General features: G+C 46.4%; 2 protein-coding genes across 11 annotated transcripts; both read right to left on the bottom strand.

Moving 5' to 3' along the window:
- Positions 1 to 32,673: 32,673 nt before the first annotated feature.
- On the bottom strand, positions 32,674 to 91,349 carry LOC105078871 (coiled-coil domain-containing protein 144A). 8 transcript variants are annotated; one of them, XM_074341426.1, is made up of 31 exons: positions 90,991 to 91,349; positions 89,656 to 89,792; positions 87,610 to 87,645; positions 83,711 to 83,825; positions 83,374 to 83,547; positions 80,155 to 80,261; positions 78,713 to 78,850; positions 77,198 to 77,280; positions 74,984 to 75,130; positions 74,318 to 74,369; positions 73,873 to 73,942; positions 69,484 to 69,577; positions 67,046 to 67,074; positions 66,788 to 66,860; positions 64,789 to 65,043; positions 63,128 to 63,201; positions 61,247 to 61,987; positions 59,055 to 59,170; positions 58,397 to 58,567; positions 56,030 to 56,063; positions 55,613 to 55,754; positions 53,263 to 53,473; positions 51,892 to 52,075; positions 50,910 to 51,047; positions 48,965 to 49,477; positions 48,043 to 48,195; positions 41,391 to 41,758; positions 40,624 to 40,814; positions 38,826 to 39,036; positions 34,099 to 34,140; positions 32,674 to 32,955 (listed from the first exon to the last, which is right to left on the bottom strand). In XM_074341426.1, exons 2-27 carry the CDS (start codon positions 89,769 to 89,771, stop codon positions 41,576 to 41,578), a joined length of 4,149 nt encoding a protein of 1,382 aa, XP_074197527.1. In that variant the 5' UTR covers positions 89,772 to 89,792; positions 90,991 to 91,349; the 3' UTR covers positions 32,674 to 32,955; positions 34,099 to 34,140; positions 38,826 to 39,036; positions 40,624 to 40,814; positions 41,391 to 41,575. The 8 variants fall into 8 exon arrangements, with proteins under 8 accessions (XP_074197527.1, XP_074197528.1, XP_074197526.1 ...); XM_074341427.1 differs by lacking the exon at positions 87,610 to 87,645; XM_074341425.1 differs by lacking the exons at positions 87,610 to 87,645; positions 89,656 to 89,792; positions 90,991 to 91,349 and adding an exon at positions 84,483 to 87,370 and having other exon boundaries at positions 63,128 to 63,198.
- Positions 91,350 to 95,862: 4,513 nt separating this feature from the next.
- Positions 95,863 to 136,909, bottom strand: LOC141573291 (adhesion G protein-coupled receptor B1-like). 3 transcript variants are annotated; one of them, XM_074341434.1, is made up of 7 exons: positions 136,044 to 136,909; positions 133,582 to 133,671; positions 131,830 to 132,083; positions 129,924 to 130,740; positions 124,182 to 125,004; positions 98,327 to 98,493; positions 95,863 to 98,107 (listed from the first exon to the last, which is right to left on the bottom strand). In XM_074341434.1, the coding sequence occupies exons 5-7, from the start codon at positions 124,646 to 124,648 to the stop codon at positions 98,022 to 98,024; spliced, it is 720 nt and encodes a 239-aa protein (XP_074197535.1). In that variant the 5' UTR covers positions 124,649 to 125,004; positions 129,924 to 130,740; positions 131,830 to 132,083; positions 133,582 to 133,671; positions 136,044 to 136,909; the 3' UTR covers positions 95,863 to 98,021. The 3 variants fall into 3 exon arrangements, with proteins under 3 accessions (XP_074197535.1, XP_074197536.1, XP_074197534.1); XM_074341435.1 differs by having other exon boundaries at positions 98,364 to 98,493; positions 136,044 to 136,904; XM_074341433.1 differs by having other exon boundaries at positions 95,863 to 98,493; positions 136,044 to 136,907.
- Positions 136,910 to 144,179: the final 7,270 nt, after the last annotated feature.

Below are 144,179 nucleotides of genomic sequence, written 5' to 3'. Positions count from 1 at the left end.
GCAGGCAATTCTGTGGCATCTGATGGAGCCAAGTAGTGCAGAAGTTGGAGACTGGCATGGACCCCTGTAGGGGAAACTGTGCCAATTTCAATCACTAGCTGTGGAAATCAAATATATACATTTGGTGTATAAGTAGTACATTCTTCTGTATTATTTTGTTACATGTTTTTCCACATCTTCGAGGTAGATGTCAATTTAGATTTTAAACTGGTTTAAAGGTCCCTATTATATGCTATATTTAGATAATTTTTTTCTTTTTTTTTTTTTAGTCGTAGCAAAAATGTGAACCAGTAACTTACCTTGTAATAAAATTATTCTATAAAGTTATGGAGATTGAAAGCAACGTTGTCTCCTTGGCACTGTCTCCTAATTGCTATGTGACCTTGGACTTCTTATAGATCTCAATTTAATTGTCTTTATTTTATTTTATTTTATTTTATTTATTTATTTATTTATTTATTTATTTATTTATTTATTTATTTATTTATTACATGGAGGTACCAGGGATTGAACCCAGGACCTCATGCATGCTGAGCACACACTCTACCACTGAGATATACCCCAACTCAGTTTTCTTTAAAGCAGGCTAGTAGTTCTTACTTTATAGGTCAGTTGAGTGGATTACATGAAAACTGTAGCAAGTGCTCAATAAGTTTCAGCTATCATTACATACAGTAATTGTTTCTAAACAAGAAGTTTATCTAGTCAGCCTATTTTTTGCACCTAGCGAGCTGTCTGTACATTTAAAGAATTGAATACATTTTTGAAATAAAGGAGACATATATAGTTTTGGCTTTTTAATTTTTCCATTTATAGATGTGAAATGTGAAGCTTAAAAAAAAACATTTGTTTTAAACACATCATTTTAGCCAGATTTTCATGTGAATTTTAAAATACTAGATTTCTAAAGTAGGAATGGGAGTAAACCTTAGTGTAATATTATGAATATATTACATGATGAAAAATAAAGATATTTGTATTAAAGTCAAGAGCAAAGTACAAATGCTGTCATTCACTGTTACTCTGCATGGCTTGATAGTCCTAGTTAGTGTAGTAAATTTATTAAAAAAGATAAAATTACAAATAAATGAATAAAAGATTTAAGTATGGAAACCAGAATCAAATATATATATACACATTCTTAGAAATTTTTATTGTAAAAATCAAGGGGCTTATGAATCCCCTCTAGAGGCACACGGATCTCAGGTTAGAACTCCTGTTATAGTGGGGGGAAAAGGTGGTTATAACCAGTCAGCACTAATGAAATTGAGTGCTTGAGTAAACTTTCTGTAGGTTTGGCATCTATTTTGCAAGCTCTGCTTTTTCAGCCCTGCCATTGTCATATGAAAAGAGTGATAGAAAATACATACATGAATGAATGTGCAGCTCTGTTGAAAAAACAGATGGCCAACCTCGAGTTGGCCTTTGGGCGGTAGCTTGCCTACCCCTGTTTTATTTTATTTGGGAACTTTTTCTAATCAGTGTATTACTTGTGACATCAGGTAAGGCATATCTTGCTTAAATGGTAGCACCGGTGGTCACTAGCCTGATGAACATACTTAACGTTAGATGTGAGGATTAAAGCAAGCACGTAGAAAAAGAAGGCTCTCGCTGCTGGTGGAAGTCAGGGAACCTCCGTATACAGAGCAGTTGCAGAGCTTCTCAAACTTGAATATGTATGCAAATCACGGTGGGGATCAGGTGCATCGGGGTAAAGCCTCAGTCATTCTAAGGTCAGTAGGTGTGGGGTGAGCCCGAGATGCTGTATTGGAACAGTTCTCCTGGAGATACCCGTGCAGCTAGTCCCTGAAATACAGTTTGAACAGCAAGATACCGTGTGTGAGGAAAATGCAAAATGTTGTACACACAAAAAAATTTGGTTGGTTAAGGACTGAAACATCTACAAACACATATTTCCAGTCTTGGGGGCAATGGTTAACAAAGGAACTTGTTTTTGGAACACGCAGTGAATAGCAGGCTCCCAGGTTTACTTTTAGCTTTTCATCCTAAATGTTGAGTCGGACCTACAGTATCGCTCAGAAGTTCTTCAACATGGTCTAGTAGCTCCTTTCTCAGCTGACATTGTGCCTTGATGTTTGGTCCCCCAGCTCTTCTGGTGCTTGTGACCACTGGCTGCCATTTAATCTTTTATTTCCCCAATCTCTTACTACTTACATCTGTCCTTTTAGCAAAATATTGTTATTTATGAATAATGAGTCATTATAGGATGCTTAATAGTTTCTCGGAGGTGAATACAATGCTGATTTTATTTATTTTCCTGAAGGAGGGCAAGTTGAAATGTTTTGAATTGTTTTTGGTTTTGATTCTGGACTTTATTTTTGGACAAAGTTTATAATTTAGGGAAAAGGAAGAGAAAGGCCAAATACCCGTATGCCTACCATTTTGTTTCAACATTTTTCTTTAAAATTTTTAAACAATAGTTTTATTGGGGTATAATTTCTATACAATAAAATTCAACAATTTTTAGAGGTGTATGTAGTTGTATAACCACTACCGTAGTAAAAATAGTGTGGAACATTCACATCAGCCTTGTGCTCTTTGCAGCGAATTCAGAATACTTTCTGATTTCCATTTTGATTTCTTTTTTCACCCATGTGCTCATTAGAAGTGTGTTAAGTTCTTAATATTTGGGGATTTTTCCAAGTTTCTGCTGCTGATTTAGTTGCACTGTAGGAAGAAAACATGCTCTGTTATTTCAGCCTTTCACATTTTATGGAGACATGCTTTAAGACCTAGAATTGAGGTCTGTCTTGGTGCACACTCCATGTGCCTGTGAAAAGAATGTGTATTTTGTTGGGTGGAATGTTGTGTAAATGTTCATTGGGTCAAGTTGTTTGATAGTGTTCAATCCTTGTTTTTTGTCTACTTGTTCAGTGAGGACTGTTATGATTTCCAACTATAATTACAGATTTGTCTACTTGCATTTCTGTCAGCTTCTTCTTCATGTACTTTGAAGCTCTGTTATGTGATACACACTTAGGACTGTTACAGCCTTTGGAGGCGTTATCAAATGTCTGCTTTATCTCTCAGATTGTTTGGGGGGGTTGGTTGCTTTGAAATTCACTGTGATAACATGGCGGTCCCTCCGGGCTAATTTTGGGTTAGGGTTTGGATGGTGTAACTTTGCCAACCCTTTTACTGTGACTCATCTTTTTATGTGTGTTTAAAGTGTCTTTTAGACAGCATGTATTTACATTTTCTTTTTTGAAAAATAAAATTACTTTCTGTCATTTAATTAATATGTTTATATCATTTACTTTTAATGTAATTATTTATATGATTGAGTTTAAAATTACCATCCTATTTTTCTGTTAGTTCCTCTGTTCATAGTCTTTTTTTACTCCTCATTTCTTACATTCTTTGAGATTAATTGGCTTTAAAAATGATTGAATTTTATCTCTGCTCTTGGTTTATGTAATATACCTGTTTACTATATATTTTTAGAAGCTGTGCCTGGGTAAACAGAGTACATTTGTAAGTTACCAGTGTATACCTTCAAGTAAAATGCCCCTTGATGTGTGGTATGCTTCTCTTTCTCCTCCCCTCCATCACGCTGTGTTGTCATACATTTTAATTGTATGTGCATCATAAATGCCACATTATGTAGTGTTTTTTTAAGTACAGTCACTTAACTCTGAAAGAGATTTTAAAAATGAGAAAAGAAATTTTTAAATTTTCTCATATATTCATTATTTCTGGCACTATTCTTTGTGTCAGCACAGATTTCCAGCTGGATTATTCCTGCTGCCTGAAAAACTTTTAACATTTCCCCAGTGCAGGGCTACTGGTGATGAATTGTCAGCTTTGATGTCTGAAAAAGGGTTCATTTTACTTTTTTTTCTTTCATCTTCATTTGTGAAAGTTATTTTCACTGGGTATAGAATCTTAGGTTGAGATTTTTTTTCTCGTACTTTAAACATGTCGCTGAATTACCTTGTGACTTGTATAGAGTCATGCTGTCATTGACACCTTTGTTCCTCTGTGTGTAATGTCTTTTTCTTTAGCTCCTTTGGTCCTAACCCACCCACAGCTGATTTTAAGGGTTTTTGTCCCTAGATTTCAGCCATTTGCCCATGACTTCCCTCTGAGTGGTTTTATTTTATATTTATCCTGCTTAGGATTTGTTGAGTTTCTTGGATCTATAGACAGAATTTTATCTTTCACTTTTCCCCCATCATGTTTGTTTTCCTGTATGTTTTTATAATGTTCTTATAACATGTTTATAATAACTTTTAACTTGTTTGTATACTGATTCCATCATCTCTATAACTTGTTTCTAATGTCTGTTTTTTTTCCTCTAGTAATTGGAGAAAAAATAATTTCCTGATTCTTCACATGCATAGTAATTTCTGATTGGATGCAGATCATTATTGATTTTACTGTTTTTCTGTGTTTGACTTTGTCTCTCCTTTAAACACTGTCAGATTTTTTGAAGGGGTGTGAAATTAAACTACTTGGAATGAGTCAAATCCTTTGGAAGGTGGCCTTTAGACTGTGTTAGGGTAGGTCCAGAACAATCTTTAGTTTGTGGCTAATTTTACCCCATGAATAAGGTGATGGTTTTCTGAAGACTTTACCCAATGCTCCATGTATTACACGTCTGTCTTCTCTGGCTGGTGGGAATATGAACACTTCTGAGCTCTGTATAAGCTTTGAAGAATCATCTGCTTACTTTCTTTGTGGTTTATTTTTCTGACCTGGGATAGTTGATTTGCTCACATGATCAGATTTGTGCTCAGCCAGACACGTAAGGGAATCCCTCTTCAGGTCTCTGAGCTTTCTTTCTGTGTGGCTTCCTCTTGTTTCATACCCTGACCCACAAATCCTAAATGCCCGCCCTCTCTGAACTCAGGTATCTGCCTCCTCAATTCAGTGGAAGCAGCAGCCTCTGTCTGGGTTCTTTCACCCTCACATGGACCTAGAAATTGCTCTTAGGTAGTACGTCGGGCCAGTTGTGGCTCTTAACCTCATTTGTTTTTCCTCCCATATATTTTTTCTAGTTTTCTAATTATTTATGGTGGTAGGTTAAAGTGAGTCCCTTTTCCTCCATTATAGCCAGAAGTGGAAAGTGATAGTAATTTGTGTCCTTTTTCATTTTTATCCTGTCATGAATCACTTCCATGAAAATTATGCGTGGCACTTTACTGCTAAATTCTTCAAAATACATATCCAAACATTCAGATCCTTTTCCTACTGTATAACCACAAGTTTTCTGTATTGAAGAAAATTAACAGTTTGTCCAGGATTGTTTCCTTCTCAACTGGGTTGTCTTGTCTTTTTGTTTGTTTGTTTGTTTTGTTTTTTGCTCTCATGTGTTTGGACAATGTCATGTTCATGGTTATGTGGCTCTTCTCTGTCCTGTTGTTTTTTTCTGTGATATAATGTGGGTAGCTTCTTTTTTCCTTGTCTCTGAGTCCAATGTATTTTTTCCCTCAAGTCACAGCTTGAGGGGCTGATTATTTTGTGCTTTACCTACTTTTCTTGAGTTATGGGATCATGATTATATACAGCCAAAAATGGGCAGAAGGCCAAAACAAGCAATTCTTCAATGAACACATACAAATGACCAATAGGCACATGAAAAAATGCTCAATATCACTAATTATCAGAGAAATGCAAATCAAAACTACAATGAGGTATCACATCACACCAGCCAGAATGACCATCACTCAAAAGCCCACCAACAATAAATGCAGGAGAGGCTGTGGAGAAAAGGGAATCCTCCTACACTGCTGGTGGGAATGCAGGTTGGTGCAGCCACTGTGGAAAAGAGTATGGAGATTCCTCAAAAGACTAAAAATAGACTTACCATATGACCCAGCAGTCACACTCCTAGGCATATATCCAGAGGTAACCCTAATTCAAAAAGACACCTGCACCCCAGTGTTCATAGCAGCTTTATTTACATTCACCAAGACATGGAAACAGCCTAAATGTCCATCAACAGATGACTGGATATAGAAGTTGTGAAATATTTCTACAATGGAATACTACTCATCCATTAAAAATGATAAAATAATTTGCAGCAACATGGGTGGACCTGGAGAATGTCATTCTAGTGAAGTTAGCCAGAAAGAGAAAGAAAAATACCATATGATATCACTCATATGTAGATCTTAAAAAAAAAACACACACACACAAATGAACTTATATATAAAATAGAAACAGACTCACAGACATGGAATACAGACTTGTGGTAGCCAGTGGAGAGGGAGGTGGGAGGGGAGAAACTGGGAGTTTGAGATTTGCAGATGGTGTATATAAAACAGATAAACAAGTTTATACTGTATGGCACAGGGAAATATATTCAATATCTGTTAGTAGCTTATGGTGAAAGAGAATATGAAAATGAACATATGTGTATGTTCATGTATGACTGAGGAATTGTGCTGTGCACCAGAAATTGACACAACATTGTAAATTGACTATACCAAAACAAAGAAAGAAAGAAAGAAAGAAAGAAAGAAAGAAAGAAAAAGAAAAGAGAGACAGACAAAAAGGATTGAGAGAAAATCATGTAGAAGGTGGTCAGTGAAGATGCAACACACATAGACATCCCTGAGAATGAAAATCAAAGGAACAAGATGGAACAAATATTAAAAATAGTATCTCAAGAATTAACTTTGATGAAATGAAAAATGGAGTGTGTGTATATATATATATAAAAAGCCTACATCACATGCCTGGGAGAACTGACCCAAGGTGGCCAACACCAAGGAATATTGTAGTGAAAGTGTTGGATTTTAAATGAGAAGGAAAGTCCCCTGGGTGTCTGAGCAGTGTGATCAAGGACAGAAAATCTGATCGCCAGCAAGGAAGGAAGTGCAAATTAAGGATTCTGTGCCATTTCAATCTTCCAAGAGTAAAGGCTGCAGGCAAGGACTCCAGGAAGATTGTTCCTGAGAAGCAGCTTCTGTGGTGGGGGTGTCCCCTTGGGGCGCCCTCTGAGCAGAGGGCGTCTCTGTGGGGTCGGGGTGAGGGAGCCCTCCAGTGCTTCCTCAGGATCCTGCGGCTGTCCGGGATCGGAGGCCCCCAGGGGCCCCTCCTGCAGCCTGGCTTGGTCTGGGCAACAGTATCTTCCCTGGCCTTGGTCTTACACGATTCAGATGAAAACCACTGGTTGAGGCTTTGACCAAGGCCCATGCCGCCCAGTACAAGTAGAATATGGCTGTGGAGATTGTTTTAAACATCACATTAGAAAAGGAAAAAGAATTAGGGGACATTAATTTTAATCTGTTTTACTTAACCTACTATGCCCCCAAATTAACAGCTCAACATGCAATCATTATAAAAGCATATTGACTTGGGTATCTTAAATTCTTTGTTTTTACATTCGGTTTCTGAAATCTTGTGTGTCTCACGCACAGTGCACCTCAGTTCAGACCAGCCATGTTCCCGTTGCTGTATGTGACCGGTGGCTGCGTGGTGGCTAGTGCAGATCTGGGCGGGTTTGTGGACAGTCAGTGTGACAGCCTGGGAGGCTGGCTCTGAACGTGCTGGCCTCTCTGTGGTGAGGCTGTGCTTGGAAACACCCTCAGGTGCCTTAGGGACGCTGACTCAGGCCAACACCTGAGGACATACAGCCTGCCAGCAGAGGGCTGTGGACACATCCCAGTGTTCTCTGCCCCATGAGGGGGTTGGAGGCCAGCAGTGGACAGTGGGGAGGTGACCGCAGTGGAGAAAGGACAGTGGCCCTGGGGGTACAACTGTGGAAAGGAGGGCATTGAAGGAGCAGTGGAGAGGACGGGCTGACTCGGGGTGTGGGCAGCAAGCGTGTCCCCCGCCAGGCCCCCGTGTGCTCCTGGCCTGGCCCGCGGGCCCCGCGGCGCAGCCCCCCACCGCCCACCCCAAGCCCTGCCCACCGCGCCCCCCACCGCAGCCCGTGTGGGGGATGGCGGTCACGGTGCCAGGCCCGGCTCTGCCCTCACACCCCGCCTCTGGTCCCGTGGGAGCTGGATGGCCTCCTGGAAATCAGCCGCGTGACCCACACGCTGCTGAGCAGGGGCCTGACCGGACACTCACCCTCCGCGTCCTCCGGGAGCCCGGCCCCGGCTTCCCGCCCCCGCCGGCCGCGCAGCGGCCCCGCCAGCCCGTGAGCGCGCCGCCGCCGCCGGGGGGGGGGGTGTGTGCTGGGCGCCCCGCCAGCGGGCATCTAGCCGGGTGGTCTCAGGGCCTCCACCCTGCCTCCCGACCCCCATCATTTCTCGCGTCCAGGGTGCTGAGGCCCTCCTGGTCTCCCGTGTTGGCAGGTGCAGCCGTGGGCCAGCCCGAGGGAGTGCGGCGCAGTTGCGGCTCGGGCGGACCTCGCGGCGGGGCCGGGGCTCCCGTCCGGAGCAGCCCCTGCGGCCCGGGGTGCGACCCGTGCTGCCCGTGGACGGCGGCTGCCGGGTCGGCACTGCCAGCACACTTTGAAGTCTGCAGAGGTTGGAACGTGCTGGGCGCCTCTCTTTTCGTTTCTTCTACTCTGTGATGTTGGGGAACATGAGGATCAGCTGGTCAGCCACCCTCCCACCCACCTACCATTTCACTCCTATATTAAGCAGCACAAAGCGACCCACTGAGTGGGTGGCATGGCTGCTGGCCGCAGGGTCGTGCAGTCCCACCTCGTGAAGCAGCCCACGTCCTGGGGTGGCCCTGGGGCGGCCCCTGCACTCTGGACGTCCACCTGCCTGAGGCTCGTCCTCTCTGCGACCTGTTCTGTGTCAGCACATGCAGGAGTGTGCGTGTATGTAAGAGTGTGTGAGTAATAGTGAGAGCAGTGGGGGAATATGAGTGATGGTGGGTGTGTAAGAGAGTGTGTGCGTGTATGTGAGCATCTCTGTGAGTGTTATTACCATTGCTTAAAAATAAGTGTCTTTGGCTTTTACTTTGCTTCATTACTGCATCTGAACATCCCACCACGTGCTGGCTTAATCAGGGCTGATGTCTAGGCCTAGATTTTTTTGATCCAGAGGGGCTGAGCTTTGACCCTGAGGGCCGAAGGGAGGCCCTCATGCAGCCTGATCATACCTGTTGTTGCCCTTGTCTGTCTGGGACCCAGCGTTTCTTTCTTTGTGGGGAGGCAGGCCTGTTCCTGGTGTGTGGAGCTGTGCCTCAGAGCCACTGGCCCAGGCCCAGGCAGCAGAGGGGACATGTGGCTGTGGCCACAGGAGCCACAGGTGGAGGAGCCTCCTTGGGTCGGGGGTCCCCACGCTTGGCTGGGCATAAGCCACCAAAAGCAAACTTGAGAGACCACTCATTCCTGTCAGCTCCCTTCTGAGTGCCCACTTTATTGAAACAGGTGTTTTTAAAGTTGTTATAGAGTTAGAATTAACTGAAAAAATATTTTTTTATACAAGTAATTCCCCATAATTGTAGAAAAGCTAGAATACATATATACATGGAAATAATTAAATTCCTAATGATTTCCATTGTAAAAATGTCTTCTAGATTTTATGCCATATGGCCAAAGACAATGTACTTTTTTATTTTGCAGAAATAGTTGTTAATAGGCATACTGTTAAATACACATTTTTCCCCATGTGATCTCAAAGGAGAGCACGCCCTGTTAGCAAGGGTATATACGTGCTTGTTATGCTTCTGAAAATCAGTTTAAGTCATGGCCAATGTTTGCAGGATGTTAGTTGCTTAGGTTAGTCCATTTGGAACATTTGGAATGAATTTCTGTTATGTCCCTTAAATGATTTTTGCCCATTGCTTAGAACTGGCTCCTCCAAAGGGGAAACGCAACAGAACCCCAGTGTCGGCAAGTCCAGAAAATATATTACAGTGGGGGTGGGGAATGGGGAGCAGTCGGGTGACACAGGAGCTGTGATTTTTGGGTATTACTCTGGGTTGCATTTTTGATTGTCTAGTGTTTTGTCCCCCTTTTAAGGGATTCCCAGAGATCTTGCAAAAGGAACAGTTGAAATGTTCCCTGGGCCCCCTTTGTGGACACTGCACTGCGTGCACACATCGCCCACCTGTCCTGGTCATCTTGGTGACATAATTAAGGTGGGCCGAGGTCTCAGAAACACCAGGAACCATGGAAGGGACTGCGGGGGGAGGGGGGAGGGGCAGGTGAAAGTGACATGAGGAGGAACGTTCAGCACGCGCTGTAAACCCTTCTGCTGAATCACTGTGTTTTCTGAAGGATGCTTCGGGCATCTGGATGGAAGCTGGGTGAGGAGTGTGGAGTTAGGGAAAGAGATTCTGAGGCTCCGCCCTCTGAGCTGCACCCATATGGGTGCCCTCACCCCAACTGCGGCTGATGCTAGAGAACAGCCCCACTGTCCAGGGCCGCCTGTCCTGCTGGTGGCAGGAGCCCCGATGTCAGAACCAAAGTGGCCAGAACTCAGGTCAGGACCTCCGCCCTCAGTTCCCTGAGCTCAGTTCCCTGAGCCTGCCCTCCAAGATGTCTCCATCATGTCAGTGAGCAGAAGGCTGCCTTCGCCTGGTGCTGCACTGGGAGCACGCGGGCGGATCTGCAGAGCCAGCCCAAAGCCCAGGTGCCTGGAGGCCAGGCGATCGCTTGGAAACGCAGTGTAATGTGTGTCAGAGCTGCAACCTTGGCATGTATGCTGGCTGGGACCAGTGTGACGTGACCTTGGCCTCCTTGGGCCCAGAAACCTGGGGTGCAGTTCAGGCAGGCACACACCAGAGCAGCTCTGGGGGCCTCTCCCTTCCGTCAGTGCCGGCAAGAGCCATTCTGTATTTTTAGGTCTTCTGGCGGAACCCTTAATGCTTCATTAGCTGGAAAAGGCGTTTTGTGTGTCCAGAGTGAGAACGGCAGTGTGCGCCCGGTGTTTTAATTCCTGCCTCAGGGTTTCTCGAGAGCTGCTTGCAGGAGACCAGGACTGCCTTTGTTGTCTGGCGTGTCTGCTTGTTTTGCTGCTTATTTCTGATGCATGAGTTGTGCCTGGTGACTCTGGGAGGGCACTTAGGTGGCCTGTGACTTCAGTGTAACCTGTACAGCTGCTCACTGCGACAGTGCTGTAGCCTTGGCAGTAAGCCAGCAGTTGGGCTCAGAGTCGGTCCTCTGGCTGGAACAGCACCGAAGGCGGGTGTGCTCTGAGTGGGGTGTGGTGCTCCACGAGGCTGTCCCACCACTGGCCATGCTCAGGGTGGTGGCTGCCAAGTTTCTCTGCTGGCGTGGTACCATTTTTCTGTTTGAAGTTGGTAAGTAATTTATAAGGAGATAATTTGAGACTTTAAATAAGCTGCTCCTTGTTAAAACTTGACCCACTGATTTCAGCACCTGTTGGTGATTCTCACCCAAAGCCATTCTCACTGTGGTGGCTGAACTGCGGCGGCTGAACGGTGGTGATGTGGGAGCCTTTTCCTTCCATCTACAGGCAGTAGTTGGCATTCTGCTGTGTGTGCTTGTTAGTGCTTATTTGTTTATTTATTGTGAGTGAGGACTCAGGGAGCCTAACGCGGGTTTATGATCTGTTACTGGCAGGACTTGATTCTGTGGCTCAAGTCAGCCGTGTTTTGGCCGGTGGGATCCCCTGCCACCTCGTCTCTGTGTCTTCTGGGCTGTCCCCAGGTCTCTGCAGCCCTGCCCTGCTTTCTGCACCACAGGTGCTTCCAGGTTCATCTTGGAATTCTCCTACCTTATCCTTGAAATCTGTGATTCACCAGGACTCCTTTTAATGGAGAATATTTTAAAATTAAGCCAAACCTGGGTGTTATGTGTGTCCTTGCCTCTGGCCCCTCTGGGACTCTGGAAAAGGACTTCTCTGGACTTCCCACTTGTGATGTGGCCACTGGTCCCCAGCCTGCAACCACATCACTCCAGCCCGTCTCTGTCTCTGTCTCTGTCGGTACATGGTGATTTCCTTCTGTGTCTCTGTCCTCTTCCTGTGAGGTCGTCAGCCCTGTTATATTGGATTAAGGGCTCACTCTACTCCAGAATGACTTCATCTTGACTAATTACATCTGCAACAACCCTGTGTCTGAATGAGCGCATTCTGAGAGAATGGTGATTAGGGCTACAAGTTCTGTTTTGGGGGGACACAGCTAAACCCCTAATGTTTACGTGGGCCTCCATCCGTCCTGCTGTCTGTCTATTAAAGCCATGTATTCACACTGTGGTCATCAGTTTCCATTCAGCACTGCAGGCTTCAGTTCCATTTCTGTAACTTCCTTCTACACTGAGTATTCTTGTTTCATCATTCTTAGTGTATTACCTCATTTGCTGAGTTCTAGACTGTGCAGAAAGTAGCTTCAGAATTATTGACCTTACCCCCTGCAAAACGCAAACTACTGGCTGGAATTCAGTATTTGTTTCCATTATTTTGGTCTTTAGATTGAGAAATACATACGGTCAAAATATGGTGTTTAACAGTTGTTTGGGGGGAGGGTACAGCTCTGTGGTAGAGTGTGTGCTTAGCATGCCCTAGGTCCTGGGTTCAGTCCCAGGACCTCCATTAAATAAGTAAATAAATAAACAAACAAACAAACAAAGAAACCTAATTACCGCCCCCCAATTTTTAAAAATAAACATCGTTTAGGATATTCGAGTAACAGTTTGGATTTACTCTTTAGCCTCAAACAAGTGGGACTGTGGACACAATTTATGAAGCAACTGTTTTCACTGGATGTTCCCCTGAGGGGAAGGAAATGAGGGGTGTGAACTCTGACTTCCCAAGCTTTCTGCCTGGAAGCACTTTGGACATCTTGCTCAGAGGAGGAGACAGACTGGAAATTGAGGAAGCCAAAACAGCTGGAATTTGCAAGGCAGAGTATGAGAGAGGAGAGAGGTACGCAGAGAAACAGCTCCTGAGACCAACATAGGGTCCCTTTTTAGTCTTTGCTTGAATATTAAATTCCATGACTAGGAGAGGAGGAGCTGCTATAAATGGAATAGTTTTCAGAGCTCATTGGTCCTTGCCCGCGAGAACGGAGAAACCTCACTCAGCACTGGGCACTCGAGAGAGTTGCCAGAAGGGCCTGTCTCAGTACCAGCCCGAGGGGAGTGACTGCCACACACCCTGACAGGTCACGAAAGGATCCAGCTGACTTGCAAGCAACTTGGCCATCTGCCCACGAACACTCAACGCTCTTGAAAGGACAAGGACAAAATCCAGCCACTCAACAACATGCCGCTTCTGTGCAAATGCACTCAGTGCTGCGGGCCGCTGCCCACCTCTCAGATGCGCATGTTCATTTCATGCGCTGGTGTTGCTTTGACAGTTACATCCTTGGTTAATTTCTTAAGGTGCAATATGTGTTAATCAAGGTCTGAGAATTTAGTAATGAGCAAATCTATATTTTTGTGATCAATGTATAATTATTTTGCAATGTGCTAGTTTTAGGTGTACAGCATAATGACTCAGTCATATGTGCATATTTATCTGTTATTTTTCAGATTCTTTTCTACTAAAGGTTATTCTAAGGTATTGAATATAGTTCCCTGTATTATAAAGTAGGGCCTTTTTGTTATCTATTTTACATACAGTAGTTAGTATCTGCTAATCCCAAACTCCCAGTTTAGCCTTCTCTCCACTTCCCCTTGGGTAACCATGCTTTGTTTTCTGTCTGTGAGTTTATTTCTGTTTTGTATATAAGTTCATTTGTACCTTTTTTTAAGATTCCACGTATAATTGATATCATTTGATATTTGTCTTTGTCTGACTTCACTTAGAATGATGATCTCTATGTCCATCCATGTTGCTGCAAATGGCATTATTTTCTTTTTCATGGCTGACTAGTATTCCATTTTATAAATTTATCTCATCTTCTTTATCTAGTCATCTATCAATGGACATTTAAGTTGCTTCCATGTCTTGTCTATTGTAAATAGTGCTGCTATGAACACTGGGGTGCATGTATCTTTTCAAGTTAGAGTTTTCTCCAGATATATGTCCAGGAGTGGCATTGCTGGATCATGTAGTAACTTTATTTTTAGGTTTTTAAGGAATTTCCATAACATTTTCCATAGTGGCTGCACCAAACTACATTCCCACCAACAGTGTAGGAGGGTTCCTTTCATATTTTTTTAAATCATGCTTCCTTGCAAAAGTTTTATATGTTTAAACAAACCCTTCTGATTTGAAAAGAAAGCAGGAGTTGGGGAGGATGTAGCTTAGTGGTAGAGTGTGTGCTTAGCATACATGAGGCCCTGGGTTCAATCCCTAGTACCTCCATTAAATAAAGAAACAAATAAATAAATCTAATTACCTCCCCACTAATAAAGAAAGAAAGAAAGGATGGAAGGAAGGCAGGAAGCAGGAGTAACTGTGTAAATGTAAGATAAAGTAGATTTTAGAGCAAAGATTATTACCAGGGATGGGGGGACATTGCATAATGATAAAAAGTTCAAGCAAGAAAATACAGCAATCCTAAATGTTGATGCACCAAACAGCAGAGTTTCAAAACACTTGAAGCAAAAACTGATGTAAGTGGAAGGAGAAATGAACAACTGCACAATTGTAACTGGAGAAGTCAGCCTTCCTCTCACTTAGTAATTGAAAGAGTGAGTGCACAGAAAGTCAGCCAAACACCTTCAACCAACAGGACATTATTGACATGTACGGAACACTTCACCCCACAGCAGCAGCACACAGATTCTTTTTAAGTGCCCATGAGCATTCTCCAAGATAAACCATATTCTAAAACAGACCTCAAAACAATTAAAAGAATTGAAATATTAGAGTGTGTTATCTGACCACAGAGAACTCAAACTAGAAATCGGTAACAAAAAGATGACAAGAAAATCTCCAAACACTCGCAGATGAACACATTTCTAAATGAACCTTGGGTAAGAGGAAAATTCAAGGGAAATTTTTTAAAAAGGCATTGAAGTAAATGAAATGCAAATATATCAAAATGTGCGGGGTGCAGCTAAAGAAGTGTGTGAGGGAAATGCATAGCACTGAATGCTTGCATTAGGAGTCTCCATGCTGAGTGTGTTCCCATGTCCTTAGTCAAGCTTGGAGGTCCCCTCTTACAGGAATCCACCCTGATTACCTTTCCTACCAGCCCACCCTGCATCCCTGAGAATGCAGCTCCCTTACCCCATCAGAGTCTATCCTGGATGTCTCCCCAGGAGACTGGGAGCAGTTCCATTGGGGCAGAAAAGAGGCTGTAAAGTAATTTCATTTCTCCTTGCAGGACCTCAAAATGCTTTTGTAGGACCAGCAGTTTAATAAATGTTGAAAATCAAGTGGTTTTGTTTTCCTTCTGTTTTAGCAAGTTTGTTTTCACGTCTTCAGGTTGAACTCATAGATACCAGTAAGGGGGGTCTAACAGGTTCTCCGGATCCCTCCACCCGAGGGCCCTGCGAACTCATGCACTTTGCCAAGCAGTTCCTCCTCTTCACGAGTGTGTAGAGGCTGCGTTGAAATCCCCAAGACTCCGTCAAGCACTGACGCTCTCTGTCCCCAGCCTTGGAACCTGGCCTGCTCGGGCATTTACGGCGGCTGCCGCAGCTTCGTGGGTCCCCGCTCTTCCAGGTCGTCTGCTGGCTGCTGACTACCAGGGCATCGCGGTGGTCAGGGAGGAGCTGCTGAAGGTGGCCAGGAGCCTGGTGTGTGCCCCTCGGGTGTGCGGCCTTCCTTGGGGAGAGATTCTGCACCCACTTCCTGGGGTGGGGGTAGGGGGGCTTTCCTTTCCAGCCAGTGATTCTCAGTCCTGGGTCATCACAGGGCATTTTATGAACAGACTCCTTTTCCCAAACCCCTGTCACACCTCGGTCCATGGGGCAGTGGGGGCTGGTGGCTGACACGGCCCTTCTCCCTCAGCTGCGAGGCACGATCCTGCAGTATGAGGAGACGCTGATGGAGGTGATGCCCGAGGTCTGCCGACTGCCTCGGCACAACTATGGCTCCCCCTGTGAGCACGGTGCCTCCCTGGGGTGCATGGGGGGCGGGGTCAGTGTCAGCCCGGCCACAGGGAGGGAGACCAAGTGGGCAGTCACTGGCAAGGTTGCCATCTGCTTTCCCCGCTGGGAGGAGGCGGGGGCCAACCAGAACCTGACTGCAGCCTTTCAGCCAGGAGCAGGCTGCAGGAGGGTGTGTGGGAGTTGTGGGGCGGGGGTGACAGGGCTCTGAACCCTGTGCACCTCAGCTCTCCTGCAACACCCAGATCTTGAACACCACTGACCAGGGAGGGGAGGGGAGCTCGACTGCCAGGTCCAGCTGCCCACCGGGCTCGACCGGCCCAGGCCTGGGGGCAGCTCCACGCAGGATACAGCCCGTCTGTCACATTGGCTGGCCGGCTATAGGGTCCTGGGGCAGGGGTGCCCTGCGGCGTGCCAGACCTGCACGGCCTGAACAGCACTGGTTTGGGGATCCCCACACAAACAGCCTTCGTGATCTCAGAAAGCATCGTCCACGATAAAACTGGACTGCAGGAACCCTTGTCTCGAACAAAACTGCCTTTTGTCTTGTATCCATTAATACTCCCCTGAGAGCTAGACAACTGCCTTGCTAAGTGACTTGGGCCCACATGTGGACCACCCATGGGAGACTGCTCTGACGGGCAGTTGGCTGGTGAGGCTGAGCCCCCAGGGCTGTTGCTTGTGTCTCGGGAGACGGCGAGGTGACCCATTCGGCCGCTGGGGAGGGAAAGGACCGTCAGTGAGCCCAGCTTGGGAGCCTGAGTCCGTTGTCAGAAACAGATGGTAACACTGGGGTCATAAAACTGGTGCTCAGATCCTGGCCAGAGGGGGACATTTTTAATGTCAGAGATGAATCCATTTAGGCCAAATCCAGAGCTGGTCTTGGGCAGAGCTGTGGACTTCAGGGCCACTCCCTACATGTCCTCACCCCACTGTGTGGCCAGGCCCGTGGCACCTTGTGCGCCTCGTGTAGATGACACTGTGTTGCTGGGGGAACACTGCTATTTAGTGCCTGTTGGGGGGCTACATGTGTGGAGGAACATCCCCCTGGGAGGGTCTGAGCTCACGCTGGGTGATTCTGAGGCCTGGAGGGTGGATGGGGTGGGCGGTGGACCATGAGAGGAAGTGATGGCCTCTTGGGCGGGCAGGGCCATGGGTCCTTGTGGGTCAGCACTCTGGGCCGACCTGTTGGGATGAGGGGTTTGAAACCTCTTAAGTCTCTGACTTTGTCCCTCTCAGGGTTGTTTTGGCTTTTCCACGTCTTCTGTGTGACTACCCATTCCGGAGTCAGCTTGGGGAGTTCTGACTGGGTCAGCACTGACTGTAGGATTGAGTCAGGGGACATTGACTTTCTGTCCAGGCTTCATGCTTTGTGTCTTTTCCTGCCATATCACAACATCCAGGGCCTCCAGGAGAGCAGTGGAGATGCACTGTCTTGCTCAGGAGCCCTGGGGGAAGCTGTGCGGGTGTCACCACCCAGTAGGAGTTTAGCTGCAGGGCTTTGGTTTAGTGCTTTATCGGATTAAGTACACATCCCTCTGTGCCTGTGAACTGAGTTTTATCAATTGCCTTTCCAATATCTACTGGCCATGATGCCTTCTCAGAAGATACAGGCAAACCTGGGAGACATGGCGGGTTAAGCTCCAGACCACCGCAAAGAAGCGAGCCCCCTGACTTGTTTGGTTTCCCAGGGCATGCAAAGTTATGTTTACACTAGACTGTAGTCTGTTAAATACATAATAGCATTATGTCTTAAAGAATGTACACACCGTAATTAAAAAACAGTTCATTGCTGAAACATGCCAACCAACATCTAAGCCTTCAGCAAGTTGTGACCTTTTGGCATAGTAACATCCAAGACCACTGATCACAGATCACCCTAACAAATATAATAATGAACTTTAAAATGGGGGCAGGGTACAGCTCAGTGGTAGAGCGTGTGCTTAGCATGCACGAGGTCCTGGATTCAATCCCCAGTACCTCCATCTAAAAAAAACTAAGTAAATAATTACCTCTCCCCTTGGCTAAATAAATACATAAATTTTTAATTAAAAAATAGAAAAGGGTTTAAAAATTAAGGGAGGAGGGTATAGCTCAAGTGGTAAAGTGCGTGCTTAGCATGCACGAGGTCCTGGGTTCAATCCCCAGTACTGCTATTAAAAATAAATAGATAGATAAACAAATAAGTAGATAAGAAAATCCAAGCCCCCAAAGCAAAAACAAAAATAATATAAGGGGAAAAAAATCTAAAAAAAGTTTTTAAGTTTAAACTATTGTAAGGATGACCATGATGTGACACAGAGGCAGGAAGTGAGAAGATGCTGTTGGGAAAATGATGCCTGTAGACTTGCTCGATGCGGGGTCACCACAAACTTCAATGTGCAAAACACACAGTGTCTGCAAAGCACAGTAACACGAGCTCTGTCTGCACAGGGCTGACAGAGACAGAGGCTCTGGAGCTGAGGCCCAGGGCCCAGGTGGTGCTGGGCTCAGGAGACGGGTGGCCATGCCCTTGTGGGGACAGTGGCCGTGTCAGAGAATGCTCCCGGCCAGGGACCCCAGGCGGCACCCTGGGGCATCTCCTGCCCCTCCAGCCTCCCACAACCCCAGACTCACCCCCCCACCACCACAGGCATCCTGGAGATCTTCCAGCTCCAGATGAAGGATGTCGTTGAGTATGTGGAGCAGACGACAGCGTGCTTCCAGAACCTGCGGGAGGTGGGCGACGCCGTCCTCTCCTGCCTGCCCCGCCAGCAGCGCCTGGTGGGCGCCCAGCCCCGCCCGGGTCCCGGGGGGCCCCGCCCCGGGGTGGTGGGAGAGGGAAGATTTAGAAGCTTGATTTATTGGGATCATTAATAAGGGAAGGGGAGCAAGGGTTTTCTTCATGACTGTTTAGAATTTAATTTGAATTTGTTTCCTAAAATTGAAAAACAAAAAAATTTCAAATTAAAAGTAAACTTTTTTTCCTATTTGGAAATATGATTTTTACGCTTTAACAAATCATGGCATCATTTTTTTTGATTCCTATGCTATTTTTTCTCTGCGTATGATGTTATATTTCTCTATATATAAATTTCTAAAACCTACTATTGAATTTTTTCTATTCTGTTCAAAACCCATTCTATTAAATAAAATTGGAAATTTTGAAAAATCATTTTAAAAAAAGAAAACCAGATATGCAATGGAGTTCATCGTTAAAGAATGGTTTACTCTGTGAGCATCGTCAGAATGTTTTATTATACAGTATTTGCTGCATCTAAATGAACGTATGTGACACACACGTAAGGTGAGGAGCACCGTTGCCTGGGAGCGCTGTCTGTGATGGAGAGCTCGGAGCTGAGGCTGTTGAGCCCTCGAAGTCTGGCTCCATGTGACGGAAGAAATGATTTTTAATTTTATTGAATTTTAATTATTTTACATTTAAATAGCTGCATGTGCCCCATCCCTGCTGTGTGGAGAGCCTGATAAAGCAGACACTAGGAGCCCTTCATCACTAAGAAATCACATGTGGGACACCCGCTTTCTCCACTGATTGCCTCTGGTGTCATTTAGCCTATCCCTCTGTCCCCTGTAGGTCATGTCCACTGACAGCTCTGAACTGAGGGCCTAGTGAGTGTGACACGGGCTCTCACGGGCCTCGCTCTGCGTCCCCCTCAGGACTGAGGAGCGAGGCGTCTTCCCTGCTATTAAATGCTCCCTTGGTGTCATGTGTCCATTTTACTATAATCTGTGTATCTTCTGGGTTACATTTGATGCACACACCTCTCCCTGTCTGTGGCTTGAGTTTTCACTCTGGTAGTGGTGGTATTTGATAAACTGATACTCTTTGAATATAGTCACTTGTTTTTCATGGTTAACACATTGTGTCACTTAAAAGAAGTGCTTTGCTACCTAGGAGCCGTGGAGATATTCCTGCATATTTCCGTCTTCACGTTGCAGGTTTTGCTTTCTACGTTTCAGTTCTAATCCTTCTGGGGTTGGTTTTGGTGTCCAATATGAGACTTGGAGGAAGTTTCTTTGTCCCGCCCTGGGGGGGTGACCAGTTGTCCCTCCTCGAGCAGCTGAAGGACAATGCCTCTCCTTGCTGGTCCCCGGGATCACTCTGTCCCCCTGCAGCTCCAAGTGGACATGCTGCTCTGTCTCCTGGCTTTCTTCCATGTCCCACCGGTCTGTGCATCTGTCCCTGGCTTCCAGCTCATAGCCTTATGCATTGTAGCTCTAACTTCATTCCTGATGCCTGACAGGACGTGGTCCTGACCTCATGTCTTCAAGCACCTTCTGCCTCTTTGTGGATCCTGGTTCTGCTTTGGAAGGATTAGAATCAGCTTCTCAAATAGATTAAAAAACCATATTGGGATATCAGTGGTAATTGCGTTGCCTTTCTAGACCCATATAGGGAGGTCTTTGCTCTGTTGCTGCTTTGGTGCTTATTTGGCTGGAGGTGATTAGGTTTATTTATATATTTTTAGAGGCGGTACTGGGGATTGAACCCAGGACCCTGTGCATGCTGAGCACACGCTCTACAACTTGAGCTGTCCCCTCTCCTCCTGCTCTATTGCTTCTTAAAGCAGTCTCTTGTCTCCAGGGCCCTGGCAGCTTGGCAGGGGCAGGGTTGCATTTTGCAATGATGGAGACCAGGGTGCCCTGTACTCTGTGCTGGACATGACAGTCATACTGCCAGGCCTGTAGGGGATGGCTGTGCCACGGGACTGGCCACCTCACACCTATGTCTGCAAAAATCAAAGTGTGCTGGGTACAACCTCTGGTCAGGATCCACATCTTCCAGCTTTCCTTCTGCTGCTCTGCTCCAAGGAGACCCTTTCCAGAGAGAGGGGACCCCCAGGCCCTCATTGCCCTCCCCCCTGTGACTCGCATGGCCACCCTGACCTGCAGCACCGGTGGTGGGGAGGTGGTGTGTGGCTCCCTGAGGAGCTGGTGTCCAGGGCAGCCTTGCCCCAGGGACAGCTGAGGGAGAGCTGTATCTTCGCCCTAAATATATGTGAATGTTTTACAACCAAATAAGTTAGGGAATATTCCTTTAAATAGTAATCACTTATCATGAAATTGAAATGTTAAATATAGGAAAGCTCCCCTCACATGTGGTTTTTCCTGAACACACACATAAAGCACAGCCTTGCCCATGTGTGTCCAGGCCTGAAGGTGCCCCTTTGTCACTGGCCCCAGGGCAAGGTGGGGGCCGCCCTGTGGGATTGATCGGGCTGGTGGCGGGGACCCCTTAGAGGCTGCTGTCTCTTCTGGTCCAGCTGCCCTTTTAGGAAATAAGATTAACTGTTGAAAGCTTTTCCTTTACAAAATAGAAAATGTCAAGGATGCCTTGTATGAACAAAAAATAATTACAAAACAAACTCCTAAATTAGGAGTTTGGGACAAACAGATGCACACGGCTACATCTAAAATACATAACCAACAAGGGCCTACCATACAGCACAGGGGACTCTATTCAGTCTCTTGTAATAACCGACAATGGAAAAGAATTTGAAAAAGAACAGAGACATACATGTATAACTGAGTCACTCTGCTAGACACATGAAACTAACACAACTTGTAAATCACTACACTTTAATTTTTTAAAAATTCTAGTTTTCAGATGATTGATTTTCTTGAGCAAATGTTTCCTTGCTGACTTTTCATTGTTCTGTCTAAAATAACTGAAGATGGGTTGGGTTCACTGGTGATTAACCTACAAATGGGTAAACTTGATGATAAAATAATCTTAGTACGTCTCATTACAGACAATAATACAATACAATAAAATAGTTATATTCTGTTCCACATGAGAAAAATATAATCATGGAACCACAGGAGTTTGAAGCTGGAGGAGCAGAGCTCATTTCTCATCAGCTGAAAGGAATTGTCAGGGCAACACTTGGACATTTGTTGGCTTCTGGAAGGAGTGTGACCCTGTGTTAGACACTTCAGAAAAGAGGAGGAGGGTATAGCACAGTGGTAGAGTGGGTGCTTAGCACGCACGAGGTCCTGGGTTCAGTCCCCAGCACCTCCAGTAAAATAAATAAATAAACCTAATTACCTCCCCACAATCAATCAATCAATCAATAAAAACAGTAATGAAAAAATACTTAAAAAAATTAAAACTTTGGAAAAGAAAAATCTGGAACCAATGAGATCCTTACCTGCTTAGACCCTTAAATTCTCGTTGTCTACCCCTGGACACAAGCACAGCCTTTCCGAGGTGTCTGGGGCTCTCAAAGGCCCCCCAGCCCTGGGAGACCGGCCCCCACAGTGGACGGACCTTCCAGCTCTCAGGAGGTGGGTGAGGACTGGGCCCCGCTGCCCCACGGACACACATCCTTGGTGTCTCCTTCCTTGTGACACCTGGGCCTGAGTCTCAAGTCTGCACTGTGTAATGACTCCCCTGAGTGAGGAACGTAGCACTGGGCATCTAGAAAAGATGTTATGAATAGCTGTCAGTTGATCTTAAAGCTTTGACTTATGAGTGGATGGCTGCTTCCAAAACATAGATAAAAAGATGGCCTGCAGCTAAGCCGAGTGCAGCCTTCTCAGCTCCAGCCTGGAATTCTGCACTGTTGCTTTGGTCCTTTTAGAAATAGGGGTAATGTCTTCCAGTCGGTCCACCGGGTGGACTTTGGAAGGTGGAAGGTGCCTGGCTCCTCGCACTCCATCCCATCACATCCAGACTCCAGACACTGACCTTTCCTTGGTGGTTATGTTCGTGTCTCCAAGAAAAGTGGTTGCAAAGTACATTTGGCATCCAGGTGGGCTCCCACTAATATAGATGGAGATGTTAAGGGTGGATGTGGCCTTCAAACTGCCACAAATTAGACAAATGGGTTCGCCATCCCCCAGCTGCCGGGGACACCATGACTGTGGTGAGGCCCCAGGGTGGTGGTGGCCCTGGCTGGCACCGGGAAGTTGTTCAGTAACAAAAGGTGTTGATCTGGCTCTAAGTCTCTGCTTTCTGGAGAAGGGTTGTTTCATTTTGTTTTTCAAATTCTGCCATCTAAACCCAACCTGAAATTTTTGGTAATGTGGTTTATTCTTTTTAACTTGTATGTGTGTATACTTGTTAAACTTTTTGTTTGACAATAGTTTTACACTGCTTTGTTTTGTTTTGTTTTTAATTGATGTATAGTTACTTACAGTGTGTCAAAGTCTGGTGTACAGCAGTGTCCCAGTCATGCATTACATACATATATTCATTTTATATTCTTTTTATTAAAGGTTATTAGAAGATATTAAGTATAATTACCTGTGCTGTACAGAAATTAGTTTTAAGTATTTTTATATATAGTTAATATTTGCAAATTTCAAACTTCTGAATTTATCCCTTCTCAGTCCCTATTTCCCCACCACCAGTAATAGAAGATTGTTTACTAACTCTGTGAGTCTGTTTCTGTTTTGTAGATGAGTTCATTAGTGTCTTAGATTCCACATATGAATGATATATGGTGTTTTTCTTTCTCTTCCTGGCTTATTTCACTTAAAATGACGCTCTCCAAACCCACCCAAATTGCTGCCTGCTTGTTTCTAATGCTGACTTTTATAGCCGCTATAGTCTTTCTGTGGTTTGGTTTGGGGGCAAAAATTTTGAGCTCATTGGCTGTGGCAGCAGGAAGCAGCATAGATGGCTGGATGGCCCGTCTGGAGGGGCACCGCTGGTAGGCAGGTGCTTTACCACCAGTAGAGACCCCTGTCTGTGTGGCACTGTCCCCGTGATGCCACCCATTGGCCGGGCCACTTTTTTGCACTCAGTCGCCTTCCAAATGTCCTCCTGCCCTGCTGGCGCAGGCTGGCCGATCACACGTCTCCACTTTGCATTTTTCGCTTGCCAGTAAATATGTCCTGGAGACCACAGCACATGAGTGGTGACATTCCTCTACCTTTCTGTAGATGCATAGGCTTCCACAGACACCACCCTCGTTCCTGTTTGCAAGCTGTGCCTCACCATCCGGTGCTCTCCTTCCTTGAGCATGTCCCCCCCAACCCCGCCACACATACACACTTCTAGAGGAGGCCCAGGAAAAGCTCATGTGGGTGCTCTGAGTGCACCTGTCACATGTATTCTGTGCACAGGATTCAGGCACAGATGTCCAGGAGCTTGGGGGGTCAGCCTCCCTCTGGGGGGTTCTGGTGGAGCCGGGGATGGCTGCTGACTGCTGCATTAGGTGTCAGGTGACAACAGGACCCTCACCTGTTGGGGACAGAAAGCCTTCTCTCCCTCCTCTTGGTCTTAGCTTTGCTGTCACCTTGGGGGAGCTCCTCAAGGGAAACTCTTGGCAGTCATATGCTTTGACTTTCTGATTTCTGTTTAATAACCTGCTTTATGGTTTCAGGTTAGGTGGAGAGTAGGAGGTGCAGGAACTCACGCTCATCTTCTGCCCTGAGGTGAAGGCACCAGTCGGGGGAGCCCTCCCCTGTTTGTGGGCCCCAGACTCGGGAAGGGCACCCTGTGCTTGATCATCTGTGGATGCACGGTGGGGCTTTGGGAGTTCTGTCATCCCTGTGATGCTGGAAGTAAATTTTTCTCCACATTGGGTTCTCCTGGAGAGTGGATGGGCCATGTGTGGTGTAGGGTGTCATCACCTCTCTAAAGCAGCTGGTGACCCAGCAGCACGTTCAGGGCCACTGCTCAGAAGTTTGGGGCTCTGGGGACACTGGTGCCATACCTTCCTCCTGCCTTCTGCCCTGTTTGCACAGGAAATGCCTTGTTTCTACCTGTGCAGGGACGGCTGTCAGGCCAACAGTGCTGGAAAGCAAAGGCCACGTTCAAGGCTGGGTTTGCACGTGTCCACATTGAAATTAGTCAAAAGTAAGTAAACTGAAAATTCAGTTCCTCAGCCACATTCCAAGGACTTGATCACCACAGGTGGCTGGCAGCTACCTCAGTGGACAGCAGAGAATATTTCCACCAGCCCCGAGACTCCATTTATTTTACACTAAGTGACAAAGATGTGCCTTGTTTTCAGCACTGATTTCTTTGTCCATCTTTGCTGTGAGATAAACTACCTAATGTGACCTTCTCTCTTTGTTCTGGTCTTTAGAAGTCTGTGACCTGATGCACGCAGCCCCTTTCCAGAACAGCTTAACAAAAGTCCACATGAAAGGTGAACCAGTGTCCTCTGACCAGGGTGGGGAGGCACATCTGTGTGGCCGGAGGGCTCAAGGTGTTTTGTTTTGAGTTTAGTGCCTGTTCATTGGGATAATGGGTAATTTAATACAGTTAAATTGAATCACTGAAGTGTTTAGGGCTGAAATGATGTCCTGGATGTGTGTCAGAAAAGCTTGGGGAGGGGGAGATGATACAGCTCAGTGGTAGAGCGCATGCCTCGCCTACACAAGGTCCTGGCTTCAGTCCCCATAATCTCCATTAAAATAAATAAGCCTCATTTCCCCCCCCGCCAAAAAAAAAAAAAAGCCCCCCAGAATCGCATAGGAGCAGGGATGTTGAGTATCTGTTCAACAAGAGTGGCAGGAGTTCGTGACCCTTGCAGCAGATGGGCACAGAGGGTTCACTGTCCTGTGCTCTGTTTTTGATTACTTTGGATTTTTCAATACATTGTTGGCTGGATTTGCATTTCTCTAATTATTAGCGAAGTTAAGCATCTTTTCATGCGCAGTTTGAAAAATAATGCCAATAACAAATACTGGTGATGTAATAGAAAAGAACAAATCTGACTCCATGTTAGATCTGTTCCTTTTCCTTTAACCCTGTGCCCTGTTTTCCAGGCTTAGCCTTGCCGTCTCTGCACCTTTTGGGAAACAATGTTGCCTGTAGCCTGAAATAGGAGAGCCTGTTCTCGGGGCGCTGGCCTTTAAGGCTGTCAGTGCTTCTGCACTCCTGGAACAACAGGCTGCAGACTAGAAAGTAACATTTGTTTTGTTGGAGGTTTTGCAGGATCACCATGACCTGGTGCAAGTGGACATCTGCAGGAACAAAGAACTCCTACAGCAAGAAGTTTACAAGAACTAACACGCACCCCACCCTTTTTTTGGGGGGGGTATAGAATGAGCCTGTATTCTGACTGGGGGAGGATGGTTCTCCAAGGCATTAGTCGGCCATCCACTCAGTCGGCTGGCTTTCCAAATAAAGTTGCCATTCTTTGCCCCAACACCTCATCTTTTGATTTATTGGCCTGTTGTGCAGTGAGCAGTTTGGACTCGGTAACAGTTTCACACATACAGCAAAGCGATTCAGTTATGCATATAAATACTTATATATTTCTTGTCTTCAGATTTTTCTCCATTATATGTCCTTAAAAGAAATTGAATATCATTCTTTGTGCTCTACAGTAGGACCTTGTTGTTTATTTTATATAGAATCATGTGTATCTGTTAACCCCAAACTCTTAATTTATCCCTCCCCCGCCCTGTGCCCTTTGGGAACCATAGTTTGTTTTCTGTGTGCAGGAAGCATTTTTAGAAGCAGATTCCGGTGAGTTATAGGCAATGTACATTTAAAATTCTTGTAGATATTGCCAAATGGCTTTTCAAAAAAGACCGTACAACTTCACACACCCACCAACAACATTTGGGAGTGCCTTGCCAACTCTGTACATTATCAACCATTTTTCTTTTTTGACAATCTGAGAGGATAGATTCTCACTGTTGCTTTAATTTGCTTTCCTTTTGTTAGGATTGAGTCTGGGTATCTCTCTGCCTCCCCCTCCCAGAACACACAGACATCCTTGTTCATTGGAAAATACACATACAGAAAAAGCAAATTTCTACTGTATAGCACAGGGAACTATATTCAATATCTGGTAGTAACCTGTAATGAAAAAGAATATGAAAAGGAATATATGTATGTACATGTATGACTGAAACATTAGGCTGTGCAACAGAAATTGACACATTATAACTGACTATACTTCAATTAAAATTTTTGTAATTAAAAAAAGAAAATACACATTCAGAAACGTGCACAAAGCTTTATTTTGTGTGTGTGTGTGTGTGTGTGTGTGCGCGTGCATGCATACACACACATTAATGAATAGATACCAAGCAAACACTTGGGCAACCATCACTCAGGTCAAGAAACAGAACACGGAATGTGACAAGCACCCCAAAGCATACCCTGCCCCCAAGCTCCTCTCTGATCATAAGCCCCTCCCTCCCACAGAGGTAACCACTATCTTGTGGTCATACCCAAATAATACAGTCTATTTTAGCCTATATTTGAATTCTCTGTGGATGGAACCATATCACACACATCCTTTGCCCCGTGTTGTGTTTGTGAGATTCATGCCCTGTTGCATGGTGATCAGGTGTCATTTCACACGATTAAAAATCATTTCAAATTCTCTCTATACTGGGGGCTGGGTGTCTTCTCTCTCCCTTCATTGTCTCACTGGTGTTGTAAAATCTCCCCACATTTCTAGGGAGAAAGATTAAGAAGGTGGGAAGGGGGCTGGGAATTGGGAAGAAGCTGAGGCTCAGAGAAGCCACACAGCCAGCAGGTGCCAACCCAGATTCACACCCACGACTGTCTGACACCAGAGTCCAGGCTCACTGCCCCATCCCGAGGAGATGAAGCAGCTCCACACAGACCAGGGGAGTCCAGGGTGACCCGGGCTCCATACAGGGCACATCCCAGACAGTGAGGACTGTAGGGATGCAGAAGAGAGTGAGTTCAGGGAAGGCTTCCTGGAGGGGGCAGCAGTTGACCTTTGCTCTGACCCTTCTTCCTCCCCAAGGCCCCTGCACCCCTAGCCCAGGGTGTGGGGCTCCAGATGCTCTCACCTCTGGGCAGTGTCTTCTTCGAAATGACTTGTCTGCCTGGCCCCAGATGGGACCTGAGACAGGTTAGAAAGTGGAGGCCATGGGCCTGTGCTGGGCTCCTGGGAACCCTGTTGTAACTTACCCTCTGCACTCGCCTTGCAGACACAGCCCTGGACTGCGACCTGAGCTGTAAAGTCAGGCAGGATAGGGGCTTTGTGGACAAGGTAGGGGATCTGTGGCTGGGCCCAGAAAGGGGGATGGAGTTTGGAGCTGCTCTAGGCTGGGTTAAGAGGGATGAGTTCCCCCAGGTGTCCCCCTGCCTCCCAGCTGATGCCGAGGTCGGGGGGGCCAAAGAGTAACCAGGCATGGCTGGGGGGTCTTCCACTGGGAGAAAAACCATCACCAAGAACTTTCAAGTGCACAGGTGCCCAAACCTTCCTTTGAAGGGAAAAGTCCTTCTGGATTTTCAGTCTAGACTGGGGGTCAGCAAACATTTTCTGCAATAGAAAGCTAGTAAATATTTGAGGCTTTGGAGCCATACTGTCTCCGCTGCACTTACTTGGTTCTGCCACTTTGGGATGACAGAGCCGCAGGCAACATGGAAACAAAGGGCTGTGACAGTGTCCCAGTAAAACTCCATTCAGAAAAACAGGCAGTGGCTGAGCCAAATGTGGCCCTTGGGCAGTAGTATGTTAAGCCCCTGATGTAGGTGAAAAGGGAAACTTACCAAGGATGAAACTACGAGCTTTGGGCTGGACTGTGGTAGCACTTAATGCACTGGGAGCTCAGAGAAGAAGGTCAGGATGGGTTTTGTGAGCAAGGACTCACTTGAAGTCCACTTGATGCCAGAAGGATGACATTCCAGGTGTGGGGACAGCAAGGAACAAGGCCTGGAGGGAGGAATGTGTCTTACAGTCAGGAAGTTGCCTAGGGAAAGAGGATGCTGGCTGGAGACATAACACGGACATCCATGAAAGACAGCCGTGTAGTTAGACTTGACGGTGTGGGCACTAGGGAGCCATTTCCATTTCTTAAGCAGGAGCGGACCTATCCTCAGAGGGTGGAGTGAAGATGAACAGATGGGGTTCAGAGGATGGCCAGGGGGACACTGGGGAGGGGTGCTGGTTGGTCTGGGACCCCACCACCAGATCTGCTTTGCCATTGGCAGCAGAAGTGGGTCTGGGGGCTTGGTGGGTGTGGAGCCATCCTGCTGGTGAGCTGTGACAGGGACAATCTGAACTGTGATGACCAGGATAACTGAGCAGCACGTGCACTGCCTGCAAGATGAAGGGGGCAACGGGGCAGCTTTTTTTCCTGGATTTTCAGCATCACTGTTCAGCTACCCTGCAGGGATTCTGACCCACATGAGTGGCTCTGAAGGCAGAGCTCAGGGCCAGAGTTTCAGCTCCTGATACACCGTGATGTTCCTTCAAACCTCCCTCAGATTGGCAGCTGGTCCTCCCCAACATCCCCAGTGCCACCGGGCACACACACCAGGGCAGAGCTCTGGACATGAGCTGACTCCCCTTCCTCCCCCTCTAGGGGAGTGGAGAATGCCGACATGACTGAAGCACCTACTGTGAGCCGGGCCCTTTCCCAGAACTCCCTGACCATTCAAGCCAGAGGGCAGCATCTCCTCATTTCAGAGGTGAGGCTGCTGAGGCCCCTGGAGGCACTCCACCAGTCTGCAGCAGATCCAAGGTTTCCTATTCCAGCACCAAATCCGGCCTCCTCCCCGAGTGCTCTATGTTCCTTGGCCCTAAGGATCACAGGGACTGAGGAGGGTGGTCAGAGGGGTCCTCAGTTCCTCCCCCCACACTTGGCCAAGATCCAAACAATTGCCTGCAGCGAACATCATTGCTGGGGCTTGGCACATGGGGTCTAATAACCACAGGATTTAGGGGCTCCCAGGACTGAGGGGCGTGTGGCCCCTACAAGATCCTGAACCTTCTGGCTGAGAGGAGGACATCAGAGCCAGAGAGCTGAGGGAGCCACAGCAGGAGGGAATGTCCATGTGGAGAGCTGGGGGACAAAGGGGCTTTGCTGCATCTGCCTGGAATTGCTTTCTCATCACCCGCATCTTCAACCTCACCTCTGGCAAGTACTGGGTGCCTGCTGTGGGCCAGGCACCATGACAGGCATGTCACATGGTTCTTTCATCCTCATAGCCTGAAATCAACCCTTTGGAAACGTTATCATCCCCACTGTATAGCTGAGGAAACTGAGGCCCAGCGAGAACAGCAACTTTTTCAGGGATGTCCTCACCTGGTGGGTTCTGAATCCCAGCCCAGGCTGCCTGACTCCTGAGCTCTGCACTAATTCCCTCTACTAACAGGAACTGGAGTCCTTGGGCAGCTCCTGTGGGATCAGTCTTCTATATGGATTGTTTCAGAGCTGCACGCCCATCCTCTGAGGTGGGGACCTGTGTGGTCCCCATTTTGCAGGTGAGGAAACTGAGGCAGCTCAGAAAGGTGAAGGGCCTTGGCCAAGGTCACAGAACCCACATTTCCTGGGCTCAAGTTGAGGCTTATCTGAATCCCACCATGAAGAGAGAATCCCTAAAGCCTGCCCAATCCAAACCCCTCATCTTAAGGCTGGTGAAATGGAGCCCCAAAGGGGAACGGAGGCTCGCCCAGGCCCCACAGTGGTCGTCGGCAGCAACGGGATGCAGATCTCCATGGAGTCCCTCACATGTAGTTTCCATTTTACAGATGGGGCAATTGAGGCGTGGAAAAATAAATGGCACAGAGAAGGCTAAAGGAAAAGTCAGGGTGGTAAACCCAACTTTGGTGCACAGAGCTTCCCAAGACCCCCTCCCCTCCCTGCCAGATCCCCCAAGATCTGTTCAGGGGCAGGGCTCCTGGCTTCAGCCAGCTTGACCCTGGGCCCGTCTCTACAAGTTCAGATTTTCTGCCACTCCAGCCCTGAGCCCCTGCCCCTGGCCTGTGCGGTGCTCTGCCTCACCTGTGTTGGTAAGCTGGGGGTCTCGGCCAAGGGCGGTGTGAAATTGGTGCTGTATGCCTTCAACTTATAATACAGTGCTGCATGTCAAGTCTCTCTCAGTAAAACTGGAAGTAATAAATTGTGACTTGGGAAACAGATTTGGGTAAATCGGAGTGTTTCAAGGATGGGAGTCAGGGGCTTATAAAGACAAAAAGCCAAGAGGTTGTCAAAAGTTGCCTGATGAGAATTGTGGCTGACACTGACGTGAGCCAGTCAGGAAACGTGTCATTAAGGAATCACAGCTTATTTCAGGGTGGGGGCTTAGTAAGTAGCTGAAGTTTCTGGCAGGTGTTCCGGATGACTTCATTAGGGCAATAAATGCTCACAGGGCCGGATTCTGTGTGGGCTGAGATATGCGTAAGTCACACCTCCTTAGTGATCCCTCTCGAGCAATGCAGACTCCATTTTTGTTTTTCTTTCACAAAGGCAGTCTTCTGCTGCCTTAAGCAGTGACCCCAGCTCAGCCTGGAGGATATTCAGGTGAGCTTCAGCTCTCTGGCTAGTGTTGGAGGAAGAGCATTTGCCATCGATCTCTTCCCTGCAGGCACAGCAGCGCCCACGCCAGCTGAGAATGAGCACAGCTACCTGTGCTCAGGCTTGTGCTGGGGTGGGGGCGGGGAGCGGTCCTCCACCCTTCTAGGCTCATCTGGCTGGTCTAAGAATTAACCTGACATGAGGCAGTCTAACAGGAGAAAAATAAAAATTGAACACGTGTACTTCCTGTGTATACCCATCGGAGACAGCCAGGGTAAACTGAGTGAACTCACCAAGAAGGCTGCAGCCCTCACCTTCAACATCCTCTTCAGCTAAAGACTAAAAAGGATGCTGTAGACAGCGGTCAGTTACAGAGGTCAGTTACATGGAATGCCCGGAGGAATGAAAAGTTCAGTTAGACAAGGGCTGGAAAGGTGTCACTTTGGTTTAGACATGGGAGTCATCAGTGACTGGCTGCGTGGGAATGGAGGAAGGGGAGATACACCAGAGTGGGTGGGGACACACTGCTGGTGGGGAAGCAGGCAAATCCTTCAGGAAGTTTGTCGTCAGAAGTAAGACTGTCTGGTTCACATGAGAGGGAAGAAACAGAGGGAGATCTTTACAGAGAGGGAAATTTGAAATCATCACTGAGAAGGAAGAAGGTACAAATTAAAGTAGCAGGATCGCTGGGCAGTGCGTGACTTTCTTCAGCAGCACTTAAGATGCCTGGGGGAATGTAAGGGGGAAAAGTGATAATCAGTCTGTTGTGCAGTTGGGAGTTTTGCCAAGTAAGCACACTGAAATGACAGAAAAGGGAATAAAGGATGTAAGTAGGAGTTATTACGAATTTAGCTCCTGGAAATTGTTGAGAGTATTTCGAGAGTATTTCCTTTACCGTCTTACATTCAGTGATTGGGAACCTGCAAATTAAATTGACTAAAGCAGATTACTGTGAGAAAAAAATTACATATGAATACATGCAAGAGTTCACAAAGCAATGGGATTTGAAGGGGTGGCTAGAAGTGGGGGCTTATATACAATTTAGTAAGTGACAGGAAAAGGAGAAAGGCATTTCCTGAAAAACAAATGACTTCTTGGTGAGAGGGGAGAGAAAGGGCACTTATGGTAGAACAAGTGACATTTAGGAAAGATAGAGAACGCCTTAGGAGAATGTATGGGAGAGATGGCAGGTTTGTGACAATGTCCATTTGAGTCTGGTGCTCGGGACTTGTCTCTAATTTTAAGACTGTTTCCAAAAAGTAAGTAGAGAAAATGAAAAGCCTGAGGCAGATTTCGTTTCTCCATGATGAAACATCTGTGAATCAGTGTTTAAGATAACATACAGAAAGCTTGATGGCACTGTAACGATTGTTGTGATCCAACAGAACACTGAAACAGCCACAGCAGATCCAAACGCTGTCCGTCTAAATCTTTAGGTCTACAGACAGTGATTAACGCTGGAAAATTCAAAAAAGCTATCAACCAACACGGCTCAATATCAATGACAAGTTTGGTGGGTGGCTGGGTGCTGTTTAAACAGCTGGCATCCGGGCTCAGTTTGAGTATATAATACTCCAAAGTGCTGGGTTTTATTCCCAAAATCTGCTTAAAAGTCAATGAGACACAGAGAAAAGTGATTTAAAATACATCAATTTTAATCATGCCCATATAGAATGCAAGAGTATTTTCCTTTAATAAACAGTGTCAGTATCTTACATAATGGGAAGTAACTAAAATGTTAGGCAAACACCCCAGCAGGTAAATGTTTACTATTTATCTTGCAGATCATATACTTATTCTGCAAAATCTCCACATATTCTTCACATGCTTTCGAAACCAGATCTGGACTTAGACTTGACTCGTCCATCAAGGCTATGAGAGAGTCTGTAAGGACTTAGATTCAAGTTCAGTAGTAGCTAGAAAGAAAATGAAAGAATTAGATTCTTTACTTAAAATACTTCATAGGTAACTAAATGTCAGTTTATTTTTTAAGAAAAGCTGAGACTCTTCTAAGTTTTAAGAATGAAAAACACCTACATACAATTACAAAACAAAATACAAGACTACTCTAGGCTTTGCCCAGGGCTGCACGTTAAATTAACTGCTCCTGTGGCAAAGGACCAGAGCCCCTGGTTTTCTCATTTTTCATTCGTTTACTCAGCAACCATGTACTAAGGCACTGTGACAAGCACTGGAACCACAAGATGAAGATGACAGAGTCCACCCTGAAAAATCATGTACCATAAACTGGAAAAATAGATGAACAGGCAATTTCGGTACAAAGACATAAATGCCATGACAGGTATAAAAGAGGGCACAGTTGGAACACTCAGAAGGGACATCCAGCTTTGTGTCAATACTGTTCCCTCTTTGGTGGCCATGATGTGTAAGCAGATACCTGAAGGAGGAGAAAGTGTGGGAGGGAGAGGCAAGAAGCAAACACAAAGAGCAGAGGCAGGAAGGGCGCCCGCGGAGCTGGACGCAGTCTGACCAGCCGCTGGAGCACAGGGGCAGAGCAGGGGAGGAAAGAGATACGGCTGAAGCCTTTGGCAAGAGCCAAATCGATGTGGGTGTTTTTCTTCCAAGCTAAGGAATTTGGAATTTTTCCTGAGGGCAAAAGGTTAACCCCTGACAAAGTGAATCACAGGAAATTGTCATCCACCAGGGGACAGTTACATGAACTGTGATTGCTTGAGTCTGGGCTTTTGGCCTCAGTCACTACCAAACTCGAGAAGCTGATGACCTCCATGCTAAGAACAGGTCCGTGTGCAGATGACAGGGCCATGGGGACAGCAGAAGAGGAAGGGCACAGCCAGAAATAGAGAACACAGACTTCTTGAGATTTTTTTTAAAGCTATGTATCATGATGAATAAATGAAGAATAAGTACATTTATCATATGAATGAAATTATGCTTTCACATTTTTCATTAGATATGTGTAAGAAAAAAATTTAACATAGTATCTGTTATTCAAACACTAGAAAGAGGTACCATTTACTGTTTACAGTGTATTTTGGAAGCCAATGTCTAAATTTAATTCAGAAATGTTGGCAACATACCTTCTTTTAATTCTCTATATTATTCTCCAACTTCTTCTGCATCTGAAATAAGTCAAATATTATTTTTAATGTTTAAGTTAAACAAGAAACACTATCATAGAAATGACAGCTAGCTTATGAAATGTGGCCTTTAAGTAAATACTTTTAGAGACTTGACCTAACTTGGGGATTGTTTAAATAGAAAAAAACCACAGGAATAAAATAAAATAAATTCCTACTTACTTTGATTTTAGATAATAGAGAACATATATATGTAAGGCTATTTAGATTCCCGATGGAAAGCACAGTAAACACTGTCCTGTCGGATACACATAATCTCAGAGGGCGATGCCCGATCTTGTTAGCACAAAGTTTAAACAATTCATGTTCTACACTGAATGCATTACTCTGCAGTTCTCAGAAAAACTGCCCTTTATAAAAGCTTAGTTTTTTTAAGGTTAATGGATTTTTCCTTAAAATGAGCTTTCCATTCCTGCACTTTTAGAAAACTAAAATTTTAAGGTCTGTTCTTGCTAATGTTTTTAGCACAGCATACTAGATGCATAAAATGAAGAAAAGTGTTCTGTTATAATGTCAAGTGAAAATTCTACTGGCAAACAGGTTAAGCAAATGTATTTTGCTCTCTGTATATGACTAAAATATTTATATCAGAAAATCTGCTTGAAGAAAAGGGAAGGAGAGGCTAGCGCCAGTTTCAAAAGTTGGTTTCTGATTCACAACTTCCTAGAGTTAGAAATAAGGATAACAATATAATTCTTTAAATGTAACTTTGCTTCCGTTCTAGAAATTAGGGCCAACTTTTTGAAACTTGACTTAATTAGTTACATATTTAATTATGAAATGTGTGGGGACATTTCAAACTACAAGCGTCCCCACCTAGAGTGTTCTTTTAAAAATCTTTCTTATAGAAGTCACCTGCTCACTAAACAGGGTCTAAACTAGTACACCAGACATAATAAACACTGTGGTGATAACAGCAACACGAGAACCGAGGCCTTTATAAATGTTAGATGCAAAGACAAAATTTGGGGCTACCATTTTCCAGTATTTTCAGAGACTGTTTTCTGTAACACTGACAAGAGCATTCTACAGAGGCCTTCTGCCATCAACAACGTGACAACAGTGCCAAGTGGGTGCTGTGAAGTGAAAAACGCCTAACAGATGAAGGGAGAAGACTTAACTGAAATAAATTCATGTAACCGTTAATAAACGCTATGCAAAATGTAGATCACACTTTTACATGAGCTGAATCTAAGATTACTATCTTTTCCTCTGCAAAGCTTTTTTCCTAAATAGGTACTTCTGGGACTTTTATGTTTATTTCTAGGTGAGGACCCCCATGTCCCGATGGTGGAAGTGGTGTGAAGTCCAACATTAATAAGGAGAAGGCACCTGCAGTTTTACTTAAGCTTTTCCATTTAACAAAAACACAGAAAGGTGAGAAAATTATACACAGGAAGACAATGTATCAGCAAGTTTTAATTCTAATGATTTTTAATTAGGAGGATTCTCTCGTAACTGGCAGTTTGCAGACTATGTCCCATAGAAATGGAAGGTCCCACCGGGTACACTGCAGGATTGAGGTCAAAACTGAGGTCACAGGCTGGAAGATAATGCTGCCCTCTCTTTCCGAGATCAATTTGATAAAAACACACTTGCCACACATGTATACACACACGTTCATTTCCAAAGTGAGTATGTTTTCAGATTATTGATAGTTTTCAGTTAAAATTTGGTACCATTCTTATTTTAAATGTTATAAAAATAAGTACAATTCCAGAAATGTAATAAAATCAAGTCATTTAACTGCTTTGATTCATTGTCCTGTTGTAAATAGGTTAATGTATGAAGGAAATGGCACTTGTCAGTTTGTAACTATTAAATGCATGTATTTTTCTGCAGAGAAAACAAATGAGAAAGAATTTGTTGATCAAGGAGCTAAAAAATTAAGTACAGAGAAAAAAGTGAATGAAAGAAAAAGAACTGGAAGAAGTTGAGTGGTTGTCTTTCAAAAGATAACACGCTTCCTCATTTGTCCATTCAGACAAAATGAAATGAGGGCAGGAGGGAGTCCACAGGGCAGAGAGCTGATACCAGAAACAAGGTTACTGAACTCTGCCTCTGCTTTATGAGAAGTGAGCTTAACTACTGTGATAGTTTGATTAGAATTAAAATTCAAAGTGGATGTGACCTGCCTTGGAAGCCTACTTTTAAAAGAAACGTGACCAGATCCTGCTGAGACACAGTGCTGTGTCATGTAAAAAGTTATAAGCCTTAGGAATGTTAATCGTTTTAGCTCTGGTGCACTGGTATAATCCCATTTAGAAAAAGGGCTGCTAAACCAGACATTTGAGAAATTTAAAAGTTACTTAAATAAATCATCAGAAAATGTTTGAAAGTGTCAGTAATACACCAAAAGTCCAAAATCAATGAGTGTAAAATTTAGTCTTCCTATTTAAAATAGATTTGAAGGACATTTATTAACTATTGTGGCCATGCTTCATGTTAGGCACACCAATACTTAAAAACTCTTGAACATAAAAAAATCTTTAAAACAGAGAAATTTTGTCTGTTATAATATTGTCTGGAATCCATTTTAAAGTTTTCAGTTCTCAGAAAAAAATTCTATGTGCAAGAAAATGTAACAGTGATGTATCTGCTCAGGCTAATTTTAACTTTTTGTATTTTATAATAATATAATTAAATAACACAGTTCAGTAAAACTGTAAAATTGCTTCTGACATATAGGACAAAACATCCCAGAAATAAACTAGAATGTGAAATCTGAGGGTAAAAATTAACAGATACGAGGTCCATCTGTTACCGCTACAACCGCTACAACGATGTCACGTGACAAGGCTATACTTCATGCAGCAGTAAGAGGGGCAATAAACCCAAGTGTTATGAGCTGGAAAAACCTTGCTTCAACAACCAGCACGACTGAAATCACAGACTTAGAGCAATACTTCTGTCAAGTTAGAAAAAAATGCTGAGTAAGCTGGAACTTCACAGTAGGAACAGTCCAAAATGTTAAAATTTGCACATAAAGGAGAACGTTAAATTCAATCCCAATGTCATTTTTAACATTCTGCTTTCTAGAGCCATAGCTGAAAAGCTGTGGAAGTCTGTTTTGTTAAGCCCCATGCAAAAACCCATACCTTCCTGTCATTTTAAACAGTATGTCCACACCTCTCATAGCATTACTTTATGTTTTCCCAGCAGAAATAATTACATCCCCAGCAATTCCACAAGGCACCTTCTTTCTCTAAGTCTGACTAAGAAATCTGTAAGCAGTAACTGTACAGTAACTCCTGTGAGGCGCCCGGCAGTGCTGAGGGAGACGTGTCTCTGCACCTGGACAGAGTGGGGCTTGTTAACCTCCCTGCTAAACCTAGCATGATTCGGCCCCATGGCCCCACAGAACTACATGTACCTTGTAACTACAACACTGAGTTTAAAATAAGTCATTTTCCAGTGTATCTAGAAGTACTAAAACATAGACACCTCTTTCCCCAAAAAACATTAAAGGAGAAAACTGTCCTCAGGAGCTTTCTCTTGCATTGCTTTTGCACTCACACTCTTCCAACATCATCCCGCAAAGTGACACACTGTCGATTTTTTGGTGACAACTAATGAAAACATTTCGAGTTTGCATCATGCTTAGCCACTGACGGAAGTGTTAGCCATGCATTTTTTTTTTTAACACCACGCAGTCTGGTTTCATGACTCTGAAGCACTTAGACTCAATTTACCCACAACACTATGAAACCTGAGCTTTTTTCTTCTTCCATTTTATTATGACATGAAGCCAAGTGAGAAGAAACAGGTTGAGATCTCACTTAACAAGGGCCCGTGCTGCCCTCCTCTGCATCAAGAAGATCATGAAAACACCATCAAACCATAAACCAACGCGCACTGCTTTAAATGGCTATTTTAACAACGATACACAATGAAAACTGGTTGTAATTTAAAGACTCCCTATCGTTGCCACCTCAGTATTCCTGCAGGTGAGGGCAAGACAGAGACATAAGTGAACTTCATTTTAAAAATTTAAGTATTTGCTTTACTTGACTACATATTTAGAAATGTCCTACAACTGCTCAGGAAGACAACAATTAAAATAACAATGCTATAAGTAAAATAGCAATTAAGGATGTACTCTTACAGAAGAAAATGATAAAAATTTTAAACTTAAAAATGGAACTTAATGTTTTTAGTGTTACAAGTTTATTGAATTCATAAAAAGAACTTATCTTGGATTCCTTTAAATAAAAAACATCCACGTGTGGTTAAGTAGCTCAATGCCAATCATTTACTTATGCTTAGGGGTAGAAAAACTGGGGTGCAGCAAAACTTGAAAATTACTATCAACCAATGCCAAACTGAAATCAATCAGAAACTAAGCCAAACATTGGAAAGTGGATCTCTAGTTATTTGGTACTAATACTTAATTTCTAAAATAGAATTTAAAATGGAGCTTTTTAAGAAATTTAAAATTTGTCAGTTTAGTTGCATTTATTGAATAAAGTTAATGACAGGTATCTCTTGATAATTACAAGTCCAGAGACTTTAAAAAATTATAAAATTTGTCTCCTTTCTTTATTAGCACAATTATGGCTTTTACTTAGTGTGCACAAGTCAAATAAACAACTCAGAATTTCATCAAATTAAAAACAAGAATTATATCAGAAATCTGAAACCCAAGGAAAAAAGATAATACGACTAACCCGGAACAAGTGATCGCTCAAGCTAGTTTAAGGGTCAGAAAAAGTCTTGAAGTTCCTTCTTCGAGTAAGACTCCTTTTGGCCTCCATGCTAGTACTAGCAGCAGAAGGCAGTCCATCAAGAGGCCTTGCAGGAACAAAGCCGGGGAAAGAGCTCTTGTGCTGCTTCTCCAGCTGAAGCTTAGTGCTCACCTTGGCCAGCCTCTCATTAACCCTGCGAGGATCGCAAAACACAGATTTCATTCATTTTCTTCCTAAGTGATGTGTATTTTTAAAGTTGCTATAATAGTAAACAAATTGTCCCATTAAACTGCGTTTTAACACCAAAAATACGTCAGCGAAGGCCTACTGTAAACAATTACAGTTTAAAACTGTCCTAAAGAAGGATGTATGTGCCTTGGGGGGGCCCTTAACTAACAAGTACTTCAAAGTGGGGAGAGTCAGAGATGGAGACGCCCCCACAGAGGACCCCCACTGCCTTCTGCACAGGCTGCATCTAGACATACTCACCCTCAGTAAACCAGTTTAGAAATAAAAAATAAACCATCCCTCAAAGCCATTTTCAAGCATTTGCTTTCACCCCCCTTATATACACATCTCACTCATTACCTGGGAGAAATTAAGCATGTGGCACTGAGCAACAGTTTAGAGCCACCACCTCTGGGGGGCACCAGGCGGCAGAGTGGATGGTGGGAAAAAACTACGACAGTGCCAGGGGCAATTTCAAGTGTCCCCCAATTTCCCAAAGCTCACTTTGTTACTTTGCTTTTACCAGAGGCCTACATCAGCACTTGTTTTCCATAACCAAACAAAATCTCAAGCGGATTTTCACTTTTATGGAAAAAAAGCAAAAAGCCAGAATAGCGCTGGGTGTTTGTTTTAGCCCGAGCCATCAGAGGGGCAACGAGCACCCCGAGCAGCGAGAGGGGCCCCACTGAGCTCCTTCCCCAGAACCACACTCAGTATCCTGGCATCACGCCGCCACGGCTTTGGACTGTGTGTGTGAGCGCCTGTGCTTTATGCACAATTATTTTATGCACCCCCCAGCAAGAAGTGTCCTAAGGTAACTGCCTCTTTGCTTTACACCAACTTTCATAGGAACGCTCTACTTTTGGATAGCGGGGAGACCTGTAGCTTATAACACTGCTACTCAGGCACCGGAGGTGGGACCCGCCCTTTCTGTCTTCCACACACCCCCTCGGGCAGGCCACCATATTCTTCTTAGCCACTTTGTGAACCACTATACTGCCCTTCACCCCTATGTGAATTTTCCCCTATTCCCCAAGCATGCCTTTATGTAGCAGAGACAAACTTAAAAGGGTACAGTACTTCGTCTCAGGGTGCCCACTAGCGGTGACACCAAATATCACAATGAAGAAAATAAATTCACCAAACACCAGCATGGGGCCCCTTGGGTTTACGTTGTGCTCTTCCAAAACACAGTTAATTTTAAACTCATTAGCATTTCTATTTATGGGAGTTCCAGCTAGAAACTTTGTGATAATATGGCTGTCTAAATTACAAAGTTTGCAAAACCCCTAGCTTAAAGACTAGATCAGGTTAAATATATGCAAATATAAAAAATAAAGTCATGTAAAAGCAACAAAAGGCAGGGAGATGCAAACTGCCCTGGACTGATATTTTAAAGAAGAGTTCATTTGCTAACATCATTTCCCAACATTACACTATCTAGTTAGCTTTCACTTGCTACTCACCTCATGAACCTGGCTCAGTAAGAATTATGCCTTAGAGGCAAATTAATGACCTAAATTATTTTCTATAATTCTATGTTCTGACTTACGAGGTTAGCTGACTTGCCAAAGACTTTCTATTTTCTAGCTCTTCCAGGTACAGTTGTTTGTATTTTTCCAATTTGTTTTCATTAGAATCATTTTTCAGTTCAGGTTCCAGGTCTTTAACTCTGTGTTCCATTTGACTTACTGAAGCACATTTATACTCTCTTAACACATTTTCTTGAAACGCTGCTTGTGCCTAAAGCAAATTAAAAGGATACAATTTTATAAATAATTATAACCTGAGTAATTACAGTCTATTTGTTCCCTTTAGTTTTGAGTCAGTGACTCAGAGAGCAATTTTAAGTGTGAGAAAAAAGCTGACTGTTAAACTACTTATCATCAATGTCAAGTGAATTAAATCTGAATTACAAAATTAAAGTTGAACCACTCATATTAGTACTCATGTAACGTGATAGTTCAAAGAATAATAGGATCAATTTAAAATTTTAAAAATTGAACAATACAACCTAACAGTAATCCCAGAGTGTGGCACAGTATTTACATCACAATATATTCTTTTCCTCCTAGTAGTCTTGATTTACACCAAATGATCTTAAAAATAATTCTCTAGTGAGAATTGTTCTGAAAGATCAATTTAGTGATAGTGATGATGGAAACTAAATTATTTAAAGGGAGTAACAAATGCGGCCTTCCTTCCAGAAATCTACAAAACAAACTGCTATATGGGAAGTAGAGGAAACACATAAAATGTACACATCCAAACTAATTCTTAGCGAAGTGAGTTAGAGCACGTTACAGATCAATGTTTCACCTGTAAAAACTGGCTGATTTCTTTCAATTTTTCTACTACATCATGTCTTGCTTGCTCTTCAGTTTCCCGTCTGTACTGCACAGCTCGCCTGAGTTCTTTCAGTTTTTCTACTACATCCCATCTTGCTTGCTTGCTCTTGTCTCCCGTTTGTACTGCTTCACTTGACTGCGTTCCACTATGTTCATTTAGAGGTGACCTCTGAGGTTTAGTATTTCTTCCTCCAACTTCTTCTTCTCCTTCTCTAGTGTTTCACACTTCTTTTGCATCTCTTTCATAGATACTAGTTCTTTTAGAAGAAGCTGAGTTTCTGCACTCAGATGGAGAAGTACTGAAGATGTAGATTCTTCTTTTGCTGGAAGATCAGCATTCTGCATGAAGAAGATAAAATTGGTAATGAGGTTAGCAGACTGAGAACAGCCTAACTCTAACCCAGCATCAAAGGTTGAAATAAACTCAGTTACAATAAAATGGTATCTGCCTTGTAGAATGGAGAAACTCAAATTACTCAGAAAATCAAGAAAAAAAGTTCAAACCACCAAGAGTCACAAAAATATAGTTTACTGTCATCATCTTTGTTATACATTTGTACTTGATTTTACACTCTTATTTTTTCTATAATTGTTTCATGTCTTTCCTACATAAAATGACTATAAGGCACCTCTTAGTAGAAAGTCTCTTACCCCTTCCTTCCCCAAGTCTTAACTCTTCATGATTTTTAAAGTTTTAGGGCGATCACATTGAGTTACTTAGGGCTGAGTTAATAAATGTCTCCCAAAACAAGACTTTGAAAAAAAGACTGCAATTAATACATCTTACAAATATGGATTCTAATGCCATAAGCCTTTCTCTGAACTACAAATATTTTATGCTAGTTTGAATTGCATTCCAAGGAGCAATGAATGATTCACAGAGTTAAGGAGAAATCCATCTCCTAGTGTAGTGGTTTAGTAAGATGACCCATACATTTTTCTAAACAAACAAACAAAAAAGCCTTAATTCTTGTAATCCTTTGTGGCTCTCCACAAAACAAGAGAACATACTCAACAAAAACAAACAAAAAAAATTGCTGGAATTTCAGTGACACTGACTTGGGAAGAACTGCTTTCCTTCAGATAGACGCATTATTTGGTGAGACAAGGCAGGTGGAGGTAGTGGTTGTAAAACATCTACAAATTCCTTGACACTTCCCCTGCGAAATTCCCTCCCCTGAAGTATGTACTGGCCTCAGTCAACTGCTTTCTAGGGGACAGAATGTGGGGGCACTGCTGTGTGATTTCTAGGGCTAAATGGCCTCTGACTTTCACTCCATAGGGATGCTCACTCTTAGAACCCAGCCACCATGTTGTGAAGCCCAGGCCACCTACTGAGTGTACACGCAGCTGTCCCAGCTGATGACCCCAGGGAATGTCCTTAACCCAAGCCAGCTCCAACTTCCAGACATGTGCATGAACAAGCCTTTAGATTATTGTAGTGCCTGCTTGATGCCAAGTGGAGAAGAAATGAGCTGGTTCCACTGAGCCATGTCTAAACACAGATTTTGGAACCAAGCAAATGCTGTTTTGAGTCACCAGGTTTTGAGGCAGTTTATTATATAAATTATTAGCAATAAATAACTGGCACAGATATTGATGTTAAAAATGGGGCACAGCCATTAAAAAAGAACCCAAAATGTGGGGATGCCTTTGCACCTGGAGGTAGGTGAAACCTGAACAGATGTAGAGAAGAGTAAGAGTGAAAACCCAAAGTGTCCCCGAGACTGTGAGTGGAAGCCTGAGGGCCCTTGAAGGGCTGAGAGTGACGGCTTCTAGGCCAGGGAAGAAAAGGACACCGGAGGAAACGGGACTCTTGCTACCAAACAGCTGAAAGTAAAATTGACAAGAGAGATAAGCTAAAACAAAAAGATTATTAAATATAAAGAAACTAGGACTCACTGGGTTCAAGTATCTGTATCCCATTTAAAGCATCTCCACATGCCCAATTGTCACACAATGTGTAAGCAGAGAAATGGCTTCTGGGCTAAGATCAAATCTAGGGTGCTACCAGGAAAACAGTCTAAAGATGAAGCCAAGACTTTGTTAGGACCTTGGAAAGATTTAACGTGCTGCCTCAAATTCCTTTAAAGATCTTAAAAGCGTAAGAATTTCAAAGGCATGGTCCCACAACAGCTTCACAGGAAGCCCAAGGTGAAGAGTTAATCTCAAAGAGACATGAGAATAGCTTTTCCAATGGCAGGAACCCCAATAAAATTCACAGGAAACTCAGTTTTAAAGAGAACTGTGGTAGCAAAACTACTGCTTGCTAGCTTGGACTGAAAGAGACAAAGTGCAAAACGAGAAGAGGCCTTTGGGTTTTTCTTAGAAGGTCTACAAGGAGGAAGCTGGCTTGAGAGAACTACTCAGCTGCAAACACTGATCATTGCTCATGAAAGGGACAGAAGAGCTCAGAGAAGGCAGTGAAGGAGAACCCCTCCCAGGATTAGGACTAAATCCTAGTCAAAAAGCCGGCAGCATCAGGCTGCATTTCAGAACTGCTACGGGCCACTGTGCCTCCCATCTTCCATCTGTGAGTGAGGGAGTCCTTAGGATTTAGCAGAATGTTGGGTGTGTGGCGGCAAATAACCCGTGTCTCCTTATCCTCAAGCCTCAGCACTGAGAGGAGTGTACCCAAGGGCTGTACTCCAGAAACCACGCCCAGGAACCTCAGCCCCACCTGGACCTGGTGAAGATGGGAAGGCCCTGGACTGGAGCCTGAGCCTAACACCACAGCGACCCAGACCTGCTTGGGGATTGAGTGGGGATAAGTGGATTTCTCGTATGGAAGCAGTAAGAAAACGTGGCTAGTGAGTAGATTATGCTGGTTTTTGAGTGTCTCCATAAATTTTCAAAATTAATTCCATAAAAAAGGTAGAATATGGACCAACCTTAAGTGCCCTGCTCGTAAAGAACAGAAAACAGTGAAAGGGGCACCGAGTGAACTGCAGGGCAGGTTTGAAAAGGCAGTTCACCTTCTGCCTCTCTTAACCCTGGAACCCAGTCTCAGGTGGGCACGCTCAGGCCACAAAGACAACTTACGTGTTCCAGGGGAGGTGGTCCACCTGCCTGCCCCACCTAAGCCACAGCCCACTGCCAACATCAACCATCAGACATCAATGGATGAACCTTCAAGTGATTCCAGTCCCCCGCCTTCGAGCTGCCCCACCTGAAGCTGAGAGGAATAGAGGCCAGCTGTCTTGGCCACACTTTTCCTAAGTGTAGGTTGTGAACAAAATAAGTGCTTATTTAAGCCACTGAACTTTGGGGAGTTTGTTAGGCAAAAACATATAAACAGAAGAGTGGGTGAAAAAAGACAGTAAGAAATGTAACTTGAATATAGTAGAAATTGGTCTCCTATAAACTGGAATGTTAACAAATGTTGAGATTAACTTATTAATGACAAAGTGCTGATGAGAAGAAGCAGATAAAGAAAGACCTAAGAACTAGTGAGAAGAAAGGTACTTCAGAGTTCCCTCCAATTACAGTTTCTTACAAACCAGCATGTATTTCACAGTTTCCCCTCAACTTTGAGGATAAGGAAGACTGGTAAGCAAGGAGACACAGGATTTGAAGTCTAATAACTGAAAAACAACTAGAAATAGTCAGTTTACCAAAATTAACCTTTTTACCTCATTCCAATTAACTGAAATTCTAAGAGACAGGCAGCTTTGAGAACTTATTAATCTAGCACTCACTCTTCATTTTTCTTTCCTCAGAGAGAAAATAAAATATTATGGAACCATAAATGTAGTGTCCTTTGGCAGTATTTAAATTAAATACCATTTTTCCTTTACCTTACTTAAAAGCTTGTTGGTAAGGGAAGGTAAGACTGTCTCAGCTTTATGTTGTAGCACAATGCTTCTCCATATCACAGATCAGCTTTGAACTTTTGAAATTCAAATTACTAATCTGTTATCTGTTTCTGATAAAAAGCAGTTTAACAGCTGTACTCTTGGAAAATTTTCCTTGGATGGGATGAAATATTTATTTCATTAATTATGCATTCAGCTATAGAATACAGCTAGGCACCTCTCCTTTTAAGTAAAAGGAAGTAGACACAGGGAGCTGAGAATGCAGGATCTACACCAAGAACAAGATCGGCACCAGTGTTACACACAAGAACCAAGCCAAAAGAGGACTTCATCGTGAACTGCAAGATGATGGATTAGAGAGGCTTCCAAAGAGGAAGGTTGAATTAATCTTCCAGGCATAATCTTTTGCCTCGATAGTGAAATCTATGGATGAGTCTATGAATTATAATGAGTACAACATAATGAAGTATATTGCAGACTAAGTCAGCAGATCCCGTGACCATGATTTGATGGAAACTGGAGTGAAGTGGGAGGCACTGGGTGAGAAACTAAAGGCCTGAATGGGGGGGAAGGAATGGACTTTATCTTTGCAAGCCTACTTTCTGTCATGTCACAGATTCAGCAAGGTGTAAGCTGGCCACAGGCTCCTTCAGGAAGCAGCACATCTCCACAGAAGTAGAGTTACAGATACTCCACGACACTGACTTTTTATTATGTAAAACAACTGCTAATAGGCAAGAAGACTCGGAAAGAGTTCTCATAACATCTGAATTGCTACTGGCATAGAACAGACATAGATCAATGCATCACCACTGAGAATCTTAAAGAAACCCTCACAATTATGGTCAATTGATTTTCAATACGAGTGTCAAATAACTGAATGAGACAATAATAGTCTTTTTAACAAATGGTACTGGGACAACTGGATATCCACATGCAAAAGAACAAAATTCGACCTCTAACTCATACAATATATATGAAATTAACTCAAAATGAAAAAGCTAAAACTACAAAATTCTTAGAAGAAAACACAGGTGTGTGTCTTCATGACTGGATCTGGCACTTGTTTCTTAGGACAGTAAAAGACAGAAATGTATTAACTGAACTTCATCAATATTAAAAACTTCTACTCTTCAAAATACACCATCAAGAAGGTAAGAAGGCAAGCTCCTGAACAGGAGGAAATACTTGAAAATCCCACATCTGATCAAAGACTTGCACCCAGGATACAAAAAGAACTCTTACAATTCAATCATAAAAAGACAAACCAATTTTAAAACGGACAAAAACCTAAACAGACAGGACTTCAAAGATACACAAATGGATAAGCACATGAAAAGATCCATAACATTCTTAGTCATCAGAAAAACGCAAATCAAAGCCACAATGAGATGCCAATTCACACCTACCAGGAGGGCTAATGACCAGTGTTGACAGGAATGCATAGAAATTGGGAGAATTACACACTTTGGATAAAAATGTTAAATGGTGCAGCCACTCTGGAAAACAGTATGGCAGGTCCTCAAAAGGTTAAAGAGTTACCATATGACCCATATGACAGCATTTCCATTCTTAAGTCTGTTCCCCAAAGAAATGGAAACATGTTTACACCAAAACTTGGACAGAAATGTTCACAGCAGCATTATTAGCAATAGCCAAAAAGCAGAGGCAACCCAAAGGTCCATCAACTGACGGATGGATAAACAGTTTAGCCCAACCGAGTAATGTCTGACAATAAACAGAAATGGAAATACTGACAAGCGCTGTAACATGGATGAACCTTGAAGATGTTTTGTCAAATGAAAAAAGCTAATCATGAAGGACCACACAGCATGTGATTCCATTCCTGGGAAACACCCAGAACAGGCACATCTATAGAGACAGAAATCAGACTGGTGGTTGCCGGGGGATGGGGGGCTGCGGTGCTGGGGGTGATGGCCAAGGGATGCAGGCTTTCTTTTCGGGGTGATGGGAATGTTCTAAAATTGACTGTGGTGACGGCTGCACATCTCTGAATATACTAGGAGATACTAACTATGCATCCTAAATGGGCGAATTATATGATACGTGAATTTTTTTCTTTTTTGGTGGAAGGAAGTAATTAGGTTTTACTTATTTATTTTTAGAGGAGGTACAGGGGATCGAACCCAGGACCTTGTGTATGCTAAGCATGTACTCTACCACTTGAGTTATGCAATCCCCCTATAATATGTGAATTATATCTCAAAGTTAAAAAACAAAATCCAAAGGCAGGATCTAGACAATTTTCTTCTCTATTTTGGGTGTACAGACGTGATCTGAACTTCTCCATGCTTTGACAACATGTCTAAAATGAAGAGAAAGTGAAGGCAATGCCTAACTTCAACTGGTCTGTATAATGACCTTTCTGTACAAGGTATTCTGAAATCCATGAAATAAATACACACAGATTCTATATCCATTCACAAAAGTGAAGATGAGACATGACAATTTTCTGGAACATTCCACGAAACATTATCATACCTCTGATTTTATCTAGCTTGCCTCATTGTGGTGAGAGATCACTAAAAAATACTGTTTAATAGGAAACAAAAGTTAACTTCTGTGAGGAAAGAGGTATAATTCTCAACTTCTCTAAGGGTAAATATTATAAGAAAAAAATAAAGAAATGGCAGAATGAAAGTCAAAGTTTAAGAAACAAGTGCATTATAAAGATAATAAAAGTGTAATTATAATGAAGATGCAAAAGAAAGCTGTCCCTGAAAAGCTTGTGTCCTGCAACACTCTGCGCTGCACATTCACGGCCGATGTGCTGAATTTCATACATACTGGGTTCGCAGTTTGATGTGACTTCCTCTCTCCATCCCGTCTCTTATTTTCTGAGTTAGTGTGATGATGTGCTGTCACCTCCAGGGACGCTTCCAACATAGACACTTTCTTCCGGGTGTCAGTCAGTTCTTGTTGAAGCTGTCTCATATGGGCCTAAAAAGATAACTCTGTTACTGAATTTCAAGTCACCTTATCACTAAGTTACATTAATAATATGTAACTCCAACAAATGGACTTTGAGAACTATCCCCACAGACATCAATTCACCTTCTTTTCCTCATAGGCACACATTCCTGTTGACTGAATTTCGTGAAAGACACAGAAGGCGTGACCCTCCTGCCTTATTGACAGTAAGTTAACTTAGACAATGGATGCAGTCCCACCAGCCATTCCCTGCCCCTCCCAGGAAGTGGCCAAGCTTTACCCCCACTGAAGTCTCAAACAGAAAGGGGTGTGTGGGTGGGATGAGTTGTGGTAAATTCCACACTGTGGAACATTCTCCCTCTTTCTCATTAGAGGCTTAAGTTCAGAGTTCTTCACATATTCAATCTGGTGTTTAAATCCTTCCAATAGACTCCCATCTCACAATAAAAGTGAGGTTATTCCAATGGCCTTTGGGGACCCGAGACAACCTGGCCTCCCCTGCCTCCTGGACTGCAGCTCCTACAGCTCCCCCCACCCCTCCCACTCACTGCCACTCAGGACTCTGGCTGCTCCTCCTCAGTGTGAAAATGGGACCCCAGTGCCAAACTCGAACATCACAGAGCACTCCAGTTTCTCTGTACTGCTGCTTTACAGTGTATATATTTATAGCCTGCACATTTTTTATATTCAACTAGTTTCAACGTTCAGCTTCCATCAGATACCACTTTGAACTTTCTTTGAGGAAGTCTGAAAACTAGTTCCCTTTCTGGGTACTTACTTCCATTTCTGCTCTGTCCATTTCACACTGATACAGTCTGTCCTTTAAACATCTACATTCATTGATTAACTCCTTGTTTTCTTTCTCCAGCATCAGAACTCGTCTGCTCATGGCTTCAAGTTTTCCCATGTGATCCAGAAACAGCTCTGGGATATTAAGTATTGTCTTTTCACTTCTGGCTTCATTTTGAGCAACTTCCAGTTGCTGTCGAAGCAACATGTTTTCACTTTGTAGTTTACATACTTTCTCCTTCAAGAATGCCTGCTTTCCAATGTATTTGTTGACTTCCCCTTGTTTGCTTTGAGAGAAGGCTTCAGTTTCCTTGTTTGAACACTGGGCTTGGCCTCGGTCTCTATGCACACATTCTAATACCAAAGTCGTTGGTCTAAGAGCATCTCTCCTGGGATGGAGCTCAATTTCTGGGCCACGGAATTGACTTTCATCTTCAGGAAGTTGCTGAGGAAGCACCTCGCTGCTATCTTTTGGGTCAGACAGCTCAAAATCCATTGTGTCCTGTAAGTGAAACCCCTCATCTCTTACTCTTTGAACTGTATGCAATAAACTGACATAATTTCCTTTGAAGTGAAAGACTAATCTCTAAGTTTATACAACAAAAAGTTTGCAGTTTCTGGGTATCCAACTGGAAAAACTTAAGGTGGATACAAATCTCAAACTTTGAACAAGCAGAAATCCCCAAAAGTTCAAACGTTTAATTAAAGACAGCGAATCCATGAAAGTAAAAAAGAAACCACAAAAGGATGTTTAAGAAGCTCAGAATCACAAAGGCCTTTCTCTGAAATACAACAAACCCAAAAGGCTTAAAATAGAAAATGAATAAATCTGACTACACTTAAAAATTATATCTGACATCTAACCTTTACAGCTACCCCCAAAGTAAGAGCTTTAGCTCTGTATATATTTGGACAGGTTAAATTTCCTAAAAAATTTTTTCCTGAGAATATTCCATAAATATTCTCCTTTCCTAACACTTCTAGAGTGAGTTATAAGAATTACATCTACGGATGAATGATAAACCTAAGCACTGTACTAAGCATGTCTACAAACATCAGTTAACTCATTTAGCTGTGACAATTCTGGAATAAAGGGTTAAAAACACAAGCAAGCTGCAGGGTTTTCCCCAGGGCTTCTGACTCTCTGACTCTTACACCAAACCAAAGCTACTTTTCTAGGATAAATACATAAACACAAGAGAAGCCTTCTACTTCAGTAGTGGTGAATACACTAAAGGTAAAGAAGGTCAAATTTACAGAGCTCTTCTTAGAAAATCAGGAGACTATTTGCTTCTGCAATATTTTTATTTCTTCTTCATGGTGTTTATAACAGTAATGGATGTGAAACAGCAGGGAAATACAGTGAACTATTTTATTAAAAATAAAATACTGATTAATAAATTATCAGTAAGTATAGATTACAGCATATGTATCACTATATTCGAAAGCTCCTTGTACTGAAATTGGAAACCACATGGAGCAGAGCATTACTTTTTATCACACGTAGAATGACACCCAAACTGCGGTTTCTGAACTGGCTATACTTTTTCCTCCTTACCATCACTGGAAATGATAAAGTAACCTCTCCATTCGTCTATCAAAGGAGTGAGATAACTGCCAGAAACTAGAATGCCTGCCGTTAGTAGCAACAGTTTTGAGATAATGAAAAGTTCATCAATTCCTATGGACAATATTAATAGCGTCTCCTTGGATGAGGCCATTGTGAATATCACTACGTCACTGTTGCAGGCAAGTGGATTTGAATTCAAAATATTGCTTTATCCAATAGACCAGGAATGAAAACTCCAGAAAATATATTTACATACATAGGCTTTTAAAACCCTCTATACTTTCTGTACCTACAGTACTGGTTTTTAAACTATGTAAGTATACAAATTCATACACACATGTTTGAAGACGACTAAAGAAAATACCTCAGCATTCATTTTCTTATTAGCCTTTTCTGCCTCCTTTTGTTGGGAAAGACGATGGGCCAGGATTTCATCTTGTATTACTCTGGCATTCTGCTCTCGAGAAAGTTGTCTCTGAGCGTCATTTTGCTCTTCTAAAACCTGGAGACATATTTCATTAGGTTTTGGGTTTTATACCATGAAAAAAAAGTCAAAAAAAGCTTAGGAGGGGAATCTTTAAAAAAATTTTTTTAAATCTGTTAAAAAGAAGTAGCCTTTTTAAGCACAGGGACCTTTAATGCACATAAATAACTCAAATTCTAATATACATGACAGCTAAATTTATCACAGAGCAAAAACACAAGGGATGTAGTATCATGAAAGAAAAACTTCTTTAACACTTTAAATTGAGTTATAGTCATTTTACAATGTTGTGTCAAATTCCAGTGTAGAGCACAATTTTTCAGTTGTACATGAACATATATATATTCATTATGACTTTTTTTTGTCGTGAGCTACCACAAGATCTTGTACATATTTCCATGTGCTATACAGTATAATCTTGTTTATCTATTCTGCATATGCCTGTCAGTATCTACAAATTTTGAAATCCCAGGGAAAGAAAATTTCTTTAAGGCATTTAACCAGTTCCATCATAGTCTCAAGGCAATTTAGCCTGGATTTTAACTTCAAAAAGCCAAAATTAACACATGGATTTGAATTAGACTTGGTTACTTTGTTGAATGGACCAAAACTGTCAATCCTTATGTTAATGATTAAGCTCAATTTAACTTCCATTCCTTCATTCAGAAAAGACACAGAGCATCTATTAGATGCCAAGAACACCAAGAAATTAGTAAATTAAGCTCTAAATGTCATAGTTCATTTTTAGGATGAGATAACTTTTGTTTTAAATGAAAATATAGATTAATTCAAAAGAATATTATAAATAATATTGATGAAACAGTGTTAGAGATTTGAAAGTTTCACGTTAAGACTAATTTACCTGATTTGGTTTATTCCTTATGCTCTTCAGTTTGCATTCTAGTGCTCGGGCAGTGATTTCAAGTTGTTGTTTCAGGTAAACCTGCTCATTGTATTGTTTCTCTTTTCTTTTTAAATCATCCTTAGATTTTTCATATAATGTATAAGCATTTTCCTTCTTCTTTGTTTCTTGTTCTAATGTGAATCTGCAGTGAAATATGCTTACCTTAAAATTTATTTTGTTAGAAAATAAAAAGTGCATTTTATGATCTGGTTCTTCACATGCTGATTTATTACCCTAGTGGAATTTCTATGTTCTCAATTTTCTTTTCATTTCTAACTCTCATTTTAAATTCCTCACTTCAATCTCTTCATAAAGATATACATATATATATATATATATACACATACACACACATTTGAAAAATAGCAATGAAAAGACATAATGCTGAGTTTCAGTCAAGAGTAACTCTGGTCAATAGTGTAGGAAAGAAATTTTGCAATTATTCAGTAAGGTTTGAATTGAAAATTACCCTTTTTTCCCCACATAGTCATAAATTACTCCTTCATTGGGACAGAGAATTTAGTTACTAGTTAAAAGAGAAGCTGCTATTTAGAAATAAGTTCATGAGAGATAAAATTTCAACTTCATGAAGTATTACAGGGACTCCTACATGATCTCCAGCGGAAGGTAACATCCGCAGGCGTCTTTTCCAGAACAGAGATCCGCTAATTAGCATAATCCAAGGAGAGGCTGGGGAGTCTACTCTCTGATGCCCTACACTTTTGTTTCTTCTTTTGCAACACTTTGAACTTAACTTGTTGAACATTATTTATCTAGTAAATTATTTTTAAATTCCTTCTGGTACAAGGCAGGATCCATAGTAAGTAATTAAAAAATAAAGAGTAATCCATGCTTTCAGCATAGACCTTTGAACTAATCTTATCTCTGTATGAGAGAGATGCTGAATAAACTAACCAGTAATCACTTTCCACTTTACTTTTTAGGCCATCCATTCATATGTTAAGAATCAAATTGCATAAATTTTTTTTAAAGTTTCTGCCTTGAGAAAAATGGTCATTTCATAATTCTGCAAGTGGGAATGTAAAGTAATATAAACTTTCTGGAGGACAATTGAGAGATAAGGATCAAAGATTTTTTTTTAAAGAAATATAGAATGAGGATATCTATCTATGTATCTATATCTATATCTATATATATACATATATTGCTGTGTTATTTCCAAGAGTCTCATATTCCACAATATTAATGAAATTTTCTCCCCTGTAAAATCCCAAAAGGTAAGTTAGCAATTATAAGACTTCTCCTACATACCTACAGTATTAAATATAAAGAGTTCAAATATTTCTTTAAAACCAAGAAATTCAGTACCTCATGTGGCAGAGCTCTTGTTCCCACTCCACATTTTTAAGTTTTAACTGTGATTTTGCTTCTCTTGTTTTCAGCAGCTCTGTGTGTAGCCAGTTCACCTTATTTTCCATTTCTTTAATTTTTCCTCTAAGTAGTGCACAGTCAGATTCTTTAAGTTCTGTTGGTCTGAATGAATCAACTGGATCCTGAATTTTCAATAACCTATCAGAATCTGCATTAGGAAGAAAACAAAAATAGAAACAAAATATGTGAATAATTTTTGTGTATAAAAGACTGTGCATTTTCACATTCATTCATCCATACATTGAACAAATGGATATTGAGCATCTGTAACGTGGAAGACATTCTTCTAAGCTCTGCAGATATTAAAAGAATGACAAAGTAATATTATGAACATTATGCAAATAAATTTGACAATTCAGATGAAGTGGGTAAAACGCCTTGAAAGAGAGAAATTACAAAAGCTCAATTAAGAAAGAACAAATAAGCTAAAAAGCCCTCTATCTTAAAAACCAAAACAAAAGTCCTATTTAAAGACCTTACGACAAAGAAAATTCCAGTCCCAATGGTTACACTGGTGAATTCTACCAAATATTTTAGGAAAATTTAATACTAATTCTACACAAATTCTCCTCAAAAAACGAAAAGGAAGAAATATGTCCTCATTCTATAAAACTGACATTACCTTGAATCCAAAACCAGACAAAGATATATAACAAGAAAGAAAACTAATGTCATGAAAATGGAGGTAAAAATTCTAAACAAAACATTAGCGAATTAAATCCAACAATACAGGATAATTCATCGTGACCAAGTAGGGTGTATCCCAAGAATGCAGAGCTATTTTAACACGTAAAAATCAATATTATTCATCATATTAACAAACTAAAAAAGAGACCATATGATCATGTCAGTGGATAAAAAGAGGCACTTGCCAAACCTCAACATCTATTCCTGATAAAAACTTCCAGCAAACTAGGAACCAAGGGAACGTCTTCACTATGACAAAGATCTGTCCTAAGCCTACAATTGACACCATATGCAACGGTGAAAAACAGAATGCTTTTCCCAGAAGGTGAGGAACTGGACAGGAGTGGCTTCTCTTACTCCTTCTATTCAGCACTGTACTGGAGCCAGTGCATCAGGCAAAATGAAGAACCAAAAGGCATCTAGATGGGAAATGAAGAGGTAAAACTGTCCACTAATCAGCGGGGAATATGATTACATGATGCGAGTCAGCTAACGCCAATCTGTGGGCCGGGTTGCTTGCTTTGGTAAATAAAGTTTTACTGAAATACAGCCACGTCCATTAACTTGTGTACTGTCTATGGCTACTCTTGTTGCAATGGTGACAGAGCTGATTAGCTGTGACAGAGAATGTGTTTATTGGCTGCAAGTCTTAAATGTGAACTATCTTTAGTAAGACAGTAGTTTAAAGAAGAAAAAGCTTGACCACCTTTGGTTATGTAGAAAATCTGAGAGAATCCATAAAAAGGCTACTAGAACTAATAAATGGGTTCAGCCAGGTTGGAGGGCACAGAGCCAGTATACAGAAATAAACTGTATTTCTATCATCAGAAACTAAAATTTAAAATATATTATTTTAAAACAAATACATAAAAATACACTACTTATAACCTCACTGAAAAATAATACAGGTAAACTCATAAAAGACGGAAAGACCCAGACACTAAAAACTAAAATATTACTGAGAAAATCAAGGAAGACCTATATAAATGGAGAAATAAACTTTGTTCGGGGTTAAAAATTCCATATTGTTAAGAAGTCAATTCTTCCCAAATTAATCTACAGCTTCAACATAATCTACATCTATTTTCCAGGACACTAGCGGACTTTATTTTTTACACTGACAAGCTGATTCTAAAACTCGTGGAAAGAAGGGTAATAAAAGGAAACAAGATAAAGCTAGAGGACTGTGGCCTTTAACCATAGAACTGTGAGAAGCAGTAGCTGGATTTTAAGGGGGTAACAAAGACCTGAATTTTAGAAACTATCTAGAAATCATGGATGTGGTGTAGACCAAGGTTCCAGGAGGCGGACAGCACAGAAGAAAAGTCCTGAGGTGATTTCAGTATTCTTGGAGGGAAGTAGTGATAACCTGACCTTGGGTGAAGGCATAGGAGCAGCAGAGTCAACAGAAAGCACATGGAGTGGGAACGATCACAGACCCTGGCTAGCAGCGCACAACACGTCTGATTCTGCTTTAACACAAAGCAGGTTTCTGAGACGCAGCGGACTGTAATGTATCCGTGCTCCCTGGACAGTACTAGGTGTGCACACGTTACCACGAGATACTTAAAAAGGCTGTGTAGTCATACGGGGGTCCTACCTTTACTCTCCGGGCCAAGTTGTTCGATTAGCCTCAGGGTGTTCTTATAATCAGGGGAAAGCGACTCGCAATCCTCGGAAGCTGTCTCCGGTGCCAGAGTTAAGTCATCGAGGCCATCCACAGAATTCATCTGCTCTTTGACCTACAAATAAATAATGCTATTTCACAGTGTCTCCAACATAGTTACAAAATATGCTCAGTGTACAGAGGTGATAGATATCCATCTTTTTATGAGAGCAAAAACACACACTTCTCAAAAGAACTGATTTTTGTCAAAAGGCTAACTTTATAGGGTTTCTAAGTGATTTTTAAGTAAATGTCTCTACAACAAAGGAGGATTTTCTGTTTTTCCACTCTATCTTTTATAAATTTTTTTTACTACAGAAAAGTACTTTTATAATTAATATTTTACTATACCTGGTCCTTTTCAGTAGACGTTTTCTTTGAAAACCTGAAAAAAGAAAAAAGCAATTCATTTAAGCCAAATACTAAATATTGAAAATACAATAAATATGTACATCTATTATTTTTTATATAAAATCTTTGCATTGATAATTTTCAATAAAAGGGATTAAACGAAACAGTAACATTAAAGGAAAAAGAAAGTATATTATATTATTAACAAAGTACTAAATTTAGATCAAGCAGACAAGCAAAGAAAAAGGAAGAACATAACATTACTTGTATTATTTGATAGGAAAAAAATATACCAGGATTTTCTTGTTGTCTTTTTCAATAAAAGCTGGCTTTTATGGCAATAAGACCTATTTGGAAAGTATTACTTAACTCCTTATATGAAAGAAACCCTTTTCTAATAACCATGATACTAGCTTTTTTGAGGACTTAGTATGCAACTGCTATGCATTATTATCAGAACTTTACATGTCTTAAAGACATTTTAATCCTCACAACAATCCTGGGAGGTAGGTAATACATTAGGTACTTTACCCAGGAAGAAAATGAGGCACAGAAAGGCTAAGTCACTAGTCAAAGCCCCTATGTCTGCCCAGAATTCCAACCCAGGCAATCTGGCTTCAATACGTGCATTTCACAATATGCTAAGAAAGTAATATTTACTTTTAAGTATTTTTAACTAATGTAGTAAATGAATCTCTATTATTATTCTATGTCTAGGTATAATTATAAATAGTAATTTCTGGGACATATGTCCAGAAGGAACCCTACTTCAAAATGACACCTGCACCCCAATGTTCATAGCAGCACTATTTACAATAGCCAAGACATGGAGACAGCCTAAATGTTCATCAACAGAGGACTGGATAAAGAAGATGTGGTATATTTATGCAATAGAATACTATTCAGCCATTAAAACCGACAACATAACGCCATTTGTAGCAAATGGATGCTCCTAGAGAATGTCATTCTAAGTGAAGTAAGCCAGAAAGAGAAAGAAAAAAACCATATGAGATCACTCATATGTGGAATCTAAAAACAAAAACAAAACAAATACAAAACAGAAACAGACTTATAGACATAGAATACAAACTTGTGGTTGCCAAAGGGGCAGAGGATGGGAAGGGACAGACTGGGATTTCAAAATGTAAAATAGATAAACAAGATTATACTGTATAGCACAGGGAAATATAAGATCTTATGTTAGCTCACAGCAAAAAAAAAAAAGTGACAATGAATATATGTATGTTCATGTGTAATTGAAAAATTGTGCTCTACACTGGAATTTGACACATTGCAAAATGACTATGGCTCAGTAAAAAATGTTAAAATAACAATAATTTCTGAATCTTAACACCCATTTTTTAAAAATAAAAAGACTTTAGACCTAGGCAATACTGGAAATCTACTTTTAATAAAGATCTGCTTTTGCTAAAGATTAATCAGTGGGCATTCATTATCCATTCAGCTGTTTGTTCATGCATTTGACATGTCCTTATGGAGCATGATGGCTTTTTTAATTTAGAACTTAGTAATCCAAAAGTAATCATCTGTGATAGACTGTTAATAGTTTATTATTCTATTGTATATAAACAAAATTTTCTCCTTCTTCCTAGAATCTAAACAAATATTAAGTTACTATAATCTGATATTTTACAATAGCATACAAAACCACAGCCACTCATGATGATACTGTCAAGGACACTATAAAATCTAGATTCATCAACGAATGATTAAACCCTATTCAGTATGGCCTAAGTGTTTGTATAGTTATTATGAGTATACAATTTTTAAAAATCTATTGACAATGGTGTAACTTTAAAGTCATTATCTGCATATTCAATTGTGTAAGAATATTACGCTTCATAACTAATAAGCCCTTACAATAAAACTATACATGAATAGTTTACTACAATGTCTTAAAGATAACACAGTACAATCAATACACTTTCTAATATCAGAAATGCAAACAAGATGAAATTGAAAAACATGTCTATGGAATCATATCCAACGCCACACAGACATGCTCTACAAACTACCATGTCATCATTAAAAAAAGAAAGGGAACCCCCACGAGCCCCACGTTCCCCTTCAGTTATCGCCCAGTCCTCTCCTGCCTTCCCAGGGAATGTCCTCTGAGGGGCTGTTCACACTGACTCACTGCAGCCCGGCTTCCATGGGGACATATTATTGAAACTACTTCTGGTCAAAGGCACTTGTCCTCATCTTAGCCTTTCGGCAGTGTTCCTCCGACACAGTTGAGAATTCTCTTGCCTTGGCCTTTGCACCATATGCTGCTGTTCTATTTCCAGAGAAGGTAATCACTGCCAATATGTCTTCACCTAGAAATAAAGAATTTGTAGATTTTACCTGCCACAACCTTGATCTCCTTCACTTAAACTGCTGTTGTCATTCATGTGTAGGACACCAACAGCCAGTGAGGCAGTCTTCGCAAATACACATGAAGTCACAGATGCTTTTAATGTCCGTTTTCCACTTTCATTCTTCTTTACTTCCGTCATATACGAGCCAGAACAGCTACTGTAAAACAATCCATAAAAAAGCTAATTTTTAAAAAATAATTCTACTGATAAATTAAAAAACAATTTTTGTAAAATTTCAACTCTTACCCATCTTCAATCATTTATTAATTCACAAAATGGTTATCAAGTGCCAACCATATGCAAGGAAACAAATTCTTGCTTCAAAGACAGATACACAATTATGATACAATGTGATACACAAGAGCTGACATGTGGAAAGTAAAGTGAGCAGAAGGAAGGCTTTACAGAAGAGGGGAAATAAACAGGAGGTCATGAGCAAAAGAGACAGGAGGAAATTATTCTACTTAAGAGATTAGAATGTGAGCACAAAGATCAGGCACATGGCATTTAGGTGTGTCCTGGGAACCTGGAAGGAAGAGTACAAAATACATGGAAGCAAGTAGAGAGATGAGTCTGGGAAGAAATTCTGAACAATATCCAGGAAAATAATACTCACCTACTGTTGAACACTGATCTAGGCTTACCTATCAGAATTTCCCCTCTTCCTCTGCTGAGTTAATCCTTTGTAATAACTGCCATCACACATGGTTTCTGATCCTTTCAGTTCACTACTTTTGTTCCTGTTCTCTTCTACTTCAACCTTTAGTGAAATTAGTGAAAGTTTGATACAAAGGGTAATTATCACTTTATTCATTATAAAGGCTTTTTTTCATTCATTTTATCATTTGACTCAGAGTTTGCCCTGATTTCAATTGATTAAAATATTTTTGTGCTTATTTTATCATTTCAAGTCACTGAAATGTTTGTAAATTCTGCTTCTTTCTCTTTGAGGAAAAGAAACAATTTCCAAAATTTCAAAAAGGACTTTCTGTGTGTTGTGCTCTTACATCCACTCTTCCCCATGTGAATGGCAGAGACAAAGAAATAAAAAGACAAAGGCATAAAATTTGTCCTCTTCTGTCTTTACCACCTAGATTTTGCTTTAAACAGCCAGATTTAGAAGATGTCACACCTTGGTGCTTCAGTAAGAGAAAGGAAACATTCTTCTTTCTGTGCTAAAGCTATCCTTTCCCCACTACTTTTTATAATTCTTGTTTCATTTGGGTCCTGGGGTATCAAAAAAGTGGTGTTTAATAAAATATATAAACCCAAGTTTACTGAAAGGAGCAGAGTGAAACTGATGAATTGCCAGTAAGTGTGGAATTCTGCAAAAGGAATAATGCTTCCCAATTTCACATTCAATAACTATGATCATTTTATAGCTCGATGGCATAGGAGTAACAAATGATCTACTTTAGCCCCACTGTTTACTGATAATGGGAACACAACCAAGAAAGTTTAAGTGATTTGTCCAAATTCCCTAAAGCAGTATTCCCCAGCATTTTACGGTGTCAAAAGAGATCATACGGTTCTGTAACACTGAACCTAATAAGCTACCAAATAAATTAATCAAACTGATCAGATAAGTTAAAAGTGTGACTTTGGCAAAGTTGGGGGCAGAGTCATCTCCTTTTTCTATTAAAGGAGAATACCTTCAGATTTCTATCTTTAACACTCTTTGCACCTCACACAAAAGAACACACACATTTTAAAAATCTATTACTAGAAGTAAAAAAAAAGATCATTCAGTGCATCTCAAAACTGAAGTTTTCTCCTTTGGAGATAAATACTGAATTTTTTTTGCTGAGAGTTCGTACTACCTATATGACAAAATCATACACGTCAAAACTTACTACATTTTATTAAATAATACAATGTAAGTGTCTGACTCAACAGAAACACCCGAAAGTGGTGATTCAAGAATATGTGGGAGCACATGTATTTGTTCTTAAGAATATCTCAAAGTGGCCATGATGGAATTCTGAGTTTCAGTGATCAGTAAGACAGATAAGCCCGCACTCACTAAAGCACAATACACGGATCACTTTAGTGGGAGTGTGTGCTTATATCTCTTCTCTCAGTCACTGCTTTCTTCCCATTCTATGAAGTGCAACTTAAATTTAAGCCAATAGATTAAAACAAAAAAACAAACAAAACCCTTGAGATTATATTTCCTAAGCCATTTCTCTCGCCTTTATTCTGGCTCAGGTCACGTGGCACACAGCTGAATTACTTTCCCACTTCATACGAAAGACTGGCACAGAGACAGGTTGATTAAAGAACAAAACCCAGGAAAATACTTCCCTGAGTTCCTGTTATTTAGATGGCAGAAATAGTCTGTTTCTACACGATTACATATTTAGATGACACCGTTTTATACATAGGCTATTTTCATAAGTGGAAAATCAGATCAAATATGGATCAGAATGGAAGAGATTATTGATAAAGAGATAAAACAGAGTAGCAGCAAAGGAACCTCTACCTCTTTCTGAAGCTGAATTTTCTTTTTCCAAAGCCAGGAATTCTACTTGTAACATGCCTACCTCATTCTTAACCTTTGCTTATCTTGGCCTAAATCTTTTAGATATACTTTGGATGTTCTGTTACCATTTGATGGAGAAGAACTCACATTTCCTAATTCAGGATCCATGATTTTAGAGTTATTAGAACCGCAGTTATCTGCAAGCAATGGCTTCTGCAGCTGGTCTTGAATTGGTTTGGTTTTCTTATAAGTATTTGAAACAGCAAACATATTGTGATTTTTTATTTGAATTATGTGTTTCATCTCACTGGAGCGGGCAAGCCACAAACCAAAAAGGCTTTCAGTATCACTTACCTGAGGTGCATGTCCAATGTCTGATTTCCAGTGAGTATTTTGGTTCCTTGTCTGTATTCTTTTTGTAGCAAATTCTTGGTCTTCTTTCACTTTAAATGGAACTCGGTTCCTTACTTCATTTTCTCTATCATTATAAAAACTCCCCTCATTTTTGTTAAAAACATGTTCAGTGTCTGGTTTATCACTTCCATCTAACTTATTTTCATTTAAATAAAGTTTTGAAGATGACTGGCAACCATACTCTGTTGACTCAGACTTAGAATAAGATGGAAGAACATTTTCAAGACTGGGCTCTTTGTGTTCAGAGAATGCCTGGAATCCTACAGAGACAGAGGCTCCAGGTGCATCTTTTTCCTCACAATCAAATATATTATCTGTCACAGTGGAAAGTAGTTCCTTTAAATCACCATGTAGTTCAGAGTCATCACGTAGTGACTCTACCTTACGATGAAAAGTGATTTTACATTTTTCATCGATTTTACTGATTTTCTGATTTGACTTCTTTGTGATAAATTCTGAATTATTTTTCCAGTCCAATCTGCCTTGTTTGACCCACATGTCCTCATGTTTCTCCATACAAGAATGTTTTGAAGATACAGGTACGTCCTTTCTGTCATGTTCCATATTCATTTCTGGTTCTCTAGGCATTTTTTGCAGATGCACAAGTGAAAGATTAATCTGCTTGATTTGATCTTCAGATTTCTTTTCTTTCACAGTACACGCTTGTAAAACACATTTATCCTTAAGTAGTCAAGTATGGATAAAGAAAAATTAGAAAATAAATAAAATTTAACAAACCAATCTATGTTTGGCTACTCACAAACTAAGAAGTGAAACATAACTTGCCTTAGCCTTGAAATAGGAGAAAAACAAGAACACAGAAACCTAACTTTGTCACTGTTTGTTTGAACTAAACAATTCACACATGTTAAATCTAGCAAGAATTAGAGGAGATTAGATTTTTAACATTTCAAAGATTTCCTCACTAAAAAATATCTCACCTCTCATACCTTAAATAGTGAGCCCCTCCAGTGCACGTAAAGATTTTTTTTAAAGGACTAATAACTGGAGAATAAGCAAACTGCAAATTATTAGGAGCCAAAATCAATTAACATCAATCAGAAAGAGGAACAAATTCCTGAATTTTAATGCAAACGATATGATAGTGATCTATCTCAATATGTATTCTCTGCATCCACCGAGCTATATTGTACTCTAACATTCACTAGTGAGAGTGAATAAAAGAATTTTTAATAATACTTGCCAATTTCCTACCCTGAAATGAAATAAGTTAGAAAGTTTTTGTTTGTTCCCTAACAGCAAAGGTCCAATCCTGGAAGGTCTGATTCTCTTACTAGGCAGTTGGGTTGACTCTATGACCCCTATTCTCTCCCTGACTGTAGATTCTGAAATCGATTACACAGAGATCACAAGACAGAAGAACTCTTTCATCTTGGCATTAATGACTTGCAATTTGAAACTGCGAATTTTGGACCACTAAGAATGACTGTTCCTTACATGAAACTAACTCGGTGGCCATCACTGCTATATTATTTACAATTTCAACTGCTTAATCACATGATTTAATATTTGATATCACCTTCTTTATCATGTGACGATGTTATAAAAATGGAAGATGTAAACAATACTCAGGAAGGTTTTTTGCCTCAATTTCAAGGATAAAGTTTAACTATAAATTATTATAGATCCTAACAATACTTTAAGTTTTGTAATTAGATAAAATGCTATTAAAAACTAAATATTAAGTAATTATTTATTGACTCTAAAAGTCTAGTTTGAAAGGCAATTTCTTTTGAACTGTGTTATTAAAGCACAGAAAACAGTATTAAACATAAAATTTAAATTTATGTTTTTACATACCTGTGAGTGGTTATTTTCACTTCCATCAAGTCTTTCTTGCTCTTCCTCAGATGTCCTTTCTAAGTCTAGGTCTGCTGAAAAATGAATATGCTTAGTTAAAATTCACTACTTAGAACAGCTACATAAAAGGCATCATCTTTATAAAAACATAAAACACATTTCATCAATTGACAGTTTAAATTAAGCTTAATCTTTAGCTGGATATTTACTTCTTTAAGAAATATTTCTAATTATTTAAAACTTCAACAAATATTTGGGAAATACTAGATGTTACCAGATTAAAGGCATACAAACATCTCAAAGTTTCACTCACAAACTGATTCACCAGACATGAACAAAACAAAGAAAAATAAAACAAAATTTAAAAATACAGTAGAAATATACAAAGTCACGATAGACTCTATTCTCTACCTCCTAACAGTACCTTTTTAACAACATACCAAGCTTCAAGAGCAATGTTATTCATGGTTTCCAAGATTACTGTTACTTTTTATGCTTTTATCTTTCCTTAATCTGAAACGTTTCCCTCTATTGTTCTGACAAGTTCCTTTTCCTCTTTGAAGACTCAGCCTGCTCTGTGAAGTCCTCCTTGATTACAGCTGTCTTTCTGCAGAGACACAGGGATCTCTTTCCTTGGAGTTACCTTGGTACTTCACAGGTTTTTCTAGTGTGTCTTCACCAGCTGAACTGTTAATTATTTCTTTACATGTCTATCCTCTTTGCTCCTCTGCTGCAGAGGACAAACTCTTAAAAGTATCTTTGTATAGACAGTATTTATTAGAAAAACTTTTGCTTGTCGTCACTACTATAGGAGGTAACTGAGAATCTTTTGTAAATATGACATTAATTCTAAAGAAAGAAAAGATAAAACTATAGGAGCAAAAAAATATTGTATGACTTAGTACTACAGCTCTGATTATATCACTGATTAAGGCACTAAATTAATTGGTATGTAAAGTAGAACACATATTAGATGTGGTTAATCAACAGACTGGGTATCCTAGAAGAATTAGAATTGATATTCCATATATTATTTTTAAGTGACAAAGCACTCCTTAAAAACCAGTATCCTTTTCGACCTATCAATCCATTAAAAATAATAAAACAAGCTGATATACCATGTGGACACAGTTAAGAAGGAGGTCCTGTGTAGCAAATTCCCAATGTCTGCCACTACTGCTGGGAAAGCCACTTCTAAAATACAGAAAGGCAGAGAATATACTAGAAATATTTTGGTAATTTAGTTGCAGAGGTGCTTTTTCAGTTACACTGAATGTAAGCTATAACAAACATTTATAAATTCAGAGCTAGATAAAAACAAAGCTAAGAAACCTATTTTCAGAAGGGAATCATTGGATGTCCACCTAGGTTTCCCAACTAGTCACAAAGCTCTAGCCATCACACTCCTACCCGCTCTCAGGACTGTGCTAAATACTAGTCTGAACGAACTTACTTTCTCCTAATTCTCTTTGCTATTTAATATGCTGCTTTGGTCAGATGATGAATGTAAATGTCATGCCAAAAGGTACTGTCTGGTTGTAGGTTGCATAAAAGGAGTAAACACAAAGGAGATCCTGCCACAAAATGATTTCTGCAAAGACAAAGTGTGGTGAAGCCACGCACAGGTAGACTATGGCTAGCTCTCTATGCTGCTTTATTACCTTCTTTACTGCTGCTTTTCTCTGGCAGCTGTGATTCACACAGGCCACGGAGCGCTGCATTTTCTGACAGAGACACAGCTCCAATACTCATCCCGTCTTTATCTACTAGGGCCATCTGCCTCAGTTCTGTGGGTGCTGACTGGTTTGTGGTCACTGATTGCGATACCAACGGACATTTATCAACTTTCAAATGCTCGGCTCTTTGACCAGCCTCATTATTGAGGCTAAAACTAGTAGAATCCCCGTCTGAAGGATCTGAAAACAAAGTTTCCACTTATTAAAATGTGAGTAACAATACAAACTTGACTAACTTGTATGAATTCTCTTCCCAGAGCAGCAGCCCCACGTCCTCCTCTCCCCCCAAATGCACTGCTCCTTCCCAGCTGGTTGTACTTTACATATCATTGCTGTTCACATAGGGAACCACTGTCTCTATTTTTTCTACTTTTAGTTTCCTAGTATTACTTATTTGGATTCACTCATCACTCTCTATAAAACAGTCTATATTCCATAAGAGCTTTATGAATAATTATGATTCTTCAACATATGAATTTTTTCATTAACAAAATGTATGTCTAAACCAGCCATTTACCAGACGTTTAAATATGCATGACAGTATTTTGTCCTAGAGACATGGGCTGGCTTTAAGAAAACTTTTACTGAATGGTACTACTTACTTTACAATGAGAGTCTTTCCTCAATGTACCAATATCTTCAGAATTCCTATCTTAAGCCTTGGATAAACATCATAAATTTATATAAGAAAGGATAGCCTTGAGTGACTAATTTTTTCCATATAAAAATAGGGTAAGTCTAGGTTCAAACTAGATCCAAAGAGTAGAGTGCCACGAGACAGGAAATATATAACAAAAGTGTTTTCCTTTTTTTAAAAGAATTAAGTTGTCAGATTTAAACTTTTAGAGACAAGTTAAAGAAAAAAAGGCAAGAAATGTAGAAGTGAACTTTAAAGCCCACTTCATCACAAGGGCCCCTTTATCATTTCACATCCATGAACCCTGTTTAAAACAGCAGTTCTCAAGTGCCATCTGAGAAGCCCTGAAGCCCCAAGTTCCCTCCATCTAGGGAGTCCAGGAGGTCAAAACTAATTTCACAATAATAATGCTATTTTCATTCTCATTCTCTGTTAAGTGTGCAGTGGTTTCCAGATACATGACATGTGATAGCATCATAGCTCTAATGGCTAATGGAATGTTTGTGTGTGCTTGTTTTTTAAATCTTTCAGTTTTATTTTCTAATATACTAAACATCAATAGATACAACCCACTTAAAATTTCTTCAGAATTCTCAATAATTTTTAATAGTATAAAAAATATCCTAAACCCCAAGACTTTTAGGATTATTGTTTTAAAAGATCATGTCTACCAAATACTAAGGTAGGACTAATAACTTCCATCATTTTTAATAATCAAAGACACCACACACACACACACACACTCTCTTTCTCTTAATCAAAACATCCAGTTGGCTTAAGATCTTTGAGCTAGGGAAATAGCTCAGTGGTAGAGCACATGCTTAGCATGCACAAGGTTCTGGGTTCAATCCCTAGGACCTCCATTAATAAATAAATATAGAAATAAATATCATTAATGTGATAGCACTAGATGAAATAATTAAAAGTGAAATATGACTGACATGTTAGCAAGTGAAGCTTTACCCTACATAAAGGTCAGAATTCAATTAAGCATTTTAAAACTGGAAAAATCTTAGAACCTAATAATCAATCTCTCAGAATCCCCGAGAAGTATAGGGACTCCAAACTGAGCACTTTAGTGTCTCCCAACATCAATAGAAACATCCGAGTCAAAGCTGACATTTTTAAACTCTTTCTTATGCTTATATATATTTTTCAAACATGGATACCAATAATAACATCTGCCTTAATTATGTCATCTTTCAATTAAATTTGAAAAAATAAAAGGAATTAGGAATAAGAAGACTGCACTTCATTTCAGAGTTAAATTTGTATTGCAAAATTTACCTGATTTGAATCTGTGTAAATTCTTCATTTCTCCTGTTTTTTTAGGAACAGAATCTTTCACTCCAACTGCAGGCTGAATGGTTTTTGAAACAAACCAATTAGTAGTGTACATTTGATACAATCTGTAGTAATAATTCAAGGGGGGAGGGTCTAGCTCAGTGGTAGAGTGACTGCTTAGCAGTGCATGAGGTCCTAAGCTAAATTCCCAGTACCCTCATTAAAAAAAAAAATTCAAGATAAAAGTATAAAAGTTTTTACCTTCAGGTGAGGATATTTTTCAGTAGAATCTAAAAGCCAAAAGGGACACATAATCAATTATATGTAAATATGAAAGCCAACTATCCAGTCATGCAGTTAGTACTGAGTGCAATCCTCATGCTTGCTTTGGAAATTAGGTTCACATTAGGTTATTAGGTTTCGGTGTTTTGTTTTTCAGGGGCAGTTAGGACAGCAACAAGACAGAAATATGAATCCATTATAGATACTGAATAAAGAGCAGGAATATAGGTTTAACAAAACATGCAGTTAAGATTTCAAAAATACAATTATGTTTCAAATGACTTTATAAAATAGAAACGTGCACATATACAAATGTGGACTTGCTGCCCGAGGAGGAGAAAAGCGATCTCCAATCAGAGGAACAAGTCACGGCTCCAAGAAGACAAATGTGAAAGCTGACGGTAAAATGCAACAGCACATCTTTCATGCGACTGACACCATTAGACTACAAGTATTTATCATGCTCTTCAATTTGTCCTGTAATTTAGGAAGTCCAGTTGTGATGGCAGTTCATTTGAATGTGCAATTCACTTCTCGTCAGAGAAAGTGTTATGAATTGATCAGCTTGGATACACACTTGTAGAATAATCGTTCATAAAAATATTCATTTTTTCCCATACCCATGTGGGCTATTGGTATGCCTACATTTCTTGGATCCTCTAGCCATCAAAGTTTCTTGATCCACTCATGCAAGAAAGAATGTATACTGAGTTTTCAATATTGAAATCTGGTGATCAAAAAAAAATTTCATTGCCACAGAATTATTAGACGTTAAGTCTTTTTTATTTCAAAACCTGTGTAGTATTCGCTAAAAATAACAACTTTAGCATTTATGGAATGAATCCTATTAACTTCTTTTATTTCCAAAATTGGTTTGGTAAATCAGGCTAATGTTTAAAAGGATTTTTGTGATACAAATATCTTATCAAAAAATTAGGTATCATTAAAATAAAAAACAACAGAGCCAATGCTTCATATTCAAAATTAACCTCACTTGAATAACCAATACCAATACAACATGTATCTTTGAAGCCTGATAGGAGGAGTGGCTGTGGTTTACCCCAGTTCTAGGCCCCCTCCTGATTCCAGTATTCTCTGGAGTGGCAACGATCTAACCTGGCTTCAGTGCAAATATACTGACGCCATCGAAAAGGAGTTCTCTCAAGTTTCCCCCTCAATTCCAAAATCACCTACCTGCGGCCTTTTTCCCCTCCTTCCTTCCTTTCACTTTCCTCTTCAAAGGTACCTCTAGATCTGTGGTCTTAATTCTCCCCCTTCTCTATTCTTTGGACGGATGATGCCCACCACTTCTTTTCCCTCTCTGCTCAGCAGCAATATCTTACATCTCTAATTTCTACTTCAACTCTTTGCCTCGCTCTGGCTACGAACGTGCTCAGAAAGAAAAACAAAATCATGCTTTTCCTTGATGCTGTTGTGTCTAATTCCCCAGTGGCTCTTCTTCCAGATTCCCCTAAACACAAGTCTACCTTCTGAGCGTGATCTGAAGACCAGTAACAAGGGCTTCACCTGAGAGCTTGTTAGAAATGCAGACCCACTGCTCAGAATGTGCACTTTTCACTGGGTCCCCAGGTGACTGAGTAAAATGTGAGAAAGTCTGGTCTATACCGAGTCTGCTTCTACAGCACTCGGACTTAACTGATCCTTCTGAAATCCAGCCACACGCGTCTCACTGTAACACTTCCCCAAAAGCTGCATCAGGAATTGCAGACTTTTTAGTGGACTCTTTACCACACTCCAGCTCCCCTGCCCTCTTCCTCTTTCCCACTCTTTTCTGTTGGCCTATAAGACACCATCCTATAAGGCAGCAACACGCTGCATGATACGAAGATCCAGACATTGGCAGCTGACCACACACGCCTGTGCTCACCCACGGCAGGCACACGAAGCTCTGCGTGATCAGGTACCGCAGTCCTCGCTGCCTTCCTAACGGTCAGGGGACAGGGGAGTGGAACATTCTGCTGTTTCCCGGACAAGCTTTGGTGCTGGAAGCAGCTTACTTCATACCCATCTCATTTCAAACAATCCTCTTCCTTCTTCTAAAGAACTATTCTACATTCATTACCACCTCCTGCCAGGGACCCCCCCTCCTTTTCCTTCATTTACTCCCCTCCTCTCTACCTCTCTCATTCTTCGCTCCCTCCTTCCCTCCTCCTGATTTCCTCACTGTCCTCAGGTCACAGCATCTTGAAAGAAAGCTACCAACTGAGCTCCTTAAACAGCATTCTAGTTTAATCTGTTGCTGACACCTGGTAAGATACACAACTTACTTCCTTTCTTCCTTTTTCTCTCACTATAAGTTCAACAGGTGATTTTCTTTGGCTGAGAGAATAGAGCCAAATCCATGTTTTAAATCAACATTCTGTCAAATGACTTTTTTTATAAAATACAGTGCTTACTTTCTATTTGTCCATTTAATGTATTTTTTTCTCCTAGACCTGCAGCTCCAGATAAATGATCAACATGGTTCGGTAGTTGAATCTCAGACGTACTCTGTTAAAATTAATATTAATAATGAGTTGCATAAAGATTTCCTGGTCCCTTTCTAAGAAAATATGTTTCCTATCATTATTTTTTAATTTCCTACTTTAAAAGCAATTAGAACTTTAAAAGCAATTAGATTTAAAAACAAAATAAGCATATCCTGGAAACCCAAACATTTAAATAGAAAATTTCATATACACTCTCTAGATCAAGTCTACCTTTTATCTCCAGTTGGCTTTTGACTCTGTAAACTGAGCATGGAAAGCCAGAGCAAATATTTTCATAGACAAAATACTGACCTACGTGCAGATTTCAACAAAGAATTAAATTCAAAACACCTAATTCCATTTTGCATTCATCGACAAAAGAAGAGGACATTTAAAAAAATGCATATTTTTATATGTATAACTAAATTGCCTTGCAGTACACTTGAAACTAACATTATAAACTACACTTCAATAAAAAGTAAAATTGAAAATATACATATTTAAATATATTCTTTAATAAGTATACGTGCTATAAATTTAAAATGTTTCTTAGGACAGATACTGTTTTTAATACTAAAATAACATTCTTGGCATGAAAAGAAGCCTTGGAGTCTGTCATGTTGAGTATCAACAGAACACTGTGGAAACTGCTACATTTCAGTAAACAAAGGCTTAGCGGAATCTATTATTTGATAAAACTTTTATTGATAGGAAAAATAGTTGAATAAAGTACCAAAGTAGAAAGAAAAACATTTATGTTTAAATTTACAGCAGAGAAATTTTAAATGTAGCTATGTAGCTCTTCAAAAAAGTACCATAAGCTTTACCTTAGGGAAGAATAAGAACACTGTTTAGTGACCACCCGCATGTGCCAGACCCTTATGATGCACATTCTCTTCTCTACACACAACAATAATAAAAGTGATTCTAAGGACGGTTACACACTTGCTGCTTCCTGGCCACTCCAAGATGCTGGAGCACCGTGATGAGCAGATGGGACCCGCTGTTCTCTCTGTCTGGAACAACCCTCCCCTGGACCTTCGTGTGACTGGCTCCTTCCTGTCGGTCACCTGGCAGCTTTGGTCACACTCAGCTCTTTTCTACCTAAATTCCACCCTTACTCCACCCCTGTCCTAACTACAAACTCCCCCACTGTTGTCTAACCTAATGTTCTCCACGTTCCTTATGTGAAGGACTTACTGTCCCTGATAAAGTGTTGCTGCTTACTTGTTCTTCTGTTCCTGCCACTACAGCCTAACCCCTCAACTACTACATTCGGTGTCTAACTGCCTTGGTGCTAGTTGGTGTTCAGCAACAGGAATTTATTTAAGGTCAAAACATCTAAAGTCCCCAGAAGGCGTCAAGTACCAAAGCACTACATACCTATCAGAGATGTCCAGTAATAGTTTACTGGCACTTAACATACCCCAAATGAGAACTCCCCATGCCCGCTCTTTCCCATTTTATTGTCCTTCAGATTTTAAAAAAGTGTCCTCAACACTTCAGTAGGCCACTAGTGGCCTCTGTGATCATTCTGTCTTACATTTCTATAGCACCCTTTACAGTTGACAATGTGCTTCACATTTGTTGCCACAGTTTTCTTTATGACACATAACCTGAGAGCTAGGTATCAGTACCATGTTTTTGAACAAGGTCACTGACATTCAAACAAATCAGACAAGTGTTTCCAAGATCCCACAGTGGGTCAGAACCAGGATGCTATGTCTGCTGACTTCAAGTACAGTGCTGTGCCACCAGGCAGGAGCTGCCGGGATCCAAGGGCTCAGGCTCTTCTTACCTCTTTCCACGGCTATCACCTTGGAATAGGTCATCACTACCCTGTATTTAGCTTTCTTCAAGTTTGGTCGCCATAAAGGTACTCAGTGCACGCTATTTTCCCTACCCAAAATGGGCTGTCCTCATTAAAACATCACTAAACCAAACTGCTGGTATTTTAAACCCACATACTTATTACTATTCCCCATGCTTTTGCTTCTCCTGAAATGTTCTTTGCAGATCTAATTGACAATCCAAATATAATAATACTTTCAAATCACAAGCACTGTCTTTTCAAGGTAAAAGTGGTTTTTGTGTGTGTGGGTTTTTTCTTTTTTTAGTACAACCTGTTTCTCTCTGAATCTAAGAGTTTTACATATTCATTTATAACAAAGAAACATCTGGTCACAGGCTGACCAAGAATTATTTTTAGTTTTTAGAAAATGTAACTTCAGAACCCAAACTGATTCCCTATGACTTCTAAGCCTTGGTTTTTGCACTACATACACCAGTTTCATTAGGTGAGTCTGAAAAATTAACAGAAGTGCACTCTGCAGTGGTATGACATGTAGCACGGAATGACTTTACTAAGTGTGGGTTAAAATGAGGAAAAAATTTTGCTGGGCAAATGTAAAAGTGAGAAAGTGAAGTCAAAACATCCCTCCATTTATGTTTTAACATGACTAGTCAAGTACAAACTTAAGGCAAGAAAAAAAGGAAAATGTAAGTATAACAAGGCATGTGGAGAAATATATATATTTCAGCATTTATATATAATAGATCGGTGATGTATCAGTATTGTCAGGGATATACTATGAATGAAAGCCTCTGTTTTACCTTTTTATTATATATATAAAAATATATAAATTATATATGCAAGCATATACATTATTCTTCAGCAAGTTTTATAAAAACATCAAAATATATGATACATAAAACAAAGGCCTTTGTTCATTGTATATCCCAATACTGACCTGTATTACTCTACAACCATTTGTTTGTAAATACCACTATAAGTAAGAGTTACATTTTGTCACTAGAAGTCACTCAATTGAACATGGTCGTCTCACTACCTGAACGTTGTAAATTATTACTAGAGAGAGAGAAAAATAGATTTTAGAAAGTTCCTAACACATCAACTTTCCAGCTAGAGAAAGAACAGGGAATCAGGATTCTAAGGATAATATATAGCTTGAAAAGATATATTGAATGGAACATGAGAGGGGGCTAAAAAGAAGGTTAAAAAGTTTTCATCTCAAATTCTAAGCTCACAATTGGTAGATACTGAAAAACAAACTAACTTATTCCTATTCATCATATACTTCTTATCTATTTCCTTGGCATTTATGATATATTCCCTCTCATAACAACTGAACTTTTACAACCTAAACAAAGGGAATAGAAATTTAAGTCATATTTTTAGAATTCAAATAGATTTCATTATGACATAGTATGCACATTATATTACCTGTACCATCAAATGGATTTCATTATGATAGAGTGTGCATGTTATATAACCTGCAGCATGGTGCAGAATTCCATGTCTCCTCATGCATTCACATTCAAAAAATACTAAAATGCTTCTTACATTTAAGACCTTATTCTAGGTGCTCCAGGAAATGCACAATTATGTTCCCTAATCTCTAGCAGTGTATACTGATGCAGGGGTAATATAATGAGTATGTAAATAACTATACTACAAAGTATCTGAAACTTGAAATTTTAAAATGGGACACGAGGACTAGACATACTTTTTTAAACTATAATACAAAAGAATTCTGAAGTAGGTTTTATCATATGGTTGTTATTAAGAGTCTACTTTGAGAGCTGGTTGTTATTTCAGGGAAAACATGTATTCTTCAATTAGATGAAGAGTTTTGAATATACTCTTAATGGGATAATTTAGAAAACACAGAGGAATGTATAATACGGATTTTGAGAAACAGAGTTTTAATTTCTAAATTTCTATAATTTCAACTATTATTTTAGTCTGAAGGCAGAACCAGAGATAGAAATAAAGTAAAACAAACAAAAAAACCAAAAACCTCTTTCCTCACAACTCTCTGATACCAAAATAAAAAGCGTCCAAGGGAAAAAAAAAGACACATGCTACGCAGTTTTGGAACTGAAGGGCCCCAGGAAGAGTCCATGATTATCACAGTAAGTAACTGTGTGCACTGAAGATGTCACTGAGGCACGAGTATTATACAAGTGCCGTCAGTGTGGTTTAAAAGTCAAAGAACACTTATCCTTGGCCAAGTTTCACACTTCCTCTGTTGTGGGAAATCTTTTCACAGTACAATTTTCCTGTCACTATATATCTTCTAGTCCATTTTGCTTCAGCCTCATCCTCAGTATTTACCAAAGTAAAAAAACAAAAAAAACAAAACAACCTGTCATATTTTTATAAAGTGGTTTACTCTAACTTTCTAACACAAACATAAAACAATGATAGGCAGACCACTGCTAAATTTTAAGAGTAAATACTACACAAAACTAAATTCAGAGCAGAAAAATTAATTTCACAAGAGAACACTTTACCTTGGGAGCAAGGTCTAAGTCCTCATCTGATGGAGGCCTTGAATCATCAATATCATGTTTGGGTGAAACTCTTTGGAGCAAAAACACACATCAAAAATGAGTGAGTTCATTTCTTTAAACAAACAGGTCACAAAAGTCTATGCTGAGGGATAAGAAAGCAGATTTGGGAGCCTGGCTGCCTGATGGTCAAGTCACAGGTCAACTACTTGCTAACCATGGAATCATGGGTCAACTAGTCAACCTCCTTAAGCTACAGTTGCCTAATTAACAGTAAGCTATAACAGCACAGCTACTCTGCAAAGCTGTTGTGGTGACTGTACGAGGTAACTAATGTCAAGTACATAACACGGTGTCTAACCCAGAGTAGGACACTCAACAAGCCTTGTTTCTTTTCTCTGTGTTCCCTTAGTCAACATGTAATTTTTAAAAATCCATAAAATCCTACCTGATGACAGAGATATCTTCATTACTCGGTGAAACCTCAACCACTAAATCCACTATTAAAGAAAAAAAGTAAAATAGACTTCATATCAGCAATAGAAAAATACAGAATATTGAAAGTATAAGGCCAATGTTCTGTTAACAAGCATTCCCTTGGGACCACAGCTGGAGACTACACACTTGAGTGAATACTGAGTATACTCCTGGTAGATAATTAATGCATAAAAATCACTTCCCCTCCTTTATATCAAAAAAAAAAAAAAGGGTGTTTATCCAAATTTGGTATCTTGAAGTGAACTGCTGTTTACAAGGGCCAAAATCCCAACCAAACTTTACAAGACTCACAAAAGAATGATATTCATTAGTAGAATCAGTACCATAAACTGAAAATGTCAAGCTCACACAGCGTGGTGTTTCCGGACGATACCCATGGGACTAACCCACCCTGCCATTTGGCTTTGTCAGCCTCATGTTATCGGGGCATGGTCATCCCTATTCGCTCACATATGGTCTAGGGCTGCCTTCACACTGCAATGGCAGACATGAGTAGATGTGACAGACACCACATGGCCTAAAATATTGACTCTCTGGCCCTTTATACAAAAAGCTTGTGCATCTCTGTTTTATGTCATAACCAGGAAACTCTAAGGCTCAAATCGAATCTTCTTACTCTTCTGCTCAACATTCTTCAGTGAATCCATGCAGCTGCCATTGCTGGTTCCCAACTCAACCATTTCTTCATCGTCCTTGCCGGACAACTGCAACTTTTCTTGGATGTTTTCTGCCCCAGTATGCGAAGAAGGTAAACTCTCCTTAGCTGCAAAAAGAGAAATGATTATTCTGCAGTCATCACAGTAACTACATCTCCTTCCCCCATGGCTGCTTTAGGAATGAGCATGCAATGTAGCCCAGCCAATAAGATGCTAGGGGAATTCTACCGGAAGCGTCTCTGTTTTCTTCCTCATTAACAGGAAACATGCAGAGAGAAGCAGCCCTCCTCGCCTGCAGATACTGTCACGTGAGAATATGATGCTTGGAGCTGCTGCCAATCAGCAGACCAGGAAAGGCGACATCAAACACCAGCAGCCTCACAGCTGAAGGAGGGACAGCATCTGGGATCCTGATGACATCACCGAACTGTCTAACCAATCCTGACTCCTGTTGCTGTAGCCACTGTTACTTAGAGCTCCTATTATTATTTGCAGCTAAAAGCATTCTGACAGATTTCCCAAGGTCTATAGCAGACCTCCTCCTTTCTATAGTACTAGAAAGGCTTTCAGAAGCGTGCCTGAGCTAGGTAGTCACCTCATTCCCAACCATTCCTACAGCATCCTTCCTGCACCAAAACGAAACTCATAGATCTTGCAAAGTTCACTGGCACATCTTAGCCTCTGCACCGCTGTCCTTTCTGCCAAATGTAATCTTCAAAGATGTTCCGCTCACCAAACACTGCCCTTCTGCCTCCTTCCCTGGCAAATTTCTACTCGCTCTGCATGGCTTACCTGACATCCTACCCACTTTGAAAAACTTCTTTCCTCACCATGGACTTAAAGTATTTGGCACATATTAAATACCAATAAAAATATATATAAAGACAGTTACAAAGTCCTCGAGGGCTCTGGGACACAGTAAGCATAGAATAAACTAAAGCAAATCATAAAAATGGTGATGACAGTAACAAGCTCCTGGAGGCCAGGAACTGTGCTTTTGACCTGTTTGCATTCTGTAACGTCAGAGTGCTGCTTAGTACCTAAACGACACTTGAGAGTCATCTGTTAAGTGGATGAATTAACAGATAAGAATGTTTTCTTTGAAAATCCTGTTTAAAAAAGATACAGACATTAACCAGGGACAACTCTGTTGTGTTATGAGCACCTTGAAGACCAAAACTCTGTCTATTCCATCTTAGTATTTCCTACAACAGAAGTTCTTTCTTGATACAGGTCTACCAAGTTAAAGGTGCCCTCATACAGTTCAGACTGAACAGCACGCTAGGGGTCACGTCTAGGCAACACAGTCTTTTTCTTTTTTATGTGAAGTACTTCTGTGCTTTTACTACAATTTGTTGAGTCCTGAGTTGTGCTATTTGAGTATTTATTATGACAATCCTTTAACTAACAGCAAAAGAAAATCTTGTTCCAACAAAATATAGTTTCACGACAAGTATCCCCAAAAAAAGAAGAAAACATCTGACTCTCATGAAGGCAACATATCTCATTCTTTTTGCACTTCTGAGGCATGCAATCAGTAAGAGAGAGACCTTGTTGGTGTAATGATGTGAAAAGTAACCAGTGCTTCTCAACAAGGCACTGCTTTCCTGACTTCTGCACTATCACTAGGTATCTTTAAAAAACAATCTCTTATTAGTATGCTACACACTGGTTCAGCTGTGCAGTTCTAATTGTTGGCCATTTGTTTACAGCACCAGGAAGGTATTGCTGAGCTCCCAGTTTTAAAGACAATAACTTTTTAGTGAGACTACTCATTATGCAATAACTAGCATTCATTTACCCGATGTAATCCATTTGCTGTAAAAATTAAAAGACCCAGTTCTGTAACAAGGCCAACTTGTTATAATGTTAGAGGAAATGTACAACAAAGTTAAAACCCTGTTTTTCTTATTTACACAAATATATAATATCGGATTTCAGGGGCCATGATTAAATAAATGAATTTCTTTCCAGACAATATTGTCTCAGATTTTAAATTACCTACAATTAACTTAAGTAATTCTGAATACTAGACCATTAAGAAAAAATTAATGAAAAAAATAAAAACACACATGAAATTTATACACTGGCATTTTTCACTGCTCTTTCATTATCAAAATTTCCTCAATCTTACTTCCTTATCTATGGTGGGCCCAACAAGAGTAACTTATTACCAGAACTCTGTCCTAGGTCGCTATTTTGAGGGGGAGTATTTGGTATCTTTTCTTCTCTGTAGTCGACAATCTGCTGGTAAAGGCTATGTATAAAAAATGGGATAAATATTACTACTTGAATACTAATGTGAAAAATAATTACCAAGTATATTAAATTCTTAGATTATTTCAGACAATATCAGAGATAATATCAAAACTTCAACTGTCCCATATACTTCAAATTTGTACAATCTACACTTTTAAATTTAGGATGTATGATTAAAAAAGAAAAAAAGGTGAAGTAGTCATGAACTGAGGGCAATACAGCTCAGTAAGTTAACTAGAGTGAGCCTGACATATGGAAATTATCTCAAACTCAGAAGTCCCAGCTCTATAACAGCTATTTGTTCCTGGACAAGGTGCTTCTCTTCAGCTCAAAGTCTTCCTTTATAAAACTGGGATCTTACTGTCTTGTTAGGCAGTTAGTTATTAATACTCATAAGAGTATTACAAAGATTTAATGAGATAATGTATCCCCCAGATGCTCAGAGAAATAGTGGAAGAATGGAATAATCTGTTCTTGAACTTTAATGCTGGAACTATTTGAGAATCCCAAATAAAACCCAATGTGTGTTTTTTTCATAAGTGTAACACTTAAATGTGGCAGTTTTCAGAAAATGTTACAAATTATGGTGATTAGCTGTTCTTTGAGGTTTATAATTCAGGGTACCTCAGCTACTATATAACTTGTAGCTAAACTCATTTATAAATATATGACCTCATACAAGCATACGTATGAGAACTAAACAAGCTGTCACGCTGAAGTTTACGTGTCGATCACCACGAAGACCGCGCAAACTGGATCAGCACAGGCATCCCGGGAGCAGAGGTCAATCATGACCCGACTGCAGGACCAGTTTCTTTTTCTTCTTTTAAAACTTTATTAAAGGTCTTTAGAGAGCAACATCCAGACCCCAGACTCAGCTGCCAAGGAGATCCTGTTAAAACTAGTTTTAGTACCAATGCTGCAGCAACAGAATCAAGGGAAACAAGAGAACGATTAGAATGCCCTCACCCTGCCCCAATGCCTTGTGGGAGAGGATTGTCACTGTGGCCTTAGGGAATCCCTTAGGTTCTTGAAAAATTCAAGAGGAAGATTATAGAAGAAAGCCCCCAAAGGAAAATACAGGATTTTCTGCTCTACTAAACATTTCAAGACCCAAATAACTAGTTAGAAAAATCAAATCTGTGACATTATTTGGATCCCATGCATAGGGGTTACACTGGAATGAAATGGAGACCAGTAAGACCCTAAGGATAAAGGTCTTACAAACTCTGAGATAAAGAACCCTGTGCCCACTGCTCCATCTCACTAGTCTGGCCTTTTGCTGGTTTCCAGCTGATGATGCGGAGTGTCTCACTGCCATCCCCAAAGTGCCTGCTCCCAACTAGGAACTCTCACCTGTCATGTAACAAGCAACAGGTCATTTTCAACCTCAGTTTAGAGACAACTGGCATTTTAATGTAAACACTTACTGTTTAAAACCATTACGACAAGCATATCTTTCAGCAGACCATCCTTGAAAATCTAGAGAACAGGCATTAACATGCTTCTGAAGAAGCAGCTTGACTATGTCTGGTGAGTCATGAAATACAGCAAGCATGAGCGCTGATCTAAAATAAAAGAGACAACTTCACCCTTAGGAACTTAGCGTAACTTAAACAGTTAATTTGGTCTAGTTTACCAAGTTAATATCCTGCCCACCGCTGGAGAACTGACCACTTACATGCTCGAGGGCTCATCTTGGCAAATTACCTCCAAGGCCAAAATGGAGGGACAAAAAAGAAGCCTCCTGTCCTACTTGGGTAGCACACAGTAGAAGTTGCTAATTTAAAGTCCTCTGATGGACAAGAAAGGATACTGAGGTCACTTATCTGAAGTAGGTAAAGATTTAAATAAAGGATTCCCCATTTCTTCCCTAGTCTGAAATATAATACTTTAAAATCAGCTAGAGATCAGGTAAGGAGAAGCTGTTTGCAGGCTGAAAACAGTAATATGAATAAAAATGGCAACAAAAATAGTCACGGCTGTAGTTAATCACGCTAAGAAGCATGTGCCCGGCACTAACCTGAATAGTCTACATATGGTCTTTCTTAGGCACAACCCCCCTTGAAGGATGTACTACGACCCTCCTTTACATGTCAGGAAACATATTTGTTGATAGTAAGTCATGTACCCCAGGTAACACACCTGACCAGCAGGAGAGCTGGGAATTCAACCTCGTCTGACTCTAAAGCCCAGCTCTTTCCTGTTTATCATCCACCAAGGACTTGTCTTCTTTAAAGAGAATGTTTATTCAATAATTAAAGCTATTTTTCTTCCTTCTACCATTATCAATTGAAAATAAAAACATCAAACTGTACTAGAAATGAAAAAGGATAAAAACTGATGAGCCCACAGTATCTGGTCATAGTTACTCTCTTAGTGATACTCACTTAGTGATAACCTAATAACATCAATATCCTTCAAAGAAAGTAATTTAAAGCAGAGTCATCCAAAAGGCAAAACAAACTCCTCTGTTTAATATGCATCTTTTAAGAAAAAAATTTACACCAAGTAGAGGTTAAAAAAGTTATAAAAGAATGAAGAAATTCAACACTGTCTCATAAGGTAAATTAAAATTAGAGTCCATACTAATAAAACTAAAATGAAATCCCTGAACTATTGTAAGATCATATGACCAAAAAAATCAGGTTGCAAATGACAGCAGTCACTATCATAAAGGAAGATGAATCCTGCTGCATACCGTTCTTCGTGACACCAGGCAGAATAATTGCTTTTCTACCTAACTGATGATGTGTTGATTCTAAGTTAATCCTCTTCTTATTAAGTTAATCTTTCTGACTGGCTGTTACTACTCTAGAACAACATTAAGATTAAACAAAAAAAGAGAGGGAGAGAGAACAAACTATTGTACCTTTGCAGCATGTCGACTGCATGTACATTTGCCCCATTCTCTATCAAAAATTTGACCATCTCTTCTTTGTTCTCCCTGACGGCGACTAAAAATGGTGTGAAGTTATACTGTAAAATAGTAAAAACAGTTGATAATGTACAAAATTACATATACATTTCAAAACTGAATTTAAAAACTTAAGTCTCTGGACTTAAAACATATACTATAAAACAGTAAATAAAAAGTAGCCCCTTCCTCCTCGCCCCTCTGTGCTCCTTCTCTTGAAAAGGCTCCTCCTTGACCTCTTCTAGTTTCCCTGTGAAGTCATTCTCTGAAACCCATTTCAGACATTTGCTGGTTCCAAGAACCTTCGCTTCTATCACAGCGTGTGTCAGGCATTCTCTAGTTACCTTACTGCTCAACTACTACTCCTGACACTCTAAACACTGCTCCAGAGAGAACCATTTAGCTACTGAATCAACTACATTTTTAAGGAGCCACACTGAGGAGAAAGATACCATACTGTCTGCAACATGCATAACCTATCCAGTTACAACTATGACTAATCTCATAAAGCTTGCAGACATTCCAATGGGACTATGACTATTTGCATGTAAAGAAAGTTTTTCTTAAACAACTTATAAATTCTAATTTGAAAAATTCCATCCCACTCTTAAGGAATTATTATAAAATATGAAGTAGACTATAAATTAATATAGACTGTCTTTAAAATATTGAAATGTTTATCAAAGTACACAACAGGAATTGTAAATTCAAATGCTTACAGAGGCAACATATGTGGCCCAAGTAAGTGAAGGTCCCAGGTGAGGACAGCAAACCAGAGAACACATGCCCCACCGAGAAGGGGCCACCTCTGCAGGGCAGACCGCATAGGAGCCTGGGCTCAAGGGGGACCAGATTTGATTCTTTAGGAGAAGTTCTGAAGTGCAGATTTCTGCACAAGTCTCCTAAATTTTAAATGTTGATTCAATGTATGGAGACAAACTAAACATACCCAGGGCCATGTTTAGTCTATAGCCCACTTGTGTTTTTTATGTTTGCTGTGTTTCCAAACAGTTGGGTATAAATCAAGTATTTGTATGTAAAACCTTGCCTTTCTGTAGAATCATATGTCTTACATACAAAAACACTGGGCCCCAACATGTAATAAAAATTGTGATTAAGACTCATAATACCCACTTCAAGAATTTTTCCAAAGCCTGCTAAAACTACAGTCTACCTGTATCTAATTCCCCCTGATTGTTAATCAAATGGATAATCAGTTCATAAGACAGCTGAAACTAAGTTATTAAAACAATTCCAATTTGTTACTAATATCATGGGTCTCGATGTTTAAAACTGCCATCTTGCATGGTATACTTATATATAATGGAATATGACTCAGCCATAAAAAAGAATGAAATAATGCCATTTGCAGCAACATGGAAGGACCTAGAGAGTCTCATACTGAGTGAGGTAAGTCAGAAAGTGAAAGACAAACCCCATAGGATACCACTTAATATGTGGACTCTAAAATATGATACAAATGAACTTATTTACAAAGCAGAAACAGACTCACAGACATAGAAAACAAACATGGTTACCAAAGGGGAAAGGGGGTGGGAGAAGAATAAATTAACAGTTTTGGACTAGCAGATAGAAACTACTATATATAAAATAGATGAACAAGGTCCTACTGTATATACTACAGGGAACTATACTCAATATCCTGTAATAAACCATAACGGAAAAGAATATGAATATATATATGTATATACATATAACTGAGTAAGAATATATATAACTGAATAAGAATATATGTAACTGAACAAGAACATATATATAACTGAATAAGAATATATATATAACAATAAGAATATATATAACTGAATAAGAATCTTATATATAACTGAATAAGAATATATATAAGCTGAATAATATACATACATATAACTGAATATATATATATATACATACATACATATATATATATATATATATATATATATATATATAATAGAATCACTTTGCCGTACACCAGAAACTATCACAACACTGTAAGTCAACTAGACTTTAATTTTAAAAAGCTGTCATCTTGATTATGCTAGGGCTCAGTGAATCTAATAGATATATGGCAAGAGTCTGTCACACAGCTTTAACCAAAAGAAGGCTCATGATTTCCTATTATTGCAATCAGAAAAACCCTGTTGACCTAATGACCTGGATGGGAACAAAAGGTGCAAAATCTTTAAAGGGTCTGACTCTACTTACTGAATCACTCACCACAACCAAGTTTATAGGATTGTCTGAGTGCCACTGAATGATCAGTGCTTAGAAGGGAAAAGGAGCTATTCTTCAAGGCAATAGATATTGCCAGTAATATTGCCAGGAAGGGACAGATAAAAGTCAGGCTAACACAGCTGGAAACGAGAGCACTGAAAGAGGCAGCATCTATCAAACCCCCGCTCTTTCAGAGACGTCTTATTTTTGAGATCTGTGAATTTACATGTATTACACGTATCCATTCAATAGTCCTTAATCAAGGGTTGTATCAGAATCTCAGAGAAGTATTTCTAAATACCTGTATCCAGACCTGAGTAGATTTATTCAGTCAAAATCTTCAGGGGAGAGCCAGGTGGAAAAGCAGGAGAACCAGCTTTGCCATCACTTGCTCCTCACCTACAGCCACAGCCCCACAGGGGAGCTACACCAGGCTGAGCATGGAAGACCCCAAGGTGTACATGGAGAGCCATGTGGCCACCAGCACAAGTGAATGCCCCTGCTGGCTGTCAAACATGACCTGACCTCACTTGCCCAGATTCTAGAACTTGGGATCCTGGGGTGCTCAGGGCCTGTGGTTTGCTGCCTCCCCTGCCCAGGTGCAGTCACCCAGCTCCCCCTGCTGGGTACTGGGTTCCTTCTTCCTCCCACCCATCCCCAGGCAGGCACCCAGCCCTTGCTATCACTTTACTCCCCGCAAGCCTTCATCTTCTGTAGGCTCTGAGCCTACCACCCACTCCCAGGCACTTCCTAATGGGAAGTTGTTCCTTCTGGGGTACAAGTGCGGCTGGGAGACAGAGCTCTGCCCTTTCTGTGGGCACAAGCCCCTGGCCTTGGCTTTGGAGTTGTTTCCATGATAACAGGGCCTGATGTATTCAGTATACATTCTACTATAAATAAAACACCTGTAGCTAGAAAAATCCCTGTATTTCAAATATCTTGTAAATAGTTGAGCTATACCTGGTTTATCGCCTCGATGTTTGCCTTATAGTGGAGCAGCTCTGCTGCAATTGATGTATTTTCAGCCAAGACGGCGTAATGCAGAGCAGTGTTTTGAAAGTTGTCCTCAAGATTTGGGTCAGCACCCTGTTTCAGCAGGATAGTGACACACTCTTCCTTCCGGCATTGTACAGCCTGTTGGTATCATGCCAAGAAACAGACTGTAAGTGCTAGGCATTCCAAGTTAACATTCCTCGGTTCCAGAAGTTCATTATATTTAAAACAGATAAATTCATTTTTATTCTAAGTAATTAAATTGAATCCATCTCACGTGGACACGGTTGGCTGCTACACACACCTTGATGAGAGCTGTCCTGCTTTCCTCGTCACGAGCATCCAGGTCACACTTCCACTGGGTAAGGAGAGCCACCACTGATGACTGGCCGCTGGCGCAGGCTAAGTGTAGTGCAGTCCTGCGAACATGAGAGGACTTTTTAGGAAATTAGAGCGTACTAGTTCAAAGGTACAGTTACTCGTGTAATTGTAAACATTCAACAGCATGCTATTCCTATCCCTTTAAAACTAACATTTAGTCTTCTTATCTTAGTTCTTTCTATGGGGAAAGAACAGTATTTATTAGCTCTTATTACTCACCACATTAATGGAAGAACCACCCGTTTGAATAGAAAGGGTATGCCGTTGAGATTCAGCTCACCTTGGGTCTGACTTCTACTTAAACACTGTCCCTTATTAGCTCTCACTTAGCCTGTCTGTGCCTCAATTTCCTCATCAACAAAATGGGCATGAAGTAGTAGTGATCTTACAGGACGCCGCTGTGATGCTTAAATGAAAAGCTATGCAAAGTGGCAGTTGAACAGCTCAATAATTGTTAGATAGTATTATAATTGTTACCGTTACTATTTTACAAAGACAACATTTCAATTAAGTAAAATGATAGTATATCTACTTTGCTGCTGCAAGGATCAGAGAGAATACTGTACTTCAGTGATTCGAACATGCTCATTTTCTCACTCTTCAACATCTCTGACATGGGAAGGCAATTTAAAATCCATGTCTTACAACCATAGTTGGCAGCTCCTCCCAGGCCCGCCCCGCCCCGCCGCTGTTACCTGTTCTTCCTGTCTCTGCTGTCTACATTTTTCTTACGTGACAGCAACTCCTGCACTGTATGTGTGTCACCTAAATATGCGGCTTTGTGGAACTCCTTTAGCTCACTCCTATAGACGTGATACCCAGGCACGGGCTTCTTATGATTCCCGCGCTCTCTCTGATGGATGCTGAAGTCCACCCAGCTCGCGAACTTAGCAAGTCTCTTCTTCATCTGGCTTATCGCCTTCCGACACCGCTCACTTCCCTCCTGGCCTCTTGCCACCTCCCGATCTCAGCGCTGGCGCTACAGAAGAGCCACAGAGGTCTTGCTGCCACACCTTGGCTGCAAAGCTCAACGGCTCGGAATGTTTGGTCCGGAACAGTCGTAGCCTAGCAACAGCACTGACCCTCAACTGTCCCTCCAGAGCCAGTGTCCCTGTGAGTGCGCAGAGGCCTGGAGGCCCAGTGTGCCTGGTGCACATGTGGGAGCCTAAGGCATTTCAAATCTCTGCAATTGCTTGTGGGCCATTTTGGATTCTTTTCAAATGTTGGTGCTAGGTGGCTAAACGTTTCGGGACATTTCCAGAAGTTAGGCTTGTCCCTGAGAAAGCCATGTTTGTATGCAACTGTGGTTAGAGTAGGGTGGAACCACAGGATGCTGAAGGCCTAATCCCCCAGAGAGCTCCCCACCAAAAATCTCTACATCTCCTTATCCCTCAGTGTATTCCTTTCCCCATCCCTCTGGGCCCCAGCCAGTCTCCAGGGAATTTAGCAGACGCAAACAGCAGAAAGTTGTTTTCATGGTTTCAGAGACTGTGGCAATATACATCATTAAGTGGAAACTTGAGAAACCAACACACGCTCTCCAGATGAAATGAAAATGTGTTTCCGCATGTCTGCTGACCCTGCTCTGTGGCTCAGCCTTATGTTTACACGCTTCCTTCACTTTATTTTTTTTTTTTTTTTTGCTTTTATTTCTACCAATTAAATCTTGAATCCATCTGAGATTTATTTGGGAGCATGGTATAACATTTGAGAACTTTTTAACCATGTGACTATGAAAACACTACGTCAGTTACTCAGTGAGGCCATGCTGCTGGCTGACCACCTGCAGGAGGGGGGGAAGGCAGGGCAGGCCTCTTCTTCCTGCCTAATTCCATTCTTCCTCAGCTGACTAATTATGGCTTCTGGCCCTGCCAGGATCAAAACTGCAGGGGGCGGTAGAGTTCCTAAGTGGCTGACACTCCTGAGAGCTGGTCTTGAGTGGACTGGACCTGGCAAGTGTTTTGAAGCTGACTCTCAGGGGCATTTCTGTGCCCCCGCCTGCCCTCACCTGCAACTCCCCTGACCTAAGGGAATGTGGTGTTACTAATTTCTCCTGTTAATCTATCTTTTCTATTAGCATATACTGTTATTTCCCTCACCTTAAAAAACAAAGAGATGGCCCCATTTCTCTGCTTTCCTGTACAAACGTCTCCTGACCCTGCAAAGGAGCTGTTCCCATTCGCTTCCTCTGATTCCTCTCATTTTCCATCCAAGCAAGTGTGTCCACTCACTGCAACTGCTCAGGACAGGGTCACCCACCACCCACCAGGTGCTGACTCCATGAGGAGCTCTCAGTCCTCTCCTCGCACGGCCCAGCAGCCACACTTCCCACCGCTGCTCTCCCCGACTTCCTGAAGCCCTTTCTTCAAGGGGCTTCCCGGGTCTCAGGCTGCTCTGGTTTCCTCCCATGGCCCTGGCCGGTCTTCTCAGTCCCAGCCCCTGAGTGCTGGCACACAGCACCCCTGAGGCTCAGTCTTCAGGCCTCTACTACTGTCTGCTGCCGCCCACAACAGCCTTAGGGCTTTATGTATTATCTACAAGTTGGTAACTTCCAAACTGCTATTTCCAATCCAGACCTCCCTCCTGTATTCCAGACTCAAATACCCATTGCCTCTCAATGTTATCTCTTGGAAGTTTAATAGGACTTCTCCTGGGCCGGTCCTTTCCTGATCGTACCCTCTCCTGGACCTGTCCTCTCTTGGTCCAGCCCTCTCCTAGGCCTGCCATGACCTGGGTCTGACCTTACCTGGACATGCTCTCACCTGGGCCTGCCCTCTCCTTGGCCTGCCCTCACCTGGGCCTAGCATCTCCTGGGCCTACCTTCTCCTAGTTACTGCCCTCTCCTGGGCCTGCCCTCACCTGGTCCCGCCCTCTCCTGGACCTACCCTCACTTGGACCAGCCTTCTCCTGGGCCTGCCCCCACCTGTGTTTAGCTAGCCTCTCCTGTTCCTGCCCTAAGCTGGGCCTGCCCTCTCCTAGGCCTGTACTCTCCTGCGCCTGCCCTCTCCCGGGGCTGCACTCTCCTAGGCGTACCCTCACCAGGGCCTCCCTGTCCTTTGCCTTCCCTATCCTGGGCCTGCCCTGTCCTTTCCCTACCCTCCCCTGGGCCTGCTCTCTCCTGGTCCTGCCCGCTACTGGGCCTGCCTTCTTCTGGGCCTGCCCTCGCTAGGGTCTGCCCTCATCTGGTCCTGCACTCTCCAGGGCCTGCCCTCTCATGGGCCTGCTTTCTCTGAGTCCTGCCCTAACCTGGGCCTGCCCTAACCTTGTCCTGCACTCTCCTGGGCCTGCCCTCTCCTTCTCCTGCCCTATCCTGGTCCTGCTCTCTCCTGGGCCTGCACGGTCCTGGGCCTGCCCTTGCCTGGACCTGCCCACTATCTCCTGAGCCTGCCCTCTCGTGGGCCTGCCCTCTCTTCAGCCTGCTCTTTCCTGGGCCTGCCCTCCTGGGCCTGCATTCACATGGGTCTGCCCTCACCTGGTCCTGCCCACTATCTCCTTGGCCTCCACTCACCTGGCCTGCCCTCTCCTGGACCTACCCTCACCTGGGCCTGACCTCTACTGGACCTGCCTTCTCCTGGCCTGCCCACACCTGGGCCTGCACTCTCTTGGGCCTGCCCTCTCCTGGTCCTTCCCTCTCCTGTTCCTGCCCACACCTGGTACTGCCCTCTTCTGGTCCTGCACTCTCCAGGGCCTGCCCTCTCATGGGCCTGCTTTCTCTGAGTCCTGCCCTAACCTGGGCCTGCCCTAACCTTGTCCTGCACTCTCCTGGGCCTGCCCTCTCCTGGTCCCTCACCTGGGCCAGCCCTCTCCTGGGCCTGCACTCACCTGGGCCTGCCTTCTCCTGGTCTTGCCCTCTCTCTCCTGGGGAAGTAAGTCAGAAAGAGAAAGAAAAACACCATACGAGATCACTCATATGTGGAATCTAAAAAAAATATATATGTAAATACAAAACAGTAACAGACTCATAGACATAGAATACAAACTTGTGGTTGCCAAGGGAGTGGGGCATGGGAAAAGACAGACTGGGAGTTTGAAATTCGTAGATACTGACAGGCATATGTAGAATAGATAAATGAGATTATACTGTATAGCACAGGGAAATACATACAAGGTCTTATGGTAGCTCACAAGGAAAAAGAATGTGACAATGAATATATGTGTGTTCCCATAAAAGTGAAAAATTGTGCTCTACACTGGTAATTGACACAACACTGTAAACTGACTATAAGTCAATTAAAAAAAATGTTAAAAAAAAAAAAAGTGCTCCATTCAGAGCTATGGTTACATGCTGACCTTTTAGGGAAAGAGACTAGGTTGGAACCTAAATGTACAGACTGGGAGAGAAAGGGATTTCAACTATTCTGACCAATTCCTGTTGAATGAAACAGAGAGGCCAAGCCCTCCCATTTCAAAAGTGCCCAGTTGGTGAGAAGACCCACTGCAGGGCAGGAGAAAGGAAGGAACATCCTTAACAAAGGTCCCAGATGAGAAAATGGCCCAGTGACACTCAACTCAGCCCAGAGGGCCTTCAGCCTGAATGTGAACGTGGGGAACCTGGGCAGAAGTAGGCGTGAGCCCTTCCCTCACCTGCGCAAGGTGGAGGCAGCTTTCAGCACCCTCCTCACCACACACCTGTCCAGCCTTCCTCACTGAGTCACAAGGGAACTGGGTGGAAAGGATTTCAGCCTCATGTGTTTGGCCCTGGGCGGGGCTGGGATTCCCCTTCCATCTGAGTGGAGGGCAATGATGTCTCAGAATAGGGTGTGTCTGGAATCAGCTGCTCCAAGTGCCCCGTGTGGGTGTTTCCTGGCACCACAATCTAGAGGGGAGGACCTGACAAATTCTGACGACAATCTAAATGCTTACCAAGTCTTTTATTAGACAGCATTATAACATTTATAGTAAAGGGCTGAGCCCAGACACAGCAGAAGTCAACCTCTGCGCTACCTCGTGAGATCTGCCCAGGCCACAGCACTGGATGTAATTTACTCTCATAAATTCCCTCTCCATTAAATGTGAGCTGACACTTGACCCTTAGCAACTTCACCAACCTCCCATTTAGGTTCCTGGGGAAAGTTCTCACATACAACATCCAGGGCTTATGATAGTGACCCCAAAGCATCCCAAATGTTAGAGACATGTACACCTAAGATACACTTCTTGGGGAGAGATTTCTCTATTAAAACAGCTACTCCAGGCAGTGGATAAGAGCAGTGTTGTCTGAACATGTCCTGCCACACACAGGATGCAAGTCAACATTCGGACAGGCTCAAGTTTTGTTTATCTTTGTTCATGGTCCCTGCTTCTTTTTGTAAAGTCTTGTAAGTTTACTTGCACTCCGTTGTTCTGATACTCTTCCTACTCAAATTAGTAATTTCTGCTCTCTGTGTTATTAATCTTCTTAGAAAATGGAATAGTACTAAGATAGATTGGCAATCTGTTAAGAGCCAATGAAGGCAAACTTTCAGGTAGGTTCCTGACGAAGATGTGTCTGTTACAATGAAAGCCCATATTGACAAGGTCTATGAATGATTTGCATTTACTACTGGGGTTTTTTAACTCATATATAGCTAATTTGCATTTTCCCCAAATTCATTTTTGCTTACTAACCCTACAGTTGATACCCTTACGATTTAATTCATCAAAAGCAATCACTTAAGCATTGTACGTGGGCATGTTTGTGGCCTGTGTTCTCACAGGCTGCCAAGCACAACACAAACATGAGACTAATTAAGTTCATCAGGAAATGAGTGTGCACATGACCCAGGGCCACAGCAACTCATCTACTGCCCTGCGCCAGCAACCACAGCAGGAGGCGCCATAAAATCTACGAAATTCTTCTGCCAGCTCTGAGCTGACAACAGTACTTACAGGTTCCGGGGGCCTCGTGCCAGCCAGGGCAACGCACACACGTGGCGCTGCTGCACCAGCCAGGGGCAGGGTCCAGCCAACGTTCCCGCTGTTCGGTGGGCTGTACACTTGGACATTTCTGGCCAGTCCTCTCACCACTGAGGAAAGAAAAGGCAACATATATTTCTTACACCTGTTTACACATGGCAAGCTATCACTTACCCTGAACTTCTGCTCTGTAGTAGGAGAAATACTGACTTCCTTAAACTTTGAATTATCTACAAACAAAAGCACATGAAAACTCTCCAAATCCACATTTAGCCAAACTCAGCCAACTAGGGCCTTGGTCTCTATGGAAGCTAAGTTGTTGTCAATAAAAACAAGGGAGTAAAAGTAGTAATACTGGGTTGGCCACAAAAGGACAAGGGACAAGGCAAGAGCGAGAAACTGGAAAAGCAGCTTCAGTTTTCCATCACAGGTCATGGAAAGAGAGACAAGAGGATTCTATCATCTCTGCCTCTAAATGAGAACTGACAACATGGAGGACGCCCATCTAATCCGGGCAGCTAGATTAGCTGGTTTCAATTATTCATTTCTTCTCATTCAACAGACACTAAATATCTTCTGTGATTCAAAAAAAAGGCAAACATAGGGAGAAATCAAAGAAACACTCAGTTCTCAATTAACTGCCCCAATAGGGACTTAGAAAAACATGCAAATTAAATACAGGTATTATCTCCAAACTCCACTTTAGGAATAACATCATTTTTCTAGACCACTAATCTTTTGCCAAAAGAAGTCATCCACACTTGCTTTCTTTGAGCCATCAGCACGTATATTTTTAAGCCAAAAAAAAATTCAGAGGTATGCACCAAAGCCTTTAAACAATACTACAAAGAATTGTAAAACCACTATAAACTGGTTTCTCAACATGTTAATAGCAAATGAAAGCACAGAGATTTTCAATGCCAAAAAGCACTTCATCAGCAGAAAAATGTGCTATAAAGTAACACGACCAGCAGATTTCAACTGACACTGAAAGCCAGTGACAAGACACTGCTTCGTACAAATTTATTGAGCACAAAGTAAAGCTCATGAACTTTTGTCAGTGACAGAGAATACTGATAACTGTAAACACATTCAGAAATCCTGAAGTTACCACTTCAGAAGAATGTCACTTTTATTTCATACACTAAAATATTAACAATTGGTGGGGGTTGGAAGGTAAACTATGTGTAATTGTTACATTTTTATTCCATCATTATGTATTTCCCAAGTTTTCTTTCCACTTTAAGTTTATGCTATACTAAAAAGCAAAATGTATCATGAAAATGCTCAATTTGTCTGCCTTCTTACTTCCATGTCCTTCCAGTGTCTGGTGTACGCCCTCCATCGCCCTCAGGATAAAGGGGAACCACTGTAATGGTGTCTGGGGCATCCGGCTGCAGATTCCTAAGAATGGCATCATTGGTATTCCCAGGGATTGGCACCTAAAGATTTTAATAAAATGTAAAGTACTTGATTTGAAAATCTTGTATAAGAAATAATACTTTGAACAACCAAACACTCAAAATACTAACTGAAGACCAAATCAAGAAGCAGGTTTTGTACTATTGGGACTTAAGGATGTGCCCCCATACAAACTGTTCTAAGAGTTGACGAAGGCCTCTCTGCACACACCCAGCTCCTTCTTGAAAAGCCCCTGGAATGATTTGATCCCCCAGCCCCAGTCCCCCCAAAGCCCCAATCACCCAGGCACTGAGGCCCCAACCGACTACCCTCCGTCAAGTTCTACAGAAGGAACATGAACTCCTTCAGTGATACGGTACACTAGTTAACTCTTGATCTCCACTTTGCAATCTACAGCTGAAACTAACACACTTTTCCCTACGGGAAATAGTGACCAGTTCCTCCAGACCACCTGCTGTGGGTACATAGAAGAGCTTGTATTGATGAGGATTTTGCTCTGTGTGCTCCCAGCGAACATTCAAAGTGCTGGTGGAAGGCTCATACACCGAGGTTCCTCACAATATTCAAAGGTTCTGAAATGCACAGAAAGCACACCACACGTGACCCTAACAACCGAGCACACATGAAGCCCAGGTTTACTGATGGGTCCCGGGAACTCTAGAACACAGTATCCCTTTAGTAGGCACCCCACAAATACCTGTTGAAGTAGTGAATAAACGAAAAAATGTGATCATCAGGTACATGTCTCATCCCTCCACAAGGTATCTTGGCCTCAGAGCATAGGTTGTTCATTTGTCTGTGTCATCCTAGAAGGTAATGAACACCTTTCTCCAAGACCAGAGACAGACCACTCCAGTAAGGATATTAAAAGCAATTTAGATCTTTGGGGGAGGGTATAGCTCAGGGCTACAGTGTATGCTTAGTGTGCGCACGAGGTCCTGGGTTCAATCCCCAGTACCTCCACTAAAAAATAAATAAAACCTAATTACCCCCCACCCCCAACAGAAAAAAAAAAAAAAAAGAAAAGAAAAAGAGCATTAACATTCATTTTAAAAGTTTACCAAACCTCTGTGTCACCCCAGTGTTTCCAGTGAAAGATGTGATTCCATCCCCATGATGGTTACCAAAAAGCCACAGGAGTCCAGGTTCACTATGGAAAACAGTATGGAGTTTCCTTAAAAAAATTAAAGATACAATTACTAGATGATGCAGCAATCCCACTTGCGGATATAGATTTGAGGAAAATGAAATCAAGATCTTAAAAAGATATCACCATTCCAAGGAATATATATCACTGAGAAGCTCTTGCACATGTGAACCATTACAATATGAACAGGACTGTAAAAGCAAGCAGAGTCATCCCAAATTAGAAAGTATTTAACAGGTAAAACGGAAAAATATGCTGCGGTAGAATCAAACAACAGAAATACTCGACAGTAATGCAGACAAACAAGCTAGAGCTACGGGCAACACTGATGACTCTTACAGAAGGTTGAACAGAAGAAGTAAGGTATAACAAAGTGAATCTATGATTCCATAGGTCCTATTAATATGCAATTCAAAAATAAGCAAAACTAAATTGTATTGTTCAGAGGTGTAAACATGGGAGATATGACCATAAGGCAAAGCAAATAAATGATTACCATGAAATTCAAGAGTATGATTGCATACAAACTGGAGTAAGATGTTTTGAACTTGAAAGAACATGCATATTCTTTCTGGGGACCTGCAATTTTCTATTTCATACCATTGCATTCGTGTTTGCGTTATAATACTTTGCTAAATTGTATATCTATGTTTCACTTACTTCTTTGCACATACACTGTAAGTTTAAAAATTGTGTATTACTTATCTGTTGTATAGAAACTGATCACAAAATTTAACAGTTTAAATGAGCAAATACTTATTATCTCACACATTTCTGAAGGCAAGACTTTAGGGAGTGTCTTAAGTGGGTGGCTTTGCTTTGGTGTCAAGTCATCGGCCAGGGCTGTGGTCATAGAAGGCTTGACTAGGTCTGAAAGATCCACTTCTATGAAAATTTACACACGTCTGTTGGCTGGAGGCCTCAGCTCCTCTCCATGTAAGCCTCTTCATAGGGCTGTCACTTTATCACATACTATTCATTAAAAGGAAGTCATTAAAGCCCAGTCCATGCTGAAAGAAAGAGGAATTTACCTCCATCTCTTCAAAGGAATGGAATGAAAGTATCTGTGTACTTAAAATCACCATAAGTTTTATGGAAAGTCTACTGTAAACAAATTCAGTGTAGAGCAGCTATATTAGGGAAAGTACCTGCAACATCTATGAAAGCAAAATGATTGAGTCTATTATAAATGAGGAAATGAAACACAATGAAAAAGATAAGACATTCTCATGAGACTGTAAGAGGAAAAATACAAACATTGCTAGTGAAAATGAAAATCTGAGTTTCCCGTTTTGGGGGGAAGAAATATCACAATGTATTTTAGCATGAAGACTTCAGCCCCTTAACATATGAATGATTTATCCTTAAAGGGGACCACCATGAATCAAATATGTATGGAGATCTTTACTTCACAATATTTGTAGAAGTAAAAAGCTGAAACCAATTGAACGACTAATAAATATAGAAAAGTTTGAATAAATTATGACACATCTGTGCAGTGGAAACATTTTTAAACATTCTACTGAAAAATACTGTACATACAGGAAAATGCAATATTGCATGTCTAAAGCCCACCAAAATATCACAATCTGGTCAGACTCATGAAGTCAGCATTCTAATCAAGAAAGAGAACAATACTGGGACCCCCAAAGCCCTCTGAACTTCCCTCTAGCCTGAACCTCTCAGGGTAGCCACCGTCCTGACATCTGAGAGCACAGATTAGTGTTGCTTTGTTTTGTACTTTACACGCATGAAATCAGATAGTGTGTTATGTGGTATACTACACACAGCTGACCCTAGAACGCACTGGCTTGGACTGTGGGTCCACTAATATGTGGATATATTTCAACAGTAAACAGTACAGGACTACATAGTCGGTGGCTGGTTGAATCTACACAAGCAGAGTAACCATGGATACAGAGGGCCGACTGTAAGTTACACACAGGTTAACCCCTGTGTTGTTTAAGGATCAACTGTAGTTTTATTTTCCTTCATGTTGCCTTTGTCAGATTCATCTATATCACATGCAGTTATAGGTATCTGATTCTCATTACTGCATAGTAGTTTAGTGTGTCTCAATTTGTTTACCCACACCACTGTTGACAGATATTTACAGTTTCCAGCTTGGGACTATTATAATTAATGCTATGAATATTCTAGTACATGTCTTTCAATAAACATATGTGCATATTGGTGATAGATATAGACCTAGGAGTAGAATTGCTGGGTCATAGGTTATGCATGGGTTTGGCTTAAGTACACTCTGCCAAACAACGTTCCAAAGTGGTTGGACCAATTTATGCTCCCATCAAGAGTGTATGAGATTTGCTATTGCTCCACATTCATGCCAACACTTGCTTTTTCCATCTTTTAGATTTCAACTATCAGGTGTGTATCATGAAGTGGTTCTCATGTTTTAGCCTAGAAGTCAAATTGTTTTTTCTTCACATTTAGGTATGCAATCCATATGGAGTCGGTTTTCACGTATGGTATAAGTTAAGGGTCAAGTCACATTATTTCTTTCATATAGATATTCAACTGACCCAGCACCGTTTGTTGAAAAGGTTAGCCTTTACCATACTGTTTTGATGAGTGTAGCTTTGTACCATAGCTTTAAGTCAGGGAGCATGATACCTCCAGCTTTGTTCTTCTTTATCAAGACTGTTTGGCTATTTAGGTCTTTTGTGTGGGAAAGTATACTGTGTTCATATATTGGAAGAATTAATATTGTTGAAATGACCGTACAATCAAAGGAAATCTGCAGACTCAATGCAACACCTATCAAAATACCAATGGCACTTTTCACAAAATTGCAACAAATCATTCTGAAATTTGTATGAAAACACAGAATATACTGAAGGGAAACCTAATTCATTCTACAAGGTCAGCATTACCAAAACCAGATAGTCTTTACAAGAAAACTACGGACCACTATCTCTCATGAACACAAATGTAACAATCATCAACAAAATACTAGCAAAACCAACAATATATGAAAAGAATTATACACCAAGACTATGAGATTAATCCCAGTTATGCAAGGTTGGTTAACATTTGGATATCCATTAATGCAATCCATTACATCAGCAGCTGAAGAAGAAAAAACCACATGATTATATCAATGCATACAGAAAAAAATCTTTGACAAAGTTCAACATTCATTCTTGATAAAAAAAAACTCTCAGCAAGTTAGGAATAGAGGGGAACTCCCTCAACTTGATAAAGAATAGCTACAGTGAACTGATCTTGATGAATCACAAACGTATGAAAATGGAGAAAAGATAATCTCTTCAAAAATTGGCAGTGGAACAACCAGACATCCACATATTAAAAAACCTAAGAGTCTAGAGACAGACCTTATACCTTTAAAAAAAAAAAAGTAACTTAAAATGGATGATAGACCTTAATGTAAAATGCAAAATTATAAAATTCCTAGGAGGTTAACATAGAAAAAATTCTAGATGGTGCTCGGTATGGTGATGACTTTTTAGATATAACACCAAAGGCATGGTCCATTAAAGAATTGATAAGGTGCACTCATAACAACAACAACAACAAAGTTCTTCTCTGTGAAAGACACTGGCAAGAGAATGAGAAAGCAAGCCACAAACTGGGAGAAAATATTTGCAAAAGATTTATTCAATAAAGGACTGTTATTCACAACATACAAAGAACTCTTAAAATTAAATAACAACCTGATTTAAAAATGGGCAAAAGACCTGAACAGATACCTCACTGAAGAGAATAAACATGAGAAATTAGCATATGAAAAAATGCTTAACATTATATACCGTTAGAAAGTTGTAAACTAAAACAACAGTAAGATACCACTACATACATATCAGAATGACCAAACATCTGTAACACTGAGAACACCAAATGCTGACAAGGATGTGGAGCAACAAGAGCTTTCATCTTTTGCTGGTGGGAATGCAAACATGGAACAGTCACTTTGGGAGACAGCTGGACAGTTTCTTACAAAACTAAACATACTCCTACCACACGATTCAGCAATTGTACCCCTCAGTATTTACCCAAAGGAATTAAAAGCCTGTGTACCTGCACATGGATACAAAAACCTGCACATGGAAGTTTATAACAGCTTTATTCACAATTTCAAAAACTTGGAAGCAACCAACTTGTCCTTCATTTGGTGAATTAATAAGTAAACCATGGTACATTCAGGCAATGTAACATTATTCAGCACTAAAAGGAAAAGAGCTCTCAAGCCATGGAAAGACATGGAAGAAACTTAAATGCCTGTTACTAAATGGAAGAAGACAATCTGAAATGGCTGCATACTGTATGATTCCAATATATGAAATTCTAGATCAGGTACAGTTATGCAGACAGTAAAAAGATCAGTGATTTCCAGGGGTTCAGAAAGAGGGAGGAAGAAATAACTCTGTGGAGCACAGAGGATTTTTAGGGCCGTGTAACTATTCCATATGGTAGTATAATAGTGATACATGTCACTATACATTTGTCAAAACCCACAGAGTGAACCCTAATGGACTTTTGGTGTAGTGTATCAATGATGTATCAATTTAGATTGATTATCCAGTAGATTGAATATCCAATACAAATGTACTCTGGTACAAGCGCTGGTAGTGGGGGAGGTTGTGTATGTCTGGAAGCAAGGGGTAACTTCTGTATTTTCTGCTCAATTTTGCTATGAACATAAACATAAAATAAACACAGCCTCTTAAGAAAATATTTTTAAATAAAAAATAGAAAAAAGGGACAAACCCCTACTCATTTTTGAGGCTAGTATTAGCCTTAAAAGACCTTGTAAGAAAATTATAAATCAATAACTTATGACAATAGACATACAATTTTCTAGTAAAATTATAGCAAATTAAATCCAGAAATTTATAAAAAGAATATTACACTACATCACAAACAAGTGGTGGGGGGGCGGTTTCTCGTGATGCAAACCTAGTTAGAGACATCACTGATGTAACCCATTACATTAACTGACTAAAGGATGATGCAGCAATTTTTTTCAGTAAAGGACCAAACAGCAAGTATTTTAAGCTTTGTGGGTGACATACACTTTTAACAGAATATTATTCTTCTTCTTACAATCCGTTAAAAAGTGTAAAAAATGTGTTTTAGCTTGCTGCCTCTACACAAACAGCCAGTGGGCAGGATTCGGTCTGTGGGTCACAGTATGCTGATCCCTGGACTAAGAAAAAATCAAAACCATATGATTATATCAGCAGATGCAGAAAAGAAACCTGAAATTTTCAAAATATATCAATCATTAAAAACTCTAGCCAATTAGGAATACAAGGGGACTTCCTTAATCTGATGAAGGGCATCTACAGAAAAAATCTACAGCTAACATCATACATAGTAGTAAAAGATTTAATGTTTTATCTCAGAATCAAGAACAAAGCAAGGATATAAAACTTTTACCACTCCTATTCAACATCTTACATTGACTAGTCAGTACAATAAAGCAAGGGGGAAAAAAGCATAAAAATTGGAAAGGATGACATGATCATGAAAGTAGAAACCTCCAGAATCTATAAAAAGTTGGAATTAGTAAGTGAATTTAGCAAAGTTGCACAATAAAATGTCAACGTACAAAAATTAAATTGAAAAGCGGTTGACTTTGAGTGAGAAGGGCAGGAAGGAGTGGAGGATTCTGGTCAGTTGCTGTGAGGATGCTGTGGCTGGGGGAGGAGTCCAGATAACTGTTTTTGAATTCATCAGTGACAATAGAACAACTCCTGGAATCAACACGAATGACAGTGGCAGTCATTTACACAAACCCACAAGGACAGTACGAGGCCAAGTGCTCATCTACCACGGGTCTGCGCACATGCCTGTCCACAATTCTCGAAGTCCCTGAAGAACAAAAATGGCCATGATCACCTTTGACCCTTCCTCTCTTCTATCTTTATTCCTCACATACTGTTTCACTTTTCTTCCTCCTCTATTCTCTATGTTTATATTCATTTAATAAAAATGAGCTAGATAACCACTTTATCTGCTTATGGCCCATATTAACCCCTTGGTGGAGGTGCATCAGGGCAGTCTGCATCTCAACTAAATTCACTTCTGCACCTGCAGCCAACGGGCAGCGCAGCTGGAGCCGACTCACGTGTCTGTTGCTTGGTGCTGGCTCTAGGCAGATCCCCCACCTCTTCAGCAAGCAAGCCCGGCTGCCTTCATACGGTGGAGGAAGAGTTCCCAACAGCAAGATGCTTGTCATGAGTCCATGTAGGGGAGGGCTGCACAAATGACCACAAAGACAATGAGTTACTCATCTCTTACTGAGGGCTGTGACCGTCATCGACCACACACGATACTCAAGACTCAAGACAGCATTCCTACCATGCACCTACTCTTCTTCATGAGTTGTTAACCCTCCCTTCTTTAGACCAGCATTTTCCACAGGGTATTAAGAAATCTGGTAGGGAGTATTTGTAAAATAATCATTGATTTTTCTCCCCACATATTTCTTGCCTCTATCTTACTCCATCTTAACCTGTCTTAAGAGACAGACCATTCCTCAGAGAACAGAAGTTACACAAGAATATGAGGAATAACAGAGCCGTTCGTTGCCTATGAGTTTTAACATTCAGTTTCGTAAGAAACAAAAACAATTCATGCATGAAGATTTAGGTGGGAATCTCATGGGGAAAGCCCAGAGCAATGAGGTGTACAGGACATGGGCACCACTTCCTGCATAGAAAACAAGAGGAATCAGGAAGCCCTCACAGAACAGCGAACTCGCATCTCTAAGACAGAGCCTGGTAGAGCCACACAGAACTTCCTGCACCTCAACACGGAACAGATCAGGGAAAACCGTTCCCATCAGTCTCACAATGGAAGGGAAGGAGTAACGTCACTGGATGTGATGAGACAGCTCTCAGCAACACTTGTGCAGGCCAGCTCCCCAGGACCAGGCAGCAACTAGGACAGCTCAGCAGGCACCCAGGGTACTCAGACAACACAGAGGGCCAGGGAAGCATCATTCCACATCCCACCACCTCCTAACTTCTTGGCAGTAGAAGACTCCAAAACACACATACACTTGTGGAGAAAATGGAGAGGTCTTGCATTGTTACCAATTTGGGAACAAAGAATTAAGCTGTAAATCAAGTGAGTGATTTAAAATTATACATCAGTCCCCATCTTACATAAATCAGTTTGTAGACACACTGGCAGTAGTATATGGGATACGTGGTCCCCACATTGTTTTCCTAGACAGTGTTCCGTGGTCAAATGTGTTTGGGAAATGCTGTCTTTTCCTTTAGGACATCAAAGTGCCCATTAACATGTTAATGTCTTAGAGAAAACCCAGAGTAAAGACACCCGGTATTTCCCCATTGATTTGACCTGGGAGAGTCTTTTGGAGAAACTGTTCATCAACGATCCTGGGAAGACATATTAGTAAGCATTGCTCTCAATTTATCTTAAGTCATAATTTTACTCTTTCACTCACCTACTCAAAAAACCTTCACTGAGTTTCAATGGATCTTTAGATTTGGTTTTCAGAAACATTTCTTTTTTAAGAGCCTCTGCAATGCAACCTGCCCTAGTCATCAGTTGTCACTGTTTCCCTGTGTAGCTCCTTTCCTTCAGCTACGTCACACTCTTCACTCTCCTGAACAAGATACATTCGTATTGCTAAGTATAATTCTCAACTCCCCGTGGTCTCTACATGCCCACAAACTAGGTGGCTATTTGGGTTCTACTCTCCCAGAAATGTCACAGAGCTGACCCTGACCATTCCAGCTCAAACTAGCTGTTCTTTGATAACGCACGAGCATGTCACCCTGTTACAAGTCGGCTTCTGTGGTGCTTTGCCCCGGCAGCAATGATGCCAGTATGTTTACACATCATTCAACAAATCCAAACTCCTGTGGTAAATGATTGTATTTTGCATTAGTTTTATATTACTTTCAGTGGTTGGCTAAATGCCTACCCCTAAAACTGAATGAACATGTGCACTTTTCTGGGAGTAGAAATTTTACATACATTGGGAATGACTGCAAATTTTAAAACTAAAGATGCAGAACACAGCACACATGGGACTTCAGTGGGTGGCAGTAAGACATCAGTTGGACTAAGTTTGTTAGAGAGCACATCACAGTGTTCACTGTTCACAAGTCCTAGGACGTACTATGTCTATTCATCATGTAAAAACTGTGGTATTGGTGCAATGTATTTGGGAAGAATTGCATGCGTCTGTGAAATTCCTTTTAAATAGCAATAATTCCATAATTAAAGGGACAAAAAAACATGGCTGGACAATACACTTGTCGAGCCAAGAAAGATATGCAAAAGTCCCTCAAATATGAAAAGGAGACAGAAATCACAGTAGGTAAAGAAAAGCTGAAATTCAACTAATTTGTCCAATGCAACTCCTACAGGATATTCTTGCCATGGGAAAATAGTTAATAAATCTTTGTTTCACCTTCAGGATACTCAAGCACAATATATCCTTGAAAAAGTCAATTTACTAACTTTATGAAAGATGCTACAAACTGACAAACTGTAAAACGACCAAACTGTCTAATCTAGAATGAAGATAAGGCAATTAGGTTTTCTGATATTGGTCTTTATCACTGCTTTTAAGATCTGTGTAATCATCCGTCAACCTGTACTTAGTGGTGTAGTTAAGATTAAACATTTTCAAAATTGTATTCCAGAAAGAAAGCTATTGATAGGCTATTTTTATTTGATAAAACTGATTTTCTCGGTCATTAATTACTGTGATATGCTGAACGGCATATATAAATATGTATATATATATTCCATTGAATATATTTATATGTTATAAAATATATATTATACATAAATTTATATATGTTTACACACTCTACTTTTTATTCCATAAAAGCAACATGTAAGATTTTGGGGGATAGAGTATGTAGTTGTACAAAAAGCCGTCTTTTTCCAGAAAACATTAGGCGATTTCTTTCCTATTTGTCTGTAACTCCTATTCTGGCCAAATGAGCCACTACGGAATCTAAAGATCTGTAATGAATGGTGACTCTATTTTTCACTTTTACGCTTTTCATGCCCGCAGCATAATTGGTGGTAGGAAGAAACTGATTTCTCTTCGGCCCTAGACCTAAATGTCAGTATTCATTCGGTTGGCTTAGCCTTTCCAAAGAACAAGACCATTCCTTTGTCACGTGAAAGAAACACTAGTAAACAAAATTATCAAAAGAGAGATATAATTCCCTAAAATGGAAAAAGAAACTACTTTGTGAGAATGGGAGCTTTTCCAAAACGTAAAGGAATAAGACTAGTTCGGGGGGGGGGGGGTGGTGGGAGGCATCAGCACCAGCCCAATCTGGCCCGGCCACGAGGTCAGCCCCCGGGGGGGGATCAGCAACCAGGGTCCTCACCACCCACCCCGGCGCAGCCCCCTCCACACCTGCTGTTCCGTAGCCTGCTCATTCCTTCAATCAAAGCCACTGAGCTCAGCGGGGGGGGGGCAGCGTTGACTGCAGGTGGACCTGCCCCTGGGCAGGGGGAGGGCCTGTGGGGAGGTGGGGGGTGGCTGGGGTCAGTCTGCAGAACAAAGGAGTCTAACTCAGGGTTCAGTGAGAGGGCAGAGCCCAGGGACTTAGGAACAGACAGACATTTGAGGAGTGACACACCATCCTTGAAGCCATCAGGACAAGGCTTAACACTGCAATGGGGACAGGGAAGGCACGGATCTCAAGGCCAGGTCCCCTCAACGCTGGCTGTGTTGAAGGCACAGACACTGGCAGCAGACGCTGAGGGCTTCGAGGTTTCCTCTGCTGGAAGGGCACCTGCGAGGGCTTCATAGGAGCTGAGGCCTCACCTGCCTGCACACCTTGGGTAGAGTGGAGAAAGGCAAAGGGGCCAGGTTCTGGGGAGATTTGGGAGGGGCAGCCCCAGGCTTGCTGATGGACAGACAGTCCTGCTAACTAAACACTGGCACTCGCCATCTCCCTCTACAAGGACTGGATAACGTTGCCACCTACCATCTAACTCGGCTTGGATTCAACTGTGAGCCACTGCAGCCTCTGACCTCCAACACACCTGGAAGGCGTTCAGGATGGAGATCAGGAATGAGGCGCTCTCTGCTCTGGGAAAACTGGTAGAGCAGGCCTTCAGATAGGTATTTTAAGGAGATTATAAAATCTTGTGTCTCCTCCAAACTGGAAAAACACTAAATTTGTCAACGGTGACAACCGCTCCCCCTGACGAGCAGCTAGCCTCTGCCTAAGTGTGTGCTTGACTGCGCACACAACCCCCTCTTCATTGAAACCACATGTAACACTGAGCTCTCCCCTGCCTCCTCAGAACAGCTTCTCATAGCTCTCTGGGACGCTGTCTCCTAGGCTATAATCCTCATTTTGCCCCCAATAAGACTTAGCCCACAACTCTCACATTGTGTGGTTTTATTTTAGTCGACAGTCCCTAAACAGACTCAGCAGTGGCGCCCTGGGGCTCCACAGGCTTATGGCGCCCAGCCCAGGGGAAGGTGAGGCAAAGGACTGTGTGCCCCCGGGAAGGTGCCCCCTCATCAAGTAGGACTGGACCCTGTAGAGGTGAAGGGTCAGCAATGTGGACAGGGGGCGAGTTCAGTGGAAATGGGAGCAGAGGATGTGCAGACTCCTTCGAGGTCTGCTGCCCTCGCTCTCTGAGGCCCCTCGCTCCCCACCGAACCCCTGCCCTACCCACTTGATACCACAGTCCCGACTCCCAGCCTGGTTACCTCTCACACAAGCACAGCACCCTGACCCCCCTGTCTGCCCCTCCACCTGCCGCTAGCCCACCCACCCAACAAATGGTGCCTGGGATCCTTCACGGAGGCCACTGGGACAAGGATAACTGAGTAACACACATTTCCAAACCATGTAAGAGCTGGGGCTGATGGACGCTGGGCAGAGGGCTGGAGAGCAGGTCCTTGCAGAGGGGTGACCTGCAGGTGGTAGGACAGGCCCCGAGAGTGCGATGGCAAAGGTTATGTGTCAGGAGAGGCTGAGCTGCAGGACGCACAGAGCCGGCACCTCCTCTCCTGGGAACACACCTCCTGGCCACACTGCTGTCACATTTGACCTAGTGCCCTGCTATCAGGCTACAGTCCACCCTATGCTTAGGGGACATTCAGCTCCAAGTCCTTAGGGAGCCAAGTGCGTGCACGTGGCTGACATCATCCCAGGCATTAGCAGCTGTGAAGGGTGCAGGTGTGGGCAGCAGTGATGCCTTCTCACAGGTGCCCCTTCCCCACTCACACTAAGGCACGTCCCAGACATGAACACTGGTCCCCGCCCAGCAATGGAGAAGGCGCCGTCCTACCCCAACCTCTCTCACTCGCTTAGATGTTTGAATGGCCGACCCCAGCAAGGACCGCTCCTAGCACAGGCCCACGGCAGCACAGAAGTGACTTTGCACTTGCACCTGCTGACCACTTCCCAGGCTCAGGGTGGATGCCCTGGGTACACATCCTGCCTGCACCTAACTGCAGGACACCACCATTCCCCCTATGGGCTGTGGCTCCCACAAATGGGGATCCCCAGGGGCTCTGGCCCCCTAGGGTTTGTGGCCTCCTTGCCTTCCGAGGGGCTAGGTCTGCACCGCTGTCTCCCGTGGTCCCGCAGCCTGCAACCCTGGCCCCTCCAGAGAACCAGCTACTCAGGCTGGCAGCCCAGGAGGTGGGCACCTGCTGGGCTCACTCAAAACTTGGAGGATTGCAACGCGGGCTCTTTGGCCTCGGCCTCTCCCCCATCAAGTGTCCCCTGGCTCTGCAGTCCCTGGTGGAGACGATCAGGGAAGCATGCACGGGCTCCTGACCTCCAGCACAGGGACAGGAAGCTTCTCCTTGCCCCCTCCCCCATCTCAATATTAGCAGCTTCCTGTCCATTTTCTCATTTAATCTTGGAAATAATTCACAGCTCAGCTCTGTGAAGAAACTGAGGCTCAAAGAGGTGGGAGGATTGCCGGACGCCACACAGCAAAACACAGGAGGGCCAGGATTCCAGTTTCTGTTTGTCTCACCACCTCACATCCCCTCCACCTCGCAAAAGCCTACAACACCTGAGCTGTGCAATCAGGACTGGGAATCACAGACCTGAAAGGGACCCTCAAGGATGGTCTAACACCCAGACCAGGTGGAGGGGGGCCTCCCTAAGGCCCATTCAACACCAGGGCAGAGCCCCATCAACAGAGGTTTCCCAGGCCATTTGCAGAGCTTTCCAGGCTGCCCTGCACATCAGCCAAGGACTGGCCCCAAGCAGGACATGTGGGTTGTGGTCTCTGACCGAAGGACCCTCTCTTGCATCTTAGGCACACCCTGACCTGGCAAACGTCAGGGGATCCTTAGCCCTCCTTCTTTCAGTTACACCTCTAGGATACATCCTCATACACCCACATCTGGAAGTTCTTCCCCATGTCTGACTGAAATCCTTCCTGCTGCAGGGGACACCTGTTACCATCTCTGCAACACAAGCAAGTCCCCCTTCCTTGAACACAGTGACCACTCCCACATGTGGGAGACCACTTGCTGCCTCTTGTCTGAACTTCAGAATCTTGGAATACCTGGGTCACAGATCCAGGCCCCCACTCTTGGGCTCAAACCTGAGGAATCTAGGTCAGTGACATCTGCTCCTCCCCAATCCCCAGGTCCAGGGTGACAGAAAGAGCTAGGGCAGGGGCCTCTCACAGCACCAGGAGCGGGGAGCTCCTCCCTGCCTGAGTTGAGGGGAGGTTGTAGGGGGGCCCGGACCCCTCAAATCAGAGCTCCCAGAGAAGAGGCTGTGCCTCCCCCATCAGACCAGGGTTTCCAAGGAGGCCCAGCCACTGCCCACTCCTCTGCAGGCCACCAGTTCCTCACCACAGGCTCCTCCCACCCCACTCTGGCCAAAGCCCCCATGTCACCAAACCACAGGGACAACCACCTGTCCCTTTCGCTCCACTTCTGAGCTCCTCTTCTGCCCTCAGTCAGCACCCCAGGGCCTGACCCTGAGCTGGGACCTGAGTTTCCTCTGCCGCTCCCCAGCCCTTGGATCCCTTGGTCAATCAAGAATACAGCCAGCAACCTCCTTCCACCCCCATGACACCCCCATCCACCCACCTTGCTCCCTGGACAGCTGGCCTCCCGATCCCACATCCCCCCAATGCCAAGTTGTCCTTCACAGTGTGTTAGGCCAGTTACTGCCATGGTAAGCTGCCCCTCCGGTGGCTGTTCGAGGCCTGCACACCCACCAGCTGCATACCACCCGTGGGTCCTCCCCCCTCTGCCCAGTTCTCCCACCACATGATGGCCTTATGTTCCTGCTGGCATCCTCCTCTGGGAGGGCGGGACCAGGATCTGGCTTGCTCACCCCGCTGCCTGCACCTCAGTAGGGGCAGACTGCCCAGCCAACACTTGCTATGTGGGGACAAGTGAAGCCCTGTGGCTGGGCAGCATGGCCCCTCTGTGCCCCTCCAAGCTGGCAGCAACCTCCAGGAACCCTCCTGCCTCCCTCCCTCTCATGCCCACACACCCATCAGCAACCAGCCTTCATGTCAAAATGCACTGAGACTCTCACTGCTGTTTTCCATTCCATGGCCACCACCCTGGTGGGACCCACTGCCGGCCTCCACCCTGCCTGCCTCTGCCTGTCCCCAACACAGTGGCATCATTGGGAATATGCCAGGACACATGCTCTGCTCAAAACTTTCCTGCTGCTCCCTCCTCACTCAGAGAAAAGGCCATGCTGCCCTCAGGGACCCCACAGGCCCCAGGGACTGGCCCACCTTCTCTGACCCTCCCCACTTCCCCCCTTGAGTTCCCCCATCCAGCCACACTCAGACAGGGAACCCCAGCTCCCTGCGACCCCGCCCTCTGAGAGCTGCCTCATTCCGACTTCAGACCCTGTGTGGGGCCACAGCCTTATCCTGTGTCCCAGGTGGTCACTAAGAGAAGGCAGCCTGGTTCCTGTCACCAGCTGTCAAAGGGGAGTAGCCTGGCCCCCACCCAACCCACAACGGGGCCCCAGTGTGTCAGAGCCTGGGAGGAGGCTTAGCCTGCGGCTCCCCTGCTGTCCTGCTCCCTGCAGAGCTCCCTGCTGGTCCAGCCCAGCCCCATGAGGGCGAACTGGACAGCCGAGGCCACTGCTGGCCACTTAGGGCCGAAGTGCCTCCCCTGTGAAGTAGGCACACACCTTCACCCCACATGCTGTTCAGAGAGACAACAGGGATACAGGCCTCATGGGAGATCAAGGGACGGTAACAAAGACTGTGCATGAAGAGCACAGCCTACGTGTCCTCCCACTGAGCCTGGGCCTTCTGGGCATTCTGGATGCCTCACGCAGGCCTGCAGAGCAGGTGTTATTATAGGACTGTGGGCATCAGGGTCCCCTGGGGTTTCATGGGCTAATTCACACAGCAGTGAGAAGGCCTCATATCTGTCCTCCCACACAGCACAAAGAAGCCAGGGTCAGTGCACCTAGCCCCAGTGAAGGAACAGGGAGTGGGCAAGGTGTCTCTGTAGGCAAAGGCTTCTAGAAGCCCCTCAAAACTCCTCAGCTGGGCCTTTGGGCTCCCGAAAGCACCAATGCCAGGTACAAGTGCTGCTAAATCATGTTTCACACGTCCAGAGTGCCAGCCTCCCACCTCTATTGCCTTCTGACCCACAGACCAAGGCTTGTGCTGGGTTGCCTCCTCCAGGGAACCCACCTGGATAAACTGGAAGCTCCTGAGCACTGCACCTGGCTCTTCCTACAGGTCCTTCCCGGCTGCTGGGCTGGAGCTCCCTGCCCGGGTCCCATCTCCCCCAGCAGCTGGAGCTCATCAGAGCTCACAGGTCCCCCAGCAGCCCCGGCGGGCAGCCCCGCCCACACACACCAGCTGGGATGGAGCCGCTGGGGACTCACAACACAGCGCCCTCTCCTGCCTCCAGGCCTTCACCTTGGCCGCCGTTCCCTCTGACCACATCCCCTCCTGTCCCCTGGCTGACTCAGCTTCTTCCTTCAGGGCTCTCCTGAGGCACTGCCATCTCCTGGAAGCCTCCTCAACCTCCCACTCTGTGCCCAGCTCCCCTCTGACCACTAGCCCGTGAGAACCCCCCTCCCCAGACAGGCCCACGCCTGCTTCCCCAGATCAGTGCCATGTCCTCTCTGTTGAGGGGTAGGGGCAATGCTTGTGACCTGAGGGGACCCTGGGGGACAGAGATCGGCCTGACTTAGATCTTGCTGAGTGAGCTGCTGAGTGAGAACCATGCACCCTCAGGCCTTTGTCCCTACCCATGGGGGGCGGGCTCTCCAGGCACTGACGATGTCTAAGGCTCACTTAGCACCCATGGGTCTGTGAATCAGGGCCTCAAAGGCTTCTCACATAGCCCAGGATGCCAAACTCCTGGCTCCTACCTGGTGCCGGCCATGCTGAGTCAGAGCTTCCAGCCGCAGGCCTGCCCCAAGGCTGGAAACCTGGCCATCCTCGGGGTCTGGTGGCTCTTCACCTGACCCACCCCACCCACTTGGACAGGGTCACAGAGGCCCTGCAGAAGGGGGGCCCCTCAGCTCCCCAGCCCTGCAAGGAAGTGTCCCGCACTGGGGGAGCCAGGGTCTCGACAACCCCAGGGCATCTGCTGACTCCGCCCAGCTCAGAGGTCTGCACCCCTGCCTGAGCCCTTTCCCCTCACTCAGACCTTCACCTGGTGCATGTCTGGCCCACCTCTGTCAGGCCTGCCACCTACTCATGCCAGCCGTGGGGCTTCAACACCCACACCCCATCACGCTCCAACCACTGGCGCAGCTCAACCACAAGCCGATAGGTCACTCACTCAGCAAGTGCATCCCTGGCCGACCTGGTCAGGCTGCGTGCTGGGTTCTGGGCACCTGCACGGGCGCCAGTAGATCCCAAACCTCCCTACCCCTGCCAGTTCATCTCTGTCCCCTCCAAGACACCTTTCCAGACTGTGTGGCCCCATGAGCTCTCACCTCTGCCCTCCCACCCAGCCCCCTCACCTACTCAGCCTCATTAACTGCCCAGGGTGTGTCCTGGTTCCCATGAGGACGGGGGCTTCAAATTGTAACAGACGAGAACAAATCTGCCTCCACATTGGATCTGCTCCTTTAGTTTTGACCACTGTGCCCTGTTTTCCAGTCTCAGCCTTGCCAGCTCTGCACCTTTTGGGAAACAATATTGCCTTTAGCCTGAAATAGAGAGGAGAGCCTACTCTGGGGCTCTGACCTTTAAGGATGTCAGCACTTCTGCACTTAGGCAGAGATGGCAAGTTGCAAAACAGAGAATAACCTTTGCTTTGTTGGAGGTTTGCAGGAACACCATGGCCTGACCCACATGGATGGCTGCAAGAACAAAGCATTCCTACAGCAAGAAGTTTGCAACAACAAACCCCACCCACTCTCTCTTTTTTTTTTTTTTTTTGTATAGAAGGAGCCTGTATTCTGACTGGAGCAGGATGGGTCTCTTAAGAAATTGATCTGCCGTCCTCTCAGTCTGCTGGATTTCCAAATAAAGTCGCTATTCCTTACCCCAACAACTCGTCTCCCAATTTATTGGCCTGTCATGAGGCAAGCAGAATGAGTCTGGACTCAGTAACAATTTCCCACGAACAGCTCAGACCATCCCCTACACCATCTTAACTGTCACAACAGCCTCCACCCTCACGGTTCCCACTGAAACCACCACCAGTGCCATCACCACCAACATTACCACTGCCACCACCAACATTACCACCTCATCACCATCAACACCACCACAACCATTACCACTGCCAGTGCCCTGCAGCTGCCCTGAGCACCCTGCACCAGGGCAGGCATCCTCCCAGAACTGCCCTGCACCATTCCCCAGCCTGTCCAGCAGATCCCGTGAACTCAGAGCTGTCCACACTCGCTGCTTACCCTGTCAGGCCTCACCCCTGACACTCGCCACTGTGAACACCCCACTCATAGGACTGCACGCCCCCACCGACACACACTGGGCCTGCAGGGGTCGGAAAACAAAGGGACCAGACACAGCCAGACGCAGCCCCGCAGGAGAATCCTGTGCCCTGAACTCCACCCAGGAAAGCTCCCCACACCCAGATGCCCCCGACCCTGCCACACCAGTGTATCCCGACCCTCAAGCACATGTCTGTGATGGTCCCACCATACAGGACCCCGCCCCATTCCCCTAGACACCAGGGCCACCACTGGCCCAGCAGCAGCAAACAATGCCCTTCAGCTAGCATGGGAGAAGTCGGGCTGGAAACTGGCTGACTCTGACAGTGAGCTGGACACCCTTCCTCTTGTCCCCCTTGGCCTGCCCCTTCACTGCCCTCTCTAAGGAAACCAGGGACAGGGATGGGGCAAGGGTGTTAAAGGGCCCAGGACATGCACTTGGGTGAGGCCCCCAGGGAGGGAGATGGGCCTGGGTCCTGAGCGTCCCCCAGGACAGCTGCATCCAGCAGGGCTGGGGTCTGCCCAGGCAGGGAGAGAGCACAGACTGGCATGACCCATGGGGCCACCCTGGGCCTGGCAATGGCACTCCGTGCCCCAGTCTCCTCAGCCAGCCGGCTCTAAAGGTGCCTGGAGTGGGATCAGGTTTTGAGAAAGGACCCACCAGACCATGCGGGAAGGTCACACCTTCCACCAGCCAGTCCTAGTGTCTGCTCTGCCAGCTCAGTGAGGGTGCCAAGTGCCCACTAATTAGGGAAACCCCAACCCAACGGAACAGGAGCCGCTTACAGGACTTCTGAGAGCCTTTATGGTTGCCAGGCACGTGGACCCAGGAGAAGATGACACAGTGGGTATGGAACTCTGCCCTTCCTGGAGCCCACGTGGGATCAGTGTCAGGCAGAACACCTCCTGAAACGCTGGCATAGCAGGATGAGCACCGTGGAAGGTGCTCTGGCACCAGGCCTGGCCCAGGCCTGGCCTGTACTGACGTCCCTATGCTGGGCCTCACCTCCACTGTTTTCAAGTGATGGTACAGCAGGTGATTTCGAAGGATCTTGCCAGCTCTCACTTTTGTGCTCAATGTAACTCTGGGTATTCTTTTTTAAAATAGGAACTGCAAAACCCATGCAGCCGCCACGAGTGAAAGACCCAGCGAGCTGTCCGAGCAGAACCACAGGACTGAACTCCCTGGATGTGCTCCTGGCCCCCCTTAACCCCGGCACCAGTCCATCCTCCTGGGCCTGTCCTCCACCCACCCACCCAAACATCTGGGAATTCTGCAAAGATCCCCTTTCCCTCCCTAATGGCCCCGCTCCCAAGGCCCTCACTGCCATCGGCCAGGCTGGTGTAGGAGTGTTGTGGGGATGGGGCCGTGAGTCCTGTTGGGAGAAGTCACCTCATGTGTACTCATTGAGCACGTGTGTGCAAATGTGTGTACAACTAGGGTGACAGGTTCTGTCTCACTTTTGTGAGACACTTTTGTGCTGTGGGTGGAAACCTCTGACTCAGACTTTCCAAGACAAGCATGTCACATGGCTGACAGTTGCACGTGGCTGGAACAGGGGGCTGCCTTCCAAGCACATGACACGTGCATAATTACATATGAACGCGCACAAATGACTCCAGATGAGACATGGGATCATGGCTCAATGTGTGACCAGGGTCAAGACGCAGAGTGTGACCAGTGACCAGGACCAGGGCTCAATCTGAGTCTGGAATCTAGGCTACATCAGTGACCAGGGACAGAGTCATGGATCACGGTCATGGATCAAAACATCAAGTACTACTCAGATGACAGTCACATCACTGATGGCACTCAGCCCCCAGTGGCCCCCCCCACACACAAAACTCTGGACACACGTGAGAACCCTTCTCATCCAAACACAGGCCCAGACAGCACAGACCCAATCTCTGAACTCACTGGTGGAAGCAGACCTGGGGTCCTGTCCCTGGTCCCCACTTCATGAAACGCTTGATTCCTCTGAGCCTGTTTATGTGAGGAGTGGCCCCACTTGGGAATGGACAGGGTTTCTGTCCAGCAAAGAGCAGGGCAAAGAAGAAAGAATGGGGGAGGGGAAGCGACAGCCCCCTCCCTCCCCTGCCCAGCCCTGGCCTTTGGCCCCATGCTGTCCAGTTCTGGATCAGATACCGCAGTCCTCATCCTGAGCTGGACCACGGTCCTTTCTAAGCCTCAGCTTCCCCAAACATAACAGGCATAGTTAACCAGTCTCCTAAGGCCGTGCCCAGGACTGAATAGGGAGCTTGTGGGCAAAATGTGTTCTGGGGCACCTTCCAGCTGGCCTCAGAGCCCTGGGCCCAGGCACAGAGACCCTAACAGTGTCATCCACTCAGAGATGACCAGGGGTGGGCAGTGGGTGGGCCCCCCACATCTGAGGTGGAGGCCATGGCCAGTGGTAAGCACCTCATGGACCTGGCTGCAGCCTACTCCCCATCACCTCTCTGCCCCCACCCACAAGCAGGCTGACTCTGGTCCCGAGGATGGGAAGCTGAGGCTCCCAGAGGGTGGAATCTGCCCCAGGTCCCACAGTCTTGGGGACTGCGAACGTCACACTCACTGGGCTGGCCAGACTGCGCACAGCCTGCTGCCCTAGGGGCCAAGGGGCTGGGTCCACATCTCTGGAAAGCAATTTACCACCAAGATCTTCAAACTGTCCAGGGGACTCAAGGCCTAAGGAACAATCCAAAATGTGAGCAGAGCTGTCTTAGCGAGGGTGCTGGGCCACTGGGTGAACGGGCATCCCCAGTGCACTGCAGGCAGCCTTCAAACAGCCACTGGGGAGGGTTTCTGGGCTGTGGGGAGGGGCTTGTAATGACATCAAGGGGCCACATTAAACGGACCTGCAGCCACAGTGTAACCTCCCACTATGGCTAGCCTGGGCCCTGAGAGCACTTGGGCCCTCTTTCTTCCTTTTTCTTTTTTCAACCTTTTTTGATACTCCACTTTGAACAAAGAGCTTGCACCACGTGCAAAACCCAGAGAAAAGCAGTTGACAGCAACCAAAGCCAGAGAGCCAGTTTCCCAAGGCTATGGGGTCTGCCCCTGCTCTCCCCAAGCCCAGGCCCCTGCCCCAGCCCATCCTCACAATCCCAGACCCAGAGTTGGAAAGGGCAGTGGAGTCTGCCATATGGCCCTAGATACTTCCACCACAGGGCCTTTGCACTGCCTGTTCCTTCTGCCAAAATGCTTGTCCCCAGACACCCGGTACACAGTACTGTCAGGCCTCTGCTCAAGCACCACCTGAGAGAGGCTTCTGTGAACCTGCTCTGAAAGGCACCTCACCCCACCTGCCACTCAGTACACTGGCTCCACTTTTTGGCCTGTGCCATGACCTGACAGTTTCAAAGGGAACTATACGTTCCCACTTTCCTGTCTCTCCTCGCTGGGGATCAGAGGAGGCTGAGGTCTTGAGTGATTACTGACCACTGACAAGGCAGTCCTCCTAAAGCAGTGCCTTGTCAGTGATCAGTAATCACTGAAGACTGGATGGGTGGGTGGATGGGAGGATACGTGGATATATCGATGGGTGGATGGATGGGTGGGTGGATGGATGAATGGATTGAGGGACTGGATGGGTGGATGAGTGAGTAAATGGGTGGATAGGTAGGTGGCTGGATAGCCAAGGGAGTAGATGGATAGAAGGTGGGTGGGTGGATACCTGAGCAGGTGGACAGGTGGATGGAGGATGGATGGATGATAGTCATCCCTCCCTGACAAATTCCATAGTTGCTGACACACAGCACTACAAACTGGCCCCACGCCCCTTGCAGCCTCCCCCCCGCACCCATCCATCCTCCTCTCCAGTCACATACTCATCCTGGCCTCACGTTCCTCCTGTACCCTCTAACTTCCACACCTTTGCTCAAAGTGTGTTTCTGCCTAAAGAGCTTCCTCCTGTTCTCTGACAGAAAAACACAGACTCCTCTAGGGTCAGCCACTGCGGGAGCCTCCCTGACCTCATTTACACACCTCCGTCACCGCACCACACCCAGCAGTACGGACTTGCCACACGTAGCCCCCTGGCCCACAGGCTGGCCTGGGGACTGGTGGAACCAGGGATGAGAGAGGTGGCTGGTGACAATGACATGCAGCTCATACAGACCCACCCCAATGGACACCAAACCTCTAGGGAGGAGGCCCAGCCACCACCAGGGTGATCTGGCCCATTGGGACCTGGTCACTAAGTTCTCTCCCACCCTGTCACCACAAATTCTGACCCTCCTCACTTCTGGATGCTGCCCCCATTACAGGGCTTTTGCACAAAAACTCTTCCCTGTTACTACATAGCTCTCCACCTGTCTCTTTGCTTCCTTGTGTCTGGGTGGACACCTGGCTCTGGGCACCCACGCAGGGCCCTGTAACTCTAAATCACTGCCTGGTCAGTCCAGCCCAGTGCCCTGTCCCCCTGGTTCCCGCTGCTGCAGCACCTGGCCTGGGCTGGTGCTACTGCCTGACAAGGAACTAGCCCAGAGCCCCAGGAGCACCCCCGTCTGCTTCCCATCTGATCCCTCGGGGCCTCACCCTGCTGCACCAGTTCTTGGCGGTGCTCTTGCAAAGCTATACCACCTGCATGTAACCTGGCCGGTGTTGGGGGGACCGCCACACCCCTCTGGATCCCCAACTGTGGACTTCCCTGGGAAGGGTGGAAGCCAGCTGGGTGGGACCCTGCTGCCTTAGACCCTCACCTGGGCAGGGAGACCGTGCAGGACAGACGGAGTGGGGGAGTCAGTGGCCCCCAAACCTGAAGTCTGCGCACCTCCCCTGCTAGGTCGGCCTCCCCCCGAGGCCCGAGGCCCCAAAGACAAAAAGCGCAGATGAACTTACAGGTCAGTTTCAGGCCACGGACTACAAGTCTGGTTGGTGGTGTCCTGGGAGGGAGGGGGAGCTTTCAGGCCACCTGCCGGCCCCACGGGCCCCACCCAACCATCACTGCAGGGCCCACCCTGTGCCCGGCACTCTGCTTACCCTCTTCCCACAGAGTAAGAGTTTGAGGGGGAGGAACTGAGACCCAGAATGGGGAAGGGACTGGCTCAGGCATCTAAGCCTTGCTTTGTGGCCTTGGACAGCTCCTATCCCCTCTCTGAGCCCAGATGGGGAGCAGGAGCTAAAGTCCAGTTTTATATGCCCTGGTGGCCACTCCAGTGTCTGGATGACCTCAAAGACCGCCTCCCCGGGCAGTCCACACCAAGCCTTTGCCAGTTGCTTCTGGGCCTGGAAGATAGAAGGGGTGGGTGCCATCTCTTACAGGTACCAAGGACTTCCCACATCAAGAAAGTCCTCTGCAGTCCCCAGTCATGGCCATGGCTGACTTACATCCACATAGTGTGCCACTGGGGACACAGGACTGTCAGAGTACAGAGGGCAGAGGAGGACCCTGGAGAGATGGGCTGGGCTGGGTAGGAGACCCCTGTCCCAGCCTGACCATTATCTGGTTGTTTGGGTAGTCGATAGAAACACAGCGGATGTAGGTGGGGGCTCCCAGTAGGCGATTCCCTCCTCGTCCAGCTCACAGCGTAACAGGATGAGGCATGGGGAGACGGCGGGTCAGCTCTGTCTCCTGATTCGCAGGTGGGTGCCCACCTCAAGCACAGGAGTCCCACCCATGGCTCCCAGGAACAAGCCCCTCCAGTTGGAACCCTTAGCACCAGAAGCAGACACTTGCCCGTGGCCACAATACAAACGACCCAGCACAAGGGACAGGCCTCCCTAGATGTCTTTCATTTAAAACAGTTCTGAACAAATGCTTCATGTCGGGCACTGCACCAGGTCCTGGGACATGGCAAGAGCCACACCTTCAGGGACCCCACCTGCGTGGGGGCAGAGACCTTTCCTATCCAGAGCTCTGGGGAAAACCAACAGCCGGGCAGACCCTGCTCAGCTCCACCCATGGGGGCAGGGGACCCGATGGCCTGGGTGTGCCGCAGCAGGCGCCAGGCAGCCTTGGGGCCAACTGACATCAGGTGTCCACTGCCTTAAACACAGGTACAGGCTGTGACCCAACTTACTCCCAGGGAATCAGGCACACTTGCGCACACACACGGCGGCGATGACCCTAGGAGACTGCCACAACCCTGTCACCCAACAGAAGCCACAGGGCAGGACAGGACCCTGCTCTACTGCATGGTACACAATCAAAATGAGGGAAAATGTGGTTGTACACGCAGACAAAAGGCCAGACAAGTCACACCATCCCACGACCTGGGTTTTCTTCATTTTACTTCTGTGGATTTGCAACACGCTACCCAGACGCACACTGTTCTATAAACAAAACACGGTGGGGGGGTTGCAACCACAGCTGGGAACACACAGCCCCCCTAGGGGGAGGGTCCCTGGGAGGACAAGGAACCCACAATACACTTGTTTTACAGAAAGTAAACACAGGCTCAGGGAGGGTCACTTCCTGAATGTTGCACAGCAAAGACAACTCCAAACCTGCTTGCACTCTTCAAATATGAGGGGCAAAGGACATCAATGCACTGATGTGCCAAGCCCCTTCTGGGAGCCCACTCTGCCTTTTCCACATCTCCCATCACTCCACAGGGCTGCACGGGGATTAAGACACCACGTTCACAGCCAACTTCCCACTTAGTGATCCTACAAGCCCCGGCTACTGTGTTAACGTCTCTGTGCCTCAGTTTCCCACATGTCAATGGGTGGCTCCATGGGACACTGCACTAAAGGACTTAAGGCGCTGGTTCCTGGTGAACTCTCAGGACACAGTGGTCCTGAGCCTCCGCCCCACCCCACCTGTACAGCCCCGGCTTCAGGGCCTGGGCTTCCTGGGCATGGTATGGCCGTGTGACCTGTGCTGACAGCCCCTTGGGCTAGCATCTCAAGGATAGGAGTCCCCCACGACACCGACCCCTCAGTCCTCACCTGTGGTATTGTGAGGACACCAGACTGCGGCCACCTCTCTGGCCAGGATCTCCTTCCAGAGCACAGCACCGAAGCTGTCCTCGTCACAGATCTCACAGGGCTCTGCCCAGGGGCCGGGACGTGAGTGGGGGTGGGGACAGGAAGAGGGGTGGAGAGCTGGCAGCAGGGCCAGGAAGGCCAAGATCCCTCCAGGAAATCCATCATCACAAGCAGGAGTCATTTCCCAGGAGAGCTGAGCCCCAAGCCCACCCAGTCTCTCAGGAAGCCCCTCCCCAGAGGCCAGCGATGGGGTGGGGGGACACTCACTGGGACACCATCGGGTGCTGCATTGCTGGTGCTCATCTTGGGGGCTCTGGCCGGCTGCTACCCCTAAGAAGGGCCCTAATCAGGCATGCTCCCCCTGCTGTATGCCACCACCACGTGACACTGCATCTGCTCCCCGATGCCCAGGGTGCCACTTCCATCCACTGCGGGCTGCCGCCATGCATAGAGGACAAGGAGGATGCAGATACTGGAGCCACAGGGCTGCTGACACAGGGACAAAGGGGCAGGAAGCCATGAGAAGAAACTGAGACCCTGAGAATGGAAGCCAAGCTCAGCTTGATACAGGAAAAAACAAATGCTTCACATGCACTTGATCCCTCATCATCACCCCCCTGCCCCAGCATCCCCAGGGGCACTGCAAGGTCCCACAATGAGATGCCACGTGGTCTCGCCCCTCCCTCGTGGTTCATGCCCAATAGGTCCCCCACCCACATGTCCCTCGGCAAGGCCCTGCCGTGGGCACTGCTGCAGGAAGCAGTCTCAAGTTTCCACCCCATGGCCCTTGCACTTGGTGCCCTGTATGAAGGCCCACTGTACTCCCGTGTGCCCTGCTGCCACCCGCGGAGCAGCTGGTGGAGCACGGGCTCCAACTTGTCTTTCAGGGGAGGACCCCTCCCAAGCACGGATCTGGGACAGAGCAGCCTGGCGGTCAGGAGGCGAGTGTGGGCCCAGAGGGGATTAGCAGTGGGGTGTGATGCAGAGGCCAGCTGGGCAGGGAGGGGCAGAGGTGCTGGGGAAGTTGGGGTCCGGTGCCCACCCCACTTCCCCCTGGAGACTCGGTGCCCTCCAGCACTGTCTACAGGCAGCTGGGCCAGGGTCTCCACTGGCTTTGCGTCCAGGTCCCCAGTGTGGGGGCTGGAAAAAGAGCTGGAGCCCCAGCTAGGTCTAAAGAGTGAATGAATGAATGAAGGAAAGACACCCCACCCATCCCAGTGTTGCCTTACACAACAGGGTGATGGGGAGATGGGGTTGAGGATGGTGCTTGGGCTCTGTTTCCTGGGCACAGGTCCTCGCACCCTGCTGCCCTCTCCCTGTGGTCCTCGGTCCAGTTTCCTCTGAGCATCGTCTCCTCATCCCGCTCCTGCCCCAGCCATGACCTGTGCGCTCGTTCTCCCACGCCCCCCAGGGACAGCACAAGTGATCAAGCTCTCACAGCTGCTGGCTGAGCACCAGGCTGAGCCTCCCCGACACCCAGCAGACTGGCTGCTGAGGGCCTCCAGGCCCCCCCGGCCACCCTCCTTCAAGCCCTCTCCTGGGTCTTCTCCATCCTGGCCCTCTCCCCTCAGCAGTCATGACTTCATTCCCCCAAAGACCTGAGCCCCTTAGTAGCCCCAGTGCCATGGGGGACACGATGAGGGACAGCCTCTAAACACTGAGGAGCCATTGAGGAGTGAGGAATGGAGAAGCCTCACATCTGGGGCAAGCACTCCAGGCCATGCTGATGGGCTCGGGAAGAGGCTGCTTCACCCAGGCTTTCTCTCCGAAGGCCACACTTAACCCAGATCACTCCCTCTTCAAGGGACCCTGGTGCCATCATCCTCTTTATTCTCAGGATCGCCCTGAGGCCTCTGCCCTCCCAGCAAAGCAGGGTTAGGGTGAACTCAAGGGCACGCAGCCTCACCAAGCACCTACTGTGGGCCAGGTTCAGGCCGGGCCAGGCACCCTGCATGTGCTGACATGGCACCAAACGTCGTACCAGGAACGAAGGAGACGGCACTGCCAAGGCCCAGCTCCAGAACCTAAGCTACACCTCGGCCACTGCCCCATGCCACCTACTCCACTGGGACTGGAGCAAGGGAGCTGGGCTGCCTGAGGGCAGGTCACACCTGGCCTGGCAAGAGGGTCCCCAATGCCACTTGGAGCCTGGCTTCTCTGTGGCCCTGGGAAGCAGACCCACCTCCTGGGGTGAGAATGAGGATGGCACAGATCCCAGAGGGTGGGCTCTGAAGCCAAAGGGCCAGGTTCACATGGTGGCCCCGCACCCACCATCATGGGCCCGTCAAGTACATCCCATCCCAGCCTCACACCCATCATCTGAGGACGGATTGATGCCTGAAATGGGAGATGACAGATGTGGACACGTTACTGGGATCAGAGTTGATCCCAGGGAACCCACTTTGATGGCCAGCAGGTGCAGTGTCCAGGTGCTCTCCTCTGGAGAGGTCTGCTGGACAGGTGCAGAGTCCCCTCCCAGCAGTCCCCGTGCCTGTTCTGGGAACCAACCATCAAGGGGGTCTGATGAATGAACTGGTCACTAGGAAGGGACACCACTAACTCCCCCAATTTGGAAGGCGGGGCTCCTTCTCCCTGCTGAGTTATGTGGCAACCGAGAACTCCACACCCCCCACGCCCTTCCAGAAACTTCTCTCCTCTCAGAGCCAACCCTCCCACAGGTCCCACTTTCCCCTGAACCCAGAGGCAGAGTCCCTCTGCCAGACAAGGGACAGATAGAAGGGGTGGCTCCAACCTTACTGGGGTGGGTGTGCACCGTGCTTGACCCCTGAGCTTCTAGCTGTGCAGTAGAGGCCCAGGGAGGACTTGCCAGGGAGGGCCGCGGGCGGGGGCAGGGCTGAGCTCTGCATGGACCCTGACTCTGGGGGGGCCAAGGGCCTGGTTCTGAGCCCCATCCTGGGTCTGGACACAATGCCTTGTGCTCCCACAAGGGAAGCCTCTCTGCTCTCATTGTTCAGATGGGAAGATGTGAGCCTGTCCACGTGAAGCAATGCCCTGCCTCCCCTATTGAGGAGGGGGCCGAGTGGGATGGGGCTCCACACTCTTCAAAGAAGGTTGCTCCCACCAAGGTTGGCTCTCTGGGGAGCAACCTGGGCAAGGGAGTCCTGCCTCCCCCCTGCCCCTGCTCCATGCTGGTCACCTCAGTACACAGAAGCCTTGCGTCTCAGACCATCCAGGAACCAAATGTTCACTCCACGTACAGCAGAGACAACTGAGACTCAAAGAAACGTGGTCCAGACAGCCAGGAGGGTCTGCCCTGGAGACAGCGTGGAGGCCCAAGTCTCAGAAGACAGGTGAAGCCAGGGTCTCAAGGATACTGCACAAATAGGACTTCACTCTGAACTGGGAATGTTGTGGAAGGACCCTGGGGGCCAGGGGGAGGAGAAGGGGAACAGACCAGGGCCTGGAGGAAGGCAGGGAGCCCCAGGACTGCCTCCATGCCCTTGGGAAAGGGTAGGGGAGAGGCTCTGAAGGTATGAGAGCCGAGGCTACCCAGACATCGGGCCTTCAACACTGCCACTTCGCTCAGGTGACCTCAACAGCCCATGACCATCCCTATTTGGGAGATGCAGACAGAGGCACCAAGTTATCCACCAGGCTGACAAGGAGAGGAGCTGGGATCAAACCCAGGATCAGATTCCAAGTGCTCTGCTCACTGGCCCCCAGACTAAGGCTGCCTGCCAAAACTGACCACAGGGTCCTCTGCCTGGCACTCTACACCTCAGTGGTCTCCCTGCTGAGCCATCCCACCCCATCACACTGAGATAAAGGGAAAGAAGCCTGGGATCCAGGAGACAGGACTGGAAGCAGGGCCAGGGTGGGCACATCCTGCCCATCCCCCTTTTGCTGCCCCAGCCCAGGTCCCAACTGGAAGCCTGAGTGACGAGGAAACTGGCAGTGGGTGGGAGAGAGAGGATGCCCCTTGTTTCCAAGGCAACTGCTGCAGCACTCAGTCTTTCAGGATAGACTCAGGTTAGGCCTCAGCTGCTAAAACACCGATTATTTCAGGGCTGGTTACCTTGGTAACTCAGGTGGTGAGGATGTGGTGGGAGGAGGGGGCGGAGAGGAGGGATCAGATCAGGATAGGCCACGCAGGGGGCCAGTGGCTCACAGGACTGCCCGCCCCCCAAGCCTAGACATGACCCTGGTCACACACTGAGTCTTGATCTTCACCACAGACTGACTTCTGATCCTGGACACAGGGTGCTTGGCCCCAGTAATACACAAGCCCTGATTCTGGTCACAGACCACCCCCCGACCTTGGCTGCACTTTCACCACAGAGCGACACTCAACTACTGGTGGATGCTCTGCATCACGTATGGAGCCCTGATCCCAGAAGCTGACTGCCCCCTGACCTTGGCCACGCTCCCATCATGGAGGGACACTCAGTGAGTGGTGACTGCTAGTTTTGTTGTCATTGTTGTATCTTTAACGTGTGTCCCACTCATAGCTGACACTTGACAAATGTTATTCAGACTACTGCATCCACAATGGGGGACTGTCCACAAGGACTCCTGGGGCCCGCAGTGCTGGGCAGAGGCTCTCAAGACCCCCTTTGCTGGGTGGCCACAGGGCTCCTGGGCTGGGTGGGCTATTAGGGGGCAGCAGAGCAGTGGGCAAGGCTGGGGGTTGGGCTGCCCCTCTCAGGCCCAGACAGAAGCAGCCATTCTTCCCTGGCTCAAAGCCCCCTCTGTCTGTAAGCCTCGTTTCTGTCTCATTACTGCATTAACAGAGCCAATTAATGGTGGCCAGGTAGCCTTGGCCACCTAGGAGAGAGGGCACATGGTGAGGGGGCTCCCAGCCTCCTTCCCACCCTGATGGCCCAGCCTGGAGGCTGTGGCCTCCCTGGCCCCTGTGGCCCCAGTCGGCCAGGATGAGGGCCCTGCGAGAGGCCTGCATCCTGCTAGGCCTTCCTGCTTCCTGGACAGAGCTCTCCTCAGCCCAGCAGGTGGGGCAGCAGAGGCAATGGGTCAGCCCCTGTCCATTCCTGCCCTGCTCTCGCCTACCAGGCTGGTTCCCTAGGCATCCAGGGCGTGGTCCAGAGCCTCTGAAGTTAGGGCCTGTCCTGGGGCAACGGGACTCCTCCTCAGCCCCCTGCATGGATGTGCAAATGAGGACCACAGGGGACAGGACCTCTCTCTGAATTCCCCCACACAGTCCCCAGTACCCCCTACCCCAGCACCCATGGGTCCTGACTTGGCCCATATGACCAGGGGTAGGAAAATGCACAAAAGACTACCATGAGAGAGAGAGGGACATGGAGCTGAGAGGCCAGGGGAGCGGGAGAGTAGCTGCAGAGATGCCGCCAGGCAGACAAGAGGTGGAGGACAGAGGACAATTGCTCTGGCCCAAGAAACACTTCCCAGCCAGATGCGTGATGTAGCTATGTCACATTTGGACAGGCCAGGCGGGGGCAGGCCTGAGAAAGGGCCATGTGTTGGCCTGGGCCTCCTGCTGGCTCCCAGCTGGGCTACAGATGGAGGGACACGTGACCCAGCCTCCCCTAACCAGGGTGAGGGGCGAAGCTCCCTAGCACAGGCTCAGCCAGCAAGAACTGGGGCCGGGCACCTGCCTAGCTCAGCTACGTGTCTTCTGAATGACTGCTGGACCTCTTTAGTCTGTGTGCCACCCCACCCTGACATACATGTGCACACACACACACTCCTCCTACCAGTAAAGTGCAGTGCAGGAGACACCACGGGCGGGACAACCAGGTGACAAGAGCTGGTTCTGCCCTCTGTCTCCCCCTTACAAGCTGTGTAACCCTGGATGCTGCCTTAACATCTCTGTGCCTCATTCCACTACATAAGCATTAATCCAGGGCCTCCTGTGTGCCGGGTTTCATCAGCCAGCAAGCAAACTCCTCTGCCTTGTTGGGGGCTACATCGTGGCAGGACAGAGAATAAGGGCACAGGAATTACCCGGTGTTCACAGGCGATGCCATGTGGGAGGAGAAAGAGACAGGGTGCAGTGAGAGCATGGCTGGGGCTGCTGCCACTTGAAGCAGCATGGTCAGGGGGTCAGGATGGCCAGGGCACAACAAGCTGAGGGAAGGGGCCCTGTGGGTGTGCGGTTGAGTGTCCCAGCCCAGGGAACAGCCTGTGCAAAGGCCCTGCGCAGGGGGCCGCCTCACTGAGGAGACATCCCCGGGCTGCTGGGAGGAGTAAACTGGTTGACAGGCGGTGCTTCCTGCACAAAGGAGACACTCAGATGTGGCTGCTGTCACCACCACCAAGATCTTTACTTCAAGGTCTCAGAGCATCAAGGCATTCGGAGTCCCAGGCACGCACATGGGGTCTGAGCTGCCTCTGGGCCGAATGATCGTGTCCTGTCCTGCAGCCGAGCTCCCCACTTTATATCGTGGCAGCCTCAGCCCTCAGGACCTGCCAGCCATCTTCCCCCAAGGCCCCCAGCCCTGCCACACAGCCTTGACATGCGCTTTGTCACAACTGCTGAAAACAGCCTACACACACACACTCACACGATGGATTCGAGTACCTCCCACGCTCACAAACACAAAAGAACGCAATGCACACACGTACATACTGACATGCTGGAAGGGGGCAGGCGTGATCGTGTGCACACACATGCCCCATGCACTCAACACATGCACACACACCCCTTGTACACACTCCACCCTGAAGGAAGGAGGAAAGCTGCCCCAGCCAAGGTGGCAGTGACCTCCACCTTGCCCAGCTCGAAGATCTGCCCTCAGGCCTCCAACCCCAGTGCTGGGGACCCTGATACACGGATGCAAGATTGAGATTTTCTGATGTTTCCTGGATGCCACACTTGCACCCTCTTCCTGGGGTTTTGGCCACCTCTTCCCTCATTTTCTGATCCTCTCCGGCACCACGCTGGTTCAACATGTTTCTCACCCAGGGTACTCGGACAGGGGCCGTGAATAGAAACAGGTCCAGGATAAACAACCTCCTTTGTAACTTCACTTAGCTTATTCTGTGCCTCTACAGATGCTATTCTGTGGGATCCATGAGTGCCACTGGCTCAGGAGAGGCCAACGGCCGTGGACAACATTACCTGGTCCCGTGATGACCTGCTGGCAGGAAAGCCCAGCCCAGACTGGCCCCTGCTGCCCTCCCAGCCCTGGCTAAGGCCCCAGCCTCCCGCAACATCCTGCACTTCCTTCAAAGGGGGGCTCCCCTCCCAAGTGTCTGCAGGGTTCCCTACCTGCCCTGCTGCCATGGACGCACGCCCGGGGTCCCAGTTCACAGATCATGCCCTCCTGAACAGGTGCCCCACTCACCAAGGACACCAAACAGCTAAGAAGGTGGACTGTGCCCCCAACCCCACCTTGCTGGGACCCGCCCAGCACACTGGTACACCCACCTTTCCCTCTGACAGCCACAAGGCTTGCCCACACCTCTTTCAGAATCTTAAACACAGGCACCTGAGCAAGTCAGCCCGGCTCCAGATAACATGAAGCCCCGATACCAGGGAACCCCCTCACCCCGCACCTGACACCTGCTTCTTGTGTTTGGGTGTTACCGCCTCCTCCCTCCCCCGACCTGGAAGGCAGCACCAGGACACAAAGGACTTTCCTTGTACCTCTTCACTGTTCTTAGTCCCTGGAGCAGAACACCTCCCAGGATCTGGGGAACTAGCTGTAGGATAAGGATTTCTGCGGCCACAACACAGGCAGCCCTCAAACGGCATCTCCTGACCACACACCCCGAAGGCCAACTCTCATTCTGCCCCCATGTCCCAGGAAACCCCTGCAGGCCACAGCAGCCTACTGGCCCATTAAAACCATCCTACCTGCAGAAGAGGAGGGGCCTTCCACCAGCCAGAAATGAAAAACTCCCTCATCTTGGGAGAAACCAGACGCATCCTTCCCTGCACACTCAGCAAGCACCTCCCAGTGTGCTGGCACCACGCCCGGCCCTGGGGGCCTCAGGCAGGCACCCCAGGTCCCTATTCTCTCAGTGAGCCTGCAGAGAACTTCTCAGTGCAACTGGCTTCTCCAAGGGAGTGCTCAGGGACGGGTGGCCAGGGCAGGCCTGAAGAGGAGATCTTCTCCCCCGTGCCCTCTGCCCAGAATGCTGCTCTCTGCACCTCTCCCCAGTGGTCACTCACCTGGAGCGCATCCCCACCCCATCCTGGGTCAGGCTGGTGAGGCAGTTCTCAGGAACACCAGCCAAGTCACGGGGGTTGTGGTTGCCCATGACCAGGTGTTCCACAGAGAAGCTGTCGCTGGGGTGGGAAGGCCCCGCCCTGGGGCCCGGTGTCATCTGCTGTCTCTTGATCTGCAGGAACTGCTTACTGGCTTGCAGGAAGGCCAGGGGCCCCGAGGAATTGCAGAGCCTCAGCACCTCGTCACAGTTCTCCAGGCCCAGGTAGCTGGGTGTGGACTCCAGGAAGGATTCTAACTGGTAGATGCGGACGCAGGCGGGGCTGCTGCAGGTGGGCACCTTGGCCACCTTCATGCAGAGCTTGTAGCGGTGCAGGTTCGGCTTGCACAGGGTCCAGGAGCAGCACGAGGCATTGGCAGAGAACTCAGTGGCCGCCAAGAAGTACCCAAAGAACTTGCCCTGCACCAGCATGGGGCACAGCCCACCCCAGGACGCACATCCGTCTCTGAGGCCACACTTGGCTGGCGCCCAAGCAGCAGCAGCAGCAGCAGCAGCAGCGGATGGAAAACCCACAGGGCGCCTGGGGCAGCGGCCTGGCTCCTCATCCTAGCTGGAGGGACTGCCAAGGTTCCACAGGCTGAGCAGGCAGGCATGAGCCAGGCTTTGACATGCCAGGGTCTGGCGGCGAATAGGGCCAGGCCGGGCTTGGGCCAGGTTGCAGAGCTCTGAGCGGAGGCAGGAAGAAGAGAGGGCTTCAGGCGACCAAGGGGCAGCAGTGGCTCCTAACATCCGGGGACTGGACGCCAGCCTGGGGCTGCCAGCGGCGGCTGGAAGAGAAAGCAGAAGAGAGCACTATCAGCCCCGTGGGGAGGCTGGGACTCGAGCATGCTGGGGGCAGTGACAACCCCGAGCTTGGGGCCCTCACACAGGACCCGGGCCTGCTCTCAAACACCTGCTCTATGCACCTGTCTGTCACCTGCCAGTATGTTCACCTGCAGGGGCTGGAGGGGCAGGAAGCCAGGGGCCCAGGCACAACCTCTCCCACATAGGCCTGGGTAGGAGTAGTGGGCAGCCCCAGACAGGGCTGCAGGCCACATACGCCTTGGCTGTGCCCATCTGGACAGACTGGCATGGCCCCTCTGCTCTGGGCCTGCCTGTAAGCCCCGTGGTGACCATGGGGGTCATTCCCATTCTGGGCCTCTGTGGCCTCTCTGACCTCACCCCTCCCCAACCCCATCTTTCAGGGAAGGATCTGTAAACTCAGCCAGAGAAAGATCATTCCAGCCATCCCACAGCCTCCCTGCAGCTCCACTCTCTGAACCTCAGCCCATGTGGGTGCAAACTCCCCTCCCATCTCTGCCTCCTCGCATAAAAAAATGACCTATTCATTGGAGGATGAAGGCAGGGTCAGACCCAGGTCTCTGGCCGTGACTTTGACATCCAACTGCCTCCTCTCAGCACCCTCCCACCCTGCCCCCTGTCACAGGGCCACACAGGTGCCCACATCAGCCTCCCATCTGCAATCCTGCCAGAAAGCTCCCTCCTTTATCCCCCACCCAGATCCTCCTGCAGCCACTGAGTCCAGGCTTCTGCCTGGACGGATCCCTGCATCCTGCCTTGGCAAAGTCAGCAAGGTTGCACTCCCCCATTTCATGGTGAGGAAACCGAGGCTCAGGCAAAGTCACAGTAAGGAGGCTTGAGTACCCACACCTGAACCCCACAGACTGACCCCCATCTCGTGCCCCTGGGGTCACCTGCCCTGCTCCAGGAGAGGGTGCCGGCTGTGTGCCACCCACTCACACCCGGGGAAGGGGGGCAGCTCTTGGCCCAAGTGAGCGGGGATGCAGTAGAGCTGTCCTGGCCTCAGGAAGCCAGCACCGCCCTTCCTCGATTCGCCCCCTCGTGAACCCTGGGAAGTTCCTTCTGCCTACGAGCCTCAGTTTTCCTACCCTTCCCAAAGCCCCTGGCCGGCCACCACCCCACACAGCAGCAAGGCCAGAGGGCAGAGGAAGGAGACTGAAGTCTGTGCCCCAGAGCTGGCCCAGCCTTGTGGTGTTGGCACCTCTGCTCTGCATACCATGCACGCACTGGCCGCCTGCCCACAGGGACTCCTTGCTTCTTGCTGCCTGGGCCTAGCTGGCCAGTGACATAAGGTCGGTCACTGCTCTGCAGTCCCCTCCTAGCATCTGTCCTGACAGGTCTGTAGGCATGGCAAGAGCTGGATGTGGGCGGCCTCCGGCTCTGGGCCAACGGGGCCAGGACGGCTGGACTTGAGCTGCCCCTCTTATGGCTGTGTGGACTCGGGCCTGTCCCTCACCTCCCAGCCTCGGTGTCCCCATATGTAAGGTGGGAGTGAGGCTTCATGCACTCAGATAAGCATTAAGAGCTTGACCTACTGGTTTACCCAGAGATAGAGCAGGAGGGGACCTCAGGGGGAGAAAGGCTGGTTGGGGATGCTGGCTCACCAGGGGCAGCCCTGTGGGGGGTCTTCAGTGGCAAATGTTCATGTCCTCTGAGGAGGCAACTTGCCAACTCCTCATGCTGCCCCTCCAAGCAGTACTGGGCACACTTGCACTTGGCCCCTATCACTGGGAAGCCTGTTCTCCTGCCCTGCCTCTGGACCATTCTGAGGACACTCTTGGTGGTGGGCAGAGCCATCTGCCCTGGCCTCCTAATCAACATTTGGGGACAGAGACCAGGGCCAAGGTCCCACGGCCAATCCCATACCTGGGAAGGTGCCCACCCGGCCTGATGGCAGGGTGGCAGTGGGACCTGAAACCTCTCCTGAGCCTCAGCCCCAGCTGCAGCATGCCCTCCCCTGCACCCAACTTGGGACCTAATGCAGCCACCAGCCCCCAACCCAGGGCCCCAGCCCCAGAATGGACCCTCTCTGATGTCCTGGAGAACCCCAGCAGAAAGTCTGACCACAGTCCAGTGCCTCCCCCAACACCACCTTGCGTGACAGCCGCTTCACTCTGTCCTGTCCCCACTGACTAGGTGTCAAGGCTATTTCAAAACCCAGCACCTTCCCCCTCGAGGGGCCTGTACAGACTAAGATGGTTCAGGCTGGGCCCATACCCTCCCCTCCTCATTCCAGCCCCCTGGCAGCCCACACCACAGCCCTCCTGTCTGGAAAGTAGGTACAGCCCGGAGTAGATGCTCAGATTGTGTGCTGGGGGTGACAAGGTGGTGGAGGCAGGTGAGGGCAGGGCTGCCTCCACCACGCTGTGCACTCGCAGGCCTGGAGGGAAGAGCAGGGCTCACGGAGGGAGGGGACCACCACTGGGCTCCAGCCTGTGCCGGGTGCTGGGTCTCTGCAGCAGCAGTCCTAAAGGTACCTGCTGCAGCTCCACTTTGCAGACGGGCACTTGGGGGCCACAGAAGAGCAACCCTGGGGGGAACTCCCAGGTCCTGGGCGCCCAAGACTGGATCGAAGCCCAGGTCTGTTGGATGAATCCCTGCTCTCTGCATGGCCTGGCATTGCCCCAGGACAGGCAGAACCGATCTGAATTCTGCCCCTGTCCCAGGGTCCATGGGAGCCGGACCAAGTCGAGGCCCTCCCAGCATCCCTGTGGGCCGGCCTCGTCTGCACCAGCTCACTCCTCTCTCCAGCGCATGTCGGGTGAGCCAGGCCCACACTCTGTCCTGCACAGAGGGCAAGAGGGGGCAGTGAGCATTAGAAGCAGGACAGCACCCCAATCAGAAATGTCCCAGAGAGCCCACCCTGGCTGCACAGGGGGGCAGACCTTCGGGGAGGAAGGAAGCAAAGGAAAGATGCTCAGGACACAGGAGAGAGAACCTCAGCCCCAGCTGGGCTGTGGGGCCTGGGGGGGGGGGGCGATTCTGGCCTGGACCCTGAGGAGGAGGGAGGTACCAATGGGGAGGGAGTTTAGGGGCAGGTCAGGGCAAAGCCCTGTCAGGCAGCCACAGCCCTAGGACTGAGGCTCTGGAGTGAGACTTCAGCTACTCTTGGGACCAGAAGACAGCCCAGAAGAGCCCACCCATGAAGTTCTCAAACAGGGTTCCTTGGAGCCCTGCGACTCCACAGCAGGGACCGTCCTCTAGAACTTGAACCGCTCCACGCCCTGGGCTTTGGGGCAGGCTCTGCTGGTCAGAAGGCAGTCCTGCTATGTGTCTGAGCACCACGGAACTGGCCTGCTCTGCCTCTTCTGGCTGGATCTCGGGGCAGAGCTGGGCAGGGGCCCAGGCTGCCAGCATGGACAGCTCCTGCACCCTCCCACCTCCCAGACCCGCCAATGCCCTGTATCTCTACTCCTCAGAAAAGCCCTACATACGCTGCTCCACTCACCTCCTCCCCAGCTGCCAAGGACCAGTACTACCAGCATGCTGCCCGGGGAGGTGGGGGGAGCTGACCTCCACCTTGCCCAGACCGAAGATCTGCCTTCCCGGTCTCCCACCCCAGCACTGGGGGCCCCGAAAAATGTGTTTTTTTTTTTTGTTGGTTTTGTGGACTCCACACCTGCCCCCTCTTCCCACGGCTCTGGCCACCTCTTAGCTCCTCTCCTGATCCTCAGCTTTGAGGCTATGAACAAAATCAGGTCCAGGAAAACCGGCTTCCTTTGTAACCCCACGTAGCTTGCTTGGTGCCTCTCCAGAGGCTATTTTGTGGAATCCAGGAGCCCCAATAGCTCAGGAGGGGCCAAAATCCCTGGACCTCATCACCTGGCCCCACGATGACCTGCTGGCATGAAAGCCCAGCCCAGCCTGGCCCCTGCTGCCCTCCCTGCCCTGGCTGTGGCCCTAGCTTCCCGTGACTCCCTGGGCTTCCTGCAAGGAGGGCTCCCCTCCAAGGATCTGCAAGGCCCCTCGCCTGCCCTGCTGCCATGGAGTCCTGTCCAGTGTCCCAGCTCACTGATAGTGCCCTCCTGTGCAGGTGGCCCGCTCACCAAGGAAACCAAACTGGTAAGAAGGTGAAGTGCCCCAACCCCTCCCACAAGGTTCCCACTCAGCACCCATGCATCCCCCACCTTTGTCGCTGAAGCTCACAAGGCTTGCCCGCACATCTCCCGGAATCTTGAACACGACCCCCTGACCAAATGAGCCTGTAACTCCGGGTGACACACAGGCCCGACAGCAGGGACCCAACCTCCCCATACCCACCGCATTTTATGTTTGGCTATTACTGCCTTCTCCCTCCCATGACCTGAAAGGCAGCTCAGGACACAAAGAACTTTCCTTGTGCCTCTTCACTGCTCCTCGTCCCTGGCACCAGAACACCTCCCAGGAGCTGGGTAACTAACAAGCTGCAGGGTAAGGATTTGTGCGGCCACAAGTGAAACCCCCAAGCTGCACCTCCTCACCACACTTCCCGACAGCCCACTCTCATTTTTCCTCCCGTGTCCCAGGAGGCCCCTGCAGACCCTGCCACAGGCCACGGCAGCCTGCTGGCCCATTAAAACTGTCCTACCTGCAGAAGAGGAGGGGCCTTCCACCAGCCAGAAATGAAAAACTCCCTCATCTTGGGAGAAACCAGACGCATCCTTCCCTGCACACTCAGCAAGCACCTCCCAGTGTGCCGGCACCACGCCCGGCCCTGGGGGCCTCAGGCAGGCACCCCAGGTCCCTATTCTCTCAGTGAGCCTGCAGAGGACATTTCTCAGTGCAACTGGCTTCCCCGAGGGAGCCCTCAAGGATGGTGGCCAGGTCAGCCCAGCAGAAGAGACCCTCTCCCCATTCCCTCTGTCCAGAATGCTGCTCTCTGGGCCTCTCCCCAGTAGTCACTCACCTGGAAAGCATCCCCGCCCCATCCTGGGTCAGGCTGGTGAGGCAGTTCTCAGGGCCACCAGTCATGTCACGGGGGTTGTGGTTGCCCATGACCAGATGTTCCACGGAGAAGCTGTCGCTGGGGTGGGAGGGCCCCGCCCTGGAGCCCAGGATCATCCTTCTGCGGCAGCAGCTGTCCCTTCATCTGCAGGAACTGCTTGCTGGCCTACAGTAAAGACAGGGGCCCTGAGGTGTCGCAGAGCCTTAGCACCTCGTCACAGCTCTCCAGGCCCAGGCAGCTGGGTGTGGACTCCAGGAAGGATTCCAACTGGTAGATTCCAACACAGGTGGGGCTGCTGCAGGTGGGCACCTTGGCCACCTTCATGCAGAGCATGTAGCGGTGCAGGTTCGGGTTGCACAGGGTCCAGGAGAAGTGCAAAGCATTGGCAGAGAACTCAGTGGCCGCCAAGAAGTACTTGAAGAACTTGTTCTGCACCAACATGGGGCATGGCCCACCCAAGGATGCACATCCGTCTCTGAGGCCACACTTGGCTGGTGCCCAAGCAGCAGCAGATGGAAAACCCATAGGGTGATCGGGACATCGGCCTGGCCTGTCATCTTTGGTGGGGCCACCAGGGTTCCACGGGCTGAACAGGCATGCACGGGCCAGGCCCTGACATGCCAGGGTCCAGTGGTGAGCGGGGCCAGGCCGGGCTGGGGCCAGGGTGCAGGGGCTCTGAGCGGAGGCAGGAGGAGGAGACGGCTTCAGGAGAGTGAAGGGGCAGCAGTGGCTTCTAACATCCAGGGCCCTGACCCCGGCCTGGGGCTGCCAGCAGCAGCTGGAAGAGAAAGCAGGAAAGGGGACTATGGTGGGGAGTCTCGGACTCGGGCTGCTGGGGGCAGTGACAACCCCAGGCTTTGGGCCCTGAAACAGGCCTCGGCCTTGCTCACAGGCAACTGCTCTCTGTACCTGTCTGCCACCTGCCAGTGTGTCCAGGGGAGCAGGGAGCCAGGGATCTGGGCACATTCTTCCCAATCTATGCGTGGGTGGGAGCAGTGGGCAGCTCCGTTCAGGACTGTATGCCACATGGGTCTCGGTTGTGCACAGCTCGACAGACAGACTGACATGGGCCCCAGGGCTCTGGGCCTGCCTGCATGCCCCATGGTGGCCATAGAGATCATTCCCACTCTGGGCCTCTCTGACCTCACCCCTCCCCCAACCCCATCTTTCAGGGAAGGATCTGTAAACCCAGCCAAAGGGGATGCAGAACAGGGAAGCAGAGGAGAAAGGTCATTCCAGCCATCCCCCAGCCTCCCTGCAGCCCCACCCTCTGAACCTCAGCCCATGTGGGTGTGGAGACCCCTCCCATCTCTACCTCCTCACAGCAGGAGTGACTGGTTTTTTGGGGGATGAGGGTGGGGTCAGACCTCAGTCTCTGGCTGTGACTTTGACATCCAACTGCCTCCTCTCTGCCCCCACCCACCCTGCTGCCACAGGGCCCCTCAAGTGCTCCCTTCAGCTGCCCACCTGAGCTCCTGCCAGGAACCTTCCCTCCCTTCTACCTGCTTCCACATTCATTTGCACACACATTCACTTTCATTTGGAAGCAGGAGAAAAGGAGGAAAGAGGATCCAGGCAACGCCTGTGCTAAGGCTCCTGAGCTGCCATTCAGCCTGTAAGTCCCAGCACAACAGGACTAACATTAGTGCCTACAAGTAACAGCTTGTTTTCTCCTTTAATATTTCTATGCTATTCCTTCTTCTACATTTATCAAGTTGACTTGAATAGCTGTGAACCCTGATTAATAACAATGATGGACATGTGCTGCTTCTGATTTTACTGGAATAAATGGAGATGAAATTTATCACAGCAATGGAGCTCATGCATCACGGAGTATCTGGGTTTAATCTCAGCTGCTAGCACTTACCAGGTACGAACGCAGGCAGGTAATTTGAGTCTCCCTTTGCTCACTTATACAACAGTGGATGATTAAGGAAAGCCGACTCTTGCCTCCTCTACACCATTGGTCTTATCAGAATGCTTTCTTCCAGGAGGCAGCACCCCAGGCTTGGCAGCATCTCTACAACCTGGCTGGTGCTGAATGGACACAGCAGCTCAGAGAACGGCTCTGTGACATGGGGAGACATTTGCAGCAACTGTCGATTTACATGGAGATCTTCTCTGAAACAAAAAAGGCAAGAGAGCAGCATTATGTAATCACATCTATAATTAAGGCTACAAGTAAAAAGTATGTTACTTTGAAACCAAGATCACTTATTGGCCAAATAACAGTGCTAATTACATCACAGACCTTCTAAATCATGGTATTTCTCACTTTAAATGGAAAAACAATCTTCAGTAACAATATTCAGTGGTGTTGCTTCTAAGTCATACTCACACTACACGGTTAATTTTCTATAAAATGAATCTAATGGTATAGTTCCCTTGCCTAAAAACCTTTAGTCATTCTCCAGTACACAGAAAACTCAGTATATTACTTCTTAGCTTTACATATTAAGTTGTTCACTGTAAGCCCCAAAACCCTATTTTCCAGTCTCTATACTTCTAACCCTTCCCCCTGACACACCATTTATAGCTTAACCTTCTGCTATCGTCCCCACAACGTCACCCTCTGAATATGCATGCTGCTTTGTCCCTTTAACTCTCTACACACCCAGGACCCTTTATCTACAACTCCCTCTTAATTCTGTCTAGAAAACTGACACCAATTATTTAAGCCCAGTTCACGCGTACGTGGGAACTCCTGTCTGACTGTCTCACACAGTCTATCCCTCTCTCCTCTTGTTCCTGCAACACTTTTGCCCATATGTCTCGTGTAGAGCTTTTAACACTATACTATGTTTATACAAGTACTTCTCTGCTTCATATGAAAAAATTAAGGAAAACATTGTACACTTACCTGTGCCCCCAGAGCCTACCATACTGCGGTGCATGGGGGGGGGCACAGTTGTGCGAAATGAAATACGTGAATGAATGAACTCCATATCTCTGTCTCTTATGCCAGCTGCCTCCCACTCACGCTCTGGTTTCCATCCTGTGTACATGTCTCCTACAACTATTATTGCTACATGGAGACCCTGGGTTGTGCTATGTCACTGTCACTGTCCTGTTCCCTATCTCTGTCACTCGTGGCCATAATGGTAGTGAGCAAAGCACCCACCCAGCAGTGCCGTGGTGGTGACGAGGGGAACGCTAGCTCCATGACACAGTACTTTCAACTGGGCATCTCACTACTCAACATTAATACAGCTGTATTCTAGGGAAGATTTCCCAAGAAAAATTCTACTCATCATTAACCCTTTCTGAGGATGACAGAAGTCTGAACAAATAACATGAAACCCAAAGAGAATACCGTTGCAGCTACTACAGCAAAGGGGGGGGGGCTCTGTGGTGACGATGTCCAGGGTGAGTGCAGGTTACAGCTCCAGTAATGTCTCTGTGATGTTAGTGTCTCTTATGCACAAAGATGAACACCCTCATGTCCAGACTCAGAGATCCACAACTGCTCCCAAATACACACAAACACACAATGTGTAGAAACTGCTATTAAAAGGAACTATCAACTGAAGAAATAATCACAATCAAAAGTTCTTAAGTGCAGGTTCAATAACTGTCTCTCCATTAGATGTTTCTTCCCAATATATTCTGCAAAATTTACCTAAAGTTTTTTTCCTGACTGTTTCAATCTGTTCAGAAAAGTGAGTGGAACCAGCTCTGCAGCTTTACCAGGCTTCAGGGACACAAGTTCCTGGAATGAAAGACAAAGATAAAATGATCTTTAATGCTAAATTTAAATACATTTTCCACAGATGTGAAGCATGAGCACCTACTTCAAAATTTTCATGAGCTTCTACACTGCATTTCAGGAGACCTCAACACAGGGCCTCAATTTTAACTAACGGCATATTGCAAATAAGCAAAATTTTAAAAGTACCATTCAAAACATCAGATTTTGATATAAAACCTATTTCAGAATTCTTAGAAAATGAAAGCACTAAACATTCAGGATTTAGGCGATGACACCTACACGATGAAAAGGAAAACACACCTCCCCGAACTCCTCTCAGTGAATTTCACACTTGACATCAAAGTAGTAACTTCAAAGAAATGAAAACAAGAATAGAGTTATGATTTTTCTGACTAAGAATTCTGAAATTTTATTTCTGATGCCTGGTGGACTTTGAAATCAGAAGTGTCTTAAGAAACTAACTTAGGGTTGTAACTCGAAGAGGTTGACCACTTTTCGTAAGACCTATTTCTGTAAAATCGAAGACTTTCAATGTGCCCTCCCCTTGAACTTCCCTACATACCACTGGCTCTCCTTTTCTTCTTGAGACTCTCTGCATACTTGGTTTCTGTGACCCTATTCCACCTTTCCAATTGCATGTTTTATTGCTAAAATGCAAAGACTGTCTACAGGACAACATATTATATTGTCAAATAAAAATAAGACAAGTTACTGTGGCTGAAAAATTTACAATATAAATAGTAATTTGTCATAGTATTTGCAGATCAGTAATAATTAGCTGACAGAAATAACTGTAGTTTATACCACTTTTATGCAATACACCTCAAAACAGAGAAGGTAATTATCACAAATGAAAAGGAAATGTTACTACTGATCTTCAGACATTGAAAAGAAACCATTATGAATTAATCTGTGTTGAGAATTTGAAAATTTAAACAAAATGGGTAAATTCCTAGAAAAATATAATTTATTCAACTGATACAAGACATGGAAAACCTGCATTGATTTTTAACCACTAAAGAAACTGAATAGTCAAAAATCTTCCCATATGGAACAATCTAGGCCCAAACAGCTTCACTGGTAAGTCCTAGCAATCATAAGGAAGGAGTATTTCCAGCATTAAATCTCTTATAAAAAATTGAAATGGGGATCTCGCGCAGTGTGCGGGCACACAGCCTTGTGTCCTCTGTCTAAGGCTCCCGGGAGCAGCACGGCGGGGGGTGCGGGTGGGTAGAGGCAGTCCCAATCCGCAGCAGGGCGCCCTGCCTACCCAGGGCCTTACCTGAGCCAGCAGCTCAGGGTGGTCCTGGGCTGCACGCTGCTCACCAGTGGGCCTTGGGTGGTTTGATGGCCCGGACGGTGGAGCGGACCGCAAAGGCGGAGGCCCTGTGCACACCGGACTGCGAGCGGGAGGGTACGGCGATTCTGGGGATGGACAGCAGGCAGAGGCAGCGGTGGGGGCTAGGGGCCGCCCGGCTAGAGACAATCAAGTTGCTCCCATCACCCCCACGGCCTGGCCTGGGGGAGGCCTCTTCTGCTCCAGCTTCATGGACCGCACTGCTCCCTGTCCGCCTCCCCCTGGCAGGCGGGCACGGAGTGGCCAGTGGGGTTTGCAGTGGCGATGGTGGAATTGGGGCTGACCCTTGAGAGCGCGGGGATTTGATCCCGTTCCACGCTCTCACTGTCACCGCCCCGGCACACTGACTGCACCGCACCATGCCTGCCTCCCAGCAGCAGACAGACCTGTAACCTGTGACCTGAGGACGGGGGGGGGGGGCGGCAGAGGACGCCCCCAGGACAGGACGCGGCGGAGATGGGAGCAAATCGACAGGCTCCCAGGGGCAGAACCCTCTCCCCGCTGCCGTCGCTGCCGCCGCCCCCGCACCCTGACAGCACCACTCCGCCTCCCAGGAGCAGGCTGGCCGCGAGACGTGCACCCCGCGAAGCGAACGTAAGGGGAGCACGGGCCACCCCAGCACAGGCCGCGCGGGCATAAGGATCAAACCCAGGGGCGCACACGGGGAAGCACCCATCCCACCGCGGCGGCCCCGTGAACGCACCGAACCGCACCCGCCTGCCGGGGGCAGGCCATGACCCAAGGGCCGGTCGGAGGTACCCCGGGGCCGGCCAGCGCCCTCCCACCTCCCGGGGCTGCACCCGCTTTCCCAAACGTGGTGGAGAAGCGGCGACGAAGACGTGGGGTTCAACAACTACTAACGGGGCGGGTTGGGGGGGGTGGGTGGGGCACCACGAGCCAGGGCGGCGGCCCGGGCCTCACCTCCGCAGCCCTCCCTGTGCGCCTCCCCAAGGGTACAGACCAGGCCTCACCCGCCGGCCCCCCGACCTGCGCGCACGCACCAGCGCCCCCTTACATGCTCGGCGAAGGCAGCGGAGGCGACGGCTCGCGGCGGCCCGGACCCCAGGCCGCGCTCCTCCTCCAGGAGCTGGTCCAGGGGCAACCGGCTTCGGCGGACGTCCGACAGGCTCCGGGCGGTTCACGCGTCTGCGCAGCTGTGCGTCGGCGCGCGCGCGCGCGCGCCCCCTCCTCCCGCCTGCGCGGCCTTCCTCCCCCACGCCCCGCCCCTACCCCTACCCCTACCCCTCCCGCCGGTAGCAGTGATGCCCGGGCCGGGGCTCACGCACTATGGGACACTGCGAGTGGGGCCGAGTGGGGCCGGGTGGGGACGGGTGGGCCCGGGTGGGGCCGAGAGGGGCCCAGCCCGGCCATGCCAGGCCGGGCCGAGGGGTGGTGGGGCTGGCCCACCCGCGGCCCAGGACGGGCCAGCTGGGCTCCCAACCCCAATGCCCCCACCCAGACGACGACAGGGCCCCGGCCCACAATCACAAGCAACACAGGCCCCGGGCCAGGCCGCACACCACACTCCCAGGTCCTCCGCTGGCCGCCACACAAACCCCTCACCCCCGTCACGGCCCCCGGGGAACACCACCTCGGCCACACATGATTCTTCACCGGACCCCCGAGACAGGGCTCCTTCTCCTCATACGGAGGTCCCCACCCCCAACACTCTGCCCCATTATAACTCCTACGCCACAATCCCTGCAAACCAAGCTGAACCCTCATGCTTCAGCCCAGGTCCCTCCACCACCCAGGGATGATCCCCTCCTCCCGGGATTACCCCCTACCCCTCAGGCGGATCCCCCCAACTCTACGCGCCCCTCCCCCGGGGACGGCCACCTCACTCCTCAGCTGGGTCACTTCCACTCCCAGCGGCCTCTCACCCCTCAGCCTGTCCCCCCCACCCCGTCACCGCCGGATTCCCCCTTGGCTCCCACTGCACCCCCTACCCGGGGATGACCCCCCTCACCCTGCCAGGGGCAGGATGGCCTGGGCCTGGTCACCATGGCGGCAGCCGCCAGATGGGGATCTCGCGCAGTGTGCGGGCACACAGCCTTGTGTCCTCTGTCTAAGGCTCCCGGGAGCAGCACGGCGGGGGGTGCGGGTGGGTAGAGGCAGTCCCAATCCGCAGCAGGGCGCCCTGCCTACCCAGGGCCTTACCTGAGCCAGCAGCTCAGGGTGGTCCTGGGCTGCACGCTGCTCACCAGTGGGCCTTGGGTGGTTTGATGGCCCGGACGGTGGAGCGGACCGCAAAGGCGGAGGCCCTGTGCACACCGGACTGCGAGCGGGAGGGTACGGCGATTCTGGGGATGGACAGCAGGCAGAGGCAGCGGTGGGGGCTAGGGGCCGCCCGGCTAGAGACAATCAAGTTGCTCCCATCACCCCCACGGCCTGGCCTGGGGGAGGCCTCTTCTGCTCCAGCTTCATGGACCGCACTGCTCCCTGTCCGCCTCCCCCTGGCAGGCGGGCACGGAGTGGCCAGTGGGGTTTGCAGTGGCGATGGTGGAATTGGGGCTGACCCTTGAGAGCGCGGGGATTTGATCCCGTTCCACGCTCTCACTGTCACCGCCCCGGCACACTGACTGCACCGCACCATGCCTGCCTCCCAGCAGCAGACAGACCTGTAACCTGTGACCTGAGGACGGGGGGGGGGGCGGCAGAGGACGCCCCCAGGACAGGACGCGGCGGAGATGGGAGCAAATCGACAGGCTCCCAGGGGCAGAACCCTCTCCCCGCTGCCGTCGCTGCCGCCGCCCCCGCACCCTGACAGCACCACTCCGCCTCCCAGGAGCAGGCTGGCCGCGAGACGTGCACCCCGCGAAGCGAACGTAAGGGGAGCACGGGCCACCCCAGCACAGGCCGCGCGGGCATAAGGATCAAACCCAGGGGCGCACACGGGGAAGCACCCATCCCACCGCGGCGGCCCCGTGAACGCACCGAACCGCACCCGCCTGCCGGGGGCAGGCCATGACCCAAGGGCCGGTCGGAGGTACCCCGGGGCCGGCCAGCGCCCTCCCACCTCCCGGGGCTGCACCCGCTTTCCCAAACGTGGTGGAGAAGCGGCGACGAAGACGTGGGGTTCAACAACTACTAACGGGGCGGGTTGGGGGGGGTGGGTGGGGCACCACGAGCCAGGGCGGCGGCCCGGGCCTCACCTCCGCAGCCCTCCCTGTGCGCCTCCCCAAGGGTACAGACCAGGCCTCACCCGCCGGCCCCCCGACCTGCGCGCCCGCACCAGCGCCCCCTTACATGCTCGGCGAAGGCAGCGGAGGCGACGGCTCGCGGCGGCCCGGACCCCAGGCCGCGCTCCTCCTCCAGGAGCTGGTCCAGGGGCAACCGGCTTCGGCGGACGTCCGACAGGCTCCGGGCGGTTCACGCGTCTGCGCAGCTGTGCGTCGGCGCGCGCGCGCGCGCGCCCCCTCCTCCCGCCTGCGCGGCCTTCCTCCCCCACGCCCCGCCCCTACCCCTACCCCTACCCCTCCCGCCGGTAGCAGTGATGCCCGGGCCGGGGCTCACGCACTATGGGACACTGCGAGTGGGGCCGAGTGGGGCCGGGTGGGGACGGGTGGGCCCGGGTGGGGCCGAGAGGGGCCCAGCCCGGCCATGCCAGGCCGGGCCGAGGGGTGGTGGGGCTGGCCCACCCGCGGCCCAGGACGGGCCAGCTGGGCTCCCAACCCCAATGCCCCCACCCAGACGACGACAGGGCCCCGGCCCACAATCACAAGCAACACAGGCCCCGGGCCAGGCCGCACACCACACTCCCAGGTCCTCCGCTGGCCGCCACACAAACCCCTCACCCCCGTCACGGCCCCCGGGGAACACCACCTCGGCCACACATGATTCTTCACCGGACCCCCGAGACAGGGCTCCTTCTCCTCATACGGAGGTCCCCACCCCCAACACTCTGCCCCATTATAACTCCTACGCCACAATCCCTGCAAACCAAGCTGAACCCTCATGCTTCAGCCCAGGTCCCTCCACCACCCAGGGATGATCCCCTCCTCCCGGGATTACCCCCTACCCCTCAGGCGGATCCCCCCAACTCTACGCGCCCCTCCCCCGGGGACGGCCACCTCACTCCTCAGCTGGGTCACTTCCACTCCCAGCGGCCTCTCACCCCTCAGCCTGTCCCCCCCACCCCGTCACCGCCGGATTCCCCCTTGGCTCCCACTGCACCCCCTACCCGGGGATGACCCCCCTCACCCTGCCAGGGGCAGGATGGCCTGGGCCTGGTCACCATGGCGGCAGCCGCCAGATGGGGATCTCGCGCAGTGTGCGGGCACACAGCCTTGTGTCCTCTGTCTAAGGCTCCCGGGAGCAGCACGGCGGGGGGTGCGGGTGGGTAGAGGCAGTCCCAATCCGCAGCAGGGCGCCCTGCCTACCCAGGGCCTTACCTGAGCCAGCAGCTCAGGGTGGTCCTGGGCTGCACGCTGCTCACCAGTGGGCCTTGGGTGGTTTGATGGCCCGGACGGTGGAGCGGACCGCAAAGGCGGAGGCCCTGTGCACACCGGACTGCGAGCGGGAGGGTACGGCGATTCTGGGGATGGACAGCAGGCAGAGGCAGCGGTGGGGGCTAGGGGCCGCCCGGCTAGAGACAATCAAGTTGCTCCCATCACCCCCACGGCCTGGCCTGGGGGAGGCCTCTTCTGCTCCAGCTTCATGGACCGCACTGCTCCCTGTCCGCCTCCCCCTGGCAGGCGGGCACGGAGTGGCCAGTGGGGTTTGCAGTGGCGATGGTGGAATTGGGGCTGACCCTTGAGAGCGCGGGGATTTGATCCCGTTCCACGCTCTCACTGTCACCGCCCCGGCACACTGACTGCACCGCACCATGCCTGCCTCCCAGCAGCAGACAGACCTGTAACCTGTGACCTGAGGACGGGGGGGGGGCGGCAGAGGACGCCCCCAGGACAGGACGCGGCGGAGATGGGAGCAAATCGACAGGCTCCCAGGGGCAGAACCCTCTCCCCGCTGCCGTCGCTGCCGCCGCCCCCGCACCCTGACAGCACCACTCCGCCTCCCAGGAGCAGGCTGGCCGCGAGACGTGCACCCCGCGAAGCGAACGTAAGGGGAGCACGGGCCACCCCAGCACAGGCCGCGCGGGCATAAGGATCAAACCCAGGGGCGCACACGGGGAAGCACCCATCCCACCGCGGCGGCCCCGTGAACGCACCGAACCGCACCCGCCTGCCGGGGGCAGGCCATGACCCAAGGGCCGGTCGGAGGTACCCCGGGGCCGGCCAGCGCCCTCCCACCTCCCGGGGCTGCACCCGCTTTCCCAAACGTGGTGGAGAAGCGGCGACGAAGACGTGGGGTTCAACAACTACTAACGGGGCGGGTTGGGGGGGGTGGGTGGGGCACCACGAGCCAGGGCGGCGGCCCGGGCCTCACCTCCGCAGCCCTCCCTGTGCGCCTCCCCAAGGGTACAGACCAGGCCTCACCCGCCGGCCCCCCGACCTGCGCGCCCGCACCAGCGCCCCCTTACATGCTCGGCGAAGGCAGCGGAGGCGACGGCTCGCGGCGGCCCGGACCCCAGGCCGCGCTCCTCCTCCAGGAGCTGGTCCAGGGGCAACCGGCTTCGGCGGACGTCCGACAGGCTCCGGGCGGTTCACGCGTCTGCGCAGCTGTGCGTCGGCGCGCGCGCGCGCGCGCCCCCTCCTCCCGCCTGCGCGGCCTTCCTCCCCCACGCCCCGCCCCTACCCCTACCCCTACCCCTCCCGCCGGTAGCAGTGATGCCCGGGCCGGGGCTCACGCACTATGGGACACTGCGAGTGGGGCCGAGTGGGGCCGGGTGGGGACGGGTGGGCCCGGGTGGGGCCGAGAGGGGCCCAGCCCGGCCATGCCAGGCCGGGCCGAGGGGTGGTGGGGCTGGCCCACCCGCGGCCCAGGACGGGCCAGCTGGGCTCCCAACCCCAATGCCCCCACCCAGACGACGACAGGGCCCCGGCCCACAATCACAAGCAACACAGGCCCCGGGCCAGGCCGCACACCACACTCCCAGGTCCTCCGCTGGCCGCCACACAAACCCCTCACCCCCGTCACGGCCCCCGGGGAACACCACCTCGGCCACACATGATTCTTCACCGGACCCCCGAGACAGGGCTCCTTCTCCTCATACGGAGGTCCCCACCCCCAACACTCTGCCCCATTATAACTCCTACGCCACAATCCCTGCAAACCAAGCTGAACCCTCATGCTTCAGCCCAGGTCCCTCCACCACCCAGGGATGATCCCCTCCTCCCGGGATTACCCCCTACCCCTCAGGCGGATCCCCCCAACTCTACGCGCCCCTCCCCCGGGGACGGCCACCTCACTCCTCAGCTGGGTCACTTCCACTCCCAGCGGCCTCTCACCCCTCAGCCTGTCCCCCCCACCCCGTCACCGCCGGATTCCCCCTTGGCTCCCACTGCACCCCCTACCCGGGGATGACCCCCCTCACCCTGCCAGGGGCAGGATGGCCTGGGCCTGGTCACCATGGCGGCAGCCGCCAGATGGGGATCTCGCGCAGTGTGCGGGCACACAGCCTTGTGTCCTCTGTCTAAGGCTCCCGGGAGCAGCACGGCGGGGGGTGCGGGTGGGTAGAGGCAGTCCCAATCCGCAGCAGGGCGCCCTGCCTACCCAGGGCCTTACCTGAGCCAGCAGCTCAGGGTGGTCCTGGGCTGCACGCTGCTCACCAGTGGGCCTTGGGTGGTTTGATGGCCCGGACGGTGGAGCGGACCGCAAAGGCGGAGGCCCTGTGCACACCGGACTGCGAGCGGGAGGGTACGGCGATTCTGGGGATGGACAGCAGGCAGAGGCAGCGGTGGGGGCTAGGGGCCGCCCGGCTAGAGACAATCAAGTTGCTCCCATCACCCCCACGGCCTGGCCTGGGGGAGGCCTCTTCTGCTCCAGCTTCATGGACCGCACTGCTCCCTGTCCGCCTCCCCCTGGCAGGCGGGCACGGAGTGGCCAGTGGGGTTTGCAGTGGCGATGGTGGAATTGGGGCTGACCCTTGAGAGCGCGGGGATTTGATCCCGTTCCACGCTCTCACTGTCACCGCCCCGGCACACTGACTGCACCGCACCATGCCTGCCTCCCAGCAGCAGACAGACCTGTAACCTGTGACCTGAGGACGGGGGGGGGGCGGCAGAGGACGCCCCCAGGACAGGACGCGGCGGAGATGGGAGCAAATCGACAGGCTCCCAGGGGCAGAACCCTCTCCCCGCTGCCGTCGCTGCCGCCGCCCCCGCACCCTGACAGCACCACTCCGCCTCCCAGGAGCAGGCTGGCCGCGAGACGTGCACCCCGCGAACGTAAGGGGAGCACGGGCCACCCCAGCACAGGCCGCGCGGGCATAAGGATCAAACCCAGGGGCGCACACGGGGAAGCACCCATCCCACCGCGGCGGCCCCGTGAACGCACCGAACCGCACCCGCCTGCCGGGGGCAGGCCATGACCCAAGGGCCGGTCGGAGGTACCCCGGGGCCGGCCAGCGCCCTCCCACCTCCCGGGGCTGCACCCGCTTTCCCAAACGTGGTGGAGAAGCGGCGACGAAGACGTGGGGTTCAACAACTACTAACGGGGCGGGTTGGGGGGGGTGGGTGGGGCACCACGAGCCAGGGCGGCGGCCCGGGCCTCACCTCCGCAGCCCTCCCTGTGCGCCTCCCCAAGGGTACAGACCAGGCCTCACCCGCCGGCCCCCCGACCTGCGCGCCCGCACCAGCGCCCCCTTACATGCTCGGCGAAGGCAGCGGAGGCGACGGCTCGCGGCGGCCCGGACCCCAGGCCGCGCTCCTCCTCCAGGAGCTGGTCCAGGAGCAACCGGCTTCGGCGGACGTCCGACAGGCTCTGGGCGGTTCACGCGTCTGCGCAGCTGTGCGTCGGCGCGCGCGCACGCGCGCCCCCTCCTCCCGCCTGCGCGGCCTTCCTCCCGCCCGCAGCGCCCCTCCTCCCGCCCGCTGCAGGGACTCTTGGCCTTGGCTTCTGCTATAAGGGAAGTGTGGACTATAGTAACTGCATTACATTTCATTTTTGTTATTTGAAATGGAGTAGAATAATTAGAAGTAAAATAACATTTGTTACATAAATGAATGTGATCAAGATACTGATTGTATTTGGAAAACACTACTCTTAGAGAATTTTTTTTCGTATTTCAATATGATGTAGCATTTTACAAAATTTTGAAAAGAATTTTCTTAAAACGAGAATTGACTATCAGATCATTTAAATACTGTTTTTTAATGTGAAATTGAATGAATTTTTGTAAAATGGTTTGTGATATTGTATGAAAACTTACATTCCTAGTAGCTTTAAAAGAGTAGAAAGGAGTATTTATACTTCTTTGGTGATCTCAGTACATAGAATTTTTGAATCGCCAATTTCATTTAAACATTTTTTAGTGTAATTTTAGGATTTTCATGTAGTTTTAATGTGTACTTAACATGTACATGGCGTTTTGTTCTTCATTGGCTCTTTTGACTGGAGAAAAAAATTAAATATTTATTCATTCATTGATTGATCCTAATTTGTTATGTTATTGTATCACAGATGTTTTCTAGACATAGTGATAGAGCCTAAAATCTGTATTACAGTATTTTTATAAAAATAATGTAAAGTGACAGACTGATTTCACACAATAGAAACAAACTTTAATATCACACAGTTTTAAAGTGTCTTTTTAAGTCTACACTAAAATTGTATTTTATTTCTTTATAGTCAAACAAAAGATGTCTGAATGAAGATTCAGAGATTTCTTGGTTTTTGTCTAAATTTAAATTGCCCTCTACTGTCAAAAACATGTAATGCTGACAAAGAAAAAATTTGACAAGTATGAAATCAAAATCTAGACAGTGAGAGGTGGAAGAGAACCAGGAGAGGTAATGGCGCTCTGCCCTGGGGCAATTCAGTTTGTAATGTTCTATCAGTAAATAGATGCACTCTCATTCCAAGTTAAACGTTACTTAAAATTATTTGTAAATTTATAAACTGTTGCTTCATTGCTTCTTTTCTTTTTCCTTAGCTTTGGTTTTAAAACTGACATTTCACTTTGGTGTCATTTACATTTTACTATAATGATCTGAACGGTGTGTATTATGACTGTCAGGATAAAAGTTAAAACTACCCATACCCTGATATTTTTATTTCACTCTTGAAGAATATTGTTTAGACGGCTTTT

Source organism: Camelus bactrianus, chromosome 15 (genome assembly GCF_048773025.1).
Source record: "Camelus bactrianus isolate YW-2024 breed Bactrian camel chromosome 15, ASM4877302v1, whole genome shotgun sequence".
In the NCBI taxonomy this organism is placed as follows: domain Eukaryota; kingdom Metazoa; phylum Chordata; class Mammalia; order Artiodactyla; family Camelidae; genus Camelus; species Camelus bactrianus.
The sequence above is the reverse complement of the archived record's forward strand: the minus strand, read 5'-3'. Positions and strand labels throughout refer to the sequence as shown.

What these genes read in the sequence shown, in the direction of transcription:
- LOC141573291 (XM_074341433.1), bottom strand. Translation starts at nt 124,648, where the DNA reads ATGCTGGTGCAGGGCAAGTTCTTTGGGTACTTCTTGGCGGCCACTGAG. An exon ending in GGGGTGGGGATGCGCTCCAG is followed by an intron (nt 98,494 to 124,181) that starts GTGAGTGACCAC and finishes TCATTTGTGCAG; the next exon opens with CCCTCCCCTACATGGACTCA.
- LOC105078871 (XM_074341424.1), bottom strand. Translation starts at nt 84,694, where the DNA reads ATGAAGAAGAGACTTGCTAAGTTCGCGAGCTGGGTGGACTTCAGCATC. An exon ending in AGCAGAGACAGGAAGAACAG is followed by an intron (nt 83,826 to 84,482) that starts GTAACAGCGGCG and finishes TCATGTTCGCAG; the next exon opens with GACTGCACTACACTTAGCCT. An exon ending in GGAGATCAAGGTTGTGGCAG is followed by an intron (nt 56,064 to 58,396) that starts GTAAAATCTACA and finishes TTCTTTTTTCAG; the next exon opens with GTTTTCAAAGAAAACGTCTA.